This window comes from Phaenicophaeus curvirostris, chromosome Z (assembly GCF_032191515.1).
Source record: "Phaenicophaeus curvirostris isolate KB17595 chromosome Z, BPBGC_Pcur_1.0, whole genome shotgun sequence".
Lineage (NCBI taxonomy): Eukaryota > Metazoa > Chordata > Aves > Cuculiformes > Cuculidae > Phaenicophaeus > Phaenicophaeus curvirostris.
In genome coordinates this window covers 26,664,347-26,780,445 of record NC_091431.1, presented here as the reverse complement: position 1 = coordinate 26,780,445, position 116,099 = coordinate 26,664,347, and the positions used below count along the sequence as shown (strand labels likewise).

General features: G+C 40.6%; 4 protein-coding genes across 4 annotated transcripts; 3 read left to right on the top strand and 1 right to left on the bottom strand.

Moving 5' to 3' along the window:
- Positions 1-8,442: 8,442 nt before the first annotated feature.
- Positions 8,443-31,987, bottom strand: HABP4 (hyaluronan binding protein 4). Its single transcript, XM_069881156.1, has 10 exons — positions 31,929-31,987; positions 31,563-31,814; positions 28,685-29,208; positions 20,045-20,192; positions 19,060-19,251; positions 18,794-18,865; positions 16,482-16,565; positions 11,460-11,628; positions 9,577-9,762; positions 8,443-8,535 (listed from the first exon to the last, which is right to left on the bottom strand). The coding sequence occupies exons 1-10, from the start codon at positions 31,985-31,987 to the stop codon at positions 8,479-8,481; spliced, it is 1,743 nt and encodes a 580-aa protein (XP_069737257.1). The 3' UTR covers positions 8,443-8,478.
- Positions 31,988-39,260: 7,273 nt separating this feature from the next.
- ZNF367 (zinc finger protein 367) lies at positions 39,261-45,718 on the top strand. Its single transcript, XM_069880382.1, has 5 exons — positions 39,261-39,667; positions 40,122-40,272; positions 42,034-42,153; positions 42,602-42,740; positions 43,324-45,718. Exons 1-5 carry the CDS (start codon positions 39,314-39,316, stop codon positions 43,562-43,564), a joined length of 1,005 nt encoding a protein of 334 aa, XP_069736483.1. The 5' UTR covers positions 39,261-39,313; the 3' UTR covers positions 43,565-45,718.
- Positions 45,719-46,150: 432 nt separating this feature from the next.
- SLC35D2 (solute carrier family 35 member D2) lies at positions 46,151-67,984 on the top strand. Its single transcript, XM_069880616.1, has 12 exons — positions 46,151-46,275; positions 48,976-49,009; positions 50,548-50,634; positions 53,391-53,458; positions 55,729-55,800; positions 58,739-58,807; positions 59,824-59,926; positions 61,018-61,110; positions 63,542-63,609; positions 64,360-64,438; positions 66,254-66,336; positions 66,936-67,984. Exons 1-12 carry the CDS (start codon positions 46,154-46,156, stop codon positions 67,036-67,038), a joined length of 981 nt encoding a protein of 326 aa, XP_069736717.1. The 5' UTR covers positions 46,151-46,153; the 3' UTR covers positions 67,039-67,984.
- Positions 67,985-71,286: 3,302 nt separating this feature from the next.
- Positions 71,287-95,850, top strand: HSD17B3 (hydroxysteroid 17-beta dehydrogenase 3). The gene is made up of 12 exons (XM_069881111.1): positions 71,287-71,455; positions 73,465-73,511; positions 80,987-81,062; positions 87,465-87,572; positions 88,292-88,359; positions 89,586-89,621; positions 91,756-91,790; positions 92,839-92,919; position 92,974; positions 94,542-94,607; positions 94,923-95,072; positions 95,740-95,850. Exons 1-12 carry the CDS (start codon positions 71,302-71,304, stop codon positions 95,848-95,850), a joined length of 933 nt encoding a protein of 310 aa, XP_069737212.1. The 5' UTR covers positions 71,287-71,301.
- Positions 95,851-116,099: the final 20,249 nt, after the last annotated feature.

Below are 116,099 nucleotides of genomic sequence, written 5' to 3'. Positions count from 1 at the left end.
TGTATTGGCATAAGCCCCAGAGAACTGCCAGAATTTCAGAGAGCAAAGGGCTTGAGTGGGCATCAACCCTCCTATTTGCTCCCTGTGAGTGGGGACACCCTGTGTGGTGTGCTGCAGATACCATAGGGACAAGTAACAGGAATCACACTGGTATTGTGACTGAACTGTGTATTGTAATTGCTATATTTTGGAGTGTAACTTACAGTTATGCCACAAGCGGGATAAAGTGGTAAATCACAAACTCATGCCATGACAGGAGATTATCCTTGGCAGTAGTTGTTATTATTATGCAAGCAAATCCAAACTGATTGCTGCCAACAGCATGAGACAGACATGCAAATGCTGAAGCCGACCAATGCTCGGCATTAGAGCTTGCTTTTACCTTCACTAGTGCTTTCTCTTAAGGTGGCAGGGCAGTTCCATGGTGTTCTGCAAAGTGTAAGGCCTCAGCCTCATTACCCCTCCTTCAAACAGTTTCTCTCTAGATGCACTTGTGTTTCTCCCCAGGTTTCAGTTCTGCCATTACCAGATTAATTTTTCACTGTTCTTCCCAAAATGTCTGGTTCCTAGGACTCAATCTCTGTTCAGTACTCACAACAGGTGACATTTATCATGCTACTAGCTGCTTTTTGTCCACCTCTTCCAACATAATCTCTGTTTTTAAGTGAACTGTTACTTAACGTTGGTTTGTTGGGTTTTCTTCACTCTTATATGAAGGGCTCCTTTCCTACCAAACACTGATCAGACCTGTTCTAGCCTATGGTCTTCTGTCATTTCAGTGGAAGCTTCATTTCTCCCACAATAGCTTCCAAGGTTCAGAGCCTTTGCTAAAGGCACAAAAACCTCTAAAAATGGCATTGAGTATGTAAGTAACAGAAATACAAGCGAACTAGTAATAAGAACAGCATTCCTAGATCATGTGAAATACTTTTTTCTCTTGCCAGCACAGGATAAAACTTACTGGTTTTATTGTTCTTGTTCCTGCTATTTTTAGCTTTTGGCAAAGATATCATGGTAATTGAATGACATTATGAAAAAGCTCGGTATCTTTCATTCAAATAAATAGTAAATACTGCAAATCTAGACAGAGGAACTACCATTGCTAAAAGAAGATAGCAGCTTACAGTTCTGTTGACTACCTGTAAAACACTGTAGAAACAAGAGAACACAGAACATGTATATTCATACTGACTACCCAAAAACTTTATTCAATTCATTAAGGGCTAGTTTGTTTCAAACATAAGACTGCAATTAAGTGTGATGCAGTATCTAAAGCTACTCTGAAGATGCAGTAACTGTGCAGTGTTTGTTGCATCACATCTTCAAAAAGGCATTTGTTTGCAGACGAACAAAACACAGCTGAAGATTTAATGTATTTCACATTAAATTCTAAGTAACATTGCCAAAGTGCAGCAGTTGTCACTACTTCCAACGGTTAAAGGATTTCCCCATCCAAGCACAAACTCTTCAGTACTTGCCCAGCATACCTTACTGAAAGTTATTCAGTGATTGAAAAGCACTTTTTCTTCAAAGGTAACTATGTTTCGCATTCAGTTGTTCCAGTGAAAATGAGTCAGTGGTACATTATTTTAAACACTGCATGTATATGGGGTTTTTTTGGTATGTGTACATGTACACGTGTGTGCGACAGCTCTGAAGGGATTGTGTATCTCAACGACGTGTGTACTAGGGCCCAAAGGCTATGGGTATCCTCAGCCCTGTTTTCACATGAAAGAATGTAACCAGAGCTGAAGGTTCATCTCCCATGGGCTCAATTGCCTAACATTTCTATTTATCAAAAGTTTATTACCAAGGCTTTTTACTTCTGAGTCTTTAGTTATTTTTTAGTATTGTATTCTTCTCCTTTCTCCCTTAAAGGTACTTTTATAGTGATATAATCTTCCCAATCCTGTACCATGGTACTAGAATCATTAGAATAACCAGGTTGGAAGAGACCCACCGGATCATCGAGTCCAACCATTCCTATCAAACACTAAACCATGCCCCTTAGCACCTCGTCCACACGTGCCTTAAACACCTCCAGGGAAGGTGACTCAACCACCTCCCTGGGCAGCCTGTTCCAGTGCCCAATGACCCTTTCTGTGAAGAAATTTTTTCTAATGTCCAGCCTAAATCTCCCCTGGCAGAGCTTGAGGCCATTCCCTCTTGTCCTGTCCCCTGTCACTTGGGAGAAGAAGCCAGCACCCTCCTCTCTACAACGTCCTTTCAGGTAGTTACAGAGAGCAATGAGGTCTCCCCTCAGCCTCCTCTTCTCCAGGCTAAACAGCCCCAGCTCTCTCAGCCGCTCCTCATAAGGCCTGTTCTCCAGCCTCTTCACCAGCTTTGTTGCTCTTCTCTGGACTCGCTCCAGAGCCTCAACATCCTTCTTGTGGTGAGGGGCCCAGAACTGAACACGGGATTCAAGGAGCAGTCTCACCAGTGCTGAGTACAAAGGGAGAATAACCTCCCTGGACCTGCTGGTCACGCTGTTTCTGATACAAGCCAAGATGCCATTGGCCTTCTTGGCCACCTGGGCACACTGCTGGCTCATGTTCAGTCGGCTGTCAACCAACACCCCCAGGTCCCTCTCCTCCAGGCAGCTTTCTAGATAGACTTCTAGTCTGTAGCACTGCACAGGGTTGTTGTGTCCCAAGTGCAGGACCCGGCATTTGGCCTTGTTAAACCTCATTCCATTTGACTCTGCCCAGCGGTCCAGCCTGTTCAGACCCCTTTGCAGAGCCTCCCTACCCTCCAGCAGATCAACACTTCCACCCACCTTAGTGTCGTCCGCAAACTTGCTAAGGGTGCACTCGATGCCTTCATCCAGGTCATTGATAAAGACATTGAACAGGGCTGGACCCAGCACTGAGCCCTGGGGAACCCCACTTGTCACTGGCCTCCAGCTGGATTTCACACCATTTCCCACCACTCTCTGGGCCCGGCCATCCAACCAGTTTTCCACCCAGGAGAGTGTGCGCCTGCCCAGGCCAGAGGCTGACAGTTTCCGAAGCAGAATGCTGTCAGAAACTGTGTCAAAGGCTTTGCTGAAGTCCAGGAAGATACATCCACAGCCTTTCCTTCATCCAGCAGCCGAGTCACTTTGTCATAGAAGGCGATCAGGTTAGTTTGGCAAGACCTGCGTTTTGTGAACCCGTGTTGACTGGGCCTGAGCACCCGGTTCTCTTGCATGTGCTTCATGATAGCACTCAAGATCACCTGCTCCATGACTTTCCCTGGCACTGAGGTCAGACTGACAGGCCTGTTGTTCCCTGGGTCCTCCCTGCGACCTTTCTTGTAGATGGGCACAACATCAGGCAGCCTCCAGTCCAGTGGGACTTCCCCAGTCTTCCAGGACTGTTGGAAGATGATGGAAAGGGGTTTGGCCAGCACATCCGCCAGCTCCTTCAATACCCTTGGATGAATCCCATCCGGCCCCATAGACTCGTGGGTGTCTAGTCGGGCTAGCAAGGCTCTGACCACCTCCTCTTGGATCATGGGAGCCTCATTTTGCTCCTCTAGCTCCTGGGTTAGTACACAGATGGAATGACTTTCTTTACAACTAAAGACTGAGGCAAAGAAGGCATTAAGTACCTCAGCCTTTTCCTCATCCCCTGTCACTGTTGTTCCTTCTGCGTCCAATAAGGACTGTATGGTCTCCCTAGCCCTCCTTTTATTATTTATATATTTATAGAGGGATTTTTTGTTATCTTTCACAGACTTTGCCAATCTGATTTCTAGTTGAGCCTTAGCCCTTCTGATTTTTTCTCTACACAATCTCACTTCCCTCCTGTAGTCCACCCAAGAGGCCTGTCCCCTCTTCCAGAGCCCATAAACATTTCTCTTCTTCTTGATATCACTCAAGATCTCTCTATTCAACCAAGCTGGTTTTCTCCCCTGCTGGCTTTTTTTTTTCCGGAACATGGGGATGGCTTTCTCCTGAGCTGCTAGGATTTCCTTTCTTGAAGAGCTCCCAGCCCTCATGGGCTCCCTTGCCCTCAAGTACTGTCTCCCATGAGACTTTGTCAACCAGCCTTCTGAAGAGTTCAAAGTCTGCCCTCTGGAAATTTAATGCTACTCTCCTACTAACCACCTTCTTCACTTCACCTAGAACTGAAAACCCTATCATCTCATGATCGCTTTGTCCTAGGCGTCCACCTACTGCCACATCCCCCACAAGGCCTTCTCTCTTCACAAACAGCAGGTCCAGGAGGGCACCCTCCCTTGTTGGTTCATTCACCAGCTGTGCAAGGAAGTTGTCTTCCACGCACTCAGGAACCTCCTAGACCGCTTTCTTTCTGCTCTATTGTACTTCCAGCAGATATCAGGAAGATTGAAGTCTCCCACAAGAACGAGAGGCATTGATCTAGAGGTTAACCCCAGCTGTTTATAGAAGAGCTTATCAGCTGCTTCTCCTTGGCTGGGTGGTCTGTAACAGACTCCCATCACAAAATCTACCTTCTGGTGGGCTCCTCTGATTTTAACCCACAGGCACTCAATCTCCTCATCACCACAATCCATCTCAACAGTGTCCAAGTCCTCCCTTACAAAGAGGGCTACCCCGCCTCCTCTCCTACCCTTCCTAACCCACCTGAAGAGTTTGTACCCCACCATAGCTGCACTCCAGTTATATGAGTCATCCCACCACATTTCCGTGATGGCAATGACATCATAGGCTCCTTGCCCTACGACAGCTTCCAGCTCTTCCTTCTTATTCCCCATGCTGCGTGCATTGGTGTAAATGCACTTCAGCTGAGCCTTCAGCCCTCTTAGAGGGAACAGAGTTCTTTCCCAATTGCCTGGTAACTGGAGTAGCTAGCACCAGAGTGCCTGCATCTCCCTTAGCACCCCCAGGTGTGTTCTCCCCGACTTTCTGTGTGGTGAGGTACTGGTGGTCCACACCACCACACCCTCTCCGAATCACCATTGCCCCACGTCCAGGCTAGTTCCTGTCTAGCCTGGGCTCAACCCCCTCCCCTTTCACATCTAGTTTAAAGCTCGATTTATGAGCTTAGCTAGGTTTCTAGCAAGGGCTTTAGTCCCCCTAGGAGACACACGTGTCCCATCCTTAGCAAGAAAGCCTGGGGGTGCGTGAGCCCCCCCATGATCAAAGAAGCCAAAGCCCCTCTCCTCACACCAGGCTCGGAGCCAGGCATTAATCAAATTCTTCTTCCTGACTTCCAGCTCCTCTCTATTTAGCCTTGGGATGGAGCAGAATGCTATTTGTGCCCCAGGGCCCTCCATCATTTTCCCAATGGCCCTGAAGTCTTTCTTGATGGTTTTGGCCTTTTTGTTTACTAGATCATCATTACCAGTTTGGACTGCTACCAGAGGATAGTAGTCTGTCTCATGGACCAGGGAAGGAAGTTTTCTAGCTACCTCCTTCACTGATGCCCCCGGTAAGCAGCAGACCTCTCTGTGGAGCGGGTCCAATCTGCAAATGGGTCCCTCCGTTCCTTTTAGGAGGGAGTCCCCTACAACAATCACCCTCCTCTCCTTCTTGATGGAGGATGTTTTTATCTTTTTCTGAGGATGGTGTGGCCTAGGGAAGGATTCTAGGCTGTGGGAACCTAGGTGCAGTTCAAGTGGACCACACAGTACTAACACTATCGTATATAAATGACAGTTGTGGAAAGAGATTGATTTTTTTCTTTGCAAACTTGCTGTGATTTACATTAATCTAAACCTCAAAGCTGAAATGCAGTATTTTTTCCTAGACCACTCACTACAGTAATCCTAACAGCAGGGCACGTTACAGTAGTGCATTGAAGAGTAATATGACTAAAAGATGTGCAACACAATTTAATCCCCTCCTAAAATGCACATGATGTTACTACTGTTTTTACATCTGCTACCATTTGCTAAACATGAAAGAGTAAAGCTAAACTAGGAGTGACTGTGAGCAGCAGACATGCTTAACAGATACAGCTATTTTGGTACTGTAAAATAGCACATATGACTGAGATTTAATAAGTTCTCTTTTCACAGCCAGGTGAAGAAACTGGATCACAGTCACCACTTCAATTAATAATTTCTTCTCTATACTTAAGTACTGTCAGCTAGAGAAACTCTCAAGCTATTCAAGTCTGACACACTGAAAAAGAAAATGCTCACATCTAGCTGCTCTAGGACACTTTCAGTTTAAGAAGCAGTTAACACTATGCCTTATTCTCGCACAGTTTTGGCTTGTGAGCTTCTTTGGTTGCTTGCTTTGTGTATTTTAATTAAACGGTCTTAAAACCAGCCCAGTTTTGGGGGGGGTGGGGGGGGTGTGTTGCGCTTTTTTTTTTTGTTTTAAAACCAGGATTGTTTTAAACAATCTGATGACCAAATACTGATTATACAGATACAATTTGACAAGTCCTTCAAAGCATTTTCTGAAGAATGTACTTGTCATTCTGGTTTAAAATCCAAATCAAAGTTAGAGGAGTAAATAGTATCTTTGCAGCAGCAGAAACCAAACTGAAAAAGTAAAGCAATCCTTTCAGCCTTCCCTGAGAACAGTCAGGACTAAACCAACCGCATTACATCACATCCAGCCTATTGGCATAGCAAGGTTTCAAAGTTTTAGTAACAAAAAAGGAATGGTCTAAGTGCTTCACTGCTTTCCTTAGCAAAGAGAGGTGTTACTAAAAGAATAGGCTACTCCTTCAAAACACAGGAGAAAAATACAGGTGAGCCTTGCAAAGAAGCTGTCCACATCTATACGCAATCTCACCCCTGCAAGCAAAAACAGAAATAAAATCTCAGACACATTCATCTCTATCCAATGAGATAATAAGGAGACCAGGAAGGGGAAAATAAGCAAAACAATTCCAAGATCCCTACAGACAGAATCAATTTTGTTCCACAATCATGAAATGGCCATTTTTCGCATAAACACCCAAACATCTATTAAAAGAACAGCAGCAGTTTCAAGTTGCAGCTTACTCCTACAAGGTGAGAGAGTAATTCAAGTTATTTCATCCACTCAATTCCTCTAACACAAGCACTTCATTTGCTTTTGCACATTTTTTTCTACTACAGGTTGTCAAGAGTATCTCTATCCAACTAAAATAAGCTTCTTGTAGAATCCAAAAATCTCATGTTACAGCAAATTGTTAAATTACTTACATGAAGATGTAAGAAAAGTCCTTTGGGCAGTGCTACTTTGCAAACCCATCTGTTTGGAGCGTAGAGAAAAGTGATGGTAGTATTTCTAGGATGATTATATCCTACTTGCATATAGCCTTAATGCTAAGAGTTTCTTAACCTTTCTTCAAGTCTCATCTGTTATTTGCTCTTAAAGTAGACTACTTAGAAATGATACAAATTGAAATGAGGCAGAGAACAAGAGAAAAAGAAAGGTTTGTATTAATCTGCTTCTCCAGTAAATTGAAAGAAAGAGTTCAAGTTGAGCAGGTATTTGAAGTCTCCTTTGAGGCTGACAGCTAGTTCCAAAATGTCCAGAGTAGCTGTCCTCTCATTTCTCTCACCCATCACTCCTGGCACCATTTCCTAGTTTCAGATCCCTGAGAATGGCTCCAAGTGTTCCCTTTGATAGGGAACAATTTAGAGTATCTTGCTGAAGTGAGGAACTATGTTAAAGTGGCAAGGAAAGGACATCCTACCTCATACCCAATGTCACACAAACTTCTCAGGGTAAGGTACAAAATGTTTTAGTTCAATTGCTCCTGCTAGAATTAAAACCTTCCTTAACAGTTTAGTTCTTTAGCTCAGAATTCTTACTTCACTTCACCTTCAACACCTTCAAAATAGTTGCAGGTTTTATCTTGTTACTGAAGCAAGGCTCCTGGTTAACTATCAATCCAAAGCATCTGTGATGTCTTTATTTTACAGACCAGTTCTATTTAAAGTTCTTCACTGTTTCAGGCGAGTAAGCTTTGCATTTTAGGTTTAGTTTTTTCTCTTTTCTTCCAGACTACACGCAAATAGCAAAAGCTTCAATCTGCTACTCTGACTTGTGAAAATAATACCTCAAACCCAAACAAATAAGCACTTTCCTTTATTTGCCAAACTCTGAATCTCAAGAACTGCCAACTTATGTCTGTGTGAAATACACACTTCACTTGGAGAAAGAGGGAAAGCAGTTTTCAAATCTACAGTGAAATAGAGTTCCAATTGCAGACCATGTTGCACAGTTTACATTTCACCATGATGTCACAGAGAACTTGATATGACCTCTATATACACATTTTTAAACACTGTACACTTCAACTTCATTTAAAGTTGTAGTGAAATACTATAAGACTTCACACAGTTTTCACAAGCAGAAGCCGACACTGAAGCCTGTGACAAGATCCCAGTACACCAGTATCTCCAGAACTGAACACCACTAGCAGAGAGCTGCAATCATTCCACACCAAACACCTGAAAAGCTTTTCCAGCAGAAACAGACTTTCTTTATCTACACCAGCATAAAACTGGTCTCTTCAAGCTACACCAAAGCTACTTGGAGATGCCACCATTCATGAAGGTTCTTCAAGCTAACGCTGGAAAATCCTCAGGATCATCAGGATTTGGAGCAACAAGCTGCACCTACAAATAAAGAAAGGAAGCTTTATTAAAATGAATGCACTTCAAAAGCATATGACAGCTATGTGTATTTTGCACTGAAAAGGGTTCTTTCTTCTATTCAAGTTAAATGCTTTGTATCCATCACTATTACTTTAAAACTAAGCATTTGTCTCAGAATTTCTGAATACTATGATTTCTTCAGTGTGAATGTATTTGTGATACGATCAACTGCCTGGGGAGGACCAGAAGATCACAAATTCTGCAGCATGGGGAAAAAAAAAAAAAAAAGTAATCTCACCCAAGAGTAATCTCACCCAAGATACTGTTTGTTTTCAGAAGCAGTATCATCTTTTTAGATTCTAAGGCCACTGCACGTACTGGACTGTAGTTTTTAAATCTATGCTGTTATTATAACAAGACTTTTTCATTCAGATGAAACAAATGCAACAAATCACTCCTGTATCATTCTGTATGTTCCTAACCTTATACTATTTTACTCATACTAGATAGAAGTAAACTGAGACCTTCAGTTATTAAGAAGAAGAAACATTTTTCAGTGCACAAATTTTTTTTTTAAAGAAAAGTCAGTGTAAGTTTTTAATGGTTATACTGAACACTTGTATCATTCTGCAGGATGACAGAATTGTACAGCACGTGAAGGATCCCAGATTTACTGATCTTGCTCTCAGTAATCAAAACACTATTACTGTACTATACTGAACTTCTCTGTAGGTGATACAAGCCTTGAGCAATTTAAATTACTTTCCAATTTATATCAAGGCTCATTGCATCTTTTCCTGTAGTTATCATTACAACACTTAGTAATTAGACTTTTTGAAATCTGTATGTTAAGTGTTGTGAGCCTGAAGTGGTATTTAGTTTTATGTAACATATGGGTCAAACTCAAAATAACCAGGCCGACATACTATAGAGCAGGAATTAGAAATAAGTCTGTCACTATGGAAATCCATAATTCCACGCAAGTGGAAGCAGGACACACATTAACAACCAAAAGGAAAAAAAACTCCAAGCAAACAATAGCAGAAAAAACATAAAACCCACTACCTTTGGTTGTGGTTCTGCCTCCTTAAGTTGTCTGGCATGACCGCAACCACGACCACCTCGTGCTCCTCTTGATCCACGGCCAGGGCGAGGAAGACTTCCAAAATTAATATCCAGCTGACATGTTATGTCATTCACTAGTCTTCGAAAGACATAAGAATCATCTTCGTAGTAGTATTTTTGCAACTAAAAAGAAGATCTACTTAGAGTCTATAGCTTCCATGTACAACCTTCTTCCCTCCCCAGTACATACACACACGCAACCTTGTATTACAGACTAAGCAGCAGATACATCAAGGTGACATTCAGAATAGAAGACAGGCCTTAACTTGCACAGGGTTTTAACAGAGGTGAGGCAACTGCAGCTTCCCAGATGCCTAGCATAGTTCTTCATTGGCTCAGAGTCCTCACAAGAAAATCTTTATCAGCTCTGTGCCACTGCAGATTTTTCAGAAGTATCATCTACACGGTTTTCTAAGGAATCAGAGAATCAGGCTGAAGCTACTCCTACAATTACCTTCAAGTAATGGTTAAAAGGCCATAGTAATGCACAGTATTTGATTATTAACTGATCTATTAGTCTTTGTCTGAGCTATGAGATTACTATTGTTTGAACTCTGTATTCCTAGTAGTTAGCGGATGCAAGACTATTTCCCATTATAATTTTAATGTGCACTGTGGTAATAACATATATGTAAACTCATTCCCACACAGTGGAGAATCAGTTACTTTATTCAATGTCTGTAGAGGGATTTGACTTGTTCATGCTATGCAGTCCCTGTACCTCCTGTTCCATGTTAATTTTGACAAGGTCCCTTGATACTGCCAGCTAAGAAACTTTGCAGGCAAAAAGACCATAAATGTGCACTCTTCACATGCCTGTATAGTCTCTTCAGAGCTTGTGAAAGGTATTCTCCCCACCTGTACCACCATCTCCTTCAGGGAGACAACCAAAAGCCATGCTAAAAAGGACACGGGCCACTTCAGTATTAGTGTCTGTCCCCGGAAGTGCTTAATGACCTGAAATAATTAAGGCTTAAAAAGCTGCAAGTTTTGATGTTAGTATTATAACTACGCAAAGGATAATGCATATTCATAGTGCAAGCAGAACTTAAGGATCAGAATTCCATCATGCTGGAGTACAAGTATATGCACATACTTCTGTGACACCCCCCCAAAACATGAAATCTAAGTAAGCAAGAATCTGGGAAAGAAGATGCCCTTTCCCCTAGATATAAACAAATTAGTTCTCCCTGAAATGTCAGTCTCAGTAAAATGGTGGAATAAAGGTTGCGAGAAAGGAATAGGTGGGTGTGGCACGTTACTACAGAACAAGCTCTCTGGAGTTACTTCTAAGAAGCAAGACCCTAAAACTGAAGACAACAACAACAAAATCATATGTTCCAGATGCACAGTGGAAGCTGAGATCCAGCACAGATGAGAAATAGGACACCTGGCATCCAGACTAACAGATACTAAACCCCAAGTTTAATATATACATCCAAGTGTATACTGTCAAGTAATCTAAACAAGATTCAAAGTTAGGATAGGAAGTCTTTAGAAAACAGTGTCTCTAGCAGTGTTAGACATCTACATAAGCAGCAGCAGCAAGGACACAGGTTTGTTATTACTAAGACTGAGACATAAGGTAGAACAACTTGATATATTAAGTATTTGCATACAAAATAGAAGTGATGATCTGAGAGAAGAAAATGAACAGATCATATGTTTAAAGCAAGTTTTAAGACAAACGTGATGACAGTAACAAAGCTTAGATACTGATTTCTAGTCTGTTCAGATATGCTAAAACTAGTGGAAAAAGAGACAGTTTGCTAACCCTGGGCATAAAGCAGAATTTACAGAATTCCTAAGTCAATGCTTACATCATTGCTATATTTTGACTTCTGAATCACCACTGCTTTGGAAGGAACAGTGGATTCTGGCTTCCGGATGTTGAATTCAGTCTTTGGTCGATTCTGTTGCTGAAGATTTTTCCACTCATCTAACGTCATTTCTTGAACTACTTCTTCCATTGGCTCTCCTTCAGCAACTCTAAAGGTTTATAGTCGTAAAGTAAAAACCGTTAGCTTGCAACATGCCAGGATGAACAAGAACACTAATCTTTAAAGTAAGGATACGAAACAAAAGTTTTGGAATGTTTCTCACCAAATCAGTATCTTCAATTTCTCTTACTGCCCACAGTAATGTGATGGGCAAGATTTACATTCATGTAAATTGGAAAATATAATGGTCATGTGAACCAATGCTGTCTCCAGCCTTCTGTACTAAGTTTTGCCATTTATTCAGTCTTATCCTAAGTTCAGGCATTTCAGATTCTAGACAAAAGCAGTTTGTATTTTCATCTGGCGTATAGTCAGCCTACTGTTTATAACAATGTATCTACTCCTACAATATATAGCCATAGTAAAAAAAATCATACCATGCAGTTTTGAAACACCGCAATTGCATGGTTTTATTGACTCATACTGCAAGGTGACAATATGAAAAGCATTCTTGTTTCAGTACAGCTTTCAGTCATCAAAAAGACAATGTTAGGAGTATAGAATCTTTTAGGTAATCATTAAAATTTCCCTTGTTAATTTCATAAGATGCTGCTTTGATTTCTTTTGTCAGATGTAATAGCACACAAGGAGACTGTATTTATCACCTGGCAAAGCCAGACTAATCCTAGTCCAGTTTTCATTCGTCATAAAGTGAATAACGATGTTACATTCAAGGAAAACATATTGAGTACATTGGAGTCTGCTTTGCATATTTTTGAACTGTAAAGACAGGCTTTATGTCTATATTCATAAGACAAGATACTTAGAACTGAAGATCTTCTCCATTCATCACTGATTGACTACTCTTACGCCACTTCTCTGATGCTGACCAAGACTGACTTGTTCAGGACCAGCAGCTACACACTACAGGTGTATCTTTTAATGATATTGGCATAAAGCTATTCCTTCCTAAGCAGCATTACACACAGGGAGCACAACTCGCTCAATCACAGTTCCAAGTTGTCATCTACCAAATGCTGATGATTTTTTCAATGCAAATGTACAATTGGTCAGATGCAAATTGGAAATATATTTCATCATGGCACAATGCAGACTGAAATGACAGTGAAATGTGCATTTTGTTTCTGAAGTTGTACAAGCACCTCATCAGAACATACAAATTTGTTCTGACTGTTCTTTACATTTGGAAATGGCCTATATTGGAACAAGTCGACTCCCTCTTTCTACTTGACCTTGCAGAGAACCATTCTATTTCTTGCCAGTCATAATTATACAACCTTTTCCTGAAGCACTCAGTACATGACAGACACAAGCAGAGGGGAACAGTAAGACAGCCCTTTAATTCTGGTTCTAGAATGAACACAGTTTTAAATGCACTTTGCAGAAAAAGTAAATAAAAAGTATGCAAGTTCTGTACTACTTGCCTACCTTCTGACATGCCTTCATGCCCTGTTACTTTGAAAATTCCTGCTATATCAACCAGAATTTAAACTAGTTTGTAGTTCCATACTGACTAAAAAGATCTGAAACTATATTAGAAGGACTATTAAGAAAAAACTTCACCAGTTTACCGAGTTAAATGAAAAGAATACTAGTGACAGATGCAGCTACTCCTGGAAAACACCAAAAGACATTGTTCCATGTGGAAGAGCATTAAGAACCAATTGCACCCCAAACATTTCAGTTTCTTGCTCTCAAGACAGGTATGAGAAGAGACACAGGTATGGTCAGTCATGCCTTGGGCCAATAAGACCACTTTCAGATCTAAATTTCTATGATAAGACAACACAAGGACATTTCACTACACAGCAACTTGACCTCTCTAAAAAGCAATTACAGATATTGCTGTGAAAAGTATACATCTATCAAAAAGCAACCACTTGCCTGTTCTAAAGGATACACTGGTGGATTTACACTGCAAATGTTCGGTTTTTCAGCTGCAAAGTATGGTTTGATTTTTATTCCAAAGGACAGTTTCAACTGCTAGGCTATTATCGGCATGAATTTGGTTTAGGATGCTATGGGAAACACTTCCCATTAGTGAAGCAGAGCAACAGGAACTTGTGTATCGCATTTCTGACAGAGATTTGACTGTAGCAGGTTTATTTTTGGCACCACGCCTTCATGGAAGTACACTCTGTGCCCTTTCTACCTTCTAACCTTATGTGTTTTTAGTAACTGCTTGGTAGGCATTTCATTAATCAAGTTAAGTTACAGAAGCTAACAGAAAATTTCTAAAGTTGCGTTGAAATCAGTGTCCCACCAGAAAGCTACACAGTACCTCCACCCAGACACAGTATACCCAGTTTCCTTGAATACTCTTTCTTCTTTTAAATGGGAACAGTTACAACAGTAAACAGAATGAAAGAAGAAACAAATCCAAGTTTTCCATCTCTTTCTCAATACAAGCACACAACCGCAATAAAGCTGTAAAAGAGAAATTAATTCTTCAGAGTTGCTGCATTTAAGACTCAATATAATACCCTTAGCAGTAGCTTAAGTGAACACATCCCCTTAAGCCCTCAATATTAAGGCTATAGCAAGAGCAGAGGGTGGCCTAGCTAGAATCCTTTGCTGGTGTCCATTATCTGCCAGAAGACAGCAACTCTGGAGAGCAAGGGCAACCTAAGTATACAAGACCTTAAAAAGACATCCTGAAGCCTGAAAACCATACCCCATTAGCTTTTGCTTTTTAAATATAACAACAACAAATTTCACCTCATTAAGGCATATGCCATACAACCACCCCTAATTACCTAGGCACTATTTGCACTGCCACCCTCAGAATATAGAGTCCTCAAGCTGACAATACCCCCAAAGGTAAGTGCAATGATGTATACGGATTTCATATTTTGTACAATGATTTCTGAGTCTTCAGGACAACCTATACTGCATCAAAGGAGTAGAAAATGCAGAATTTGATACTTACAGGTTACCTGCATTTTTTAATCCTATGGATTTTACCAGACTATTCCCAAACAAAGCTTTTTTTAAAAGCTTGAAGAGGAGTAAAATCTCCAGAAAGGCTCACAGTTTGACTGAATGCCTAGTAATCTTTGAGAAAGCGAAAATAATTAAAGACAACTGGTAGCTTCTGTCAGATGCTTTCTCCACTACATATACTTCTCATGCCTTACACCCTACAAGGAACTGATGTCAAGACATGTCTACAAAGAGCCTGAATTGAAGTAGAAACAAATAGAAGTCTGAAAAAAGTAAAGTCACCAGTAGTGGATGAAAAAAAGCTTAATAATTGTGCATTTTCGACAATCTAAGTTATCCATCTGATTTAAGATAGTCTAGAAACAGTTTTCTGGAAATCCAGTCATAGTTATTAAATTTCAGAGGCAGATTTGTCCACGTATACATTCTTCTGGTGATATCACAGAATCACAGAATAACCAGGTTGGAAGAGACCCACCGGATCATCGAGTCCAACCATTCCTATCAAACACTAAACCATATCCCTCAGCACCTCGTCCACCCGTGCCTTAAACACCTCCAGGGAAGGTGACTCAACCACCTCCCTGGGCAGCCTGTTCCAGTGCCCAATGACCCTTTCTGTAAAGAATTTTGTCCTAACGTCCAGCCGAAACCTCCCCTGGTGGAGCTTGAGGCCATTCCCTCTTGTCCTGTCCTCTGTCACTTGGGAGAAGAGGCCAGCACCCTCCTCTCTACAACCTCCTTTCAGGTAGTTATAGAGAGCAATGAGGTCTCCCCTCAGCCTCCTCTTCTCCAGGCTAAACAACCCCAGCTCTCTCAGCCGCTCCTCATAAGGCCTGTTCTCCAGCCTCTTCACCAGCTTTGTTGCTCTTCTCTGGACTCGCTCCAGAGCCTCAACATCCTTCTTGTGGTGAGGGACCCAGAACTAAACACAGTATTCGAGGAGCGGTCTCACCAGTGCTGAGTACAGAGGGAGGATAACCTCCCTGGACCTGCTGGTCACGCCGTTTCTGATATATTCAGAGCAAATTTCAAATTAAAAGAATTGAAGCTACATCAACTCAACTTCTCACAGTGTTATACAACCTGAACATATAAAACAGATTTTGTAGTTTAGTCAGCTTTATAACAAAGATACTAAGCAAGGCTAATAACTGGAGCTGCACCACTTGGTAAAAAAAAAAATCTTCATATTAAGCTAATTTCTCTTCACAGCAAAAGAGAGGGCTGACACATTGCACTGACCTTATTTCTCTTATTAGGAGATATTCACCATATGCTATTTGATTATACTTTAAAGTCTCTTAGTTGCAGAAGACTGTCTAGTTATTTTTTCTTAAGCCAGTGTTTATTTACTGCGAAATAAATTCTCACTGGACATTGGTAAGAATGAAAGCCAGAAGATAAGGAGTAGACCTCTCTCAACTTCCCTACTTCTACAACTCACTGCAAGACCATTTCCAGCAAGTTTTTCAGACAGAGGCCCTTTGTGAACAGACGACAACTGTATTAGTGGCTGATTATTACTGACGTAGAGAATTTTAATTTGTATTTTAATTGTTTTTCTATGATTCCATGGGTACCCTGAATACCTGTTTCTCAGAGACAACTTCAAAGCAGTGCTGTTTTTTACAAATTAACCAAATTAAAAAGGTAACAGGCAATGCATAGCTTCTCCTTAAATTATCACCAAATCTTACGAATGTAGAGCACCACTGGGCAATTAAATGCAATCTACAGCTGTATAAACCAAGCTTTAGTCAGATTTATGAATGCATTTTCTTGACTCAAACATAGACAAAGCTCTTCTATTTATAAATATATGCATTACCAAATCTGACAGTTCACATTTCAAGTAAGCTTCCTAATACAGGTATATCGGTAACAGTCAATTGTTCTCTTTGCATTTAGAAGGAAAATATTTTAGTCAGACAGTACTTGTTCAGAATCTCTCCTTCAGATGCCCCTGGCTCCTCAGCTGTTTCTGCAGTCTTTTCCGTAGGAGCAGTCTGTTCCATTCTACTGAAATGGTACATAAAAAAAAAAACACACAAAATCTTCATGAGTCACATGGGAAAAAAATCTTGCAGATCAATACATTACTTTTTTCCAGAATTCCTTGAGAGGGAAAAATATAGGAGAAAAACTCCAGGATCATAAGCAGAAAGTGACTAGTTGAGCAACCAACAAAACAGGAAATATTAGGAAAATCCAATATTAACCAAAAAACGCGACAAGCATGCATGAAGACAAAATAATTCATTTGTGAATACTAATACTAGTACTTGGTTACAGTACACCACTGATGTCTGGGTTTGCTTTGTTTTTTAGTTCACAACTATTAACACAGTAAAATTCATACTCCAAGTTCCTATTTTCTGTAACGCAGACATTACTTGGCTGTCAAACAGGAGCAACGGTACTTTCATTCTACTAGTAGGCACATATATTTAAAAATTCTAGCTTCAGTGCATCACTAAGAACAATTAAGGTGCAGATATGCTTTTAGAATTGTTTACAATTCCACTTCAATATCACTTCTACCATATGTACCACATCACAAGAAAGCATTGATATCCCATGCTTTATCATAACCTCTGATGATAGGAGGCTCTTCAAAGGGATCTAAACATGCTGAACCACTGGGCTGAGACCAATGGCATGAGGTTTAACAAGGCCAGATGCCGGGTCCTGCACTCAGGGCACAACAACCCTGTGCAGCTACAGACTAGGGGAAGACTGGCTAAAACGCTGCCTGGAGGAGAGGGACCTGGGGGTGTTGGCTGACAGCGACTGAACATGAGCCAGCAGTGTGCCCAGGTGGCCAAGAAGGCCAATGGCATCCTGGCTTGTATCAGAAACAGCGTGACCAGCAGGTCCAGAGAGGTTATTCTCCCTCTGTACTCGGCACTGGTGAGACCACATCTCAAATACTGTGTTCAGTTCCGGGCCCCTCACCACAAGAAGGATGTTGAGGCTCTGGAGCAAGTCCAGAGAGGAGCAACAAAGCTGGTGAAGGGGCTGGAGAACAGGACTTATGAGGAGCTTACTGAGGTTGTTTAGCCTGGAGAAGAGGAGGCTGAGGGGAGACCTCATTGCTCTCTACAACTACCTGAAAGGAGGTTGTGGAGAGGAGGGAGCTGGCCCCTTCTCCCAAGAGACAGGGGACAGGACAAGCGGGAATGGCCTCAAGCTCCACCAGGGGAGGTTTAGGCTGGACATCAGAAAAAAAATTTTTCACAAAAAGATTCATTGGACACTGGAACAGGCTGCCCAGGGAGGTGGTTGAGTCACCATCCCTGGAGGTATTTAAAAGATGGGTGGTGGATGGGGTGCTCAGGGACATCATTTAGTAATTGATAGAAATGGTTGGGCTCAATCCTGAAGGTCTTAACCAACCTTTCAGAAGAACTTAAAACATCAAGCCCAAAAATTATTACCCGTTGACGCTGTATTTTTCAGCCTTTTAGTCAGACTGCCTGAATCCATGATCCAAGTTTTAATTTTTTTTTTTAAACAATTTTGCAAGTGAATGTGTACAAGGTCAAAGGTATTTACTGTACGTTCAAAGCACTGCCTTTTCTCTGTCTTTTATCAGCCTTCAACTAAGGTTCTAGATTCATAAGATCAAAAGTTAATGAAAAGAGTAGCATATTGCTAGATGCAAAGAATGGACAAAAGCCTACATTTCCAGTCAGCTTTTTGCAAATCTAAATAGAAATCTGTAAGAGAAATACAAAATTGAATTGAAGTTTCCCTTTTTTAACTTTAACTGACCATCACATTCTGTTATTGATCTTCCTGTGCACTTTAAAAAGTATTTCAGAGGTAGAGTCAGCTAAATATTACCTCTAAAGACACAGTGAATTATATAACAGCTTTGCAATTTAGAAATTACACAAAAGAGAGTCTCTTAATCAGCATTTTGTAGTAATGCCACTAAATACCAGAGTCTCACTTGCTTCATAACTGAGAAGAATCACAATTTATTTCAGTTAAAAGACAACTTGGCCCCAGTTAAAAGGTTTTGGCAGTCTTAATTGAAGAAACATGTCCATGCCTTTGCTACAATTTTAATCTCAACCACATGAAGAGGACTAGTTCATAAAAATGTAAAACTAATTCATCACAACAATTAAGAGAAAGCAAGGCTTATAAAACTCAAAATGGGCATGAAATTGATGAACAGAAGATGATGCAAGGAAGGCCATGGAAAATTAAGATCTATGGTGGTCATAAGTATGTTGTACCTCATATCATCTTTAACTGTTCCCCAGCTATGAGCTCCATTTCCACCCTTTTTGCCACCTGCTTTCATTCTTCTAGAGAAAGAAACAGTGTTCGGTAAGTTTAAGAGCTTTCTTTCATTAGGATCCCCAACTAAAACCAGTACTCACTTTTTCCCAGCCAGCCTGAATACAGAAGAAGGGAACAGAACACTGAAGACATTACTGCAGTGCTGACTATTGATTACTTGTATACCAACCAAGTAAGAAGCAGCACACAGAATACTTACAATTTATCATTCCCACTGTGTCTTTCAAATTCCCGTTTTCCTCTTCGGTCAAAGCCATTGAAACTTCTATTTATTATACCACTTCTTCCTCTACCTCGCATTCCACCTCTTCTCCCACCACGACCTCTTACTGTCTGTTCAGGGACTAATTTTTCAATTGGTCTAAAAAGATTTGCAGTCATATTTTTGTTCCTACAGAACAGTTAACAAAAGAGAAAATCATATGATTGTATTTGTGCAGTTGTGAGAGATATTAGCATATGAAACCTACTGCATAATTTAGAGTGCATCTTTACACAGCAGTTTTGTCAGTGAAAATGAATATAAACTGAACTGAGAAGGAATTACTACAGGTAACAGGAATAGAAATTTCAGCTGTTTATTGACTGTGCTGAAAACAGAGAAGCTTAATAAAATACTACAAAACTGTCAAATCTTCAGCAATGTTATCAGGCAATAGCTCCACTGTTTGAACCCAGATTTATATGTAACTACTAAAAATTTCAGGGACCTTGTTAAATATTGACTATCGTAATGAAAAGTAAGAACAACCATGGTGTTAAGTATTAAAGGTTTAAGTGGAATTTTCTAGTACTTATGAAGAAAGCAAGACTGATATGCATTCGCTCCTCTAACTTGGAAACTGCATCACAGGTTCTGCAAAGCTTGGTATGCAAGCTCAGAAATAAGCATTTATGTTCCAGACTAGGAGTTATATTTCCAGATCCTTTACACTTTTTCAGTCTCACACGGTATTTCTAACTTTAACAAAACTCCTCCAAATCCATCTGTGAGGATGCTGAAATAACAGCTCTGACAGACAACAAATAAGTCGTCTCGCAACAAATCTACACACTAATAATGCAACCATGCCTTCAAGTCATGTTGGGCTACTAGATCTGTTTTAGGAAGGTTAAGTCTTCTCCGTCCAACTCCTGTGCAGATCCTCTTTAAGGGACCTTCCTTCTCCCTGTGTGGTACATACCTTTCCACCATGAATTCCGTTTTTCTTTCTGTTTCATAGGGACAGTGTTCCCTGAAAGGATGTCTCCATTCAGTTTTGTCTTGTTTTACCTCTGCTCCTCCGATACTGAACCCTTGCTGTTCTCCCCACTTGGGTGCTTTCTTCTGGCCTATACATACACACACACACAGATAGATTATTAATAGTCTACCAATAACTGAATTGCAGTTACCAAACTATTGACTGAAATGAGTTAATTATACTTTGCAGTCTTCTGTTTTACCCTCTCCAATTCCAAGTCCACCAAAATATTCAAAGCACTTACAGTCAATGTTGCCAGACACTGTCTGTTTTAAAGAGATCTATTTACTTTCCCTTCTGTATTGATGAGCCTGCCTCAGGCAAAAATACTACAGGTGTTGACACAACTCAGACATTTCCAGAAAAGACAGGCTAAACAAAATAAAACTCATTTTGCTCACATTAAGTCACAGAAACGGAGAACAAAAACTGGTTTTCTCATGTTCTCTCAAACACCTTGCCAGTGTACTACAGAATAAGGCAGGGAAACTTCAACAGAAGACATGAACTGCAAGACAGCTGCAGGAGGAATGAAGGTTGGGGGGAAGAGGCAGACATAAGTTTTCCATCATGAGACAACACAGCTCCTATCAGATGAGCTGTATTCAGAAGTCTGAGCCTTTACCTTTACTTTAAGCTCACAGGTACAGTATCCAAGAACAAGGAGAGGGTCATCTCCTTATATTACTGTTCTATAGAGGAGAAAAATATTGACCACTACTACAAGTCACTGAATTTAAGTAGCAGAAACCCAAGTATTAAGTACAAATGCTCCCACATCAATAATGGAATCAAGAAGGTCAAGCAATTCCAAGATAAAACTTATTTAAACTTTCAGAAGCTTTGTTTGGCTATTGTCAGGGTTAAGGAAAAGCAGCTTGAACAGGGTGAATGCAGAGAAATTGTGTATTTTAAGAGAGAATTAACAAGTTATCCACACAACCCATATACATCTAGTGTAAGATTAAAGTTCATTATGCGCTTCCTTCACTTTTCTCCCAATTTCTATGCTCTACCTAGGACAAAGTTCTCCAGAAGCAAACAAGCCTTTTGTCTTCTAGGCCCCCATATCTACACTGTTGGCTGAAAAAGGTATTGGTTTAAGTCAGCTTAGTAACACCAATCAAACAGCTATGCTCTCCAAAAGAGGCACCTGTGCAACGCTGAGGAAGTTACTGAACTCTCATTAGTGGACAAGTGGATTCTGTTGCCAGCAGGTGAAAGAAAAAAAAATCCCACTATTCTATGTGACAAAATTAAGATACAAATTAATTCACAGCTCCATGAAAATGCCCATATAAGGAGATCTATGATCAAAGCTTGTATGGCAAGCATGAACTCCGTAATATCATCTTTAAAGCTAAAACTTTGAAGAAGTATCCACTTGGTGAATAGGTCGAAGAGTGGTAAATAAAGCTTTTTGTTATGTGGTAAAGACAGTTGTATCTGTACAAAGTAAAAAGTTTTATATTTTGCTGCAGAGGCAACAAAGTTTGTTTATACTGCAACAATAGCTTTCGTTTTCCTTAAGCTACAAGCCACTTAACATAATACATTCCAGTAATTCTCTCTTCTTGAGATCTGGACTTGCTCAGTCCTCAGAGCAGCAAGGGTATTACCATCCACAAATTTACAATGAAATCTCTGAATAAAGGATGATTTTTGAAACTGGTTTCTGAGTAAGCTACTCAAACCAGAATGCTGTAATAAAAAGCAAAATTATAAAAAATATAGAATTGCATACACTGTTAGAAACCACATTTACTCTATGCACATCAGAATCTTGCAGTGGAAAAAAGTGACTACTCACTTGTGACCTCATTTTTACTTATTTTGTTAGGATCTAAATGTGTAACTGTAATACAAGAGTGCATTTTAATTTCTTTTTGAGCCTCTAACTGGCTATCAGAAACATCAGTTATTCCAAACAGAATAACTTGGCAAGAATGTTGTAGTCAGAGCCCACCTTCCCTATGTACTTTGTATTAACATCAATTTCACCTTCAGATTTAAAGAATTCCTTAGAACTAGTAAAGCGATGCAAAAGTAATTTTAAAAATATATTCTCTGGTTCTGTTAGCCAGTACCACTTAAAACTACTTCAAAACAAGTTTCCTTGTTGCCAGCGTATTCTATGTCACTAGCACTGATGATGCTAGACAAAGCAGTGAGCTCTATTTTGATTTCAGTGCAACGCTATTTCACTTTGATTCAAACAGGAGGCTATAATTACTGCTGATATATTTTTAAATACTAGAAAGATTTGCAGCATTTATTATCTGTATATAAACATTTTTAACTGGTTTGACAAACATGCAGCAGTGGATTGAAATGGTATGCAACAACTGCACCCCTATGGCAAGCCAGGTCACTTTCAGGGCAGAAGATTGTGATCTCCTTGTGAATCAGTCCAAATAACCAGTACAACTTTCAGCTCTGCATACGAGGGCAAAGTAAACTGGAGCTTGGCAGCAGTGATAGCGTAAGTCATCAAATTTTAATTCTCTGTCATATGTATGTCCCAACAAAGACTCAGTTTTGTTTAAAGAGTTGAAGGGCTACCTACCCTTTGGTAGTAGGGGGGAATAATAGAACAAAAGAAGAATAATCTCATGTAGTGCTTCAATAATAGTTTTCACTTAAAAGAACTGAGCTACACTTTGAATGCTCATTAACTACCTCTCCAAGTACACCCTGATTCTGTCTGCTTCTTTGCGTATATACACTGGTATGCAGGTTTTCTTCAAAACCACAGTAAAAAAAAAAAAAAAAGCAAGCTCATAACTTTAGTGGATCATCTACTTCATGTCTTTCAAACATTATGCTGAAAACTGAAGTCCACTCTTTCCCAGTTACCACGTTTAGCCTCCCTGTAAGGTGGTTTTCTTATGTCTCAGTTACACCTGTAACGTGTATTCAGCTGAAGATGTTGCCCTCCACTCCCCACCTCATCACTGCTTCCCCCAGTGGTTACTGCAGCAGAGCAAGCTGTCGAGCTGTCCGCTGAGTTGGACATTACTATATTTTCTAAACTGAGGAATCAGAAAACAAATCTGATGCTTAAACCGCTTCAATAGACCCAGCTCTCTTTTTCCCCCTCACAATAATATTTCACTATCAGTAATAGTTTTGTTTATACTGCAACAATCAGAAAGGAGGACTGCCTAGAATCTAAGGCATTTTTAACAAGCATGTATCACTGAACTCACAACTAGGAGAGCAGAAATTGTATTTTTAAGACCTGCATTGCCTAGTTTCCCAGACACTGGATATCTATGTATTAACAGACAGATTTAAAACAACACCGCATAATCTAGCTGCTTTTGTAGTGTTGTTGTCGTCCATCTGTTCCCAAACAAGTAGGAGTTCTGCCTGGGAAGAGATTGTTTTCAAGGTTTTGTGGGCTCTCACTGGCCACCACTGAGTGGGCATGCTATCACATTTATTACAAGTTTTAGTTTTAAGAAAAAAAAAAATCCAAACCTTTTGTGCAGCAAACTTTGACTAACACTACAAGGAGCCTAGCTTGCAACTTCTATCAGAGACTACAATCTAGAGAAGAAATCTTGCTGTTTGCCCCATTCCCTCATGTAAGGAGCATGGCAGGTGAGGGTGACAACACACAATTTACAGGCTGAGGGAGATTACTGCTCCAAAGAGCACCAAAACCTGGTATTCTGATCTACAATCCAGCTGACAACACTGCATCATAATGTTTTATGAATTCTCACAGTGAGACCCATTCATCCCACCAAAATAAGTGACACTCAAGCCCAGTGAGACTGTTTCATCAAAACTCCATTTCCACAAATGCAGCCTGGGATGAAGAAATGCCAAACAAATAGTTATTTCTATTTTGCCCCAGTAGCATGCATGGGAACATAGCAAAGGCAAACTGAGTGTAGTTTTGATTCAGTTAGGATGAACATTAGAGCAATCATAGTAGCCAGATAAAAAAACTTATATATATTATAGCATGTACTTGAAGAAAGAAAAAAGCAATTACAAAATACTTCCCACTTGGCAATTTACCCTTAGAGGCTTTCTAAATGAAGGACTGTAAGCACTGACTAATACAGGACAGGTCCAACAGATGGGCTGCAACCAGTATAGATACATGCTTCAATAATCAACATCACCCAACAGTCTCTGAAAAAGCATTATTTTTCCTTATTTCACAAAATCTGTTAGAAATTATATCCCTTTACTTCTGTAAAATAAGAAACAATAAATAGTCTTTGCCAAGACTCACATGCAGTGAGTCTATTCTATACATACTCCTCTTGTACCCTCAGACATCTCTACTCAAAACAAAAACCTGAATTTAAATTTTGCCAATAAATCATTCTGTAAGTTTCATCATGCATGTCACTCTAGTGTGCTTTTCCTACTCTTAGCATCTCTGAGGTGACCAAAAGAGCAGACATTTCAAGACATGGCAAGGTGGGTTTCTTTCAAAGGCATCAAAATTCCTTTCCCCTTTCCTTGCTACTACCACTGCTTCTTTTCTAGATGGTAAGAGTAGAACAGCAGGTCTATTTCCAGTTAACAGTCCCAATGACTCCAAGCTCCCTTTCCTAAACTGTAACAGTTTGAATTAGAAAAATATTTCACATTGTAGTAGTTTGCAACACTGCCCCCCACCTTGATGTGTTTCTTCCATATGTATTATATTACACTCATGGGTAGTAAATTTCCTCTCATATTATAGCTCCTTTGCATTATGTAATTTGTGTCACTGCCCTGCAACTCTTCTACTGGTCTACATAACCTTGTACAGTAAACTTTCCTTTCACAGCTCTTTAGCACAGACTTCACCTGTCTGCAAGCACACGAAACAAAAATTCAAGTGTCTGTGATGACAAATTTGAAGCACAAGTTTCAACTGTCTTGCAGACATTAAAGCTAGCAGCAGCATATCGTTACTGGTCCTAAATTCAAATCTCTCTTTCCAGTTATTTTAAGAGACCCTTCTTTCTTTTGCTTTCAGCTTAACAGTTCATTTTCCAATGAAGAAAATGTAAGCCTCAAGAAACAGTTTAATGGAAGTTCAGAGAATATGAATTAAGTACAGAAACCAAACAGGAATACTACTCCTGTTAGTCTGGGATGAGGGCAAGTGGAGAACTTGTTCCATAATTCCAGGATCTCTGTCATTAACTATGGCTGTATGCAAAGACACTATTTCATTACCATCTCAGTAACGCAGTAATACCTATACATGGACAGCTAATCTTCCTTCATAATAAAGCTGCATAACCAGAAATAGTAACAGGTAGTTCACACTCTCAGGGTACTTATTTTGCTCTGTTTCACAGTAAAGCTGATTTAAGACTGCACAAATTATTTTACTTCCTCCCCTTTGCATGTGTGCGTCCATGTGATTTTAATTCCAAACTTCAAGTAATTACTTTTGTGAATTAAAGCATAACTAATTTCATGACTTGCAGAATAATACCTCAGTATCCCAAAACACAAAAAATTGCTTCAGCTATTGCATGCAACACACCAAAGAGACACATCTAGTTAGACTCTGTTCTGTGGGACTTTGTTTTCATGTGTGCCAGTACCCAATTACAGAATTGCCTACAGCAGCTTGCCTCTGGACAATCCTTATGACTAGGTAACTGAAAGAGTAATATTGGAATAAATTATTTAAAAATAAGAAAACTGCAGTCAGTATAAGGTGAAATCCCCCAGAAACATTCAATGCCATATTTCTTTAAAATCATAGCTAAAAAAATCAAACATGTTATTCAGAAGCTACATCCAAATGTTACAGGAATCAAATGTACACCAAAGAAGAAAACCTTTTAGTGGTATTAGTAACAAAGGTTTAGAGATTTCAACAGAAAAGAGCTTATTACTGCATCATCAACAAATTTAATTTGCCTGGACCAGTAAAGAATGCAAGCTCTGCAACTGAGCCTTTTGAATAAAGAGCTGGCAAAAGCATTCTGGCCACTGTGCTAAGAATGGACGTGAGTTCACGTTAAGTGGTGCAATTACAGGAGCTGCAATACCTACAAACAGCCTTCACCCAATTCCTCAGCACACAGTCTAAAAATCACAGAACATCGGCCAATAAAAGAAAAAAAAATACATTAAGATCAAAATGTAGGCCTTGAAGGCCATGAAATAGGAGTACATTTTCTCCCCAAAGATAGATTAAAAAATAGTCTTTTTACAGTTGTGTCAATTCGTAATAAATAGTTTGGATTCTAAATGTCGACATGTTGGATTATCTGGCACAGTCCCCTTAGGAGCTTTGTTTCAAATTGAAGACATCTCCAGAAATTAAGTAAAAACTTCCTTGGAAAAGGCAGTGAAGAACTAAAGTAAAAAAAAAAAAAAGACTTAAAAGCTTTGTGAGTAAAACTCCTGCTCTGACATCAAAACATAACACTGAAAGAAGTCTCTCAGACTACAGTAAAACTTATTTATTGCAAGCCCGAAGAACAGGCTTGCTTCAAGAATGTAGAGACTATTCCGTTTAGATTTAATATGCTCAAGAAATAATACAATAAAACAGAAATAATGAAACTTTCAACAAGACCTTTTGCGATCCTTACAAGCAAAACTGCCTGGTGATTATACAGAACAGTCTGGAGGGGGTCCGAAGGAGGGCCATGAAGATGATAAAAGGCCTGGAAAGCCTGCCCTTTGAGGAACGACTGATGGAGCTAGGCCTCTTCTCCCTGAAGAAGAGAAGGCTCTTTGAGGACCATATCACAGCATTCCAGCGCTTGAAGGGCAGCTATAAAGAGGATCAAGGCTCCCTCTTCAAAAGGAGACACATGGAGAAGACAAGGGGGAACAGGCAAAATCTGCACAAGAAAAAGTTTCAGTATCAGAAAGAAATTGTTAACAGTCACTCAGTGGAACAACCTCCCCATGGACACAGTGGAATCCTCATCACTGGAAGTTTTCAAGATGCAACTAGACAGGGTGATAGATGATCTCTTCTAGGCTGCCTTTCCCAGGACAGGCTGGACCAAATAGTCGCCCCCTTCCAAACTGGATTGTTCTGTGACGACTCTATGAATACTAGCACAGTATAGACTGAATTTTGTCATTCCAACCATAATAACAGAACCTGTTTCAGATGGGTCTGGATGCTTCTTTGTGTTTCATTCCTAATCAGGGAAATGAAATTAGAGGAAGTTTTACGCAAAATCTGGAGAGAAAAAAAACACCAAGAAAGACTGGAAATTCGAGGTTAGTCATTAGTTTCACAGTGTGATTGTAATCAATACTTTTATTTATCCTAACAGAGCTGCACTCTTCTAGCAATATGTCTGTTATTAGAAGCTTTAAGCCAAACTGAACTGATGCAAGGATCTTCCCAAACTGCTAGTCATTCCCAGTTGTTAAGCTGAGAGTTCCCCAAAACTTCTACTTTACCCAGAAGTTCTCTGGTTGAATCCTGCATAACAGATCAACTTGGTATGGCCCAAACAAAAAGCTGTCCCCTAACTTCCAAAAAACCCCTACATTTTTGCCTCAACTTGATTTATATTTGTCAGCTATACCATCACTATACTTGCTGTGAAGTTGGAGGGTGATCTCTGTTCTTCAGAGCAAACTTGTTAGGCCCCTCCAAAGGAGGAACACAGAGACATGACGCAGTCCCATGCCTCTGCCCTGGTTTAGCATCCTGATCACTATACATTTACAGCCCTTACTTCACAACAAGCTCAAGGGCATAAACATACAGCACACAAAATCCGGGACAGCCACTTTCTTGAAAGAAAGAAGTGTGGCATTTTTCAGAGTTCAAGCTCTTACTTGAGTGGGCCACACCTTTTTCTAAGGCATTAATACACATGATTCTTTTGCTGTCAAGGGAACAAGAGCTTTTACTACAGGAAAAAACTAATATAAAACAGTTAATGTGTTGTGCTTCTTTGCCTGCTGCAGGTGAATGGGAATTTACAGCAACTCCATGGCAGAGATTCTTGATAATTGGAACCATCAGCCAGCTCTCAGATACTTTATATACTCAATCTCAGAAGCTCAATACCAGGCAAGTAATAACAATTACACTGACAAAACCACCTCCAAGTGCAAGGAGTTAAAGCCCAGCAAAACCTTCAGCTGCAGAGAGGAAGAGAGGACTGTGCCAGACAGTCTTGATGTGAAAGCCGACTGGCTCCCTATTCCCTGAAGCAATATTTAGCATCAACACCGAGCAGCTGACAAACAACCCAGACCATTCCTGAACACCACCCTAAAGAGTTCACACCGGAAATAAGATTTTATTTGAAGGTCTGGGCATCAACGCAAGCTTAAGACGAACCAAGCGCAGATCCCTGGGCACATTAGAAACCTAAAGGGCCAGAAAACTCACTGGAAACAGCATGCAAGGGAAACGGCCCGGATGGCAAGCAGCGATGAGCATCCCCAGGGGCGTTAAACCAGCGTGAGAAGTACAGGCGCCGCAGAGGGAGAGCGGGCGCTGCTCCGATTGGCTCTGGGGATGCTCTCTAAGTTCTCACGCACACCCGTCTCCCGAGCGGTCCTCCTTTCTCGGGGCTCTCCGATCGCCGCCCCCGATCCCCGGGCCCGTCCCCGCCGTACCGGGCTGCGGCGGCTCCGCGGGGACGCGGGGGGGACCGGGCCGCCGCCGCTCCCTCTGCGCCTCCCTCCCGCCGCTGCCCGCCGCCCCGTCGCGGTCCTTGCGCTGCCGCCGGCGGAGCTCGGCCTCCTGCAGGACGTCGAAAGGGTCCGACACGTCGTCCAGGAGCCGAGAGAAGCGGTTGGCGACAGTGCAACCGAAGCACTGCTGCATGACGGCGGCCCCCGAGCCGCCCTCCGCCGCCGCCTCCTTCAGCACCGCGAAGGCGTCAGAGAGCGGCGGCCCCCAGCCGCTAGGAGCCACGGCCCCGCCCCCCCACCGCCCGCGGCCAATGGAGAGCGGCGGCCGGCGCCGTGCGGCCAATCGCGGCTCCGCCCCGCGCGGCGGGACGTGCGCCCGCGGCCAGTCAGCGCGCGGCGCCGGCGCCGCCGGTCCCGGCCCGCAGGTGAATGGGGATGAGCGGGCGGCCGCGGGGCCACCCCCCGCCCGGCTCAACGGGAGCCGGTGGCGGTGGGGTGTGCGCAGGCTGCTTGGTCACAGCTCGCAGTCTGACGCGATAGAATCACAGAATCACAGAATCACCGGGTTGGAAAAGACCCACCGGATCATCGAGTCCAACCATTCCTATCAAACACTAAACCATGCCCCTCAGCACCTCGTCCACACGTGCCTTAAACACCTCCAGGGAAGGTGACTCAACCACCTCCCTGGGTAGCCTGTTCCAGTGCCCAATGACCCTTTCTGTGAAAATTTTTTTCCTAATGTTCAACCTAAACCTATCCTGGTGGAGCTTGAGGCCATTCCCTCTTGTCCTGTCCCCTGTCACTTGGGAGAAGAGGCCAGCACCCTCCTCTCCACAACCTCCTTTCAGGTAGTTACAGAGAGCAATGAGGTCTCCCCTCAGCCTCCTCTTCTCCAGGCTAAACACCCCCAGCTCTCTCAGCCGCTTCTCGTAAGACTTGTTTTCCAGCCCCATCACCAGCTTTGTTGCTCTTCTCTGGACTCGCTCCAGAGCCTCAACATCCTTCTTGTGGTGAGGGGCCCAGAACTGAACACAGGATTCAAGGAGTGGTCTCACCAGTGCCGAGCACAGACGGAGAATAACCTCCCTGGACCTGCTGGTCACGCCGTTTCTGATACAAGCCAAGATGCCATTGGCCTTCTTGGCCACCCGGGCACACTGCTGGCTCATGTTCAGTCGCTGTCAATCAACACCCCCAGGTCCCTCTCCTCCAGGCAGCTTTCCATCCAGACTTCTCCTAGTCTGTAGCACTGCACAGGGTTGTGGTGCCCCAAGTGCAGGACCTGGCATTTAGCCTTGTTAATCTTCATACCATTGGTCTCAGCCCAGCAATAGGCTCATAGAGTGGTTTGGGTTCGAAGGGACCTGAAAGAGCACCTGGTTCCAGCCTCTGGACACTTCCCACTGAATCAGGCTGTCCAAAGCCTCATCCACCTGGCCTTGAATACCTCAGGGATGGGGCAGCCACAGCTGCTCTGGACAAACTGTTCCACTGCCTTGCCATGCTCACAGAAAAACATTCTTCCTAGTATCTAATCTAAATCTCCCCTCTTTCAGTTTAAAATCATTACTCAGCAATCCCTGACAAAGAGCACTTTCCCAGCTTTGCTTTGGCCCCACTTTTAAGTACTGGAACGTTGCTATGAGGTCTCCTCAGAGCCTTCTCTGCGCTGTGCAACCCAAACCCTCAGCCTGTCATAGAACCATGAAACAGTTTGGGTTGGAAGGGACCTTAAAGATCATCCAGTCCCAATCCCCCTGCCATGGGCAGGGACACCTCCCACTGGATCTGGCTGCCCAAGGCCCCATCCAGCTTGGCCTTGAACACCCCCAGGGACGGTGCAGCCACAGCTTCCCTGGGCAACCTGTGCCAGTACCTCATCACTCTCATGGTGAAGAAATTCTTCCTAATGTCTAGTCTAAATCTTCCCCTCTCCAGTGTATACCCATTCCCCTTCGTCCTATCACCACAAGCCTTTGTGAACAGTCCCTCCCCAGCTTTCTTGTAGCCCCTTTCTGTTACTGGAAGGTCACTGTAAGATCTCCATGGAGTCTTCTCTTCTCCAGGCTGAACAAGCCCAACTCTCTCAGCCTGTCCTCCTAGGGAAGGTGCTCCAGCCCTTGGATCATCTTTGTGGCCCTCCTCTGGACTCGCTCCAACAGATCCATGTCCTTCCTGTGCTGAGGACTCCAGAACTGAATGCAGTTCTCCAGCTGAGGTTTCACAAGAACTTCATAAAGCGGCAGAATCACTCCCTTGACCTTCTGGTCACACTTCCTCTCATGCAGCCCAGGATACGATTGGCCTTCTGGGCTGCAAGCATACATTGCAAGCTCATGTGAAGTTTCTCATCCACCTGCCCACCCCATCCTTCATTTCAGGGTTGCTCTCAATCATTTCTCCGCTGTATTTGTGCTTGGGATTGCCTCCACTGAGGTGCAGGACCTTGGCTTTGTTGAACTTCATGAGGTACACACAGGCCCATCTCTTAAGTCTGTCAAGGTCCTTCTGGGTGGCATCCCTTCTTTCCAGCCAATTGTACCACACAGCTTGGTGTCATCAGCAAGGATCGTTGGCAAAATCGCTGAGAGTGCCCTTAATTCCACCATCCATGTCTCTGATAAAGATGTTAAATGACTCTGTTCCCAATACTGACCCCTGAGGAGTGCCACTTGTCACTGGTCTCCTTTTGGGCATTGAGCCATTAACCACAACTCAAAAGTGTGACTGTCCAGCCAGTTCCTTGTCCACTGTGTGGTTCATCCATCAAATCCATATTTCTCCAATTTAGAGACCAGAATGTAGTGCAGACAGTGTTTAGTGCTTTGCACAAATCCATATAGGAGATGTCACTTACTCTTCCTTTATCCACCAACGCTGTAGCCCTGTTGCAGTAGTCCACAAAACTATGAGGCACAATTTGCCCTTAGTGAAGGTAGGCTGGTTGTCACTAGTCACCTCCTTATGTTCTGTGTGCCTCAACAGAATTTTCAGGGGGATCTGCTCTGTGACTTTGCCAGGCACAGAGGTGAGAATGACCGGCCTGTAGTCATCACAGAACTGTGTCACCACAGGTCTGTTGATATAATCCACGTCCACTAATGTGTGACTTTAATGAAAAACAGAGTATAAGGGGACAGTGCATTTGCATAAACAAGCCTGGTATTTCCACAAAGTTTCTGAATTTTACCTTTCTGCTTAAAACTGTGGTGGTGTTCATTACATCAAGCCTCTGTGACCTAAAAGTGGATATGCAGGCACCTCTGTGACTATAGGAGCCATGTTGGTTGCAACCAGCAATTCCTGGGGTGAGCAGCAAGTCATTTTACTATCTCTCAGGTTTATAAATACAAGCAATAGTGCAAATATTCCCAGAGAGTTAACAGGTTTTGTTCACAAGAGACAGGCAACTGGGCTGACAAAACATACCTATATCAGCTACAGCAACACCAAACACATGATGTAAAAATCTCAGACCTTCAGACACAATGTTCTCAAGAATGTCAATTGTGGTTGTGATTTCTGTTATTTGGCCTTGTTTTTATCCTGTTTTTTCATGGGAAACTAACTTCCTCTGTTGACCTTAACTTCACAGTACATCCCATTTTGCTTTGTAATTAATCTTATCCTTAGAACAGGATGGCAAAACTAAACCTGAATCACAGCTGTGCTTCAAAATACAGAATTAGAGATGGCCCTGACACCATAACAACTGTCTCCTCCCTCAGCCTTGGAGTGTAGACAGGTCTGGGCAAACTATCGTAAGATAAAATACAGTGCATCCTCTACGCCAATCCCTTATGCAAGGCAGGCTTATTGCAGAATAAAACTGATTTCATTAGACTGTGGCCTTTCTAGCTTCATCCTCATTGAAGACATCACAAACAGTTTTGCATCGATGGAATAATTATAGCAACTAAGTTACGGCTATGATCTGCTCACAAACAGCTTTACAAAATCCTTGTAATCAAGTTGGATCCCTTAGGCTCTGACTTACTTCAGATTGAAGCAGGAAATTTTGACTCAGCAAAGAATGTCATTATTATTTCTGCACAGTTCTTAAATTGTAAAAAAGAGCCAGGCATAACTAACAATAACATAAAAATTTCTGAAGATATTTCCATTAATACAATACAGTAACAAAATACTATATGAGAAATGTTTATCTACTGTTCTTGCCTCTGAATAGTTGCTTTATTCTGTAGAAAGATGAAACTGCATGAACTTTCAGTGAAAAGAAAGAGCTGGAAATGGTCCTTTTCTAGTCTGGAGGTACACATTAACACCATCACATTACTGCAACACATCAAAACCCCTACCAAATATTTTGCAAGCCCTTTGGAGCCTTTTGTTTGTATCCATACTAGATTTCCTTGACAAACACTATATTCAGAAAGCTTTTTAGAAATTTTTGGAACATTATCACTGCCTATAACTACCTGAAAGGAGGTTGTAGAGAGGTGGGTGCTGGTCTCTTCTCCCAAGCGATAGATGACAGAACAAGGGGGAATGGCCTCAAGCTCCACCAGGGGAGGTTCAGATTGGACGTGAGGAAAAAATTTTTCATGGAGAGGGTCATCAGGCACTGGAACAGGCTGCACAGGGCGGTGGCTGAGTCACCAACACTGGAGGTGTTTAAAAGACGGATAGATGAGGCACTTAAGGATATGGTTTAGTGGCAGATAGGTATGGGTTGGACTCTGTGATCTCAGAGGTCTTTTCCATCCTGTTGATTCTATGATTATTTTTATTTAAAACATTCTACAAGCTTCATTCAAAGACTCCTGAAGTTACGCTGTATATGAAAGATAGCAGATAAAATGATGCCATTATTGACTGTACAGAGAAACTGTTTGCTGCTGTAATCAGCATTTTGGAGGTCATAGTATCTTTGGAGAGGGACAAACACAAGGAATTCAGAACTATACCAGCAGTAAGATAAGAGACGTGGTGTTTTGTCAAATCTGTCTTTGTTATCACAGAGTTTCAAAAGAGACAAAAAAAGTATAACTTCTCAAAGAGATTCCACAATGACAGTGAAAAACACTGCTTAGAAATTTATCTTGTCTTGGTCTGTATAATTCTATTTTCTAAAATGAATGTAGACCTTTACAAAAAGTTCTTCATTTTCTCATCCTCTGATTTATCAAGCAAACCAAAATTTCTGTAATACAGGTTTCAGTCCCCCAAGTGATTATGTCTGCCATAGCAGATTAAAGAAATCTGTGACCTCTTTGTTTGCAGCTTTTCCCTATCCTCAATCATTGTCGAGTAACATATGCACATAAACAACAAGAGATGGACAAAGAAGATTTGAATTTCACAGTTGACGTGAAACCAAATGTTCTGTCTTGATTTTTATGCTGAATAAGTAACAATGATGGAATTGATAGGAATACATACTTGCATGCAAAGCCTGGATATCACACTCAGGACGGGTGGGTAACCTTTCTGGCAACAGATTACTCACCTTATCTCAGCCAAGATGACAGCTGCCTGCCAAAGTTGCTCCTCTATCTGAGTTCTCACCACAAGTGGATTTTTCACATGGGCAGAACACCAGCCCTACACAAGCTTCCCAAGAAGGTATAGACATGGGATATAGCATCTTTTCCGAAAGACCTCTTGCTTAATTTTTTTTTTTAAGGGCAAAGGTGCTTAATTACAGGAGGCAGAGAAGTGCTAATGGAGGTTCATATTCCTCTGACCTTTACAGATAAGCATTAGTCACCAGCAAGGGGCATCATGTCCTTGGCCTTTTCTACAGCCACCCTCTCCTCACCAGATATGAATCTTATTCTCTAGTGCCTAATGTCTCCCTCATCTGGAGTAGGAACCCCCTGAATCCAACACAGGGCTCAAGGTCTCCTTTGGGAGCAGGGCGCTTGAACAGGTAGATCGGGTAACACTGTCACCTAGTGCATCTAACCATCATACTCATTTTCCACCAACGTAATTCTACTGAACTCAAGTGATGACATGAAGTTTTAGGCTGAGCACCAAAGAGTTATGTTGCTGAAGATGGACCTGCTTGTGGTAACTACTACTCTTCCAACATCTGCACAAGAAAATATGGGTGTTTATTGGTGTTGCGGGAATGCTTATCTTATTCTGGTGGGTATTGACATAAGCAATGTTATTGTCTTGATATATTGATTTGACATAAAGCAAAACTTGGATAGTGCAATAACAAACTTTCTGCTTTGAAGTTTGAAATATTGCTAGAAACAGCTCAAGCATGCTTCAGATGGACAGAGCACTTTCTTTTCCCTTCGTTTATCATTCGTGTTCTGTTTCAGCTTGAGAATACAGAATTTACTCACCTCAGAGTGTTGTTCTAAGGCATTTTTTTTTTCTGAAATACTTTATCCTTCTCAAACTCCTAAGTTGTGATGTTCTACTTGAGTCTATCTAGCTGATACTTTTCCCTCATTTTCTCTTGAATTTGTGCTCCTTATCTTTTTACTATTGCCGTATTACATTGTTTGTAATAAAAGGTATACTTTATTGTAATAATAAGTAGAGTTTGATCTGATTGTAGGTTGTATAATGTTTCATTATCTTGGTCCTTCACCTCTCAGAGAGAACTTTTTCTTGTTTCTACACTAATGCTAAAATATTCATGTTTTCATACATTAAGCTACTAGCATAGCATCATAATACTATCAAGAGCAAAAGTATTTAATTGTTAAGAAACTATAACTCAGATGATTACTTTAGAACAGTTTTTACATAATGTTACACGAACTATGTAGTTTATACATATGACTGTTGCACTGAAAAGCAGTGTGGTTTAAGACCTTTAGGTCACATGTATTCTGTGTGCATGTTCCCTCTGGACAGAGCATCTGGACAGAGAGGTCACTTCTCTCCCTTTGGTCATTGTTGTTATTGCATGAAACACTGTAGTTCAGAGCAGTTAAAATATCAGAAGTGGCACCAGCTCACCTCATCCTTCTCTTGTGCTGCCTCCGTTAGCAAAGATCTATTCTGGCATCAGAAAAATTTACACAATCCATGTAAAGAAGTTAATCTGCTGCCAGGCCCTTGAATGTCACTGCAAAATTTAAAGTGTACACTACGGTGGTATAGAATAAGTGTGGAAATAATCAGTTACTCACAATGCATTGCACCATTCACAATATCTGTGATTTTTATGTACCAAATCACAACATCAATTCCAGAGATCACTGGAGTTCCTCGGCAGCTACCCGAACTACTTGAAACATCCATCAGTCGTGTAGTTTTGGAAAGTTACCAAGGGTATTCACAGTTTGGTTTTGGGATGCAATTATTTTAACAGGAGGTATTTCTTTCCCCTTAATATATTTTAACCTATCTTTCTGTATTACCACTCCTCTACAACATTGTTCTCTTATTGGCACTTTCTTCCACCAGCTTTTTAGGGCTGAAGCTTTTTAAGTGGGTCACGTTTATGCATGTGGAAACCTGTTTGCTCATTTTGGAAACAAAAGTTACAAGCCGTAGTGTTTTCTTTGTGGCCTGATAAGGACGGCCTGACCTGGCATGGTATAAAGGACTTTGATATAAAAGTTTGAGAAGCTGGGGTATTTTGGCTACGAACAAGAATTTACCTAAGCCAAAAAAAAAACCAACAAAAAAAACAACCAAAAAAAAAGAGGAGTATTTTAGTATTTTAGTTGTGACAAACTGAGCTCTAATTCATAATTAAAGGACTGCTTTTCAACACTAAAAAACTGCAGTCCAGTACTAGTCTCGACATTGGTAGTTTCCCGCTTTCCAAAGCTGGGGGGAGGGTTATTCAGTAGATACACACTGCAAATTTGCTCCCCCATTCACTTTCCTATTCCCATCAGCAGGGATGGCTGCTAACAGTCTTAGAAGACAGCACTCCACGGCATATGAACTGCAGTGAACAAAGCAGAACAGGGGAAAAAACTTCACCCTTTTCACAGCTTCATGGCTTCTCTGCACTCCTGGTATTTGTCTCAAAATTTAGTTATTAATGTAAGAAATGTGAGTTACCCATTTCACAGCCTACAATTAGCCATTAAAACTCACTGTGATGTTAAGACAGTGTGGCAAAATAGCATGTTAATGCAGTGCTGCTAGTTAGCTTCAACACAAAAGGCCCACATCAAGTGCCAAGAAATGTGCTTTTGCTTTAGAACAGAAAGATCTACTGCTTTAAAATAGCAGAGAACTAGCACAAAATAAAAGAAGTACTGCTGTATGTGGTAAAGCTGAAGCCCTTTTATTTTTGAGTAAGCAGTTTCCAAAGGATTCAGTAGATGAGGCACAGTGGGTACTTGAAGATTTAAAAACTAAAATAAACCTACAACAAGTTTCATGTTTTTAGCAGCTGAAGACAGATCAGCACACACCACAGAGTTTCTAAATCACTCCTCACTACTACCAAATCCTTTACAGATCAGCCATATGCCTCTTGCTCACATAGATGAGGTAAAGCCAACACAAATCCCAGTTTGCTGTGGCCACTGGAGCTTCACACCCAGGTGGGCCTGCAACCTCCCTGTGCCCTACCATTGTGTGCCAGAGCTAGACAGTGTCTCAGTTCCAAACGAGAAACAGTGTGGGCCAGCAGGACCAGGGAAGTGATCATGCCCCTGGTGCTGGTGAGGATGCACCTTGAATACGGTGTTCAGTTTGGGGTCCCTCACTATGAGAAGGACTTCTAGCTGCTGGAGCATGTCCAGAGAAGGGCAACAAAGCTGGTGAAGGGCCTGGAGTAGCTGGGGGCACTGGGGTTGTTTAGGCTGGAGAAAAGGAGGCTGAGGGCCTGAAAGGAGGTTGTAGCAAGGTGAGTTGGTGTTCGCCACTTCTCCCAAGTGACAGGTAGGAGAAGAGCAAACAGCCTCAGATTGGATGGGGGAAAGTTTAGACTGGATGTTAGGCAAAATTTTTTCACTGAAAGGGTTGACAAGCACTGGGACAGGCTGCCCAGAAGTGGTTGAGTCACCATCCCTGGAGGCATTTAAAAAACTTGCAGATGTGGCTCTTAGGGATGTGATTTAGTGGTGGAGTTGTCTGCTAGGTTAAGGGTTGGACTTCATGGTTTTAAAGATCTTTTACCACCTAAACAATTCCATGATTCTATGTAGACTGGTAGATATTAAGATACTGTTTCTGTAATTGCAGTACAAACACTTAAATGGCCACACTAGATTGAGAGAAAACCTCCACTCGTCAAACAGTAAAATACTGAAATTTGTAACCTATATGAACTTTTAATACCATATGCCTGAAAAGCCCGGGGAAATCCCCTAATTGCAGCCTGTGGCAGCCCCTGCAGCAGTTTGGCCCTTCTCTCCTGCCTGCTTCTCACAGTTCTGGGGCCGGTGCCTGTCACTCTGTGGGGCTGCTGGCCGGTAACACCAGTGAGGGGCACATTGCGGAGGCCACCGCCAGAACGGGGCAGGTGTCCATGTGCCCCTGCAATTGATATTGAAAATGCTGGCAAATAAACTCTCCAAGATTCTTTTTTAAGTTTTAGAAAGCAAGCACCCTTTATCGGGCCTGGTGACATGTGGGAGTGATCTCCACCAGTCATGTGCAATGAGGCGAGAATATTCCCCACTCACTGGCATATGTAAAAACTTTCCCAGGAATCTTATGCATATTGTATTCATAGAATCATTCATAGTTTGGGTTGGAAGGGAACTTCGGAGATCATCTAGTTCCAACCCTGCTGCGACAGGCACGGACATCCCACCAGACCAGGCTGCCCAAGGCGCCCACGCGACCTGGCTTTGAACACCTCCAGGGATGGGGTTTCCAAGGCCTAATTTTAATGGTATTATGAACTTCATAACAGTCGAAACTCTCGCTCGTTCGGAGCCGCCAAAGCAGCGGCGCCCCGCCCGCACGGCGCCCTCCCGCCCTGCGAGCGCGGCCTCTTTAAACCGGGCGCGCCAAAGCGCTCGCGCCTCCGCGGCGATTGGTCGCGGCCGCCGCGCGCCAAGCGCGCCCCCCCCCGCCCCCGCTTCCCCCGCGCCGAGCCCATCAGCGTCTCCTCCGGGAGGGGCGGGGGGCCCACTCGGGTTCGAATCCCTCCGGCGAGCCGCGCGCGCCTCTCGGGCCGCGCCCACCCATCCCTCCCCCGAGGGGCGGGGCCGGCGCGCTCCCCGCCGCGCGATTGGCCGTCGGGCGCGGCGGCCGCGTGACGCCGGCGGCGGGCCGGGTGATTGGTTACGCCCCGGCGCGAAATGTAACGCGGGAAACGCTGGGGCTCGGCCGGGGCTGCGAGCGCTGACGGCGGCAGTTCCTCCTCGGTCATCGCCGGGACCGGGGCTGCCGGCGCCGCTTCGGAAAGGTGCGGGGAGGAGGAGGAGGAGAAGAAGGAGAAGAAGGAGAGGAAGAAGAAGAAGGAGGAGGAGGCGGCTGCTGCTGCTGCTTCGCCGCGGTGCCCGCCGCGGGTTTGCCGAGCCGCTCGGGACGGGCGGCGGGGCGCGGGGAGGCACCGAGGCGCTGCCGGGAGCCGGCGATGAGCGGCTGAGTCGGGACGGGCGGCGGCTGCCGCGGGACCCGCTCCTCGCTCCGGCTCGGACGGCGACGCTGAGCCGCCGCGTACTGCTCCCGCGCCCCCCTCTCCGCCCGGGGCCGGCCATGGCGGAGCGGCCGCCCGCGGGCGCCCCGGTGATTTTTTGCCAGGACTCCCCGAAGCGCGTCCTGGTCTCCGTTATCAAAACCACGCCGATCAAGCCCTCCTCGCGGGGCCGCGGCGAGGAGCCGGCGCCCGCCCTGCCCGTGCCCACCAGCCCCGGCTTCAGCGACTTCATGGTCTACCCGTGGCGCTGGGGCGAGAACGCCCACAACGTCACCCTCAGCCCCGGCGGCGCCGTCGCCTCCGCGGCCCTCCCGCCGCCCCGCGGGGTAGCGGGCAGAGCCCCCGCCGCGGAGGAGGAGGAGGAGGCGGAGGCGGCGCGGAGCCCGGGCGGTGCCCGGCACCGGCACCCGAAGGTGAGTGAACGAACGAGCCGGGGAGTGGGGCGGGGGGGGGCCGAGGGGAACGGGGAACCGCGCGCCGCTTCCCCCCTGGCTCCGCGCGCCGGAGATTTAAAGTGACGTCACTTCCGGCCGCCGCGCGCGCGCTGGCCTCGTCGGACGCGAAGGCGGGAGGAGTCGCTGGCGGGCGGAGGGGCTGCCGGCTCTCCTCCCTCTGTTTAATAATTAGAGTAAGAAAAAAGAAAAAATGCAAAAAAACTCTCCCCAAAAAACCCAATATAACAGTAAAAAAGCCCCTCCCGGCCCTGCGCGGGCGTTTCCTGACCCGCACCTGGCGGCCGGGGCGGGTTGGCACGGACCCGCGGGCGAAGCCGTCACCTGGCGGTCACCCCGGGGAAGCTGTGGGCCTCGGCTGAACCGCGGAGGTTTGGCAACGCGTGGGATTTCAGTTCCCTGACTTTTGGTACAGGATGGGATAAGGCGTGGCCGGCCAAGAGCAGACACCGTCCGTGACCTGATCAATGAAGGAGAGCATTCGTCCAGCAGGATACGGTGCAATATCTGCAACCGTGTCTTTCCACGAGAGAAATCCCTGCAAGCCCACAAGCGAACTCATACTGGTGAGTGAGGGGGAAGCGTGAATCGCTGTCAGGAGCAGCTTAGGAAGCAACAAGGAAAGAATTAAAAAAGAAAGCGCAAACCACAAAAAAAAAAAACCCAAACAAAACGCGCTCGACCGGTTAATATTTTATTGTAGCTGTTAAATTAACCATACTTTTCTTCCAGGGATTGTTAGTACCATCAAGATCTTTGCAACCGTGTCTGTCACAGGAAAGCGTAGCAGCAGTTTGGGCTATAGTAGTATAAGCAAGCACTGTACAGGTTTTATCTGCTGCTGTCACAGGTAGAAGTTTTCTTGAGCTTGGTGCCCTGTGTATGGTAGTATGTTTTAGTCTGACTCCTGTGTGGTTTGTTTCCTTCTTGCTGCCACATTTTTCACAGCCATCAAATTTAGCTGTGAGAGGCGATGGAAACTTAAAAAGTGGCTGGTAACTTGCACAGTGTAACACCCTAGAAGTGCAGCTTAATGTGGAGGAAATGGTTCAAATGCTTAAAATCACCATCCAGTTTTCTCTCTCGCCACCTAAAATTCAATATCTGGGGCGAAGGTGGTCACGCTAATTTACTGAACTGTATGTAAAAGGCATATCACGGTTCAGTTAAAATGTAATATCGCTGCATTTCATACCCAGATGAGCTGGAATAGGAGATGCAAATACTCTTTTTTTTTCCCCTTTGTGTTTCAGGAGGACTGAATTTATGATTAAATGTGAGCTAGTGTAGCTCACAAACCAGACAAAATTACCAATATTCTCCCACAAATGCCCAAACAAAACTCCAGAAGAACCTTGTCTCCCGTGGTCTCCTTTTCTGATTCAAGTCACAAAGACTAACCTAGATGCTTAATATTAAACAGAAGTTTCCTCTTTGATCAAAGCATGTTTGTATTTCACTTGGTTATGCTGGGTGTTGAGTTTGTATAAACCACTTACATGAGAAGAGCTTATCTCAGTGTTGCTCCTCTGATGCAGTAAGTCAGCATTACCCCTGTTTTGTCCTCCCTGGCAGTATGGCATCCCTTCGCTTAGTAACATGCGATCAGATCCTCTTGAGGGAGAAGACACCTGCCATGTCTGTTCCTCGCATGGCTGTTTGCATGAGGAAGTCTTTCTTGATTACTGGTCTAAAAAAGCTTTTTTTGGCTTGAGTCTGGAATAAGTTTCTCTTGTTATGTTTTACCCATTACCACTTACATCAAATAGTCTTCCGTAGTGAAGTATTTCTACAACTTTGCATGTTACTAGTTTTGATCTCAGTTAATTTACCCTAGTTCAGGTGACAATAAGGATAAAATATATGTAGTTACAGCTTGAATTACATTACTTGTTCATTTACTCATTTCAATTAATATATTTCTTGCTCTGTAGGTGCGCAGTTTCATGGGACAAAACTTAGGTAGTGCTATACAAGAGGTTTAAATCAGAAAACATGACAAGGAAAAAATGCAATTGTGATTTTGATTTGTCATTCCTGACATCCCATTCTGCACCCCCACCCCTGTCCTGCCTCCCATCCTGTCTCCCCGGGAAGAGCTGTATTATCCAGTAGCATTGAGCATGTACTTCAAAGTAAAGATCTGTTTGGGGTAAAAGTAGATTGCTGCTATTTGGTATACCAAGGACTTATAAGTGGGTGCAAATATCTGAGTAGGTATAAAGAGAGCTTGCTTGTGTAAGTCTTAAGCCAGTGACCACCACTGGATACTGTAACTCTTCTTTAATATTCAGCTTACATAAATTTGTTCTGTTATTATTTTTAAGGTGAGAGGCCGTATTTGTGTGACTACCCAGATTGTGGGAAAGCCTTTGTTCAGAGTGGGCAGCTCAAAACTCACCAGCGTCTCCACACAGGGGAGAAACCCTTTGTCTGCTCCGAGAATGGTGAGCTATCAGAGAACAATTTGCAGCTTTTAGGACTAGGGTCAGTCTAGTAGTGGAAATGCATGCACATTCACGTGGCAATGATCCATAAAACCCTCAGGCTTTAATTTTAGAGAAGCTTCTAGGGAAGGGAGGAGCCATGGAGAATCTGCATAATTATGCAAATATGTATGTATTTAAGAATTGCATACGTTATTATGCAAGTAGGTTATCAGTAATTCTGTCCGTTGGTACTAATGTGTAAAATGATGGGGCATTTGCGATGTTGCAATGAACCTTGCAACCAGAGCCTGCTGTTTTCCACCAAACCTAGGGTTTTGTAAGGTGTAAAAGGAAATTTGTAAGAGGAAGGTTGGATTCAATAGTACCCTCATCCCAGAGTTGTTAATGTTTGCCCGTTGGTTGGATTCTGTAACATGTTCTTCATTTTCACCTTGTGTTTTTTAAGGCTGTTTAAGCAGGTTCACACATGCAAACCGTCATTGTCCCAAACATCCCGATGCACGACTGAAGAGGGAAGAGCTGACAGAGAGGCTGAGTAAGAGGCAGACAGCTGACAATAAAGCTGTGGCTGACTGGCTAGCAAAGTAAGTTCTCTTGTGGAGTCATCTTTCTCTAGATACTTATATGGGTAGTCTGAGAAAGCATTTTGTTCTTGGGGGCAAAGCAACCCCCCCAAACAAACCAAAACCAGCTGTTCCTCCTCCTTGCCTTTCCTTAAAGGAGTGCAAATTCCTGGTCAAGACGAAGTTCCTCGTGAGACCTTTTCTTGTAATTTTTGTTCGGTTGGTTTTGGTTTTGTTCTCTGCTTAGATGGTTCTCCTGGGTTGATCAACACCTGCTAATACTGTGTTGTTTCAGTGCTACAGTCTTGCTGAATTTTTGTCTATATGAGGGGCAACAATTGTGTATGTCTAGCGAGAAACACCTGTTGGGAGTACAGTGGGAAGGAGAAATCTGTCACAGATGTTCACTTGGGCACTTAAAATACTGAATAAGGCAGGTTTCTGGCAGCTTAAATACTACCATACAAGGGGTGAAAGACAAAGCCAAATGCAGTGCTTAGTCAGATGCAAGCTAGTACTTGGGAGGTTTTTACCAGCTTTGGGTTGTTGGCATGCTAGTCAGTTGTATATATTTTAAAAGCATTCCCTACATCTGTTTTTGTAGGTACTGGGAAAATAGGGAACAGCGTGCTCCTGCTTTGAAAACTAAAACAATCCAGAAAACAGATCAGGAACAGCAGGACCCAATGGAATATCTTCAGTCTGATGAAGAGGATGATGAAGAGAAAAACAGCGCTCATTCAGCTGCTCACCACCGCCGCCTCCAGGAACAGCGTGAACGCATGCATGGCGCACTAGCTCTCATTGAGCTTGCAAACCTAGCTGTGGCACCCCTGCGACAGTAGATGGGAACAGAGTCTGCCTATACAAAATGTACTTCCTGGTGGTACTTAACCAGTTAGATCCTGGGCATAAGCTAAGCACCTTATTTGCTTATTATAGGCTGCTATTCTGTAGAATTTATGAAGAATGTTGTTGCCCCATAACATGGGGTAAGAGAATTGCACTTTTTGTAAGGTAAAAGACAGGTGTAAAGTTTAAGTATTTTGTAAATATGGGACTGCATAATGCAGGGTTGACAAATTTATGTGTTGTGGGGAGCTAGATTTTGCAAGGTTAACTCATTTATTTGAAGCAGTTTTCACAGGAAGCACTTTCGCAATTAGCAGAATGGTACATGTGGCTAAAGAAGGCTGACAAAAGTATTTATATGTCTATTTAGGAAAATTTGTACTAAGTGGTAGGTGTGGAGGTATTGTTAAGCAGCAATGAAACCATGTTTTTCAAATGTCAGTGTATTTTTTGCCTAGTATCACTGAGACTGAGTGAGAGCTTAGTTATCTCAACTTGCAGAGGGGAAGAAACTGCTTTGTGCAGGGAACTGTATGATTGTTCAGGATCTTCACTGTGACTGCTTAAGGTATGATGCTTGACTTTGCTTTTATGTTTTCTGATTTGATTTCAGCAGAATCTCTTGGTAGCACTTGATATTCCTAACGTGATGTTAGGAATTTTTGCACATTGTTGGCTTTATCTGAAAATGATTGGTCTTGCAAAGTCTAGACAAAGGTAAACAATTGGTAATATTTTTTTCAGATATTTTTGGACCCTGTAGTGATTTGGCACTTGACTTTGGTAATAAAAGGGGGATTTACAGGGTGGTGTGGATTTGTAGTAAACTGTTCTAGCTCTATTATTAGCAAACACTAAGTTTTGAAGTATTGCTTTTATATGATTATTAGCAAATAGAAGCCTCTGTACTTTCTGTGCATAAAGCCACCTTATTTGCTTTATTTCAGGATAACTTGCCAATTTTGTGTTCACTAACTAGCACAGCTATCAGTTAAACACTGCAGAAAAGTATTCACTATATGAATAGAAAATAGGCTTCAAATATAGTTACAAGTGTGTGAACAGTGTGATTTCATTTATTCCCAAAATAAATGAAGTTACAGAATGCTGACTAGTAATCAGATGCTGATATAAAATGTTTAGCAGGATATCTTCTTACTTTGAATGTTATATACTTTCAGATAGCATTGCATTGTGATATTTTGCTTTGAAGGTAACCAGAGATTCTTAATATGCTAACGAAACTTTGTGTTTTGGTTGGAGTTTTTGTTGTGGGTTTGTTTTTTTTTTTTCGTTAAGCTGTTGCTTTAGGGGATATTAAATGATCTGAATTTACTGACCTGCTTTAACTCCTTCCTCTTGTTGAAGGTCAGGAAATTCAGGTGAGAGGGGATGCCACTTTCCCTCTCGCTTACACTAGAGGAAGGAATCATTTTATCAGTCATTTGGTATAGACTGACCAGATGCATACAGCTGTTCCAGAAAAGTTGTGTGATTTTACACCAGAAACTGCAACTGTTGGGTTATATTCTCTGATCATTCGTAATGTGTTGTGGTTAGAAATCTCATTAACCCAATTTGTTTAAATGATGTATTGATGCACTTAAGTATAATTGAATAATTAAAAAAAAATCACTTTCATTGAATGTAATAACTTTGCACCAGTGACACGGTTTAACTTTTTCTTTCAGATCCTAAGCTTAGCTGACATCTGGCCCATTTATTTCTGGTTTAAGCCGTTTAGGTTTGAAAATATGAAATATGTAGTAAGGCTAGTGTTTCAGTTGTGTATGTTTGGCATTTCTCAGATAAGTTACATGCTTTTGACTGTTCAATTGGCTACAGGCAAATAGTCTGATCCTACAAGGAGCCCTGCGCATAAATCCGCTGTACTTCTGAGTCACAGCTCGGAGTAGCTCCTGACTAGTGTTTCACAGGAGACAAGACTAATTACCAGCTGGTTGCAGACTGGAATCTTTTAGCTTCAGTGGGGTTGATTTATTGTTGTATCATTTCTCCCAGTCAGCTGTAATGCTTTGGGCAACTTGCAGAACATTTCATCAAGTATGACAAGTACACAGAATTATACTTTGCTGTAGAAATCAGACAGCTGGAGCAGTTTTGCGTTGTGACAGGTTTTGGGTAAAGTACCAAGTAAAAAAAAAAAATCGAGACAGAGAAGAGTTCTGTTTGTTTTATTACCAAGTGATTACGTATAAGAAATCTCAAAGTGTTTAATGTTTCATAAGAGTAAGTTGTAGTTTGGCGTGAATTTACAGCAGGAGTGGGGATGTGCTGTCGTTTTAATAAACGCTTTGACTAGAAACTCGGTTTAATTTTCCTGTTTGCTGTCTGGGAGTGGATTATTGTCAAATCCCTGTGTTCTTCCTCGTTCCCGCGATCCTGTCCGCCAGCCTCCCCTTCCCCAGCAGACGGGGACGGTGCTTATTTTCCATCTGAAACTCGACCCACGTTGCCCAGGCGGAGCCCCCGCTTCCGCGCCCGTGGGAGCGCGGGGAGGCGGCGCCGCTCCGGCTCCGCCAAGGGGCGCCGCGGGGCGGGGCGGCCGCGCCGGGGCCGCCATGAGCGCCGGGGGGGAGGTGGCGGCGGGCTCCGCGCTGCCCAGGGTGCTCTCGGCCCTCTTCTACGGGACGTGCTCCTTCCTCATCGTGCTGGTCAACAAGGCCCTGCTCAGCGCCTACAGGTGAGGGGCCCCGCCGCGGGGGAGGGGGTGGCGACCCGGGCTTTCCCCTCGCTGCTCTTCCCGAACCGTCCCGCCGCCTCCCTGCCGGCGGCCTTTCTCCCCGGAGGGAGCCGAAACATAAAGATGAACCTCGGAAAACATCTTGATCGTGAAAACTTCGAAGAACTACATCTGTTGACTTCACTTGGGACCCGTATATGCTGTAGCTGCGATTGTTTCACTGTTAGTATGCTTATCCTCAACATCAGAAGCTGTTGGAACGGGTCCGGAGGAAGGCGGCAAGGATGATCCGAGGGCTGGAGCACCTTCCCTAGGAGGACAGGCTGAGAGAGTTGGGCTTGTTCAGCCTGGAGAAGAGAAGGCTCCGAGGAGATCTTATAGCGACCTTCCAGTACCTGAAGTAGCTACAAGAAAGCTGGGGAGGGACTGTTCACAAAGGCTTGTGGTGATAGGACTAGGGGGAACGAGTATACACTGGAGTGGGGCAGATTTAGACTAGCCAGAAGGAGGAATTTCTTCTCTCTGAGGTTGGTGAGGCGCTGGCACAGGTTGCCCAGGGAAGCTGTGGCTGCCCCATCCCTGGAGGTGTTCAAGGCCAGGTTGGATGGGGCCTTGGGCAGCCTGGTCTGGTGGGAGGCATGCCTGCCCATGGCAGGGAGGTTGGAACTGGGTGATCTTTAAGGTCCCTTCCAATGCAAACTGTTCTATGATTCTATGCTTTACTTAACAGGTTTGGTCAGTTTTTGCTGTGTTTTAGCTCATGAGCCAACAACAGAAAGAAAATGCCCAACAAAATAAGAGGAAAAAGAAAACTGTTAGAAATGTGAAACCTGCTTTTATTTTCTAACGTTGTGCTGTTTGAACACATAAGACTGTACATAACAAGTCGCAGAAATGATACGTGAGGCAAGTTGTGATTTTGTTTTCTCAGAATTTTTGTGGTACAATCTGCAACTCCCTGCAAGTCCCTGCCATACGTCCAGCACATCCTTGAAAGACAATCAAAGACAGCATACCCATCAGTAAGGACAGATTTTGCATAAACAGGTTATAATCTTGCTGAGAATGTTAGGATTCTGCCAAGAAAAGACGAGAAACATCTCTGTAGGACAGATGAGTGAAGTCTCCGTAGTTATATTGAGTATCTTGAGTTCAAGTGTCACATAATTACAGGGGACAGGACAAGAGGGAATGGCCTCAAGCTCCGCCAGGGGAGGTTCAGGCTGAACATTAGGAAAAAAATTTGCATGGAAAGGGTCATTGCACACTGGAACAGGCTGCCCAGGGAGGTGGTTGAGTCACCTTCCTTGGAGGTGTTTAAGGCACGGGTGGACGAGGCACTGAGGGGCATGGTGTAGTGTTTGATAGGAATGGTTGGACTCGATGATCCGATGGGTCTTTTCCATGATTCTATAATTACAGATGAAAGTCCTACTTTGTTTTTCCTTCTTTTCTTCCCCCCCGCCCCCTTTTAATACCTGTTTCCTAGAATCACTTTTGCTACTGGCTGCTGCTAACCCTTTATCTGTGTAATGACTACAGTGTCCTTAACAGCCTTCCTACTGCACTTCAGTAGGAAGTGCACATGGAGTGTTTCTTTTTTTTTTGCTAATACTATGTTCCTGTCCTAGTGGTTCTCATTTGAAATGTACATTTCTCAGCACACGAAATGGTAGTATGGAGTTCTTAGTGGCTTTGGTAGTAAGTAAGCACCATCTCAAGGAGCTTTGATAATGGAAAATTACACAGCTTGTTGAGAATGTGGACCTTTCTTAGGCACTCGTTAGTGCGGGTGTACACAGAGAATGAAGTGGGTTTTATTTAGATTCCTTGGGTGCAGGCTTGTGTGTGACCATTCCTGACAGTGCAGTCCTGCAAAATGCTGTATGAGCTGTTGTGTTTAGGGAGCTCCTTGCCACCTGAGGCTTTTCGGCAGAGAGGATCCAGAGACTGCTGGCATAAAGCAGCCATCCATCATAAGTAACTTCTTTGCTTGTTTTTCAGTGTGCACGCAGAGAATTAACAGCAGTTGACTGCTACACTTTTATTGCTTTAACTTGGTGTAGGTTTAGGGGAAAAAAATCAAAGGGCCCAGGCTCCTCAGGTGTCCTGCTAAAGTTTCTGCTTTTTTAACCTTCAAGTATCCGTGCTTTCAGCTGAAGAAAACTGAAGGGATATGGTAGGAATTTAGCCATTTTAGCAGACAATAGGTGTTTCTACAACATTTACCTAAGTACATTCTTTTCACAAAAACATGCTGCTGGTGTTTTGGGGCTGTGCAGATAAGCTTCCAAGTTAAGGCAAGTGCAAGAGATGTAACTGTACCAGCTCAGCATGTGTAGTGCATATGTGAGGCCACTCAAAAACTTATGCATTGTAAAAGTTCTGCAAGTGTGTTACCTTGGTTTACAAATACACCTAAGCCTATTAGCTCTTTAGAATTGTTCAGCGGAGTATATACTATATTATTTGAATGCAGCTTAGGTTTTGCTGCAGTAATGAAATTTTAGGACTCCCAATAACTGTAGTAGTTCTTGAACTCTTCTGAAAGATTGGCCAGTCATCCGCAGTTCAGATGTCCAGTTGTTGACTTTGGTGCTAAATTTAAACTCTTTGTTTTTTTTGTTCTTTTGTTTCATTTGTTTTGTTGGTTTTCTTATTTTTTCCCCTCAGTATTAAATGTCTGTTTATACTTTTCAGCTTCCCGTCACCAATGTTTCTTGGAGCTGGTCAGGTAAGTTCAGAAGCAAAGCATGCTAAATATGCTAATTATTTTATTCTAAGTTAAACTAATTGTAGCACAGAGATATATTAAAGGGGGAAAATCTCTGTTGGACTTCACTGCTCCCTTCTGGATTAGATGCAGCTCAAAGAAAAGCGATTTGTTTTAGTGAGATCAAGGAAATTTCAGCTCAAGTCCTAACTTTTTGGTAAGAGGTCTGGCCTTCAAAACTGCCAAGATTTGTTCTAACAAGTACATAGATGCTATGAGAGTCCTTGAGCATTTGTGGTTTATATACACAAGTATTGCTTCTATTTGTAGACAAACTGTGTGCTTCCTCATAAGTATCCCTCCCCTTTCCCAGCAGGATTGCATAGAGTTTTGGTTCTTTGTTGCCTTATTTGCCTGTGAGCAATTTGCCCTACTGCAGCAGAAATACATTTTTATTGTTAGGAGGCATCATAGTAAAACCAAAGTTCAAACGTTTGTGTACATGGTCCACAAAATAAAATGTTTGACTCTGCAGAGGGATGGCTGGGAAAGATAGAGCCTTGAAGCAAGTGTTGTTTAGGCAAATAAGTTTAAAAGAGAGGATTTTTTTCCTGCCAAGGTTACAAGCTAAGAGGTAGTGAGGAAGAGATAAAAGCACATTACTGCAGGTCTAATATGTCTGCTTTTTGATGCTGAAGAGAATAAAATGTCTTGTAAAGTCTTTGTTGTATTGAGAGGGAGAGAGAAAGAGAGTTTCACACATCCAGACTGCTCAAGGAACCTCATGTCATGTTTCAGTAGAAGCCAAAGACTAAAAAATGTGGCGATACTTCATGTAAAGAGCAATGGTATGGCCTTGTTTCTTTGCAGAACCTAAGACATAATGACATTTTCATTGTTTGTTGACTGATTATTCCAAGATATCCCTGAATGGTTTGGGAAATGCATATAATACGGTACAGTGCTTTAGTCTATAGAACATGATACCTCCACATTTTCTAGATAGACAATTAATGATTTTTTTTATAAGGAAACTTTTAACTTTTTTTTTTTTCCTTCCTGAGGTCAGCATTAACTCTTACTATGTGTAATTACTCAGATACTCCCCTTCTTTCTGTCCATATCTTTGTTATTCATTCCTTACATTGTCAACAGACTGAACAATGCACAATAACTGCTTGACATTATCAAAAATGCTGTAGGAGTGATTCTGCAGACTAAACAGTGCTCTGAGTGAAAATCTGATTATTCTGGAATACTTTTCTGTGTTATTTTCCCAGCTCCTTCTCAGCACGCATTGTTTCACAGGGTGCCACTAATTTTCTCAAGCCAGCAAAACTTATGTCTCTATTGTACTTTTAAATAAATAGCAGGTAAAATTGGTAAGAATAAAGTTATTCCACTTCATTCAATCAGAGCTGTGTTATTCTTTGAAATAAAATACGTAATAGCTAGCATTTGTCAAATGCATTTAAAGATTTTGTCTCTGAAGCAGTTCTTTCATTCACACATTACAGTTTTCCTTTTACATAACTTCTTGTTTTTTTCTTTTTGTTTAGATGACAGCCACTATACTTATCTTGTATGTGTCAAAATTAAATAAGATTGTTCACTTTCCTGATTTTGACAAAAGTATACCTGTGAAGGTAAGGATTGCTATTAATGAAGAAGTATTACCTCTTATAATGGCATTCTTTCTTATGGAGACAAGATAGAAAATATTCTGCTTGTTTCTCAAATGTGTTTGTGTGTATCTTTTATTTAGTGTTGGATTTGATCATTTTAATTTCACTGAAGTATTCTTGCCTTTTGTTTGCAGAGAAATCTGGTGCCATTTAGTTATACAGTATATGGGAAAGCATGCTGTACTTTTATACAGCTAGGTGAACTCTCAGATTCATGAAATATTTTTCTGAATGTATACAGCTCTCCGCAGGATCAGTGGGAGATCTGTGTTAAAGGATTTTGATCGTAGCATGAAAGGCTGTTTGGAAATGTCAATGGGACATGATAAAAGAATAGAAAAAGACTATGTGATAGACAAAAAAATCTAAACAAACAGTTGATTCCAAATGTAAGATTTATATTCTATAGAAGAGTCTAAAATAATGCCCAGCAAAGATAGTGTAGGCAGAGGCTAGAGGCATTATGCAGATCTTAAGTGTTCATTATTTAAAGAGGCAAGATAGAGAAAAAATGAGAGAAAATCATTTATTGGGAGCTAGGAATCTAGATTGGGAACTGGGATCCAAAATGACTGTAGCAATGATCCTCATAGAATCCTGTATCCATCTGCAGTGTTGTTAGAACTTTACTTTTATGCCTAAGCCTGCATATTTATGTCTTATTGCAAGATATTGGTCAGTATTTGCTGAGATGTACAGAGGGACTTAGCTCCCAGCTCTCCCGCAGAGCTCAGATATTGTAGTGTTTCAGGCCAGCATCTTCATTGTGGAATCTTGTTAGAAACAGTATGAGGTTTACTGTGAGTATTTTGCAGCTTTTGGTGAATGCTCTATTATCATAATGCGTACTGAAATCATTAGCATTTCTGCATGTAGAAATCTTGTAGGAATACCTATAGCATCAATTATAAAACATACAAATCTTATTTTTTCCAAAACATGAGCAAAGAAGTTTTCCCGTTGGGTAGTTTCGAGTTTGGTATATAAACAGGTTGTTGAGACTTCAAGAGGTTTCTTCAGTCCCTCTACTCTCCTTCCCTGCTGGGGCCTTCACTTTAAAATCAGTACAAGGACATTAAGAAGTATAGCACCCATCTTCTTTGTCCTAATACTATCTAGTTTGGAAGAGCTCCTTGGATAAGATGGGAGCAGTCAGCACTGCAGCATCCAGGATTTGTGTATTACTTTTTGTGGTGAATTTGTCAAGTCACAGTGAATCAGCTGGATTGCTCATTTTGAATTTCTTTACTTTTTAAAGCATCTTTTGTCCTTTTGACAACTTTTGCTTTCACTAGTACTAAGATTATAACTGGTTCTCACTTAGCGACTGGTTTGTGTCCTCAGAGCTTTCAGACAGAATTTTAAAGTAGCTAAGTGCTTATTTTAGCGAGGAAGCTTTGGCATTCTTGACTGTTTTTAAGTAACTGTTTCACTGATCTCTGATGTTGTGCTGGATGTTGTGATTTTGCCTTGACAACAGATTAAGTTCAGAGGAAAGAGAATGTAATGTCAGCTCTGTTTTCATGCTATGAATGAAGACAGTTTTCTAAATAAAAATCTGCGGAAGAGATAGTGTATTGCAAAATTTTTGCAAGCTTAGGTTGAATTATTTATTGTTACTTATACTCCTCTTCCTTTATACACTGGTTTACTTCTGTCATTACCTTCACTTAAATGTGAACTTCGGTTAACTACGGTTAGCTTTTACTGTACTTTTCTTCTCCCTCCTCTTTGCTTTAAAAGAAAGGAATTCTTAACATTGATAAAATGCAGGCCATTCCTCTGCATGCTTTTTCTGCACACAGTGCTTTGTAAAGGCATAGGCTCTGACAAACACAGTGTCTCCTGAAGGTCTTTTGAGCACGACAACAGCAGCTGTTTACACATGCTAAGATAGAGGATCTGTTTTGTCTTTCTGCCATTCCAGCTCCTGCTTGACTGATAGTGAATGGGACTAGATGTACACACCACCTTTCTCCCCAGCGATTACTTTGGCTGATTTTAATCTTTTGCAACTTTTCTATAGGGGGGAATAATAGCTTTGAACTGCAGCTGAATGCTGGGTAGGGATCTTCTACTCCTGGTGCGTTTTCTTAAGGGTCTGAAGTTTTGTTCTCTCTTCTCTATATTTTGCCCATGTGTTTCTGTGGGAATCAGTCCTTTTATGCTAAAACCTGGAAATGGTAAAGTTTAATTTACCCCTAAATACTTATCTTTTCTTTCTAGTATTTTGCAGAGCATAAATTGTTAGGTAGGTCTGAAATGGTGTATTTTCAAGGCATACTAGTATGTGTGGAATACCTAGGGAAGCGTAGCATACTTGCAGCTCGTGCATTCTTTTATTCCATCTGTTCTCTTGCTTATTTACTTACTGTTACTAGTATTACTTTTATACCTAAATCTCAAATATTAGAATGAGTATTAAGGATTATAATAATTAAAATAAAATTGATTAACATTTACAGTAAATGGAGATTGAGTTCATTAGAAGTAGATTATGATCTTTCTAAGAAAATCAGTGAAACTGTGCTCCTGAATGGTCACATGAATGAGAGCTGAAGATCACTTTGCAGAATAATTATATTTTTTCTTAAAAATCGTCTCTTTTCTTGCTAGAAGTACCTCTGATACTACAGTTATCAAATTCTATCAAATAAAGATTCTCAACAGTACTTCAAAGCATAATAATCTGAGTTGTGCTTTTAATTTTATCACAGTTGTTTCCTCTGCCTCTGATTTATGTTGGAAACCACATAAGTGGATTATCAAGTACCGGCAAACTCAGGTACAGTAAATAGAAGTTGGCTAGATTTTAGCCTGTATTTTGTGGGGGTAAAAAATAAACACTAAAAAAAAAAAAAGCACTGCATTGGCACTTAAGTGCATAGGATGCCTGTCTGTCTGTCCAAACCCCTGATGCTGTTAGGAGACTCTTACCCAAGCGTTTGATCTGTTTACAAGTTGTCAACTTCTTTTAAGGAGGAACTTAGCTAGGCCTGTACTGACGGGTCACAACACTCCATGTGACAATGAAAGTGCTTTCACTTTCCCCTGTACCCAAGCATCTCACTCTTCCTGGGTGTCCCAGCCAGAGAGTTTGAAAGATGTAAGAAAGATGGTAAAGGAAGAAGAATGTGGTGAAGATTTGTGCTGCAGCATTGGTGCAGGTTATTTAGGACACACCAAGATAGAGAAAAACGATGGTGTAGTGGGATGGTGGCAGCAGCACAACCCTGCTGAGCACCAAGAGCAGGTTTATGGGAGACAGCTAAAGGGCTCACTGGCTCACTGTATGCCCATAAGCATAAATCTGTGACAGTTGCTTCCATGCTCATACTAAAAAGGTGTAAGCTATGTAGAGGACCTGCTGTGACAGATTGAAGGCTCAGATTTGCTGTGGAAGAGAAGTGCAGAAGTATGACAGCTCTGCCAAGGTTGGAGGATACAGCCCTACCATTGTGGGATTTCTTTTATGTCATCACAGGCTCTTGAGGATTTGTTAGTAAGCTAAATCAAACCCACAGAATTTTACAGTGTTGCAGCATATCATAACTTTGAAACATTAAACACCTGATTCTGCAAGTCTTTGTTGTATGCATTCAGAAGTTGTTCCACTGAAGTGACTTCAGGTAGACATGAGCACTTTGGCAGTACTGTCTGTAGTAGCTCTTCAGCCAATGTGATCATGCAAGTCATTTCAATCCTATAAATTTTTGATTTGTAGGTTCTTCTTTCCCCTTTCTCCCTCACTGTAACTTTAAAATAGAAGTTTTTTAGACGATTTTAAGCCTAAGTGCACCACCTCCCCCCCTCTATGACTGACATAACTTTTTCTTAGATTTACTGTTTATAACTGATTTTTCTAACAGAAAAGTAAGAATGGCTGCAGTGTTTCTGCCCTTAATATTTTGTTACGTTGTGCTTTCTTACTATACATTTTGTTACTTTAGGTGGCATTTGGTTACATTATGGAATTTTCCACTTTGTTTAGGTTGTCTGCAGGGTGTGGATTATCTTATCCATAACTTCAAAATGCTTGTGGTAAAATGATTAAACTCTGTTTTAGGATTTGTATCATTTACAATTGCTAATAGTTATCTTAAACAGAGGATTAATTGGTCCGTATGGCCATGGTGTCAGATTTCCGAAGTGTCAGATGCAAGTGTTTTCTCAAATTAATCACAAAGTTTTCCAACTGCATCACTTAACGTGGAATGACATGTGTCATTCAAAAATAGCTGTTTAGTAGTTGCAGCTGGTCCCACCTTAGATCACAGAATCACAGAATGGCTGGGGCTGGAAAAGACCTCTGGAGATCATCTAGTCCAACCCCCTGCTAAAGCAGGTTCACCCTCAGCAGGTTGCACAGGAACATGTCCAGGTGAGTTTTGAATATCTCCAGAGAAAGAGACTCCACAACCTCTCTGGGCAGCCTATTCCAATGCTCTGTCACCCTTAAAGTAAAGAAGTTTTCCCTTATGTTGAGGTGGAATTTGCTGTGTTTCAGTTTGTTCCCATTGCGTGTTGATGTTTCTTGTACTTCGTTATTTTTTCTTGTGTATTTATTGTACTTTTTTGAAAGTACAGCTTGTTTACTAATCATGTTTGCTTTTAGTTCTATTTGTATTTTAGTTCTGTTATATATTTTCAGAGACAGGTTTATTGTATGTCCTTAAGGTTTACAGTAGAAATAAAGTTTACTTACCCTGCCCGTGAATTCTACAGGAAGAATAATTTAATAGGGCATGTGCTAGGTAGAGAATAGCCTTTATATTTCACTTCACTTCACTGATGTAAAGAAGCCTTTTAAAAAGTAGCCAGTTTCATTGCTTTACCAACTAGCAAATCTTGTAATTTTTCAATGATTTGGTTATTTAATTTGCCTGTAGTGTCAGACTGACATTTTTTAATGTATGCTGAGTGCCTGGGAATTTGTTTGGGTTGCTTATTGCTGGACTAATGGTTTCATCTGCTGCTTAGTAAAATTAAATAAGAATTAGAACATAAGAATGCTATTAACCTGACACACTCTACTTGGATTTTTTTTTTTGACAGTTTGCCGATGTTTACAGTGCTCAGGAAGTTTACCATTCCCCTTACTTTACTGCTGGAGATCATCGTACTTGGGTATATTTTTTTCTTTCATTTGAGATACTTTTATTTTAGATCATATAAAATGGATTATTTGTGGCATTGCATCATAATATTGAATGTTTGCTTCTTACTGAGAAACAGAGAAAACCAAAGAAAGTAATTCTATGTAGGTTTTTTTGAAGATGTAGGTACATGTACTGTAGTGAATACAGGAAAAAAAAATCAACTTGCTGTCATTTACACTATTCATCCTCTTGACTGTTGCACAGGAATCAGGTAGGCAGGGCACAACTTGAACACTTCTATTTGTGGTTATGGTTTGTGTCTCATCTTGGAGGCCCCTAAGCTACAAACTGCTTCAAACAGGCAGATGCACGTCTCAAAACAGTGATGATAGTATGGCAGTCTGCTTTTGTGGAATAACTTCCTGGGTCAAGTCTAAAAACATTAACATTTTAATGAAGCAAAATGGTATCTGGCAGTGTGCTGTTAGATCAACAAAGACTGTAATTATAGATATAATGATTATTTTTAATGAAAAATTAAAAGTGTATGCTTTTGCTGCTTGGGATGGCTGGTTTCAGTTGTAACCATTTGGAAGAACAGTAATGTTACACTTTGTTACTGTCATAGTTCTATGCAGATGGCTTGTTCTTGCATAGGGCAGGGTCACGAGGAATAGCAGCGTGCTGAAGCTGAACACAGGCAACGTGAGAGTGATGGTCAGGGGAAAAGCATTTCAGAAAGTCTCCAAGTAGATTGCCATCTCATTTTGGCTGAAGCAGCGGTTGATCATTGCTGTTCATTTTTGGGGATGCTCCAGGATTCTTTTCTAGTTATAATTCATCACAGGGAAAAAAGAACTTGCTGTCTTCTTTTCGCCTGAAGCTTCCCACAAGCAAGTGGGGAAGGTGTGAGTCAGTGAGCTTGTCATCAGTTCTTAGGTGGGCTACCGTACCATGGCATATGAGTGTAAGGAACAACCTAACCTAAGCAAAGCTTAAGAGCAGAAAGCTTTATTCATACAGACTGCCACAGTGTATTTCCTCAGGGCTGACAATTAAAGGTCTTCAGAGAGTTTATGCTGACTTACCTCAGGGTTTGAAAAGTAGTCAAGGTTGAGTTGTTACTGTTGAGATTCATTATGATGAAAGCCTAATATATCTGGATACTGCATACAGACCACCAAGGACAGTGGTCTGCATCTTGATGAGAGAAGCAGTCCTAAAGGGCAAAGGAGCCCAAGAGGGCTCGATGCTCATTAAGAAGGAAATCTTGGTGGCACAGGAGTAGGCCATACCTATGTGCTGGAAAATGTGCCAGTGGGGAAGAAAAACAGCTTGGCTGAGCGGAGAGCTTTGAGGGGATCTCAGCAAAAAGAGGGAAATACATGAGCTTTGGAAGAAGGGGCAGGCATCTCAGGAGGACTACAAGGATGAAGTGAGATCATGCAGGGAGAAAATCGGAAGGCTAGAGCCCAACTAGGACTTAGATTGGCCAATTCTGTGAAACATAATAAAAAGTTTTTCTACAAATGTATCAACAACCAAAGGAGGGCTTTGGAAAATCTCCATCCTTTACTGGATGCAGGGGGAACAATGATGACAAAGGATGAGGTACTTAATGCCTTCTATGATCCAGTCTTTAATAGCAAGGTAAGATGCTCTCTGGATACTCAGCCTCCTGCACCAGAAGACAGGGAGGGGGAGCAGAACAAAGCTCCCATGATCCAAGAAGAAATCATTAAGAGACCTGCTTTGCCAATTAGGCATTCAAAAGTCTATGGGGCTGGATAGGATCCACCCATAGGCATAGGTCTTATGAAGAGTGGCTGTGGGAACTATCATTGTTTAGCCTAGAGAAAAGGAGGCTGCAGGGAGACCTTCTCACTGTCTACAACTACCTGAAAGGAGGTTGGGGCAAAATGGGTGTTGGTCTCTTCTCCCAAGTGATGGGCGATAGGATGAGAGGAAATGGTCTCAAGTTACACCAGGGGAACTTCAGATCAGACATTAGGAAAAATTTTATCACCGAAGGGGTTATCAGGCACTGACACAAGTTTCCTGGAAGGTGGTTGAGTCACTGTTCCTGGAGGTATTTAAATGATGGGTAGATGAAGTGCTTAGGGGTATGGTTTAGTAGCTGGACAGGTATGGTTGAATTCAATTATCTCAAGGGTCTTTTCCAACCTAGTGACTCCATTTTTCTATGATCTGTGGTCCTGTGACACACAGGGTTTCCCCAAGAGCGTTGGACATTTTGTTTTGATGGATCTTTTCTCACAGGCCAGCTCAGACCTGGGGACTGGCCTAAGAGAATGTCCAGGGGAATGTCTGTAAAACACATTACATAATGGTGCAAAAATACTTAAGAAATTTCTAAATAAAGTAACACATGTATAAGGAGCAGGATGGTTTTATGGTATGCTTTTCTTTACTCTGTGGCAGTGCTGATGTAGACGCACTTAAGGATATAATAAGGTTCTGTACTTTCCCCTCCAGTACAAGGTTTCAGTTCAACTTCAAAATAAGCATCTGTTTGAAAAATAGCCCAGATACTGTACAGTATCTTCAACAAGAAAAGTGAGATGAAAAACTACATGTATACAAGAGATATGTAGTGATTTTCCTTTATTGGATTACTGTAAGACGTGGAAATATGACATTATGAGTATTAATACACAGTAAATTACAGTTTGTTCTAGCACTGTTACTTTAAGCCTTTAATCATTACTGTTAAAATTGTCTAGGAGCAGAATGCTCACAGTGTTTTTTTCAATCTCCGTTCTCGGGGCCAAGTTCCGACAGTACGGCACATAGTCAATCACATTTTTTTTGGTAAGATTATCAAGACTATGCCCTCCTGTTAAGTGTTCTCTGATTATTAATTGCTTTGAAACTTTTCAGGCAGACAGCCATTTAATCTTCTCTTCAAATAATGAAAATGTGAACTGTCTAATTTTTGTCTACAGGAAACGATACCCTCTGAGTATTGTAGTCAGCGTATTTGCCATCATTCTTGGGGCTTTCATAGCAGCTGGGTAAGGTTTTGATTTGTTACATGAAGTCGTGTTATAAGAGGAGGATTTTCTTCCTTGTTAAGTGCCAAGTAAACCTAGGTTGAGATTAGTTATTCTGAATTAAATAGATTTGGACAGTCTCTACTAATTTATTTGGGAGATACAGGAATACAAAAGGAAAAATTTAACTCCAGGTGAAAGTACTTGGGTGCCTGTTTTTTGCCTCCTGTGTTTTCCATGTTCACAGAATCAGAAATGAAGCAAGTTAAAACTGTGTGAGGAATGCTGCTTTTATTTCAGATCACTGTATTTTAATAATCTTAGGAAAACATATTCCTGTTCTGGGTAGAAAGACTGTTCTTTTGTTTGGCAAATACTTGTTTGAGTTAAGCAACATCCATTTTTAATTCACTTTCAATGAGTTCAAGTGTGAGGTTACGTTCACAAAGCAATTGTATGTTAGTCTCCTCTGTATTTATTCCTGTTTGGAGATTCCTTTACTTAACAGAAAATATAATGTTATCTTTTGTTTCTTGGCTTTGCTGTGTATAAAGGTAAATAGTTTCCATGTGATGTGACTTGAATACAGCTGTGTCCTGTTAAATGAATTACCCTATACCTATGTGGTAACTAGTCAAAACAAAAAGGATGACAATATGTCTAGTCTGACTGTGAAACACAAGTAGTCATACTTTATTCTGTAGCGACTTTTTGTGTTAAAAGAAACAGATATGTATAATCAGTAATAATTGGACAGGTTTTCCGGATTGAGACAGAATTTTTCACAGAGTGAAAAATGAATGTTTCAAGCCACTTCTGCACTGCATTCTGGGAACTCTGTGACTCATTTGTGAGGGTCCTGTGACTGGAAAATTTGAAGTACCTTGATTTAAAAAAAAGGCTTAAAGTAAAACCTGTGCCTTGCTGGAGTTGTCAGGATTTGGATTTCCTCATTTGTGATACATTTCTAGGTAAACGAGGTAGTGCAATGCATTGTATACTGTTTGCTCATTTACAGTGTAATATTACTTTTCCAGGTCTGATCTGTCTTTTAATCTGGAGGGCTACACATTTGTGTTGCTGAATGATATATTCACAGCAGCAAATGGAGTTTATACAAAGCAGAAGATTGATCCAAAGGTAACTGTAGGGTGATTGGGTTGATTTTAACATTATGAAAATATGGTAACAGTTGGTTACACCTTATGTGACTTTAGGAATGTATAGTTATGAATTAATAAGTGCTTCCATTTGCTTTGATATTTCAGTTGATACATGCACCCTTAATACAGAATACCCTGGGAAAAACTTGTCTATATCTCAGGCCAGGCTTAGATAATGATGTCTTTTATTTTTTTCCCCAAGTCTTTTAGGCAGAGTTTTGTAGTGGCTTTAAAACGTATTTGTTGTCTAAAAAATAAAATAAATCTTAACCAAATTGTTTACCTATAAACTTGAAATATATGTCTAAGAAAGATGATTTTTTTACTAGAAACACACTTTAAATGAGGTCTATGTGAAATAAACTTGTGGACAGGAACAGAGACCTGACCAGTTTGAGTCAATCACAATAACTGATACCTTTTTTTGGCTGTCTAAAAGAAAGTTCTACACTAAACCCAGATAAGCCAAAGAGTTAGGCCATACCTTGATATATTATACTTTTTGTAAACATTGAGCACACTGCTTTTCAGTTACAGTGCCTTGAAAACATACCAAACTAGCAAAAGCAGTCTTGGATGTGTTGTATAGAGGTTTTGTCACTGTTTTTTGTGGGTCAGTCTGTACAGTAGAAATACGTATCTTTTAATAATCTCAGGAGTCACATTGAATCCAGACTTAGTATTTTCCTTGATGAGCAGCACTTAATCACCTCACAGGTTTCTGCAAAATACAGGGTTTCATTTTAAAGCAAGAGATAGGCTGGAGAGATTTCCTATGTGTCTTGGCTGAATCTAGAGGAAGGGAAGACTGCCATTTCATTCCCCTAATCTTCTGCCTTTGTGTCAGGCAATTTAACCCACAGGATATACAACGTCCCTCAGGTTCTGCCAAACATACAAAGTGACTGAAACCCTGAATCCAACGATTGTAATCCTGTATTTTAAACTGAAGTGCATTTTATTTTGTTTGTTGATTGACAATAATGTCAGAAGGACTGCCAGAATAATATTTAGTATTTTCCTCCCAAATGGTTTGTAATTCCAAACACTATGTTTCGGTTTTCACAGGAGCTGGGAAAATATGGTGTCCTTTTCTATAATGCATGTTTTATGGTGGTTCCAACGCTTATTATTAGCTTTTCTACAGGAGACTTTCATAAGGTAAGAAACAATATTCTGTATATGAAACTGATAACATTATTTTGTTCATTTTTTTTCAGTTGGGGAGTGGGTGGGTTTTTTTGCCTGTTTTTTTTTTAAAGACAGTCCTATCTCCATATTAGTGACTAGTATTTGAAATATATGACTTGGACTTCCCTTCACAGGTAGGAACTTGTAATTATTCACTGTGAGGAGAAACTAAAGCTGTTTGATAGCCTTTATATGAGCCTTTGTTTAAAAGCTGGTATACAATGCAGAGCTTTCATCTAAAGCAATTGTTTGGGAAACCAACTGCACTGTGTGATTTGCCACGTGCTCTAAAACAAGATAGCAAATATCAAAGCAGATGATTTCCAGTCCTTCTGTCATTCTCATGCACAGAACAAATTCCTGTTTAGCCTCTGTCTACTTAAGTAACCTACATTTTACATTCTTGCAGAACGACAGCATGACTCTCCATAGCTAATATTAATACAGTATAATACCATAGGCAGTGTGTCCTGGCATGTAAAGTATCAGACCAGGAGACCTGCGTTCTTTTTCTGGCTTCCTCACTGATTTGCTGAGTTGCCTTTTCCTTATCAGTAAGTTGAGTCTAAAGACATATATTCCTTTTTGAAATATTTGAGATTGACCACTGAAAGTTTTTGCAGAGCTTGTAGGTATCATAAATCATTCCTTGATGCCTGTCCTTTGTCATATGCTGTTGTGCTCTGGAGTCACATAATTTTGTTATTGTCTTCTTACAAGTCTGCTTTGTGGAAAAAATGCTATTCCCTGAAAAATGATGGCTTTATGTCTGCTGTGAATGTGAAATATCTTCTTGTGACATCAGTTCAGTATGACCTTGTGCCAGTTTAGGAAAATACAGGTGATGCTCTTATTGGCACACTTAGTGGGGGCCAAATTTGTGTAGCTGTAATGTTTCAACTGGTTTCCCAGTAGTCATGGCTGGAAGCATTTTGAGAGAACTGGACAGGGAAATATACCTTGTTGATAGGTTTATTCTAGGGGAAACAAAAGCAATGCATTGTGCTCACATATTGATTTGACACAAATAATTTAATGCTCAGTTGCCTGAAAAAAAAAATAAATCGGAGAAATGCCTATTGCCTGTTGTTCACACACATTGGTTTGGTTACTTAATGTTAGAAGTCCCATTAAATTATAACTACCGTCAATGTGATAGACAGAGATTGAATCACAGAAAAAAGTAGAAAATGGAAAATACTGATGAAAAGTCAACAAGTTGTTTTACATGGCATCTGTATTTGGCAGATTTCAGGCCATGGAATTTGGCTTGCTTTTACCCTAGTAGAGATTTTTGCCTTGATCCATCACAGACAATGCACAGCATGTACCTTTCGCCAGTCAAAATGTCAGTACTCTGTCTATGTGGTAGGGAGATTGCATCTGCTCCTCTAGCTCTTTCTGGAGCAGCAGCTACTGCATCTTGTAGAGTCTGCAGTGCATGAGTGTCACAGTTATTCACTTCTTCACCAGCTGGCTGACTAGAAGAACAGGAAAGCACAATGCAGGGGAAGAAAATGAAGCCCTGGAATATCTCTTTGTAATACTTCACAATTCATTGTTGTACACCAGCACGATTCAAGCAGGACAGAGCTGCCCAAGATCACTCTAATCTATTACGTTAGGTGCTGGGGGCTCAGCTAGCTCAGCATGGACTAATAGACTTTATCCTGTTCCTCAGGGATGTGTTCAGCCTTTGCTGAGTTTTGTGGTGATACAGGTAACTTTAAATTAGCCAGATTAAAATGAAGTATATCCTGGAGTTACTAGAGATGGAAAGGAATCTGTGATGTGTTTGTTAGTGACTGTTGTCTGGCACTGTGTGTTTGTTTGCTGCATGTTACTAAGGAGCAGACTTCGATGAGATGATTTAAGTTTTTTATTAACCTTCATTGATGAGAGACCTTAGCTGTGCTTATTTAATCTACTTTTGAGCTCAAAAATGCAGGCTTGGACCTTGAAAGCTCTTCATGAATGATTCTATGGTATGAAATAGATTTAAAGGAAATTATTTATTTATTTACTTTTCTCTCTGTCTGATATCAACACTATTTATTATATAATATTAAGCACAGTGTTGGTGTCTGTATCAATAAATATACAACCAGGCATTTTCTGCATTGTATTTGTAATCATTGCTTGTAGTGTGCAGATTTGTATCTGCACTGATATATACATTATAAGAATGTGTCTAGGTGTCATGGGTGCTGTCATCCTGTTGTCTCTGAAGTTAAATGCATCAAATTGCTTCCAGTAGTAATATAAACATTTTGTAGTTGTAATATGTAACAAATATATTTTGTGATTTTATGTATTTTCTTATAACTATATTTTATGTATGTTTACCATTGATTATGTAGCACATTATTCTTTCTCTCTCTCTCTTTTTTTTTTTTAACAGGCAACACATTTCCAGCACTGGACAAATTTTTTATTTGTCTTTCAGTTTCTTCTCTCCTGCTTGTTAGGGTAAGGACTTAGGGCAATCAAGTAAGACATTTTAATGAGAGTATTTCAAATTGTGAATTTCAAATGCAAGAGACTCACTAATAAGTTATTTTAAAATTCAAAGAAAATATATTCTTCCTTAACACTTCTGTCTTGTCCTTTACTTATTTCTAATAGTGTAAGGAACTATTTCAGTACTATCTATGTTGTTGACTTCAGAAGTACAGTGGTCAACAGCATGACGTTTAGCTTTATACTTTCTGTACTCAGTATCTCTCTGCTGGCCCTCTCTTCTGATTAGCTAACTTCTTTTTTGCAGCTGATAGAATGTAAGCCCTTTTGTATAGGAATTTTTTCAGTGTGTTTGTCTTTTTAAAGTGCCTGGAAAAGTAAGGGAGACTCAAAAGTAATGAAGTAATGCTTTGTTCCTGTTGGAACTGCAGAGTCAAAGCAAGAATAAAAAAGTGACTTGGATCCTGTTCTTGCTTTTTCACACTTCACCAACCAAGGGTCAAACTAACTCCAAATATTGACATTTAGAAAGCTAAAGCTCAAGCAGAATATTTTAACATGTGTATTTTGAGTACTCTGCATATGCACATCATTAATTAAAATATGGATCTACAGAATCTCTTTGTAGGGTCTGGAACAGGTGGGATTGAAGATCTCAGCAAAATATTTATCCAGAAAATGTTGAATGTTTTGAAGTGTTGCTAAACTTCTGTGCTCCCTGGGAAGTATTCATAAAACTTTCACCTTTGCTTTATTTAGGTTTCTCTTGATGTATTCTACTGTCCTATGCAGTCATTACAATTCTGCGCTTACCACAACAGTAGTTGGTGCCATCAAGGTGAGTTATGGAGAAGAGGGAGATTAGAATACTTGGATAAAAGGAAAAGGCATTGTCTCAGCAGTGATCCTGCTTTAAGCTGGAAGCTCATATTGGGGGCTAATACTGCGACACTGCTTGTGCCATATATTTAGGAGATCCACACAGCCAAGTGACCTTATTTTCTTCCATAGAATCTCAGGTATATCCTAGAAAGTAATGTGAGTATGATTTATTTTTGTTTTTCCTACATGAGAAACTCAAACCACTTTCATTAAAAGATGTGCATTTAACCACATTTCATCAGGTACCACCACCTGCTTCTATTCCTTATCAAGTTACTGTGAGTTAGTCAGGGTAGCCTCGTGCAAATCCATTGCAGACTGGTAGGTATTAGCCCATTTTCACTTTGGGCTGAACTGGTTTCTGTTGCTGCTAATAAATAGGCCATTCATAGTTACAGGATAATGGCTAAGCTGTAGTAAGGAGTTTATAGCTTTACAGTTAGCTGCTTCTGTCTCTGTGTGAAAACTTGCATTCTAGCTGAATGGGCTGTTTAATTTTGATTTGTATAAGTTCTGATCAATTTGATCAGCACCAAAACACGCCTATCTTAAAAACTGAATTTGCTGTCCTTACAGTCTGTTTTCTATAAGCCAATTTAATTTAAAACCACTGCAACTTCCTTTGTGTTGTTAAGGCCGGGAAGTCTGCACTGGTAAGATCACTGGCTGCACAAGCACCTTTTAGTAGGCCAGTTTGGAGAGCCATAAGGTGGAAGAGTGTCAGCAAAGGATAAAGCTTGTGCAGTTGGGGCCAAACACCTATCAGAATCCAAACTAACCTAGGCACAGGAGTAACAGACCTCAAGGTTCTCCCTTTCATTGGTGACTAAGGAAAACAACACCTCCCACATAGCAAAATACTCAAAAAGGAGATAGTACTTCTCTTTCTACAGCTGGTTTGTTTGGAAGCTGGCAAGATTAATCTAGTAGTTTTCATTTTGTGGTCCTGAAAATGTTCTAAATTTTTTATGTCTGCGTTGAACCAGTAGAACAGAGCAACATAATTTCTGTTTTGTGAGTCATAATTAGTCTGAAACATTTTGAACCGCTTTAAAGTTGAGAAGCCCTTTATGATGCCATAGTTCCCAGCAGAAGTTGTTAGAAATGATGTCATTGTGCAGGCTAATGGCTAAAACGTTTAAAACTAACGAAGTGTTGGTAAAATGATCACACTGTTCTACAACTTTCCTTCTGCCTATAGGGGACAATTTTCCCAAAACTTGATGGAGGAGAGGGTGAGGAGTGGAATCTTTAACTTTGAACTGTGTCTGCCATGAACTTTAGCCAAATGCTTTCAATGCATGTTTAGTTGGCAAACTGAGGATGTGACCCTTTTAAAGCAATAGTAAAGAACTGTTATTGTAACTTCAAGTCATAATTTTTATGCTTGAGAAGCCAAAACCTGATTTTAAGAAGTAGGATTTGAAATGAGCCTTCTAAAGATTAAAAAGAAGTAAATTTTCAGAAGCTGGCCATAGCTCCAATTTACCTAACATCAAATAGCTAATTTTATTTTATTTTTTTTTTTACTTTTTTTCCCTGAAAGTCATTCTAAGTGCATTATGTGTGTTTAGAAAACATGCTGATTTTGTTGTCTGTTTCACTGTCACATTACCCATAAGATTGACATTCAATGAAATGAATTTAACCACCGACTTTGGAGTGGCCAGCAACAGAGTGCAGCTATTTTCTTAGAATAGTAAATTAATTTATATTAGTTGTATTACTGGAAATGAAAACTGACTAAATGCATGGCTTTGTTTCCTTTCAGAATATATCCGTTGCTTACATCGGAATGTTAATTGGTGGAGATTACATATTCTCCATGTTAAACTTCATAGGGCTAAATATTTGGTGAGTAGAACCTTAATAGCTTTTACTTGTCAAAGCTGAAGATTTCTCAGGGAGAAATAGTTCTATGTTTCTTTTTTAATTTGGCTCTCTGGTGTGGTACAATTTTGAAACTACTGGCCTGAGGACACACTGCCCCAGAGTGTAAGGCTCATTACATTTTCATACCTGTTTTCAGATACTGAATCTTACTATCGTAAGATCTTAGCTACAGAAACATGCCTGCAGTTTTACTATGTGGGATTGGGTTTATTCTTTTTTTATGAGCAGTGGTTCTGAGCTGCAAGGCTTCCAAGTAAAAGCCAAGTGGTGTGGTAAGTGAGAACACTGATTGACTGTGTTGAATATGAGTTCAGTTGTGAACTGTTACTTTTTGTGGTTGAATGAACTGTTACATCTGTATGAATCCATTGGAGCAACTGCTAATTGAATTGATACTCTACTACTTGGGACTCATTTCTCATATGGCTTACGTAGCTCTGAGACACTGCTAATTTATGCTTACTGGCATTCTTTAATCCTTTGGAAGGAAGGGTACATACTTATGAAATGGTATGTGCATCAGGTATTTCTGACACCTGTGTTCATTCTCTTTTCTTTAGTATGGCAGGTGGGCTGAGATACTCATTTTTAACCTTAAGAGGAAACAGCAAGCCTACACAACCTGAAAATGAAGAGAATGCACTTCCTGAGTCAAACAATTAGCCAGAATGCCTGCCTTTAAAGAGACTGAAGATACAAGTTTGTTTAGCATTGCTGAGAACTTAAATATATGCTGGAGTGTATTTGGTACAGAACAAAAAAGTCTACCTCAGCTTCTACAGATATGTTCGCAACTCATTGGTTGAGAAATGTCTTGCAAAACCATGGTTTTTATGTGGGCAAGATTAATTTCAGCATTTTTTAGCACCATGGGCCGATTTTTAGGAAGGAATGCCAAGAGCACGTCTCAAGCTGTGTATTTCTTCATGTATATGTACTTTGGTGCTATTTGTTCTGTTTCAGCATCTGCCAATACTCTCAGACAAAACTGCTTGTAAATAATCACGAGGCTTGTTTCACCATTGCCTTAGTGATTTAGAATGATTTCACATACACATTTGCTCTTGTGCAAGTTACTCTAGAACATATGGGACAAAGGGGAGGTGTGCCCGAAGACTGTTCATCACATAATTGTTGACTGAAGAATTGGGGATATGGCCTAGTGTATTCAGCGTGTACTTTTTAGACATTCTCCCTCAATCTTTTCCTCATCTTTAGTGGCATGGTATTCTGTTGCAGTTGTCACTGTTGTTATAGATGAACCCTCATAACTTCGCTGCAGGATCAAGGAGAGAAGAAAATTGAGAAAATATTTTTTTCTATTTAAAATGATTTTTTTCTGTATGTGGGCCAGTACCAAACAGGTAATTCCAATTAATCTCTACCTCTAGAATCCTAATCATTGAACCTCATCTCCCTGCAGTGGGGCAAGGCACTAGAAGATTTTAATTAATTATGTGAGGATTATGGGAGCCAGTTGATTGCAATATGAACGGATACATAATGGCACTTGCTAAATAAAATGTAGTTCCACAAAGGAACAGATACTGTATGCATTTAATTAATTAATATTTTGCTCTACCTTTTCTAAATAAAGAGATGTAAATCTTAGTTTAACAAGTTTTTCATTTTTTAAATGGATGGACATATTAAATGCTTCTAAGCACACATGAGTAGTATGAGTATTTGCTTTCTCTACAATCACCTGCTGTACTGTGCTTGATATAGTTTCATTAGTTCATTCTGTACGGTAGTGGAAGTGATTTAATTTAATTCAATTCATTGTTCATGTTTGAAGTTCTTCAGACTTAGTCTTCTCACCTAAAATACAGACCTGATTCCCAAAGTCTTTACGATAATGTTACTCAGAATAATTTAAAATATATACTTAGGAATAGCTAAAAGTAGGTATTATCTAGAAGAATTTGCAAATGTTCATGTCCTTTCACAAAGCCACTCAGCTTCTGTCACTTATTTTTTCCATACCTGTAGAGATAATACTGTTGCCAGTAAGTTTGCTGGTTTAAACTGTAGGAATATGGACTCAAACAGTCACAACTCTCATGTTAGTGTTTAGGCAATTATGGACATGGCTATATCATTCAGAACCTTAGTAATTGTGTCTTTCAGTTAATAAAATAGTAATTTAAGACTGATTTCTCTTAATATACATCTGTAGATAGTCTTAACCTTACATTTCTGAAGGTTTCATATTACCTTAATGATGTATTAACACCATCGTAAGCAATCTAGTTTTATGTGCTTCGTTATTTTCTTTCTTTTGGAAAAATGTAAGAATTGTTAGATATAGCATTAGTCTTCAAAATACATACTTAAAAGAATTAATAAGCAGGCTAGTTTCAAGAAATACAGGATTGACTTCTGAAAGTCACATTTCCTCACAGAGGTGTCTTGTGGTTACATGCTCCTAGCTATAGAACTTGATTTTCAGAAGGCAGTCCAAGAAAGTTTAAAAATATAAGTTCTACAAGTTGCAATGTGTATTTACAAGGCAACTCACAAATAAAGAAATGCCCAGAGCCTGGACAAGGAGCATGGGTCATCAGGAGAGCACCTGAAGAGAGACATGAAGGATCTCTTGCCAGTCAGACAGCTTCATTGCCCAGGGGTGGGGGAATGGCCCAACTTAAGTGCCTTTTTGCTAATGGAGACATGTAGCATGGGGAAAAAAACAAGAGGAGTTAAGAGACAGGCATGTGCCTGCAGGACTACGATCTCATTGGCATCACAGAGACATGTTGGGATGGATCCTATGACTGGAGTGTTGGGATGGTGAGGCATTGGCACAGGTTGCCCAGGGAAGCTGTAGCTGCCCCATCCCTGGACGTGTTCAAGGTCAGGTCGGATGGGGCCTTGGGCAGCCTGATCTAGTGGGAGGTGCCCCTGCCCATGGCATGGGGGGTGGAGCTGGATGATCTTTAAGGGCCCTATTCTATGATTCTATGTTTCCGCGATTCTGTTTCTATGGTTCTGTGATTCTAAACTTAAAAATGGTAACTCTGGTGGAAAGAAATTTTATACTATACATTGATCTGTTCATACTCTTAAGTTTGTAGGAATTGCTTAGCAGTGGACGAGCTGTAATGGAATCATATTAAGAGTGAAAAAATACAGTGATCACCCAAAGAAGCTTTCTATCCATGCAACGTATAAGGTTCTTGCACTGATTCCTGTCAAAGTCAGAGAAGCAATACTTCAGGAAAAACACTTAAGACTGGCCTGGATGAACATTTCTTCACAGTCATAAGCATTTGTTGATTTTCCTGTCAGTATCTTGGCCTGATGTACAAATATTAGTCCTGTGAAGTACTGCAAGCATATCTCAGAATTATTACCAGCCTCTGGAAAAGAATATATCAAGGGAGTATGGGCAGATTTGGAAGTGCAAAAGAAAAGATTGGCAGCTATGAAAGTTTGCATATTGCCTCAGTCATCAAAAAAAAGTATTTTTATTTCTTTTTCATTTAAAGGAGATATTCAGCATTGTTGCATATGAAGGACACTTGCCAACTTGTTCAAATGTAAAGTATTCCTTGAATAGTAAGTGGTTCTTTAGGGAAGCTGGGATTATATGTGAAAATTTTTTGAAATTTAAATTCACATCTTTTTTGATCTGACTGACCTTTCTTATGATGTAAAACAAGAGGTGTTGTAGGATAGGAAACCAGTTTTTAACTGAAATTATAAGAAAGCACAGGAAACCGGATTGTTGTTAAGCTGAGTTGTTAGTTGCTTTTATATCTTCTTCTTACAGACACAGTCTTGTGATTCATAACCTTGTGGTTGTGATTGCATCTGAACCTTTACTTCATAAAAAATCTCTATATTGCAGTTTTCTGGCTGATGATGTCAGTACACTTGATCTTCAGTTAGAGATTGCTGGTTGTTGGGTTTTGAGTTTTAAAGGTGATTCATATTAGTTGTGGAAATATATCATCAAAATATATAGAGAAATTTTCTTTTACTTTATCCTAGGTGTAAGCATCGGTGTTCTTCTACTGTTCAAACAGATTGTTGAAAAATGGATAATGTTTCAAATCGCCACTATGAAGAAGAGGTTGTTTCTGTGTCTTTTTTTGAGAAATTCCATATATTAACTTTTTAAAATTTGTTAATCACTTCAAGTTTGAATATCATTGATTTCATCTTTATCTTGCAGTGAGATACTGTTTCTCCCCTTTAGGTTTTCATACATGTCTTCAACTTAATTACCAGCTCAAACTTACTTTGTTCACAGAAGCTGAAAGTCCTGTTATCTTATTAAAAGATTACTGCACTTGTTCACACCATTTGTAAAATAGGCATAACGATAATAACCTCTTTTCTGAAAGCACTTCTAAAAGTTTTATAATATTGCTTTCTCTATACAGAAATAATCATGTGACTTTAGCAAACTTCCATTATTTTGCCTTTGAATTTGTAGATAAATCTATTTTTCTGGCCTCCGCACAAGTTCAGTGTGAACTTGACCTGGAAGTGTCTGGGCTAGAGTTTAACTCTTCAGCACTGTAAGAGGTAGCACTGATGTGTGTTATTTGCAAGGTTTAGGTATTCTTATCCAGGGTGGGGTTTTTTTCAGACTGATATTTCATCTCTATGAATTCTAAACAATGACAATAAAAATATTTTTTTTTTTTGTTCTTGGATAGTTTCCAGAAAAGGAGTGAAACCTTTTTTGTAAAGTAAGAGCCAGAAATCGTTGTTTAGTTTGAATTTTTTTAGTCGTTTACAAATCTGGATGTAATGTAGAGATGTTCTAATCTTTTTCTTGGAAACAGAAAATCACGTGATTTGATTAGACTTCTCACTACTTTGCCAGCATTCAAAGACCAGGAGTGTGCTGGAGGGAGACATTTGCCGGGGAGAGAGCAACTGATTCATACTAGCTCACTGCCTTTGCTTGCCATGGACGTATTTCAGCATCAGCTACTTACTGTTATTGGGGATCTGATCTGTTTCTGTACTCTGGTAAAGTGCATCGGATTTATGAAATACATTTTCCCATATATCTGGAGTTCTTTGCCTCAGACTTTCTTCCGATCGCTGGGAGAATGGGCAGGTAAAGGAAACTTCCTCACCTTCTTCTTAAAACTGAGTGATGGATTGCTACAGGTTTTCAAAAACACAGTTTGCACTAGGTTTTGTTAGGTTAGGTTATTTTTATTTTCTCCTCCTAACTTTGGTTTTATGAGCCTGACAGCTGTGTGTGCCTGGAGTGAACAGAAAAATAGTCAAACCGGTAACAGTTCTTGCACCTGGTGTATAGATCTGAATTCTCTCCCCATTCCTACGTATGATGATTTTTCCTCTACTGCAAATGCTTTAGTTTTAATACCACTGCCTATATCCTCAGTTTCCTCATATGTGAACCAACTAGTTTATGCCTACCATATGGTCTCCATTCTTCAAAGCAACTTTTCTTTGTTCCTGGTTACTTTGCTCCAGTCTGTTTTTTTTCCAAATTGTTGACTTGTCCTTAATGGTGTCATTAACAAGCCAAATCTACTCCTAGGCTAAAAACTTCAAAGGCTGCAACTTGGCAGTAGGTTTTTAAAGATATTACTCATTCTTATAAAAGAACATAAATGTTTAATAAACACTTTATTCTTCGTCCTGATTACTAATGTTTTTCTAAACTCATTAGATTATCAGTATTAAGCAAAAATGAACAGGTAGTGCAGTGTCTGAGTTCCTGTGCTACAGATGTCAGTGATGGTGGCATCTTCTTAAGAAGAGACCTGGACAGTACTCTTGTGCTTTGTTCCTCTCCCTCATGTTGGAGACTTGATGAATCTGCATTGAGTACGCGTTTAATAAGCACATCTCACAGTGGATTAATAAAAAAGTAAATACACCCCCTTGCAGAAGACCTGTCTGGATGCCAGCTGCTTCTGAACTAACACGTATATCTCATTTTGATTTGAGGCAAGGACCTCTATTCTGTCCACAAGGTGGGAAGCAGTGCATGGAACTTTATGTGTAAAATCCGTTTTTCCACTGAGAAACTTGTTTCCTTCATGAACCTTTTATGATCTGTCCTTTTATAAACAGCAAGTTTTCTGGGCCTGATAAAATTCGTAAGGCTTGGATGATTTGCTGTATCATATGGCACATGCGATCCTAAGAATCATGAAAATTAAAACTGGGGGGTGGAAGATTGTTTTCCAATAGACTCTTGCTTTTCATCTGCAGATCTTCTAGAGAGTTGAAGATCCAGTGCTGCATCATGAGGAGTCTCTTTTCTGAGTGAAATGAGAGAGTAATTGCTCTTCTATTGGCCATGAACATAACCATTCAAAATCACTTTGCTTCCCCAATGTCTTGCAATTTAGAAGTCCTTAATCCTCATTTTTTAGATATTGACTCATTTTCAGTTTTGATCTGAAGATATACCAAGTTTACCATGAAGTTGCTTTATTACTTTCCTGCTTTATTTATTTCCTCTATATTTCTCACATTATATGGATTTTCTTTCTATAGTTCCTCTTCACTATGTGTTTGTGTATCATTTGAAGTTCAGGGTGCTGTACAAATACTGAAGCTTATTTGCTTTCCCAGTAATACTAAATTTAAAGGTAAAATGAATAGGACAGGTCTGAATGAAGAATGTTTTGTAGATGGTGGTAAATTTGATGTAATGTTCCCTTACATACATATTTCTCGTCTGGCAAAACAGTATATCAGCTTTGGTCACCAGTGAGCCCTTATCACCTACCATTCTGCCACCAGCATATAAATGGAAGTCTTACAAGGCAGAACTTACGCAAATATGTATATGGAAGAAAATTCTACCACCTTACAGGCAATTGACTTTTTGCTGAGTATCTCCTCATTGAAAATGAAAGTAATAACTACCTACTGCTTCAGATATACTGCTGTGGGGATTGATTGTCTTTGAAGACAAAATATGCTAAATGAAGCAAAACCAATGAAGAAGTCAGAAGGAAATTGATTTTTAAACATATTATGTTCATAACACATAAATGATGAAGGTTTAAAAATTCAAGAAAGAGTAAGCTAAATCAGAGCTACAGGTATAATCCTGATTCTTCTTTTTACTGTCTCCAGTGGTCACAGGAGCAGGAGATGGGCTTGGAAAAGCATATTCCTTTGAGGTAAGATAGATTACTTACAAAAGTAACAAAATGGCCGTTTTAACAAAACGGCAGTTACTACCCCTTCGTCAGTCTCTGCAAATTAGTGAAGATATTGTACAATTCAAAGCCACTGTTAAAAACATAGTAGTAATCCTTCTTCACTGTATGTACACAATAACATTACTGAAGTTCTGAAAGAAAAGTGGTACTGCATTTCAGAGTAAAGTCATTCATGCTTAGATGGTTTCATCAGACTAAGGAAATAAAATGGACGCACTGAATAATCCAAAAGATTTCATATAGTCTGTCCAGGTTAGGAAGTTTCCTACATTGTCCTTTTTTGCCTAGTTTCACAGCCAATCTGCTTTATGACGTTCAATGTGGTGAGTCAGAATTAACAAACAAAATCTAACATTCAAGTCTTTACACATGCAAACACATTCACAGAATCGCGGGATCACAGAATCCATTCTTAAAGATAAATCTCAAACAACACACGAGAAATCTGTTTGAATTAATACCAACTACAATTTATGGAAATTACAAAAACCCCTAATGACTTAATTAAGAATTGGTAGCTCTAGGGGTCTGCAGGAGGAGAGAGGATCTTCTATGCTGAGCTTGTAGCTACTGCTGTGCAGAGTCACTGCAGCAGTCTCTCTCTATTCACCCCTGGTAATCAGTGCTGATAGCACGGTGACCTTGTACTGTCTTGTACCAGACTTGCTGTTAGAAATAGTGACTGAATAGTAGATTTTCTTTTTGGTGTCTTTATTCAAAAGTGGCTGTTTCTCTTGAAGATAAACAGCAATGGAACATGAGTTGTCTTCAGAGCTGGAATGACTATAAGAAAATTAGCAGGATGTATTGTGGAAGAGTTTAGATAAGTTTTAAGTTATAATGTATATATAAGTCGTAAGTTATAAAATATATCTCACAGGAAATGAGTCCAGAGAAGAGCAACAAAGCTGGTGAAGGGGCTGGAGAACAAGTCTTATGAGGAGCGGCTGAGAGAGCTGGGGTTGTTTATCCTAGAGAAGAGGAGCCTGGGGGGAGACCTCATTGCTCTCTACAACTACCTGAAAGGAGGTTGTAGAGAGGAGGGTGCTGGCCTCTTCTCCCAAGTGACAGGGGACAGGACAAGGGGGAATGGCCTCAAGCTCCACCAGGGGAGATTTAGGCTGGACATTAGGAAAAAATTTTTCACAGAAAGGGTCATTGGGCCCTGGACCAGGCTGCCCAGGGAGGTGGTTGAGTCACTTTCCCTGGAGGTGTTTAAGGCACGGGTGGACGAGGTGCTAAGGGGCATGGTTTAGTGTTTGATAGGAATGGTTGGACTCGATGATCCGGTGGGTCTCTTCCAACCTGGTTATTCTATGATTCTATGAAAATGAGTTTTGTTTTGAATAAATTTACAGGATTTTTAAGCTAATCTTTGTAAGTGTTGTCCTAGTTTTGACTGGGTTAGGCCACGAGTGTACGCATAGTTTAAAAACTGACCTCATGATTTTTATTACTGGGAGTGGCAATACAATAAGTGCATTTGAAAGCACATTAACTGTAGGAAGCACAAAGACAAATACCAGCTATTGCAGTTTACAACTTGACATAGTTGAGATAAAGATCACAAGCTCTCCTGTTAGAAAGAAAGGAAAATGTTGACTTCTTTCTACTCACTGGGTTCTTCTAGTGATGAGCAAACAGGAAGGGTGTGATAAATGCCTAGATCAGGGGTGAATAGGATGGGATCAAGATAGGGAGACCAAATGTCAGAAATGCTTCAACATTTATTTAGCACCACACGTCTGGGTGTAGTCATGTGCACATGCACCTTGCTGAACTAACCTTGCATGTGAGCACCTGGTGATATTTTAACAATGTGAAGGCTTCAGGCACCTGTGAATGTCTATATCAGAGCCTCTGTAGTTGTTCTTCCTTTGTGCTATATGGTTTATGCAAAAGTAAATACCATTTAAAAGGCCCGTTATAGCATGTAAATGGCTGATTTATCCCATGAGAAAAATTAAAACTGCTGTATAGGTTTTTTGGTTTAAACCTTGGCTGGAACTGTCTAGGTTTTGTGGAACATTTGTTAATTATTTTTGGCTTTTGTTGGATGATTGAGGTCCGCCTTTATCCATGCTGAGATGTACCATGTGGTCCCTTTGATTGAAGCTGTGCTCAGCTACTGCTCTGTGGGGCAGATCCCAAACTCACATCACATGAGGTCATAGCTTGGCACATCATCTTGCTGGCTGAGGTTGAAGCACACAGTTATGTGTCACTTACGGATAAATAAACGTGACCCTGCTGTTTAATGTCTTTGTACCTTTGGAGTTTCTGGCTTAGTACTAGTGTCTTGCTGGTCTGATGTCAGGGTACATAATTCTCTGATGTTCTTCTGGTGTAGGTCTCTCTGTGGTTGTGAGCCGATGGGAAGCCTTTTTTGATGGCCATGGTGTCTGTTCTTTTAGAATTTGAACTCTGACACCAGGTCTCTTTCTGACATCTTGAGCTCAAGTATGGGCTGATGAAGAATCACAAACTAATCTAAGTGCTCCACACTTGTTGATAGTACACAGTATAGGAGACTAAGGGAAGCAGTTCATGTGTTTTGGAAGACTAGTGTGATGCGGCTTCCTCTGTGTGGAAATCCCAGTAGGTGGCTGATTGGATAAACCCAGCAGATTGAAGTCCAGGGAAAGATGAGAATATTTACAGCTTCAATACTCTTGTTTCCAAGGTTTACGGCTAAATGCAAGTCTCTGCAAGATCAGTTCATCTCAAGAGATGACTGAGACTGTGTGAAGAGCCTGGCAGCTGTGAGGCCTTACAATGCTTCTTTATTGATGCCAGGACACAGATTCATCAGGGCAAACTGCTGTCCCTTTCATTCTCTGAGCTTGTGTTGAGAAGCAAGCACGCAGGCAATTCGAACTTACCCTCTTCTGTGTGAAAGTTCAGGCTTCCATGAAGTCTCTGTATTTCTAGGACATTAGGGTCATTTTGAACAACTGGCCCTCTTGAACATAGACCTTAACCTTTTAACTGACTGCTGTAATGTCAGAGTACTGGGATTTTGGATCTACTTTGTTATACTCATTTCAAAAGCCAGGTTTCTGCTAGATTTGGTCCATCAGTTTTAGGGCTGCTGGAGTTTAGACTCGCCAAACTTATAACAAGGAAAAAAAGTAAATCAACTGTGAGTGTGCTGCTAAGCTGTTGCATCTATAGTCCTCTATCAGCATTTCAGGTACTGGTGCAGTCTTGTTTGTTCTGTTTTTCTGATGTAATAACCACAGATGTGTGTTAGCCATTGGCTTATCATCTCAAACATACTAGGTTTATGGATGAGGCCATGCCATACTCTGAGACTCATGGTTTAGCCTCTGCATGCTTCTTATCCAATGTAAGGTCACAGACAGGATGCTGGTGGCTCACATGGCCATTATTATTGTTATTGTTAATAGTTCATAACTAGTTAGGCCAATGCTTGTGTCTAAATAAATGTTTTAGCAGATTATTTTGAGACAGGCACTGCATTAATTTATTAATACAACGGTTCCACAAGTCTTATCACAGAATCATAGAATAGAGTCATAGAATCATAGAATGGTTTGAGTTGGAAGGAATCTTAAAGATCTCCTAGTTTCACCCCCCTGCCATGGGCAGGGAGACCTCCCAGCAGATCAGGCTGCTCAAGGCCCCATCCAACCTGGCCTTGAACCACCTCCAGGGATGGGGCAGCCACAGCTTCCCTGGGCAACCTGTGCCAGTGCCTCACAACCCTCAGAGTGAAGAAATTCTTCCTGATGTCTAATCTAAATCTTTTCCCCTTCCAATTTATAGCCATTCCCCCCTCATCCTACCACTACATGCCCTGGTAAAAAGTCCCTCCCCAGCTTTCTTGTAGGCCTCCTTCAGGTACTAGAAGGCTGCTATAAGGTCTCCATGGAGCCTTTTCTTCTCCAGGCTGAACAACCCCAACTCTCTTAGACTGTCCTCACAGCAGAGTTTCTCCATCATCTTCATAGTCCTCCACTGGACCTATTCCAACAGCTTTATATCCTTCTTATGTTGGGGATTCCAGAACTGGACACCATTCTCCAGGTGGAGTCTCACGAGAGTGGAGTAGAGGGAGAAAATCACCTCTCTTGACCTGCTGGCCACGCTTCTTTTGATGCAGCCGAGGATACGGTTGGTCTTCTGGGCTGCGAGAGCACATTGCCAGCTCATGTCAAGCTTCTTATCAATCAGCACCGTAAAGTCCTTCTCCACAGGGCTAGTCTCAAGCACATCACCCCCCATCCTTTATTAAAACTGCAGATTGCCCTGGCCCAGGTGTGGGACCTTGCACTTGGCCTTGTTGAACCTCATGATACTCACACTGGCACGCTTCATCAGCTTGTCCTGGGCTCTCTGAATAACATACTGTCCTTCTGCTGTGACAACTGTACCACTCAGTTTTGTGTCATCTGTAAACTTGCTGAGGGTGCACTTGATATCACTGTCTAGATCTATATCTTAAAACTTTGTTTCTTTTCCTGAAGTTGTATGTAGTATTACCAGCAATATAACACAAGCCAAATATGGACTGAGTTTTCTTGCTTCAGTTGCATATGTAGTCTAATTTCTCTGCTTGCTCCTAGATTTATTCCTGGAAATACTGCTGTTTTACTTGTGTTGCACAGATGCAGAACCCTTCTGCTCTCTTCTCTCAGTTCTAGACTGCTAGACCAAAAAAGGGTTGAAAGATTTGAATCATAGAGACCTTGTGGATCTGAAATCCAAGGAAATCCAAGGAAAGAAAAAATGTGAAGCACTGAAGCCATACAAGGACAATCCTGGAGAAGAGAGAATAATCTCTTTTGTAAAAGATAGAAATCCACAATAGGCAGCTACAGATTCCGGAAAGAATTATTCAGGCATTTAAATCATTGCATCTAATGATCCCTGTAGAGTAAAACAGGTTTGTCTGTGTAACTGTAGCCTCTACATGCGTGGTTTGGATGTACCACCTTTGTCTTGCCTGTCATGAAGCTTTATTTTTTAAAAATTCACCCCAGACTGAGCTGCAAAAATGTGCTAGAAAATGGAGGCTGACTTTATACTTATTTAATTTTGACTTAAGCTTTTTAAGAATGAGTTTGTGAGGTTCCAGAATGCAGATTCTGCTTGATCTTTCTTCATTATTAGCACCATTCTAAATGCTTAGTTGTCATAGATCATTATGGCTTGATTTGTTAATAATGATCTTATATTTTAGCAGTCTGAGAAATTGAGGGGCATTTCAGTCCTTTGCCACTGGGAGTCAGGATTTGCTAATACAAAGAGCTTCACATTACGCTCCTGTCAGCCAGTGCTTATTCTTAGCTGTCAGGATACATATCATCCTCTAAAGAAACAGACTTTTTATTTTATGAAAATGCACCATCGTAAAGAGATTGACACTAAAAGTTACCTTCATTTGTAATGCAGTAATGTTAAAACTGATTTAACTTTTGATGCAGATGGCTAGGAAATTATTTTCTAAGCACAGTTCTTTTTGTTTGCTTGAGGGTGCATTTGAATGTCATGAAATAGACACACATTATCTGTGGGCGAGGAAGCAAAAAAGAGTAGTCGGGTTTGTAGTCTCTTTTCCCTTGAGAAATGGGACTACAGCCTTATACTTCTAATTAGTCTGGTCTACAGCAATGAGGGAAAATCCTCTCACCTGACAGTAAACAATATTATAACAATTTTACCACAGACATTCTTTTAGCTGAAATACAATGCAATCCTAATGCTAGGAATAATTTTTCACTTATCCTTTAAGAGGGATTTTTCCACCAAATGAAATACGGAAACACAGCTGAGATGATATTGAGAAGCCCCATGAACCAGAACTTTCACTCTATTCTGTACGTGACGTGGCTGATATTTGGGTTTGGGTCCCAAGGCAGAAAAATTAAAATAGTCTCCATCTGAACACCCTCAAATGGTAGAAAGGAACAGGTGACCGTGGAAATAGAGACTATGTCTCCACTTGGAAATGTCTTGAGTTAAGCTCATTGTGAGCAAAGGGAAATCTGCCAGTACATAGGCTATTAAGAGTTCTCTTCCTGAGCCCTTAAAATGGAGCCCTTAGAATAAGCTTTCAAAACTCTGGAGTGTCTGCCTGTGCAGGTCTCTTTGGAGCACCGGCCAATTATGTGAAGGGGTCTCCAAAAGCACAGAATTGTGAGCATGGTCTTTGTTCTGAAAATGCAAATGATTGTGGCTGATACATTTAATAGACAGCCTGACCTCCATACTCTTGATTTAGCAAATTTTTGAACAAAGGTCCTTTTTCCTTAACATTCTCTGCATTGTTTCAGAAAAGCCCAACAGGACAAACTGTTTCCCTCAAACAGGTTTAAAGAGAAAGCTTTGCAAGGAGTCAGCTAGGGAAATGAATGGGTCTACAGTGTGTGGATCAGTGAGTTTCTTCTTCTAAGCAGGCCTGGTACTTTCAGCTGATATTGGCTTTAACTTTCATGTAGACTAATTTAGCTCCATTTCTCCTTGCACTCATGGGCATTTTTATAGTTTCAGCTTTATCTTTCTTTATGCACACAACTACATTCAGCTTCTGCTTGTTAACAACTTCATTGCACAAGCTGGGGCCATGTTTCTTTCTCAAGATTTGCCTAGAACTCCTTAACTGATGGGAATGTGAGGCCTCAGGAAAACAGGAAAAAAATGCTCTCTGTTTTTCTGCTTATGTTCTGCATGTGGTAATACCAAACTCACTATAAACAGACCACTTTGTTCAATACTTTTTGTAGCTATAAACTTCAGCTATTGCCAGTGCGTTTGTGGATACTCATTTTTGTTGTGGCTATATTTTGAATTTTATGCAGAGACTTCACCATTTTTCATTTGTTTCTTTTTTTTGGTTTCTTTTTTTTTTAGAAAAAAACCAGTTAATATTTAACTGGCTGACCTGCATGAAATTTTATTTCCATTAAAAACCAAAAAAACCTCTTGAGCTTTCAATCCAATATGCTCAATCTATTTCCTCAGGGTAAAAAAATTGTGAAGGTAGAAGGTAATGTTGTAAAATGACTAGGAAGTCATCAACATCTTTGGTTTCCCAAATCCAAGTTGAAATAAAAATGTGTTTCTGGGAAATGTCACATTTCTTTTACTCTTTGCAGACATTCATTCTTTTGAAATGGGCTCAGATTATTTATTTGTGTTCAAATCGTTGGGGTTTGATTGTTGTCCTTTATATTTTTCTTGTAAGGATCCAAGATTGTACAGTGAAGGAGATGTTTTGGAAGACTGTTAAAAGCCTGAGTGTTTTTTGGCCTGGTTTTAATATCTGCTGTTTTCCCATTAGGCCAGTGGCAGGAGAGTGAAAGCAATTTAAGAAAATCTGTGGATGTTTTTATTGCAAGACTGCAAAATTTGTATAGTTTCTTGTCACTTTACTGTTTTCTGAGAGCTTTCATATTCTTCTCTCATAGCGGACAAAACGTGGATTAAATATAGTTATGATAAGCAGAACTCTTGAAAAACTGCAGAGAGCAGCCTCTGAAGTTGGTAAGTGTTTATTTCAAACTTATCTTCCTGTTTAGCAGTCTGGCTTTACAGGGATCTGGAGGTCTATTTCCTAAGTATGGTGTCTAGTACAGTAGTCCCCAGACATTGCTCCAGATATAGCCAGGGTTTTGCTCCAATATTACAAATAATTTCTGCTGTTACTGCCTGACTCAAACACTTCTGATCAAGAATCACTTTAAATGTATTTGCTATAATTCAAATAATCCAATAGGTTGGATTAAAAAAAGTGAATGTGTGTTGTTTACTGGCTTTAGCTGCTCTGGAAATCTGTAAATACAGTCAAAGCATATAGAGTTGTCAGGGAAAGCTATGAAGCAGTTTGTGCTTGAGATAAAAGGTTATCTGTAGTTTAGTTCTTGGAACATAGCAAATAAGTAAAAATGAAATCAATGTATAATTTCTTAAGGTTTCCAAGTTATAATTGGCTTCTGATAAAGCAATTAAATATTGTGTCTTTAGAACGCACTTTCTTTTCTTCAAAGGAAATACAGCCATTTACTGTGAAAAGTGGCTCATTTCAATTTCTTTACAAGTCAAATAATTTTATATCCTCCACTAGCTTTAAAGTTTACTGTAATGAAGTTTATTCTTCCCATTGTCTCTTTCTCTATTCATGGTTTCTATCCACAAGATTGCTTTGCTCACAAGTTCCTGTGTTAAGCCTGTGTCTCTCTGAGACTACACCTCTGTCAGAAAGACCTGCCTTTAAGCAGTCTTGGCAGCTGGCTCCAATAGAATATTAGGTACTGGATCCTTATCTGCAAAGGGAGCAGTGCATCTTTTGGGGATATGGAAGGCCTGAAGCAGATGAAAAGCTAGTAACTTCTGAACCTGCAGCTACTGAAATTGAGGATTGGACTCTCAAATTTTCTGTCTGATTTTCCTCCCTTTTTTCCAATGATGGACTTGTGCTTCTTTGGGAAGCAGGGAGGAAAGCACTAACTCCCTGAATAGTCCCTGTAAGCAGCGGTATCTGCAAGACCAATGTCATTGTGGCCTACACCAGCCTTTCTTATGTAAGCAGCCATAAAAAATTAACTTATCTGGGAATTAGGCCTGCTCTGGTGTCATTGTTGCATTTCCTTGCCACTAAATGTTAAATAATTAATATAATAGAAACCAGGGAAAAAAAAATCAAACCCAAAACAGCTAAGGAGTGTTTATAGATTCTTTACATTGCAATTTATAATCAAAAGGAAAGAATGAAAACAATTAGATTTCAAAAACTAATATAGCTGAATAAAGAAAAAAGTGGTGGAGCCCAGAAAGAAAACATGCTGTACATTTCTTTGTAATGTGATTTGCTGTAAGGCCATGGGGTCTTTTTCCCAGTTGAGGTCATACTGTGCTGTGTTGTGTAGCAACAAGTGAAGGACCACTTGTCCTGTCCTGACAAGTTCTGCTGAGATGGCCTACAAACACTATGCCTTGTCTGGAAGTGACCTGTAACTTTTTGCATATGACAAAGCTTTCTTTACTGCAGCAGCATTATCCATATAATCCAAGGTGCAGGCAGATGGGTTGTGTGAACCCAGGAGCTCAGCCTACACCAATCAGGTTTCTATGCAATGATTAGCTGCGCTGTGGGCATAAAGCATTTTCCCAAAGCTTGCTGAAATTGGTGGCAAATCCTGATGAGGTTATTCCGTTGTTTTTGGTAAGTTTTGCTGAAGACCAGAGTGACTCATTTCTCACTTATTGTGCCAGGTTGGAAGTAAGGACATAACAACATGCAGATGGCACAAAGAAAAGGAAGGAGTGGAAGATATAGTGATGAAAAGCCCAGAGCATCCGATCTGGAGATGCCTAGAATAAGCACCGACCTCTAGATGTTAAAGTTTTGGAATTATTACACTGATTCCAATTTGCAGAGTTAGCCTTTACTGTAATTAAGCTAAGCAGTCATCAAGAAGGAAGAAAAGTTAAAATCACTGTAATTTTATGTGAGTAAATGAAAAAACATAAACTAAAATTAAGTAGAAACTTAACCAGAATGGTTTTACTGTTGTTTGAATTTTCTAATTCTCACTGATTTTTACTTTCTAAACTGCTTAAACAAGCAATGTCCCACTCCTAGCAGTTATCATTACCATGAACTAATGTGCAACGAAATTAAGATGCAGAGAGATACACAAAAGTTTGTTGTAGGCTGCATGGATTTGCTGTAGGACTGAACACATTACTTGTTCACTTTTTCTTAACAGCTACACTATATATAATTTTCCAGTCGGTTGCACACCATAATTAAAAGACTTGCCTCCCTTTTCAATCTGATAATATTATTTGTCTAATCATACGGTCAAATTCCGTTTAGGTACCAAGTAATGTAAATGAAAGGAGTCTGAAGTGTGGATAATTCCACAGATATCAGTGCTGGCCTTTCAGTTTCCTGGGCCACAGGTGTTCATGGGAAAAAACTCTGAGAGCTGTAGTAGGCAGAAATCCACCATAAGAAAAGCATTTCTCTAAAGAAACACTGGTATTGAAAGCCAGATTTCCATTCAGACAGGAAAGCTCTTTTAGAACAATAAAAGATAATGAAGTAAACCTTGTGGAGGGCAAAGAGAGGGACCGTTATACCAGATGTAGTGCTCATTTAACGCATTTGATATTGTGATTGTGAGACATTGATCAAACCATAAAACTAGGAGATCAGAAAGTATGGAATGCTGCTAACTGCACTCCTTTTTTATTTCTTTGACCTGCATTTCCTAAGCCAACTCTGTGGGCGTATCTATATCCTGACTGAAAAATTGTACTTTAGGATCTATTAATATGGTCGGGGTCCATATTGTTTAGCTGTTAATGCCAAACAAACAAAAGCCACTTCTGTCAGACTTAATTATTCACAACAAACACGGGGTCCTGAGGGTTTTAGTTGTTTGGGTTTTTTTGTAGAAGCAACAAGTCTGTATTTAAGGAAAGATAGCTTGTGTGATCCTCAGAAAGCAGCAGAAAATAGAGCTGCACTGGCTTAGACTAGCTAAACACACAATCCATGACTCCAGGCTTGGGGAAATCATGCCTGATACTACAGAATAAAGCAGTGAACATAAAAATCATCCCACAGCATTGTCAAGAACCAAATGTGTCTTGCCCCCACTTAGAATGGTAAAGGTGCTAATTCATTTAGTTGTGTGTCCCATCTTGTCCATCCCTCCCCCTTCATTTCTCCCACTGCAAGTTTGGTTTCTAGTCTAGTTTACTATGTCCTATGCTCTTTGTCCTTTCAGAGCTAGCTCGGAGAGCTAAGCATCTGACAAGCTGAGACCACTGACTATCACAAAACGACTCACTTGGCATAAAGTTCCTGCACTCTCAAAGGCTGGTAAAAATACCTGTTGTGTCTTGCTGATCACTTGAGGTGAAACATTATTCCTCTGGGCTATTTCCCCAACACACACTACTACAAAACAGAGCACTTCAGGACCTTCACCATCACTCTGAATGCTCTGGTAACTAGCTGCAGTTCCTGTGTTTTTTTCTTCATTGTGTTTGTGTTCTCTGGTAACTTCCATCACCTTTTGCAGTTCTGCTTTTACATTCATTCTTTTTGTTTCTTCTCTAATTTCCTGTTTTTTTCTGAAACTAAGTTATCTTATATTTCTGGGGACATAAGTTTAGCAAAAACACTCTGGAAATGTAACCAGAACTTGTGCTTTATAATCTAACAGAAATTTTTATCTTTCACCTCAATCTTAAATATTTTTTTTAAAACTTTTTCTATTGTTAAAATAATTTCTCATTTTGAGAATATATTTGAATATGAATGTCATCTTAACCTGAGCGCTTCTCTCCTCCTATTCAAATTTTGCTATAGTGTGCAAAAAGCATCTCCTTTTTCTACAAAAATCAGTTCTTGTCTTGTTCAGGCATTCATTTTGCTACCTGAGGTTTTCAGAACATCTTCATAACTCTCTAAATAGAAAATCAGAGTTTTTGGCAGACTGCTAGCTTCATTCTGATTTATTTTCCTCTCGGTAAATTTCAAAAGACTGCACATTGTCCTGTAGGACAAGAGGGATTCCCAAGTGATCTGAGGTCAGAAGGAGTAGGATGTATCCTTTTTAATGATACATTTTATACATTCGATTAAACAACTCAGTTCAAGGGTTTTTTTAAATTTTCCTTAAATTATTTCTCTTTTCATTTTTTTTTTAAAAAAGATAATAATCTGTCCTGAAGTTTGAAAATGTAGGCTTTTTGTTTCTGGCTTCCTTAGGACTTTTAAAACATTTGTTTCTTCAAAGACTGTCATAAATCTTTGTCACAGAGAGGGAGAGACTTAAGAAACAAACATTGGAAATAACTTTTTGGCTCTCTTCCTTGCAGAATTTTTATCATTTTCTGAAGAGCTCTCCCTGGATAATTCATTTATTAGCATGATAGTTTTATTGGTTTTTAATATATTGTTTTATTCGTAAATGAGACAGAGGAGAGCTGTGTGGAAACCTTGTTTATTGGCTGACAGTGGTGGTTGCAGCAGTACGGTTCTGTACAGAGAAAGGGATGCAGAGAAAGTACAAATGGTTTGTTTGATCCTCACTTTTATGTTGCTCCAGTTTTGGCTGCCCTTCTCACTGCCCACAAAAAGGATGGCCACATCACTACAATTTTTAAGACCATCTAATTTTGTTTATAGAGCTCTTCAATCAGAAGGTCACCGTAGGTGCCTGCCCCAGCTGTTGGTCTGTTATTTACCTTCACTGCATTTACACTCACCACGTCCTCTTCTATATAATTGTAGCATTCCCCTAACTGGTGACCCCCAGGGAGTCATTTGCCACTGGAGCTGCTTTTATAGGTTGAAAGTTCAAAGGGTTTTTCATCCCTTTCATACGTGCAACTGCACCTTCGAAAGAGAGCAAGAAAAAGGCATTTTCTTCTGTCATGGAGACAGATGTCCCCTAAAACTGCACACAAGATACAGCCTGCACTTCAGATCTGTAGCCAGAGTGTCTACTGTTTCTTCAGACCACTGGTGTTATTTGGGTAGCATAGAGCTGTCAAGATTTGAAGTGCAGTGAGGGGCAAGGGGGGAACGACCAGGAGGGAGTAACATACTCTCACCCTCCAATGGAGGTTCTGCTGCATTGCAAACAGTCCAGCTTTCTGCCAGCCTTGCTCTCCCGTGGGAGCTGGTGCAAGAACTCTTGCTAAATTCTGAATTTACACAAGGAAAGAAGCAAGATCTCTGGGTGGAAATTAATGAGCCTGGTTCCTATTCAAAGCAATGCTCCTTGTCACCTCTATGATAAAATCAGTTTCCAAATAAGCAGAGGCGTTTTCCCAAACAGGACCAAAAGCAGACTTCCTGCCATCCACGTGCACCTGAATTCCTGCCACTTGCAGTGAGTCTGCAATCTGATTGTCTACTGACATTTCCAAGCCTTGCTTGTCACTTTTTCAGCAAACTTCATCTGGATTTCAGGTTGCCCATAAAACTAGAAAGCAGGTTTAGTAGCAAGAATTTACAATGTGAACACTTAGTTAGAAGAGACCTCACTGGGCCCCTTTAAAGGAGAACTTTGACTTCAGTATGAGTAAATAAGAGCTTCTACCTCTTTTCCTCATGAAACTTCATTGAAAGTATGAACAGTAATAAATCAACAGCTGAGAAAAATGGTAATGTACAGCTGGGCTCCACTCCTGCACAGTAATGACACTGGAAAAATCACACACATTTCCCTTTCCCTTCTGTGTAAATTGACCTTGTAAAATTTAAGCTATTCCCTCCCTTAAATGCCTTTTAGTCCTGTAAAATCCTGTGCAAGGTTCAGTCTATGGGAATGAGAATGTCAAAACAGGAGAGGAATTGTTTGAATATAATACAGAAAATATTATATCGAATCCAGCCCTGTTTTCCCCTCCTTCTACATGAAAAGATAAGCTCTGCTTGTTGAAATGTTCACCTTACACATGCAAACAGTTTAAAAAAATATCTACAAAACTGTGCTTATGCAGAGGACCTGGTACCCGCATTCACTTGTCTAATGTACGCTGACTGTTCATTTATAAATATTATGATAACCAGGGGAAGAAGTCCTGTGTTGTTTATTTCTGGGGTATTTTTTCTTACTGGAGGACCCAACGGTGTTTAGATTTTGTGAGAGAACTTCTACTGATTTCAGGGCATAAATTAATCCTAAATTTGCCATGCCTTTTTCTTGAAAACAAATGGGTATTGTGAGAGTGTTTTGCTTGTGTTTTGATCTTTCTTCAAGCAAGACAGCTGAAATAATTACTTACTCTACAGCAGACATTTCTAAGTGAGACACCTGATTGTTTCTCTTATTACTTAATTACGGCTCTCCCTCTCTCTAGGAAGATGCAAAGGGGTTTTCTCTTTTTCTTTTTTTTTTTTTCTTTTCTTAATTACAGAGCAGGTGACGGGTCAAGAGGTGAAGGTTATACAAGCTGATTTCACCAGAAATTCAGTATATGAGAACATTGAAAAAAATCTGCAGGTCTTGAATATTGGTGTTCTGGGTAAGTCACTAAGGTCTGTAGGTTGAAGACTGTTTTATGGCTGTAGTGCATTAAACAGCGTATTGTATAGATAATGTGTCATGACAACTTCTTAGTCAACATTTGAAACAAAGCATACAGCTGCCTAATGTGCTTAAGCATTAGTTATCATTAATAAGTTTTAAAGGTGAATTAGGATTCTCCAAAGGCTTCCTGTTTCTCGGTACAGTGTCTTCTTTACTCTGAAATTTCTTCTGCCACTTTATAAGAAGCATCCAGCTTGTGAGGTGACTTCTTCCCTGTTTGACCTCAAGTAATTAATTTTCACTATTGGTTGTTTTACAGCCATGCGCAATTCTTGTATTCAATCTGATATGAGCCTGTGGCTAACATTAATTAGTACGATCAGCACAATAATGAATACATGGTTTTGGGGGAAGTGTTTTTTTTAAAAAAAGACTACAATCCTTTTAACAGTGAATCACATGAAACCACAAAACCAAAACAGAAACAAAAACCAAATCCCCAAAGTGTAGTAACAGACTATTTTTTCTGTTCCCTGAAGTAAGTACTGATCAGTACCCATGGCTTCAGTGAGAACAAGACTCAGTGTTAAACAGCAGTTCATTTCCTATAGAGCTCAAAAGCTTCTGAGTCTCAAGGAGAAACCATTTACTTCACTAGCTGAACTATGCACTTTGCCTAGATTAGGTTCTTATCATTATGTTTCCTTTGCTTAGTAAACAGTGTTGGAATGCTTCATAATCCTCTTCCTTGCCGTTTCCTTAATGGACCAGACATAGATGAGGTAGGATTTACTCTGTTAATTTCTATTTCCACTACAAAAATGAGAAACTGTAATTCCACTTAATAAGGGACAGATTTTGCCCCTGCTACAATCAGCATGTATTTAACTGTTTGTTTGAGTGGGAAAAGAACTAGGCCTGAAGAAGCAAATTTTGATTTGGTTTTAATGCTCAGAAGAGCTTGCAAAAGAAAAAGAACCATAGATTTTAGCTAAATTACAGCAAGCACTCAGAAACAGAGGGGAAAGCACAGCTGGCCTGGTTGTAGCAGGGGTCAGCAACCCTTCTGGCTTCCTGCTCTCTTATGATGAAATGGGGTCTAGCCTGGTCACAGCCATAGCTGAAGTGTTGGGTTCTTATTAGTATTAGTGAAACTTACTCTTTTTTGAACACGATTGCTTAAATGGGGGGGGGAGGGAAGGGAACAAAACCCCCAAAATCCCCAATGCCTCACCTAAGCACACTTTACTTGGAGGGGGAAGGAAGATCAATTTATAGATGTACAATAATTTGAGATGATTAAGGGTGTGATCAAGTTTTTTGTTGCCTTATTATTTAATTACCTCTGTAGTACTAACCATGAAAAAAACCCCAGAGCTTTAAAACTTATTTCTTGTTAGCATGTGTCTGGGATTCATTGAGTCAATGTATCATCATCTACTCCAAATCAGAGATTCCCTAAGTGGGTTGCTTCCCTCAGAGCCGCAACCGTACAATGGCACCTCTGCTGCTTCTATGACTTTGGTTTGCTTGCTGGGTCTTGAAGGGATATCTCTATATGGCAGTGCTTTTGCTGCAGATAGTCTACCTCCGTCACTGAGAGACACTCTGTCTCAGCATGGCACATATGTAATTTGTTGTCTGTTTGCATCCAGCTTGGTTTGCTCGTGCCATCATTGCCTGGACACCAGCCTTCCAGGTTTAGTCATGTGTAAAGATGTGGCTGAGCAAAACAGAGGGCACAGAGTCAAAGGAGTGCAAAGCAGATTTGAATATCATGTTTAAAATAAATGAGCCAGGGCTCACCTGCCTTTGAGCATCCCACACCATTGGCACAGTCAGTTGGAGTGACAGTCAATTGGCAGTGACAATCGGAGGAAAGAAAAATAACTCTAAATGCAACTGCCACTTGAAAGCTTTTCAGCTGGAATTGCTAGTTTTGTTACCTAGGTAAGCTACAAACTCCCTGAAGTTAACTACGGACTTACTGTTTTCTTGATTCCTGCAGAATCTTGTCAACTGCAACATTATTTCTGTTATAAAGGTATGTGACACATTTATGTTACATCTATACTTACAGAACCGTGAAAAAAAAAATTTAGGCCCACACAAGAGTGACCCACTAGCTTTCTCCTGTATTTTCATTAAATTTATCCACAGTTAGTAACTATCAGTGGGAATCTCAGCATTACTTTAAGGCCCCTATCTGTTTCTACTGCCTGCAAAATATTTTGATCAGAGCTGACTGAAAACATTTCAACACAGTTGCTTGGTTGAGCCACATTGTTATGCTGCAGCTGAAAGATTTTGCATAAACAGTTTGGATTAGGAAAATGGGGAGGTTTGTCTCAGAATTAAAATTTTGAGGACAGGAAGATCTGCAGTTTGAGGTTTTGTACACTATGTGCCTTTTTGACAAAATTCTCTTCTGTAAAAGTATTTCTGTATGTGTGCAGGACAGAAACACAAGGAGTTGACTTCCAGTTCTATATTGTTACCTGTTGGTGTTAATTTTGGCTGGATACTTCCTTTACAAGAACAGGTGGTATTTTATGCTTTCCACCTCTAATTAAGATTTGTATTGCTCTGCTGTTTGCAAGCAGCATGTTAACATGAACAAGAACAGAACTAGAGCTTTGTAGTTCATCTCAGCGTTGGCTAATATCTTTCTAAACATGACATGAAAATTATTAACAGATGTTCATCTTTCTTTGGCTAGCAAACTCTACATCCCACATTTGTGCTGCTGCTTAATGACTTCAAATAATAAATCATGTTCTATCAGTCAATTGAAACAAATTCTTCCATGAAATAGGTTGGTGAACTTTCTTCTCCTAGGTTTTGTTCTATTCGTACACCAAAAGAAAAGAAATATCTGAAATATCTATTGCCGCATATGGACAACTCACAAAAACTCAGGCAAACATTTTGTACCCTCTCAGTCTGGATACGAAAGGCTTCTCTCTTTATCATTTCTCACTTTACACATATGTTGGAATCAACCCTTTCTGCTTCACCAGGGCCTGGGCATTGTTTTCCCCAACTGCTACAACATGTTCTTTTCAATCCTTCATGAGCATTCACCTTCCTGGAAAACACAAAGAAGTAATTATGCTCCTAACCAGCATCCCTCATGGTTAGTTCCAAATCATCTCTAAATCAGATTGGACTTTTTCTTCCCCCTTACCATGCCTTGATTCTTGCTAGGATCCTGCTCAGCACTTCTTGTAGTAGAATACTTGAGCTCCAGGTACACCTGGGTTCTTCACATACCGGCAGGGTTTTCAGCACTGCCAAAGCAGAACATTTCCCATGTTTTCCCTTTACTTGGAAATTCCCCTTCACACAAGCTGCTATGACCCACCTGCGTCACCATTCTTTCTGAAAAAAAAGCTTGTAAACCCCAACCTGATGCTATTATCCCGTTGGGCACAATGGCACTGCTGAAAAAACAGGGAACCAACAAGGACAGAATTAAGCTGCATCTTTGGCACTACTTTTCATTGCTGCCCTTTATAAGTCAAACTCTAATCCAGAGAATATTCAAGCACTAAATGTGTTTTTACAAAGAGTCAATAGTATGAGTGTAAATTCCTTGGGACTTAGGCTTACTATCAATAATACTCTCTAAATACAACAAACACAAGCAGATTTCTTACCTAAAAATTGTTTTAATTGCACTTTCAAAATCACAAGTGTGCTTAAATCTGTTGTTAAAATCAGAGTGGATAGTTAAATAATTAGCATAAAAACTATTCTAACACTGTCTTTATTAGCATAAAAAGGGAGCTCTTTTTCCCTTGATTTTCTGCTGTTTATATTCCAGTTAGAGCCAGAAGTGAAAGTGCAAAAGCACTGTGAAGTTGACTTTCTCCTTACAATTCAATAGTGAAGAATGATGAAATTCAGATACTGTTAGAAAGCTTTGGATAAGTAAAAGACTTGCACTAGTTAGAAGATTAACCTTTGGATATTTTTGAAAATTCAGATGATTTGCAGGCCATTAGAATTCCTAAAATGTTTGCCAACATTTTGAATGCACCACATTTCAGTGATTTTAATTGCATACATATGGCTGGGGATTGAGCAAGTGGGAATCTTGCAAATAAAAGAAGAGTTGAAAAATGCAGTCAGAAAGAGGGAGAATTGATATAGTTTTTAACATATTTGTCTTACAGATGACAAAAGTAATTTTGAAGCAAATGGAGTCAAGGTAAAAATATTTTTTTTTCTAGAACTTTCAAAAAGTTTTAGCTGCAGTTTATTCAGTGGAAGCTATGCTTTTCCACTATTAACTTCTGCACTTTACTGTATGTCAATCAGTAAGATTTTCTTCTGTTGCTATTAGTGCTATGTGAATGAATGATAGGAACTGCTACAAATCATCAGTAAACTGCAGAGCAGGACGGAAAATATAAAATATAAGTTTATGTCCAGTGTTGAATGACAACAACATGCTGGTGTTGCAGAAACAAAAGTGTGTGATGGGTCCTGTATTAAACAAAAAAAGACATTTGAAGATATTATCATATTCTTCTACGAGTGGTAACTGTACTTGGAAAAACAGTTTTTAAGCTCTGGAAATAACTGTACTACACCATAGAGAGTAATTCAGCTAGGCAATTAAGTGTCACTTTCCTCCACTTAATACAGTGTGTATTTTAGACATAGGGGTCCTTAAACTGGAAAGTGAAGTCTTCAGATAGAGTTTCTAGAAAACGTTTTTAACTACTGCTTTTTAGAGGACAGTGCATGCTTTTTGCTTTGGCAACAAAACACTATTTAACTGTTCTGATGTTTTTGTTTCAGGTTTTTTTTGGGTTTTTTTTGTTTTTTGTTTTTTTCCTGGTTGTTACTGAATTAATTGTTTTTAGTGATTTTAGTGGTGAATAGGGAAGCTAAACCAACAGATGCATGAAGCAGGAAAAAGGCTGTGCTGCCTAATGTGTAAAGGGAACCTACCAGTTACTTAGGAGCACAAAATCTTTCCTCTGATGGCAGATGTGCTACAGCACGTACGGTGTTCCCATGGTTCTAATTGCACTAGGCATTAAAATTTCACTTTTGGCATTATTTCTAGCTGGTTTGTACTTAATTGCACCTAACTAAACCATAAAAATTGAGTCTTTTGAACGTGTTGTCTACAGTATAATAGGATAACTATGGCTTCTGGAGGAAAAGAGTTGTTTTCAACTTGTGCAAGCTTCTACTCTAATACTGTCAAATGTAAACTGAATGTAACTGTTTCAATTAAATTGCAGACAAAAAGGTCTTATTCTGAATCTCTCTTCTGTTCTGGGTACTTTCCCTCGTCCATTATACACAATGTACTCAGCTTCTAAGTTAAGTCATTCACATTGCTTTGCAAATAAATCCCCATGAAGTGTTTACCAAAGAGTTGCTATCAGCAACATGGGGATGGGGTTTCAGGACATAAATTAGTGTTTATCCCCTGAATAATGAAGTGATGTAAATGGGCACTGGCTGAGAACTAAGAATCAGTGAAGCTATGTAAAGGAAATCTGCTGAAGGTATGTCTGATACTTAAAACATCTTTGCCTTTCATTAAGTAGTATTATATCAGTGTTCTGTATTCATTCTGGGGAAATGGTTTTTACCAGTCTGGCTTAGCTAGTTTACTCAAAACCGTAGATGCACATAAGTGCTAGATTTTGCTTTTGGAACCAAGTATAAAATTCCTGGTAGATGTATGGTGAGTTGCCTGACTTCATAGACTCACTTTGGTATTTTGTTCTGAATTAAAGCACCAGAGCTCATAAAAATGAGGACTGAATGATTTCTGTTAAAACACCAAAAGTAATTCTGTCAGCTAAGGTTTGCTCCAAATTAAAATTTCTAAAAATATTTGCTTGAACATAGTTGAAGTTCAGCTTGGCAAGAGAAAGCTAATTGTTCTTGGTAAGAAATTCTAGTCTTCCTTTTCATTTTTCTCTTTTTAATATAAGTTTCTCTTTACTTCAGGCTTGAACTACATTCAAACCAGACAATTCTAGTGCCTTAAAAATGTTTAGTTCATGTTTTTTCAAAGTGATACGGTACAGTGTTTGCATTATTTTGATTCTTTTATTTCTTCTTAAATGTAATTTTTTTTTGCAATGTCATGAAAGGAAGCTATTTTACTTGCCTGCATACATTTCATAAACTATCCCAATGCTACTGGTGTTTAAATTGTAACACCCACCAAATGATGGCTTTGAAACTCTGTTGTATTTTTTCTCCTTATAGTAGGATGTTTATATTTTGAATTACAGAGGAATGATCCAACATCGCCAAGTTTCTGAATATTTCTCAAAGATCTAACTCCTAATATCAGTCTTAAAAGAAACTCAGCTTTTACTCAGTGAAGTTAATACGTATGTACTTTTCATGATGTGGAGAAAAACTTAGTCAGATAAACTCTGAAGGCTGAAGCTACACTCTACCCTCCCCCCATATTCCCAAATACATAACTTTGAAAATTGTATTTGTAGGCTATGCTATTAAATGTATACTAAAGGCAAGAGTTGTATTTCAGTCCCTTTCTTATTGCAAGAGAAGCACAGTGTAAACCTTGAACTTGGGAAGGCAAGTGCCACCCAGAGACGAGACCAACATGAAACAATATCTAGAATAAATGGGACTCAGACATTTATATTTCCACATTGTCATAAAAATGACAAAGCTTTCAGTCTAGTCTGCAGTGGTACTTCTTTAATGTCTGTTGGGCCAATGTCAGGCTCCATCTATTCTGATGCAGATAAGAAGTCAGTCTAACCATTGCCCATGCGCATCAGCAGAAAACATACCTTGAAGTGTTCATTTAGCTGTTCTTCAGCAGTGCACTGTGCCTTAAGTTGGACGATGCTTCTCCATTTTGTTAAGAGCCTGTTCACACATATTTGTGAGCATTTGTGAAGGTACTTAGTTTCCTATGCTAATGTCATTTTGTTTTATTTCATTCTAGGCTTTCATAAGCACTTTCTCTAAAGCACTACAAGCAGAGTATAAGACAAAGGGAATTATCATACAGGTGATGCTATTATCTTGCCATATTTGCCTTCATTTTTACGAATTCTTCAACAACATATGAGATGCCTTAATGTGTGTAGTGTAGCTGTCCTTGGTGATGTGCCTAGTGGCCCTGTCAAAGCTTTTTTTCTTCCTTGTATGCAGCTGTAGGCTTTTTTCCTTATTTCACCATAGTATCATTACTTATTCCACATAGTGCCTTAATCCATTGAAAATATCTGTTATAATTCATCATACATTGTAGGATTCTGCAGAATGAATGGCCTTATCTAAATGCTAGATGACATTACAGTGTTATTATAATTTCTTATTTTAGGTAGTTGCACCTTATGGTGTGTCTACTCCAATGACAATGCATCAAAAACCTGGTCTCATTACAAAGATGGCAGAAGAATTTGTTAGTGAATCATTGGACTATGTCACCTTTGGAGATGAGATTTTTGGATGTTTAGCCCATGAAATGCTGGTAATTACACTTGATAGTCTGTAAATGGGTCCCAAAGGCTGCACCAAGGCTCTCTGAGCTCCGCTCTGACTAATTACAGACATCAAATGAGAAACAGTGAACAGGTCATTAAGGCTGGTATGTTACAAGAAAAAAATGAAGGGAGGAATACAGAAGTGAAGTACAGTGCTATCAGCACAGTGGGGCTTTTACTTTTGTGTCTTGAGCTGAGCTCAGTTTGATGTGTGATTAGTCTTTATCCTTCCACTGGATGCCTGTTTTCATGACCCTGTTAGGAATATTTCTGAGCTCCCTACTCCCTTACAGAAACTGGCCAGCGGATTCAAAAGTTAATTATTAGTGGGGAAGGGAACAGACAGAAAAACAGACTGTGCTATCACATAAACATGATTTCTTCAGGATACTAAAACAACAAAACAGAGTCAATATTTGTACATGGCAGCTGTTAACGATGAGCATTTAATTCAACTATAGGGATGTGAACAGATTTGCTGAAAACTGAGAGAAATGAACATTTGCCTCTAAGAGACGCATACGTACCAAAGGTATAAAGTAAAAGCTTTGCATTTATTGTTTTCTATGACTTTTCTGAACAATAGGTTAATTTCTTCCAAGAGGTTCCTGTAACACTTTGCATTTCTGTTGTTTTTGCTTGATTATTCTGAAGGCATGTCTCCTGCAGTTCATCCCTTTATGTGTGTTCCACAGTGACAGACTTCAAGAACCAGTACTGCGTACATTTACCACTTACCTGAAGAAGAGGTGGAAGAACCCCTAAAAGAGTAATATTTTTTTTTCAGAAGGTGTAGACTGGGAAACCTTGGCAGGACATATTTTACTGTGTCTCTGTGTATAGCTCCATCCAAATAACCTAGTAAGTGATAAATGATTAGATCTAGTCAATCTAGTAAACAAATTCATTCCTGTCCTTTTCCACAGACCATGGGATTTGCCAGAGCTGCTCCAGTTACTTCTGTGGACTCTAGATAGGTTCTAGGAAACTTCTGTTATTACTTTAGCATAAGCTTGGAGGCCACAAATATTTATGCTTATTTGATGTTCATGAATAAAACAATAATTTTCTTCATTTCCAGACTTGTTCACAGTGTATTTTGATGCTTTCAGTGAACATTTTATGTCTTTGTCTTCTTCTGACAAATCAAGGAAATAAGCAAGAATGAAAAAAGAAAGTGTTCAGAGTGTAAAGCACACACTGGACCTTTGGAAGTCTGCAACCATAAAAAAAAAAAAGTGTTTCTGTGCAGAGACTGTGAATGTTTTCATTCTCTGCAATTTCTGATTTGGGCTGTAGAAGCTGGGGGCATCAGCAAAAGTTAAGCAGTAATTCTGCATTCCTGGATGAATCCAGAGTCAAGTCTTTTGATTTTAGATATGTATGAAGATTGTACTGTATGCTATTGAAAGGTATTTCAATGATAATGCAGTCATCGGATACAGCCAGCATGGATTCAGAAAAGGAAAGACTCTTTTAATCTGATATTGTGCTATCATAAGGTTACCTGCCTAGTGGATGATGAGAAGGTGCTGGACATAGTTTTTCTGGATATTAGTAAGACTTTTAATATTGTCACACACGGCATTCTTCTGGACAAGTTGCCTAGTTGTGAGATAAGCAAGTACACAGTGCGCTAATTGAAGAACTGGGTCAATGGCAGGACTCCGGAGATTTTAGTGAGTGGGGTTACATCTGGCTGGTGACTGTTTACTAGCAGCATTCCCCAGGGCTCAGTTCAAGGGCCAGCTCTGTTCAACATGTTTATCAATGATCTGGATGCTAGAGTTGAATGCACTGTTAGCAAGTTTACAGATGATACCAAACTGCAAGGTGCAGGTGCTGTTGACTCTTTCAAACAACAAGAGGCCTTTCAGAGAGATCTAGATAGATTGGAACAGTGGGCAATGAATGTCATGAAATTTAACAAGAACATAAGCTGGATTCAGCGCCTGGAACACAACAACACCAGACAGAAGTACAAATTCAAAGAGGAGTCGCTGGAGAGCAGCCCTGCAGAAAGAGATCTAGGGCTGTTAGGTGACAGGAGGCTCAATGTGAGTCAGCAGTGCTCACTGGCAGCCGAGAGGGCAAACCACATCCTGGGGTTCATCAAACACAGCATAGCCAGCTGGTCAAAGAAGGTCTTTATTCCTCTATATTTAGTGTTGGTGGAGACTCACCTTGAGTACTGTGTGCAGTTCTAGGCCCTATGATTTAAGAAGGATGTGAAGGTCCTTGAATGCATCCAAAGGAGGGCAAAAAAGCTGGAGGAATGGCTAAGAGCTTTGTGTTTGCCTAGTTTGGAGAGAAGTAGACTGAGGGATGACTTCATTACTCTCTGCAGGTTCCTGAGGAGGGGTCGTAGAAAGGGGTTTGTTGATGTCTTCTCCCTGGGATCGAGTGGTAGGGAATGGTTCAAAGCAGCACCAGATGAGGTCTAGACTGGAGATTAGGAATCATTTCTTTACTAAGAGGATAGTAAAACACTGGAACAGGCTTCCTAGAGAGGTGGTGGATGCCTCATGCCTGTTAGTGCCTTAAAAGAAAGGCATTTGGACAACGCCCTTACTGATTTGCTTCAACTTTTGATCAGCCCTGAATTGGTCAGGCAGTTGGATAAGATGATCATCAAAGGTCCCTGCCAACTGAAATATTTTATTCTGTTGTAGTCTAATCTAGTGCAGTCTAGTCTATTTATTCAGATGTACTTCTGTTCGTTGAAAAACAGGAATTTTAATGCATATTCTGATTTTGCAGTTTTATTATATTTCTGCATTCCAAGAAGCCTTTTTGTAAAGCTACATTAAGATAGGAAAGACCTTATTAATAAAAGTAAGTTAATGTTGGTGGGGTTTGGCCAAATGTGAGGAAGAGTTTCTGTAATCTTGGCTACACAGAATGAAAAGGAATCACAAAATGTATCCTACTCACTCTAGAAATTCCTGTCTGCTACATGCAGCCTACTGACACGTACAAACAACACCATAGAGACATTTGATACAACACAACAGGGTCTTAGCTTTCTGCACTTGCCTCTTACCCATGTTACTGTAAATCTCAAAAAAGAACAACTAAGGACTACACTGAGATCTCTGAACTGAAGTAATGAAGATTGTTATATATAACATGATATGTATCTTTCCCATAGCAAAATCAGATTTGGTCTAGGTCTGCGAAGTCATAAGAATTTGCCTTATTCGCAGTGGTTCCCAGGTCCTTCCATTGAATTCAGTGAGGCTGCTAGTACACTTACATTCTTTCACACTGGAATTGGAAAAGTAAGTCTCTTAGAGAACAGCATTGCTAAACCCCTTGGCTCACACCTCAAAAGCTGAAACGTTATTATACTGTAAGCATTTTATATTTCTGGTTTTGAATTTTTTTTCAACCTTTGAAATGAACATTTTGAATCATTTTTCTATGTCACTCTTCCATCTCCCCTAACAAATCCCCAAATGAACAACTCACAAATATTTATTTCATGTATATTTGAGAGGATAAGCTCCAATTAATACACAATGGCATGGTTCTAGAATTTGATGCTTTCAGGAAAACACAAACAAGGATGGATCTTGATAAAATTATGTAACTGTCAACATTATAATTTCTTTCTTTAGATGGGATTTTAAATGTGTCTTTTGACTGGGCTGAAAAGTAAAACTTGTTTTAAAATTAGAAGTATATCTAAGTCGTACTCCTGAAGGATATTATTAAAAGTGTTGGGATGTGGGAATGCTGCAATGCTGCAGCAGCTGTGTGTACTTGGGAGGTCCTTGCTGTGTGGAACTTTCTCTAGAATCACCCCGAAACAGAATAGCTCCAATTACATTTGCAGGGGATAATTTTAATAAATATAATCTCCAGCTCTCCAAAGAAATTTTACCTACTAATTTTAACAGTCTGCAAGGGAAAGCCTTAAATTCCACTTTGTGCATGTGGAAGTGTATTTTTCAGGATAGGTTTGCTGATTTTTAAGGAAGGAGTGAGGGAGAGATAGGGAGAAATTTCATTTGGTGCTTTTAATCATCATTAGGAATAAAAGCAGTGGATAATTTTTTTGCAAAATCAGTTCCATGGTTCAGGAGCAAAAATATCACTGATTCTTAGAATATGGAATCCATTCAGTATTTTCAGTATGATTTCTTAATTATTTGTCTTATGTTTTGTCTCGACATCAAACGTGGACATTCTGCTCTTCAGAACAGGAAGACATTTCTTTCTATGACAGTAGAAAACCTTTTAAAACTCCTCTTGTACTATATGCCCATCACATCTCATAGCCTTTTTAATAAAATGGCTTCTATATTTCTCTATGGCCTCTTATATTTCATGCTTTAATACAAAATAATTCTTCAAATAAAACTACTACTGAATATGGCTACCCAATATGGAAAACATCTGGAAGTGAAAATGAGACATCTCTGCTGGACGTTTCAGTGTTGTTGGTTTGAAAAGCAAAGAATAGGAATGGTTTGTTCATCACTTCATAAAAATTGTGTTTTCAAGTGATTAAACCATATTCTTTTAAATGTAATATTTGTGCAGCTGCACAGCAAATAAGCAGAGTGTAATATGATAAATATTACATGTGGGCCAAAAGCTGAAGTCCTTGGGGGAAATGCACATTTAAGGCCTGAGCATGGAATGCAGAGTTTCTGTTTGCCTTTGGTAGAAGTGTTCATTTCTCCATGGATGCATATTTCCAAGCAATAAATTCTCAGATAGAGCATGAAATGCAACGCATGTCTCTTTCCCTTGCTTCTCCACTCCAAACGCATACTGACACCTTGGCCATAGACAGCTCTTCGCATGTTTGATTTACACATGTGAATAGTCCCGGTGCGGTGATGTAGCTCCTACAGAGCAGTGACTGCTCCTGCTCTGCTGGAGTCAGTGAGGGGTCACTTAGGGGATTCAGTGGCAGCAGCAAAGCCTGAGGATTCCCTTGTCTGCAGCTTGTCATCATATCACATAATATAGCTACATATTCCCTTGCTTTTTCTCTGATTTTCACATGAATTACCTAACTCAGGTCGGAAAACACCCTATCACATTCCTTGCAATGACAAAAGATCTGTTTGTTTACCACTGGAGAAAAATACCCACTTATCTAGCATACAAGGATCTCCGTAACACTGAAATAGCATTAACACAGGCAGAGGTTACTGAGCAATGGAGACCTGGTTTCCAAGGTTTACAAGTCCTGTAATCTATGAGAAGTGACATTTCCATGCTTCTTGTCTCACTTTAGTTTACAGTTGTGCATGGCTTCTGAGACTTGCAGGCTGTTAGTGGAGTTGAGCAATCGTCTCAGCATAGATTTGTTTCTCCTGAGGAACAGAAGGATCTTGTTACTCACGGTTATTGCATGTTCAATCTATAAAAGCAGCCATGTTTTGACCTTTTCACTCTTTATTTGCACAATATTAGGCTCAAATCTTGCTGACTTGCAATCTTCAGGGAGCTTTCCCTGACAGTGCATTAGCACAAGGATACAGAGAGAGATTCCTCCTTCTTCAACCCTTTGGAGAAGTTCATGGGTGAATCAGCCATGTGCATCTAAGCATGGAGGAGAAGCAATTGTGCTCTCTTCTTAATTTTGTAAGCCACGCGTCCCCTTGGATTGCAAAAACCAGGTAAAATAATATATCATTTGCTCTTCCTGCTAAACTTGGACCTAGCTGATAGAGAAACGTAAACAGAGGCGGGGAAATGGCAGGTGAAGGAGCAGACCAGCAGGTCAGGATTTTTTGTCCCCCCTGCCTCCCAGCACCTATCACATGGGATTTCCTGTTTTGGAGTAAAATATTGCTAATAACATTAAAAATGCCTGCACACTGAAGTGGGTGGCTTTCTGTGGACTTTGTGGAAGAACTTAACATTACCCCTGTTTTACAGAGTGGGAAGGGGAGGTGCAGGCACACGAAGAACCTGCCCCAAGCCACTGAGAGAAAGGATCATCCCTGGACAAAGAGTGTCTACTCAGCCTTAGCCACACACCTGGTCCATACAGGGCCTCAGGGATAGGAAAGTCAACTATTGTCAAATTAATTAATCCAAATAATGGCTAATTACCTAGGCCCAAACCGTGCTGTGCTTATGTGCTTATACCCTGACTCGAGCAGGGAGTCGGAGGAAAAACTGCCCTCAGGGCCCAAACAACAGGGTTATGCCTCCATTCCCCAGGGTCATGCAATCATGGAATGGAGAATGGCATGTGTCGGAAAGGACCTTTGAAGACCATTTGGTCCAACCCTGCTACTGTGATCAGGGATATCTTTCACTAGATCAATTTGCTCAAAGCCTTGTACAACCTGGCGTTGAACACTTCCAGGGATTGGGCATCCATAGCTTCTCTGAGCAACCTGTTCCCGTGCCTCACCACCCTCACAGTAAAAAATTTCTTCCTCATATCTAATCTAAAACTATCCTCTTTCAGTTTAAAGATATTATGCCTCATTCTCATTGGTAAAAAGTCTCTCTCTGTGTTTCTTATAAGCTCCTTTTATGTATTGAAAGACAACAATAAGATGTCCCTGGAGTCTTCTTTTGTCCAGGCTGAACAACCCCAGCCCTCTCAGTCTTTCCTCACAGGAGAGGTGTTCCAGCTCTATGATCATTTTCACAATCCTCCTCTGGACCTGCTCTAAGAAGTCCATGTCTTTCATGTACTGGGGACTCCAAAGCTCAACATGTGGGGTCTCACAAGGACAATCCCCTCCCTTGAACTCATAATCACTTTTCTTTTTATGCAGCCTAGGCTGCACGCATGCATTACTGGCTCTAATGTAATTTCTGCATCTACTAGTATCCCCAAATCCTTCTCTGTAGGACTGTTTTCAATCCACCAGTCCCCTAGCCTGTATTGATATTGGGGATTACCCTGACACAGGTGCAGGGTAATCCCATGTTCAGGTAAAGCGAAAGTTGCTAAACAAAAAAAAAATTAGCTAGTCAATCTGCAGTGCTAGTAGACTAAGAAAAATGGGACATATGCAGTGCAAGATTGCTTTTAACAATACGATGTACCAAATCAGTAGATTACATCAGTGACTGAGTCAAAGCCTTACTTTCACAAAGATTGGAGCTCCAAATCTGTCTAGACAAGCGATTTACAACAAGGAGGAAAAAATCTAAACTATTGAATTCTAATGTTGTAAACAGTCTGTTATCAAGACTGGCAATACAGACAGAGCTCTACTGTTCTCAGGGACCACCCACAAGAGAAAGAATTTGATATGGCAGCATGCCTGAAAAATTTATTTGCAATATTCTGGTATGTGGTAACAGCATGAAGGAGGTGTAGGAGTAAAGAGTGCTGAGGGAGCAGCTGATGGGATTGTCCTTGACAGTGTCTGCAATATGCACTTTAGAAAATGTCAGTCCTCCTAAAACACAGTAGAAAGACAGAGAGGCTGCAAATGGTCTTCTTGGCTCTTCTGCTGTGTCTGCTCATCTTTCCATTGTACTGGCATTTCAAGAATCACAAAGTAATCATAACCTGTGTGTGAAGTTTCAATTGCCTTTTTTAATAATTGAAGAGTTTTCTTGTTTAAGAGCACACTTGCAGACCCTGTGCAAGCCGTAGTAGCATATATTTTGGTACATTTGGGTTTCTGTGAATGAAGGCAGAGTTCAACATTACAACCAAAATTTTCTGAAGTGAGACAGACTATCAGTCACTGTCTTTGACTGCAGCAAAAGCATGGCAGACATCTGGTATAAACTGCCCCTTGACATCCCCCTGCAGCTCCTGGGGCAGCTGTGAGACAATGTAAGCTTTTAAACCACATTTTCAGTCTTGAATATTAAAGCTAGTTGCCTAAATCCATGCTTACATGCTTAGGTTGCCATTTTAGAACAGTATGTGTGATTTATTCTCAAATTGTTGGCCAACTTACTCAGCAAACTGTGAAGGAGTGAAAAAAACCCCACACTTCTGACCAAATTCTCCTGGTTTTGGTGTACTTCAACTGTTCAGAAATGACTAAAATCAAAAGTAGCTGAAATGCTTATTCAAAGAATGTTTGAAACTCAAACAATCTAAATTTCTCCTGATGTTTCAAATCTAAGTGAATATAGGCATTTGTCATGAAAAAATGTAGCAAATGGACCAAAAAAGAAGCAGCCTGTGGAAGAGTTCTGCCTCTCTAAAATGTTTTGGGTTTTGTCTCCAAGAAAGCAAGCTGAACAAAAAAAGGACTAGCTAGAGTTACTGGCTACTTGTGCAGAGAAGAAAAGCACGGGAAAGGCAGCCAACCCAAGCGGGCTATTACATTCTTTTCTCACTTCCTCTTCCTTCTGCCACTCTACAGCCTTCAGAGCTGAATGGTACAGAGTGAAGGAGCAGGGAGCAAGGTCAAACACAGGTTTACACACCAAAATCCCAATTTGATAGCTTTGCTACTACACTAGTAAAGTGTAAAAATCTGCTGGAGGTAGACCTACTGCAGTTTGTACCTTCCTGAAGTGTTGAGACTGGGAGACTGTTACTCCCAGTGAACAGATTAAAAGTCTACTGGGCTTTCCCAGGGAACACTTTGGAAATGTGAAGGACAGAAAAATTCTGTGTGGCCAAATAATGATGCTTGCTACTGCCTGAGAGGATAAAGGTAGGCCTCTTTCAGTATAAAGGCAGACTTCGCTGAAATGCTGTGACCTAGAAGATGTCCTCCTGATACTACGTTGTGAGCACAGTGAGAGTTTGTGGTGGAAAAATGTCTTCAGTGAATAGCTCCTTGGAAATTATATAAACGGACATCAAAATGCCGCTCACTGTCTTCAAACAGAGAGGAGACCTAGAATTTGCAATTTAAGTAACTAATGGAAAGAAATAATGGTAAAATCATATTCATGCAAATATACCTGGCAAAGGAAAGGATGAGGTCAAAGGCAGTTTTGCTTTGACATGGAATAAACCATACTTGTGGGGAAGGGAGAAGGGAGAGAGAGGAGTGATAGAGAGAAGTGACTCAGGTGCCTGAGCTAGAGCTACTGCAGGAAATGTGATCAAGGCTGAGGACTGATGCTGACAGAGACTCCGTGTGTGGTCAGAGATGATCATTGTGATCTCTGGGGCAAAGTGTCTCTCCATGAAGGGAATTTAATTAAAACATCAGATCCTAAATGTAGGCCAGGACCACTGATACACTGTCTGAGAAAGAGGTGAATATTGGCATCACACCTGGGCAGACCCAGGCATGGTTAGGATGTCTCCTGTGGAGAGGCAGACATAGAATGATAGAATCATAGAAGAGTTTGGGTTGGAAGGGACCTTAAAGATCATTTAGTTCCAACCCCTCTGCCATGGGCAGGCACACCTCCCACTAGACCAGGCTGCCCCATCCAACCTGGCTTCAAACACCTCCAGGGATGGGGCAGCCACAACTTCCCTGGGCAACATGTGCCAGTGCCTGACCACTCTCAGAGTGAAGAAATTCCTCTTTATGTCTAGTCTAAACCTGCCCCTCTCCAGTTTCTACCTACTGCCTCTAGTCCTATCACTACAAGCCTTTGTAAACAGTCCCTCCCTTGCTTTCTTGTAGCCCCTTTGGGTACTGGAAGGTTGCTATATGGTCTCCTCAGAGTCTTCTCTTCTCTGGGCTGAACAACTGCAACTCTCTCAGTCTGTCCTCATATGGGAGGTGCTCCAGTCCTCTGATCATCTTTGAGGCCCTCCTCTGGATCTGTTCCAACAGCTCCATATCCTTTTTGTGTTGAGGATGCCAGAGCTGGACGCAGTACTCCAGATGAGATCTCACAAGAGAGGAATAGAGGGGCAGAATTACCTCCCCTGATCTGCTGGCCACGCTTCTTTTGATGCAGCCCAGGATACGGTTTGGCCTTCTGGGCTCTGAGCACACATTGCTGGCTCATGTTGAGCTTCTTGTCAATGAACGCTCCCAAGTCCTCCTCCGCAGGGCAGCTCTCAATCACATCATTCACCATCCTGTATTGAAACTGGGTATTGCCCAGACCCAGGTGTAAAGGCCTTGCACTTGGCCTTGTTGAACTCATAAGGTTCTCACAGACCCACTTCTCCAGCCTGTCCAGGTCCCTCTGGATGACATCCCGTCCCTCCAATGTGGTGACTGCACCACTCAGCTTGGCGCCATCTGCAAACTTGCTGAGGGTGCACTCAATCTTGCTGTCAATATCATTGATGAAGATATTAAACAGCAGTGGTCCCAGTATGGCCCCTGAGAAACACCATTTGTCACAGATCTCCACCTGGACTTCGAGCTATGGACCACAACTCTCTGAATACAGCCATCCAGCCAATTCCTTATCCACCGAACAGTCCACCCATCAAATCCCTATCTCTCCAATTTAGAGAGAAGGATGTTGTGGGGGGCCATGTCAAAGGCTTTACAGAAGTCCAGACAGTCCTTCCATTGGCTGAAGCTGGTTGAAGCAGGGTGAGGCTGATCGAGTTCCGCGGAGACGCTTTTGTGCCGCTGCCTCAAGGCTCACCCTTCCTCCTTGTGTCACACCGAAACACAGAGGCCTTGCCCGGTCGCAGACACCGGCTCCCGGGAAGCAGTAAAGCGAGGGAGAGCGCCTGGCCGCTGAGGGGAGCTAGGAGAGCGTGTGACTGAGGCACAGCAGCCGCTCGCCGTGCGCTGCTGCAGAAATAAGAAAGCTCAAAAAAAAAAAATTAAGGGGGGCGTTTCTGCTGTCTGAGCACACAGGACCGCCGGGGGGCAGCAATGGTCTGGCAATAGAACCCCGGCAGGTCGCCCTTTTTGTTTCGTACCCTTATTTTGCTTCTTCTAGGGTTCTAGGTTCCTCACCCCCCCCCCCCCGCTTTTTTCTTTCGTCGAAACCCCAGTAAAATATTGATTTCAACAGTGTTTTTCTTCAGCTGGCAGAAAGCAGTAAAGACACCAAGCCTTGTGATCTTTGTTCTCACTCCAGCCATACTCAGACCACAGCACATTTCAGCTCTACACAGAGGTGGAGAGTCTGAGAAACCAGAAGAAAGTCCTGCCTTTCACATACATAACAATGTGCTGTCCACATCTATAGCTTCTAAAAGAGACAACAGGGCACACTTAGGCCAAAAGCCCACTGATGTCAACACAATATTGAAGCAGGACTGATGCTACAGAAAATCAACCCATAGAGGCACTTCTGGTTCTGTTTTATGTTTGCTCTTCTTGCCGACTTTGGTCTAAATCCCCTACATTGTTCTGTTCCTATCCATGGGATAACATATGACTAGGAGTTGGATCATCTGACGGCTTCATGGGCTCTTATCTTTCATAGAATCATAGAATCATAGAATCATAGAACAACCAGGTTGGAAGAGACCCACCGGATCATCGAGTCCAACCATTCCTATCAAACACTAAACCATGCCCCTTAGCACCTCGTCCACCCGTGCCTTAAACACCTCCAGGGAAGGTGAACCAACCACCTCCCTGGGCAGCCTGGTCCAGGGCCCAATGACCCTTTCTGTGAAAAACTTTTTCCTAATGTCCAGCCTAAACCTCCCCTGGCGGAGCTTGAGGCCATTCCCTCTTGTCCTGTCCCCTGTCACTTGGGAGAAGAGGCCAGCACCCTCCTCTCTACAACCTTCTTTCAGGTAGTTGTAGAGAGCAATGAGGTCTCCACACAAGTAGATACACTTCTAGATCTTGTTCTGGGAGAGCAAACAATGCTATAAGTGATGTTAGCTAAATAAAATATCTTTTGCCTTTGAAGAACATGAAAGAATGTTGAACAACTTCTCACTGATCAAGGTGATTATTTGCCCTTTTTGTGACAGATATAGATTTACTATTCATTAGTCTAATATTTACAGTACATAAGGCTACTTTAAGCTGTCACTCAAATTTTCTAGTTTGTCTGGCTTTGGTTTTATCTTTTTTTTGACCAGTAATGTTTAGTGTGAAATGATAACTGAGTAGGCACATGGTTTAGTGGTGGACTTGCCAGTGCTAGGTTTATGGTAGGACCTGATGATCTTAAAGCTCTTTTCCAACCTAAACAATTCTGTGGTTCTGTGAGTATTTACTCTTCCTTTTTATCCTATGCTGAGTTTTTACCTGCGTCTTCTTTCTACTCTGCTCCATCCCCTATTCTCCACCCTGCTTATCATCGGCATAACACTGGTTATTTAAGATTATAGTAAACATTTCACTTGAAAACAAAAGGGAAGTTCTAAGACGTAACCAAAATGGTATTCGCCCTCCTATGTGAGGAAGCAGAGACAGAAGGACATGAATATGCACAGGAAAGCAGGAGAAAGAAAAGCAGGGAGATGACTGGAAAATGAACTGAATTTCAGAATTAGCAGCTAGGTATAAGTTGGAGTTCCCTGGGCAGACTGGAAGATGCAAATTTCTCGGAGGGGTTTGAGTGGAGTCAGGGACCACAAAGGCCACGGAGCAAGGCTTTGTGCTCCCCTCAGCAGCACAGCCCAACAGTCACAACAGACCTTTCAGCAGAGTTTTTTTAAGCATGCATCAATACAAATCACCCTGAGCTGAAGAGTCTAGGTCTGACTTTCTAAAAAAGTGACGTTCTGAGTCCATGTGAGCATTACAAGACAAGCAAAGCTTCTAGCTTGATTCATTTCAAGTCATCAGATGGCATTATATCTGTTTGAAACATGTGAGTTCTAATTCCCTAATATGTCAGTATAAAGACCCCAAGTCATTTTATCCAACTGAAGGATCGCACCCCAGTGGTCCTCCAAGGTTTGCTGCAGCTTGAGTTGTGCCTGCGTCTTTTCTTGTGTTTCCTTGATCTCAGGCATATGGGTAGATCATTCTTAGAAATGGCCTCTTGACTTCCGTAATTTTTTTGGTCCTTGAATGAGACCAATATCTGGGAAACAATGCTTGAAGATTAAAATAAATGAAATAATTTTTTCCTTGCATGAGTCCAACACTATATAACATCAATCAAGGGTCTGTCTTTACATAGTTTCTCATTCTCTCCTGTGTTTTCCAGTGGCGGTATGTCTGGATAACTTAGAAAGAGAGCCTTCTACTGAAGAAAGGTAAGATGCCTGGAAGGTGTGAGCTCTGGACATAACCTTCAGTGGGACAGCCCAAGGATGCGGGCTGCAATCAGAACAAGGAGGAATGTGCCACAGTTGAGGGTCCATAATAAGAACATAGGAGAGCAAAAGATGGAAATCAGCTTATGAGACCAAAACTTGGTTTTTTGGTAAGGAAGTTCTCCAGATTGTAAGGACTAAAAGGTTTGGAAGATGTTTTATGTATATCACACTTAACCACTTGCACCCAAATACAATATGTGAGTTGCTTAGAATAGATAAACAAAGCGCATTCTACTTCATTTCCAGAACAGTAACAGTTTTGAAAAGGAGGATGTTTAGTGATGTATTCTGTACAAAGAAAAAAACCCAGCAGAACTTCTTGGTGTCTGACACAAGTATTCGTAGAACACAGACTAACTATCCTCACATGCTGATTTTATAGATACATGCTTTAAAAGGCAGCTTTCTTTCCCCAAAGCTCCACCCGTGACATAAATCAATGAAGAGATCAATAAAGAAAGTGATAAAATGTCTCTGCTGCTGGTACACAGTAGATGCCAGTTTCTCTTCCTGTTCTCTTTGGCAGATCCCCAAGAATGGCACAGACTGGGTGGCCCATGAGCTGATAATCACCTTGATTTCCAGAACTGCCTCTGTTATTAAGCTGTGTCACTGATCCCATCTGTATTACAGAAATGCATCTTACTGATGAAATCACAGAGGAGTTCAGTAAAAGTTGAATAATACTCTTTCAATATTGAATAACTGTGTGTGGACCTGGCAGTGCTTGCAATATAAGCATATGGCAAGCACATGAACAACACATTGTTGTCTAAATCTATTGTTATATTTTGTTTCCAACAGTTTCAGTCCAGACAAATCCGTTGCTAATAAATGACTTGTGATGGTTTTTGGGGAGAGAAAGATGTTATGGCAGAGGAACATCCTCTCCTCATGCCATCCCTCCCCCTGCCATCTTTTGGGATAATATTAAAGCAATTTAAAATAAGTTTTGTACACAAACAACTTTTTTTTTTAAGTTTAAGCAAGTTTGGCAGAAAGAAAGAAAACTGCATGGTGTAATAGGAAGCAGGCAAAGTTTGTCAGGAGAGATTGTGTCCTGTATTAGACTCACGGTTATACTTGGGGGGAAAAAAAGGCAGTCTTAGAGGCACTTACATCCTTCTTCATGTCCTAATCTCATAAAAGGTATCACCTCTCCTGACAAACCGTGACTGCATTTATCCTTGTATCATCATAGCTACACCAACACAACTGTCAATACAATGAATTCATATGCTTGTGGTCAACAGACACAGACATTAACTTGATTTTGGTCTTCATTTTAGTATTTCTAAAGGTACACTCTCAGCTCTCTCTTTCTTTTTATATCCAGTAATGTTACAGGCTTCACATTAAAAATGAAAATAAGTGTTTGGGTTTATTTTTTTATTTTTAGACTTGGATATCCTCCAGTGTAGATGCAGAAACTTTGTTCACCATCAGCAACAAGTTTACTTTTCTTAGTTGCTTCTTAATCGCTCTGTAGAGAGAGTCTCTGGCTCTCCCAGGTGCTGTGCAGTTGTTGCAGTGCTCGTATTCTTAATACCTTTTAAATGTGAAGTCATTACTACCTTTTCTCTGAAAGAAGGACCACCTAGCACTGTCTGATATGGTGAGGGTGCTCACAAACACAGCAAGAAGTTTATAGCTGCTTTTTCAGTGCATTTTCAATCCTTTCAGTCAGTATAGACGTTCAGCTGGTGCATCCGTGCCTATGCTGAAGGTGACTGACTCCTGCGTTAAAGCTGGTCCTGCACGCGGATTTGACCTCCTTTTCATTATGAACCACCTTCTTATGAAACCTTTATCATTATTGCAGGATGCAGTAGTGTGAAGAGTAGGTACAGCCTCTCGCAGGATCTGAAGTGCTCCCCTCTCGGCCAGGACACCTTTGTCTGCTTCCTTGTGGCACTCAGGGCTGGCACCCATACAGGGCATCCCTCCTGCTCTTCTTCTTAAGACTGCTCTTGGGCCCTGGTGCTCAGGAACTGTGCTGCTGATCCTGGCCCCACGCAGTGTAAGACTGGGCTGTGTAATCTGACATGAGGTGACAGACCAGACCCTCTAGGGACGAGGTGTTCCTCCTAGTTCCAGCATCGATCAACCTATTATGAATGGGTCCAGAGAGAGGAAGACATACAGCCCGTGTATGCAAAAATTGGAATTCAGTTTTGCAAAACCTTCAGAAGATACGCTGTGGCACTATAATTCAGGAGGGAGGCAGAGTTCCTCCAGGCACTGGTACACCAGGAGTAAATGCTTTCACTCTGCTGCGTAACAGTCCTGACAGGTCCAGCAGCACCACCTGTAGCATTGATGTAGGTAGGGAAAGCTACACCTCAGCTTAGAGGTCAAGGTAACACCTGGGTAAGCCGAAGCAGTCACAGGGCTATGCAAGTCCTTTTCCACTTCTGAATATACACATGGGCACATGTGTTTCTGGGTGACTAGACCTCTTACCATTCACAGGAATAAAGTATGTGTGAAACATCTGTCATATCTCCCCCTGCTCCACTCCCCCCCACATTCATGACATGAATACTATGAGACTGTCAGGTCATTTATAACAGTGGTTTTTATTACCAAGCAGACACAAAATTATTCATGTACACATCTTGCATATTCACAAATTATTTTCAGCTGTTAAGAAGTAATAAATATTCTCATGCACCTGGCTATAATGGTGCTGCAATTCTTATGTATCCCATTTGCTTTTCTCCCATAATTTTGTTTAGAAGTACGGTATTGATCTGTGATGTTTTGGAAGTATGACAGTTATTTTACTGTCATAGAAGAAAGTAAAAATATGTTACTGGGTAATATATTTGCTTATTGAATATGTCGAGCTCAGAGATATTAAAGAAAAGATTAGGCAGCTAATCCTTGGAACTCAGCTCTCTGCTGCTGCTGCTTTTATTTGATAATAAGCTGCAAGGACCATACACCTCTTTTGTGTTTGTGGCCCCATTCTCATCCCTGCCACTCCGTAAGTCATGAAACTCATGCCCACTCTTAAAGGATGTCACAGCACAGATTGTATAAAGGGAGACAATATCTTAAAGTAAAACTCTGGCAAGAAGAAAGACAGAAGTGACCTAAATAAGGCAACTTCCTCCCCATGTCCCAAATTGAGATGACAGTACTGCAGCCCTATGCTGTCTTGCTTGAAGCGCGCAATGCTTGTGCTGCTTTCACACGAGGAAGACCTTTTTCCCTTCCTGACCACACATCAATCACTGTAACCACAGCAGCACTTAGCAAATCCAAAGTTCAAAATGACTCAAGCTGCAGCTGCAGATCTGGTGCAAGTGTATGGGGAAGATGCTGTAGCTGCCACTGCTACTTGCACAAAGGTATTAGAGAGCTTCCCCACATAGCACAGAATTGCAAATGACTTTCTCTGAGATTTCTGCTCTGCTGGTAGAGCTTCAAATGCCAGAAAAAGGAAATAAATCTGTGGCATTTTCAAATATTTTCGATTATGCTACTCTAAATATGTGTGCAATCTGCAGAAAAGGAGTGCCAGAGGACCTGTCATATCACTGCTTAGTCAAGACTAGATTCTGTATTGTTCTTCATCTAGGAAATGACAGACAAATGCTATTTGTCCCCAATGTATGTTTCTAGCTGCCATACCCCCCACAGCTGGCTGTATGGTACACTGACATCAATTTGTAGTTGTGGGAATTCAGTATCACATAAGAAGAAATTGTTGCCTTCCAAGATGCAGCTTTTTTTTTTCTTTTGGGACCATTAGGCTTTCCTATCAAGACCAAACACAGGAAAAAATGGGCAGAATAAATCCTGAAATGATGTAATTTACAAGGTGTGAAGCTTTAGGGTATTAAGATACATCAAAAAGGATCTCTGCTTTATTAGGCTCATTCATGTCCTCTTCTTTGACCTTGACTTATGCTAATTAACATGAAGTTTTCTTGAGTCAGGGAAAAAAACCCCACAGTAAAGCATGAAGGATACACAATCAGGAAAATGCCTGTGGTATTGGGGAAGAAGGACAGCATTAAGAAAAATACATCCCATTGAAACACTGTACTTAAGAGGTTTTTTATGCTTGTAGAAGCGTGGAAGTCTTCTGGCCTCCATTGAGATATGTTTTCAAAGCATAATAAAAAGTTGCACTTCAGTTTTTCATCAGATAGTGTCCAGGGTGGGTCCCGACACAGAATGGCATTTTAGAAATGGCCTTTAATAACTAACATGAGATGAAACATAATTCTTCAGGTTTATGAGAATGAGTTGTAAAGACCATGACTGACAGTCTGGCAGAAAGGTCCTGGCAGAGAGGATTACAATGGATTTTAATAAGACCTTGGAATGTAATGAGGATACTTTTGATGTCTAAATACTTTGGTATGTACTTCTCCTTCCATGTGGTCCAGGGTTAATGCTGCAGCATTAGAAATATTGAGTGAGTGCTACTACGCACATGATACGCACTTTCTTAACTGCTGGATTGCCCCCTGGGGACAAGCCACTGAAGAAAACCCCACGACAGAGTATAATCTCACAGCAACAGGATGAGTCAAGAGCATGCACACATCCAGAGTACATTTCAAAGCATGTTTTGGTAGCCCAAGTCTTTGTGCCTTTTTGCATCTGCTGAAAGATCCTTTACCTCCTGGTCACTAAATGCCATGCAGGACAAGCCCCCAGCTGACATCGTAGTGAAAGCATAAGTTGCCCCTCCTGGCCCCCTGTTGGAATGATGTTATGGTGAATAGAATCTTGAAGCCTTTCTTGCTGGCAAATGTCCTGGCCAACAGGGAAGGGATTCTTGATAACGTAACCATTAGCCAGAGGAGATAAGCTGATCACTAACAGCAGCTCTTCTAAACAACATCACAACTTCAGCAACAATTATGCTGGAAATTCTTCTTCCTCTTCTTAGGTGGGTGGGATTGATTCATGATGAGGTGCTTACACTGCTAAATTCAGTCTATGTATTTTGTCTTTTTCCAGTAGGTGGAAGATGAGAAAGCTTCTTAGAACAGAGCTTAATCTGTGGAGAAACAAAGAACTCAGTTCACCTACTTTATAAAAAAACCTTGAAGGAAACTTTTTAAAATTCCTCTTGTTAAAAAGATGTGAAGTCATAAAATTTTACCAAAGAATGATTTTCCTTACAAAAGGGCTCTTCAGTCAATAGTTCCTCTCTAAGGTGGTCCGAAGCACCTTGGCTTCGATAAGGTCAGATCCTCAAAAAATCCATGCAGGAACCAGTGTGACTACTATAGGATTTGCAGCGGTTTAGTGAGCTCTGTTGTGGGTTTGTCTATCTGTGTGCAATTTTGCTGTGTCTTCACAGACATTCATTATTGTGTCTATCAGACAGGACATGGAAGAGATCAATTTTTGAAATAGTTTATGCAGGGAGACATGATCCATATATTTTTTTTTTCTTCAACTGGGTTGTACACAGGAGTCCCACCTGTTAAGGCTGTAAATGGTTTTGCAGTATGGTGGCAGTTTAAAAGAGGACTATCTCAGCTTCCTAAAGCAGACAAGTGGTCTACAATGCCATATGACACTTAATATTGATGTTATTTACTTATCTATTAAACACCATGATGAACTAAAAAATATAACCTGAGATTTTCTATAGAAGTTGAAGCTTTTGTGTTTGTTTCAACAGAAAAGAAAAACACTACAAATACAGTCTGAATTTTGTCCTTTATATGAGGGTCAGTAGAGCAGAAATACAGTGAAGATTAAATGTATTTCCCTGTCATAGAGTCTAGGCTCATCAGTTACTTTGCATTCTCAAAATGAAAGGGCACATGCAGTGGATTGGGTACCAAAGGTTGCTGAGAGTGCAGTCAGACGGTCATCAGCATGCTGCTGTGCATGCATTCATTGCCACTGCTGTGCTGTGGCAGAACATGTTCCTGAGGACAGATTTCAGATTTTGCGAAAAAAATCCATATTCCTATAGTAGGATCAGTTGGGTTTTCAATCACAGGCAAATCAGGAAGCTGGAAAACTTTTGCTGAAGATGGTGGAAAAACATTTTGTTTAACCCCAAAACACAGAGTTTCGTTCAGAGTTTTTCCTCTCTTGTAAAATAAACCTGGATAAATTTCTAAACAGAACATCACTTCAATATGCCAAAGCAAACTTCTCAGATTTTTATTTAGGATGCCTAAAAGGACATTTGCTTTTCTCTTTGTGGCTAAAACAACTTGATGACTTCAATGTCATTCCAGATTACCTACTACAAAGTAAAAATTAGCAAAAAATATCTCCACTGAAAACGTGGTTCATCATCTTCTCTATCTAATTGCACTTATTTCTAGATTTATTTATAGTTCATAGATTTTAAGGCCATAAGAGACTGTTATTATCATTTATTTTCACCTTCTACATAACCAAGGAAGCATAATTTCCCAGAAAAATTCCTGCATCGCTTACAATACTCTGACCCTTCATTTGGAAAACTTTCACATATGTAGGAATTTCTCTGAGAATTTTAGTGAAGATAATGAGATCCATTCACTGCAAGAAACTTGCAGTCCAGAAAGATAGAATCAATATTTGTGGCAGGCCTCTCAGCAGATAACTGCTTTCTCTTCTAGTGGATAGCTGGGGTGGATGGACCGTGTCTCTGATTCCAAGAGCCCTAACAGGATAATACTGTAAATCTGTAACATAGATATTGGTAATACAGCACTGTGGTGGTGCATATTTAGTGTGAACAAATTTCACATTACAGGGATGTCAGACATAGTCTTTGATTCTAAAACACAGGGGGTATATTCATGACTCTTGGACTGTCCCAAAGGTACTTGGAAAATTGGAAATCATCTGCTTTTTACATAGACTTCAGAAGTCTTTCTGCCACATCAAAATCTTTAGAATGAGAGCTGAAAGGTCATTTTCACAATCATATATTCAAATGCTTGAGTGGCAGTTTGTGTATTAATATGACGTTGCTTCATTTTGTCCTGAATATTCCAGGTGAAGGAATTATGGTTATTCTTATTACGCGGGAGAGCTGTTCATCATCTATGTCTGTATCTACTCTACTGCTTTTCAATCAGATTTTCCACTCTAGCTCAGAGTAGCTGTGTCTTCTTTATGCCATGGATCCCTGAGGACAAATCAGTCCTCACAGCAACTGAGGAGGATTCATACGGATTAATCTCTTTTTCCTTGATATAGTGAAATAGTAGAAGTCAACTATTGCCAGACAGACAGCAATATCTGTGAAGTAGATGGGTATGCCTATATGATTTCATGGCCTGGGCAGAAAATCAGCTCTGTCTGGCCCTGGTTCTAGAGCTTGGCTTTGCCATTCATTCAGACAGTTCCAATTTATTCCATTTTGAGTTGTGGTTCTAGCATGTTAAGAAATAGATGCACAATTGTGGTTGCACACACATACTGCTTTTGATTTCAACCTAAGAGCTGAGGATAGAAAAAGCATGGTGTTAGCAAACAGTCATTAACATTTTGGTAAAGAATATGTACCACAGAAAGGTATTTTAGTTAAAAGGGAATAGTAAAAAATAATCATGTTTATGTGACCCACTGTCTGAGATGTTTAAGTTTATTTAGATGATTGAGTTTCAGATGCATATGGATATTCACTAACACTTTCCTTACTCAGTGAAGAAAAAAAGCTCCTCTCATTCCATGACAGATGCCTAGCTAGGTTACAAAAATTCCTTCCCATTGACTGCTGATGAAGTTTGTCTCAACTAATGTCTAGATGCAGCAGTGTTAAAAGGTTAAGTGCTTATTAATTAGGTAATATATGTTGAATTTGAAGCATTTGAAGTTAGGTGAAATTAGTTTCGTTCTCCATGACTGAGGAAATGAGTATTCTAAAAGCTGCTGAAACTCAATTACAGCTGGTACTTCCCTATCAGTATCCAAGTAGTTAAAAACTCCTTTAAGAGAGCTGATGTTTAAGAGA

Excerpts from the sequence above, each read along its gene's own strand:
- HABP4 (XM_069881156.1), bottom strand. The coding sequence starts at position 31,987 with ATGGCTCCTATAGTCACAGAGGTGCCTGCATATCCACTTTTAGGTCAC. Across the intron at positions 20,193-28,684 it reads CGCGGAGCCGCCGCAGCCCG|GCCAGAAGAAAGCACCCAAG; the intron begins GTACGGCGGGGA and ends GTGTATGTATAG. Across the intron at positions 19,252-20,044 it reads ACGGAATTCATGGTGGAAAG|GAACAAAAATATGACTGCAA; the intron begins GTATGTACCACA and ends ACTGTTCTGTAG.
- ZNF367 (XM_069880382.1), top strand. The coding sequence starts at position 39,314 with ATGGCGGAGCGGCCGCCCGCGGGCGCCCCGGTGATTTTTTGCCAGGAC. Across the intron at positions 39,668-40,121 it reads CCCGGCACCGGCACCCGAAG|GATGGGATAAGGCGTGGCCG; the intron begins GTGAGTGAACGA and ends CTTTTGGTACAG. Across the intron at positions 40,273-42,033 it reads CCACAAGCGAACTCATACTG|GTGAGAGGCCGTATTTGTGT; the intron begins GTGAGTGAGGGG and ends ATTATTTTTAAG.
- SLC35D2 (XM_069880616.1), top strand. The coding sequence starts at position 46,154 with ATGAGCGCCGGGGGGGAGGTGGCGGCGGGCTCCGCGCTGCCCAGGGTG. Across the intron at positions 55,801-58,738 it reads CTGGAGATCATCGTACTTGG|GAAACGATACCCTCTGAGTA; the intron begins GTATATTTTTTT and ends TTTTGTCTACAG. Across the intron at positions 61,111-63,541 it reads CTACAGGAGACTTTCATAAG|GCAACACATTTCCAGCACTG; the intron begins GTAAGAAACAAT and ends TTTTTTTAACAG.
- HSD17B3 (XM_069881111.1), top strand. The coding sequence starts at position 71,302 with ATGGACGTATTTCAGCATCAGCTACTTACTGTTATTGGGGATCTGATC. Across the intron at positions 71,456-73,464 it reads ATCGCTGGGAGAATGGGCAG|TGGTCACAGGAGCAGGAGAT; the intron begins GTAAAGGAAACT and ends TACTGTCTCCAG. Across the intron at positions 95,073-95,739 it reads GTTTAGCCCATGAAATGCTG|GCATGTCTCCTGCAGTTCAT; the intron begins GTAATTACACTT and ends ATTATTCTGAAG.